At 41.6% G+C, this 144,179-nt stretch overlaps 1 protein-coding gene across 1 annotated transcript; it reads left to right on the forward strand.

Annotated features, from left to right (window-relative positions):
- Positions 1 to 1,115: 1,115 nt before the first annotated feature.
- On the forward strand, positions 1,116 to 96,002 carry LCLAT1 (lysocardiolipin acyltransferase 1; the record flags this gene model as incomplete). Its single annotated transcript, XM_080711609.1, has 5 exons — positions 1,116 to 1,280; positions 3,175 to 3,373; positions 17,512 to 17,658; positions 21,958 to 22,074; positions 95,506 to 96,002. 5 exons carry the CDS (start codon positions 1,116 to 1,118, stop codon positions 96,000 to 96,002), a joined length of 1,125 nt encoding a protein of 374 aa, XP_080567735.1.
- Positions 96,003 to 144,179: the final 48,177 nt, after the last annotated feature.

Here is a 144,179-nt window from a genome sequence, read left to right on the forward strand (position 1 = left end):
CGTGTATATATATATATACACATACATACATATACATACATACATATAGATAGATATAGATATATAGATCTAGAGGCTAGCAAAGGCCAGTTCTTAGGAGATACTTGTTCTATTTGTACTTTGAAGGATGTATATACACAGTCAAGTATTGGTAGAGATTTTAAATATAGTAAGTACCCAGCTAAACTTGATTCTGTGTTGGTAAGCTATTTGACCTGTTTTGTTGTTTGACATTTTTAAAAACCACCATGACATTTGAAATTTTATTTGTTCCCTGTTGTGATTCTTAAAATCTAAGAGGTCGTGGTCTCTACAATACCTTTTAAATATATCAATTTTAAGAGCATTATTGTTTTTATATTTCTAATGTTTCTAATAATTTTATTATCCTGAGACAAAAATCTTTAGTCTAATGTTGTTTGGATTATAAAATCAAATGTTAGATTTTTCATTTTAAACTCTGTTTCCAACCATTCCCTTTAAAATCTCCACATTATGATCTGGCTATGAGAAACCCCTAAAGTAATTCTTGGGCAAATAGTAAAGCCAGTGAGTCTAATTTCTGCTTACCCCACAGCTCACAAAGAATCAACTTGAAATCATGTGTCCAAATATTTCATTTTTAGAGTCTAATATAAAGAAGAAACATTTCTAGGTTTCATTCTTTTTTTTAAATTTTGTTGTAGTCTCTTAAACTTTTGTTGCTTTTAGGTGTACTCATTCTTAGGAAGATGTTCTGTGGTTCTCTGTCCAGTATTTATATTTCTGGGTAGAAAAAATCTCTGGAATATTTTAAGATTTATATGTTAGATAACATTCTGGAAAAGAAAATATGCCACTTTATGTTCAGTACTAATAATCCAATAAAAGACCTCTTGAAATACTTTTTTTTTTTCTACTGCAGATTGGTGTCCTGTTGAGATACTTGCAACTTGTCAGACCTGTAGACATGTTGGAGAGTCTCCCTTGAAATTCAGGCTCTTCTGTTCTTTATCAGAGCCTTTTCAGTAGTCTTGTCCTTAAAGATTATTATATATATGCATTGTTCTGATAGAGAATTTGAGCAGTTAAATATATAGTAACAAAACATGTGTTTTTTTATATCTTTCAGAATCATGGTGTCATGGAAAGGGATTTATTTTATACTTGTCCTGTTTTGTGGAAGTTTTTTTGGAAGTATTTTCATGCTATTTCCCGTATTACCTTTGATGTTTATAAACCCATCTTGGTATCGCTGGATCAACAATCGCCTTGTGGCCACCTGGCTCACACTACCTGTGGTAAGTTACGCACCAGTGAAAGAGACTCTTTCTGTACCACAGTTGCCCACTCTATTGATTTTGTTAGTTAGATTTGAGCTGTACAAGAAATTTAAGCCCTTGATGCTACATAAGGCACGTTAGGCTTTAAAGGAGAAAATATAAGAACTAGAGAGAAATAAAAATAACATATCCTTAAGATAGAATACCTAATTAAGAACCATATTGAAAATATATAGCTTTTTTCATATCGTTCATGAATTTTTATTTGCCATCATTGTAGTATATTTTACATGTAGTAAAATGCACAAATCGTAAAGACATAGCTTGAAGAATTTTTACATCACTAATTTTATTTTGTATTTTTATCATTTTTCTACCAACAAAACAATGAAAAAATTGAGATTCATATAGAAAACATTTATTTCAAAATTGTGAAATTGATGTAGTTCATTTTTTTTTCAGTTAATCACAGAATTTAGCAATGCATAACGTTTACATATAGAGTGATTTCCTATCTGCCAGAGTAGGTTAACAACATCTGTAGGTTAACGGTGAATACAAGCCCTTCAGTAGAGTCCCTGAATACCTGGGCACTCTCTGTAAAGTCACGCACACTTCTCTGAGCATATCTCCTTCTGATCCTGAACTGGTGACTTCTTGTTAGATTCCAGTTCACACTGCTTACTCCTTGGCGTTAGGAAATGGCTTCAGCCCTTACTGTCTGTTCATTGTGCTACCGATCCTTACTATCAGTTTGGCTATTTATTTAGATTTGTTTTATGGCACAGTATTCCATGAAATTCTTAATGTCATTATATATTGTAGTTGTTTGGTATGTATCAATTAGGCCAAGAATGTTGATGGTGGTGTTCATATCTTCTGTGATCTTATTTTCTTTCTTTTCTTCTTCTTCTTTTTTTCTTTATTTTTTTTTTTATTTATTTTTTTTTTTTGCAGTACCGGGGATGGAACCCAGAGGCATTCCACCTCCTAGCTATATCCCCGGCCCTATTTTTGCTCTTTTTTATTTCTGAAACAGGGTCTCACTAAGTTGTGAAGGGCCTAAGTAGCTGAGGCTGCCCACCACGCCCGGCTGATTTTATAGTCCCCTCATATCTTTTATCTCATATCCTTACTACTTTCAGTATGGTAATGCAACTCACACATTGAAATCTTCAACTGTGATTATAGCAAGACCTCCATCTCAAAAAATAAAAAAAAAATGAAGTCAATAATCAAGTTTTCTATTTTTTTACTTTTAAGAACTTCAGTCTGTAACATATACTTGTAAACATTTCATATATTATATGCATAGCCATTAAAAAGTAATTAAACAAATTAAGCAAATGTTTGGGTATCTACCATGTGCTAGGCACTGTAGTTGGCAGTATTTTAATAGACATATAATTATTTTATTCTATATGTATTGTTCATATTAAACACTGTAAGATTAATTTTACAGAAAAGTATAAAATGGAAATTTTAACTGTTTCTTTAGCCCTGTATTCCATGTTACACATTTTTGGGCTCTCTTCTTTAGGAAGAAATATATAATAGTCTTACATATCTCTATCCTTGAAAAAAATTACACATTGGAATCTTGTATACTTTTTGCAGTTTTTTCTTTTTAACTTAATACTGTATATTAAAAATTTCAAGGGCAGTTAGCATGTTTTTATTAAAAACTGTTGAAATTTAAATTAGAACTTAAAAATAGAAATACTACTTTATAACCTCATTCTGTTAGATTAACTCCCTGCCCCCTAACTTATTGTAGAAGTAAGAATTAATGGGAAACACTGTATTTCTATATATTTGAAAAATCATAAGATGTACACATTGAACAAGATGAAATATATGTATGGAAAATCATAACTTTAAATGGCAGTATATCAATATTCTTTTTTCTTAGGCATTGTTGGAGACCGTATTTGGTGTAAAAGTGATTATAACAGGTGATGCATTTGTACCTGGAGAGAGAAGTGTCATCATCATGAACCATCGGACAAGAATGGACTGGATGTTCCTGTGGAATTGTCTGATGAGATACAGCTACCTCAGACTGGAGAAGATTTGCCTCAAAGCCAGCCTCAAAAGTGTTCCTGGATTTGGTAGGTTATCTACACATTATTTTATTTGGTTATTCATTTCATATATAATGCACCCATTCTAAAGCTGTAACTTGGTGAGTAAGCGCAACTATTAAAGCTATTCACATTTTTTTCACACCAGGCTAAAAATAGTTACAGTTTCCTTTTTCCTCAGTGGATCTGTTATCACTTAATTTTAATCCTTTTTTTGAAATCTCTGACTCTGAAAGAGAAAGTAAACTATTCTTAAGGGAATAGATTCAGTTTCTGGAGGATATACCATTTTGGAGAATATGAATTAATAGTTCAGTTACTTTATTGTATATTGTGCTTTTGATTTAGGCTGGAAACTGGTCTGCTGATAAAGTAGTTGATATTAACTAATTCATACACATTCATCTAATAAATATTAACCAAACACCTTTTGGTTCCAAGCATTATACTAGGTGCTGGTTATTGTCTGAACTTCCCTAATCCATAGTTTTGGTTAGGTAAGGATATATACATAGGCTTTGCTAAGATATACAAAATTAGATTTAAAGAAAAAATGCCCTATAGATTTCAACTGTCTCTAATGGTGGTGTGCACATAGATTTTTACTTTGAGCCAACTTTATGACCAGTTAATAATAACTACTGCAATGAAATAATAAACTTAAAAGTGTCATAAAAAGTCTATTTGCCTGGTGATTTTTGTACCAGGAAATGAGTGTGTCATTTGTTCCCACCTCAGTCATAGCTTCTTGGTTTCTATTTATCATTAATTAATCACACTTGAGTGGCAGAACAGCCTGAGTCTTACAAAGTGTAAAAAGAAGAATAAACATAAGAGAGTGCCTTAAAAACTGTCCAAGTCATGTATGAAAATTTTTCTTAGCCTGGCATGGTGACACATAGTGCCTGTAATCCTGGTACTTGGGAGATGGATCTCAGGTTTGAAGCCACCCTTGGCAACTTAGTAAGGCTCTCAGCAACTTTGTGAGGCCCTGTTTCCAAATAAAAAATAAAATAGGATAGGAGTAAAACTTGAAGGTAGAATGCCCCTGGGTTCCATCTCAGCAACACACACACACACACACACACACACACACACACACACACACACACACCAAAAAAAAAAAAAAACTTTGACATGACCAAACAATTTAAGACTAAATTGTTATATAATTCTAGAATTCTAAAATTGCCATGTAATGTTGAAAACTAGGAAAATCGTAAGCTGTTATATATCTAGATTGTTTGGAATGAGATCAGAGAGAAGTCAGCAGGAATATCTTGGGCTCTGATGAACGATTTTATCCATTCTCAGCGTTTAGGACACAGACTATGAGAAGCTCTTAGAGTAGACTGTTTTCACAGGATAATTTTAACTGTGGGGAGGCTGTTCATAAATTCAGCTTCATAGAACACAAACTATCTGCAAAAATACTAAAGAATATTTTGTTTTCCTTTGCAAAGATAATGAGTAAGAACATCTCAGTTAAATTTGTCGTATGCCTTGTCAGGACACTGTAGAACCCTGACTGCAACAAATAGTACTGCAATACTAATGCTACAATGCAGGGAATCATATGTGGATTGGAAAAATAATCTCTTTTATGTGTTCAGATTTTCACTTAATTTCATAAATGTATTTGTAAATATTAGTAAAATATCATGTTGTTTAATGATGGGGATATGTTCTGATAAATGTGTCGTTAGTTGACTTTGTCAATGTGTATATAAAGTATACTCACACAATCTAAGATGGCTACATGCTCACCAAGTGATATGATTTTATATGACTACAGTTCCACTGTTGTCTGTGGTTAATGGTTGATCAAAATACTGTTTTGTTAGACATAACTATAAATTTATGTAAAGATGTCATTGCTCACATATAGTTTTAAGAATAACTAAAGTTGCTAAAATCAACATAATTTTACTTTTATACATTAAGCACAGAGAATGGATATTTTTTTATTTGAGATATTTTTAATTTGTAATACTACAACTTATCTCATTTGAGAAGGAAAACTCTCCCTTTCCTACCTAGCTTCTTCCTATATTAAATGTACATTCACTAAAATTAGAACAAAGCCATGAATGCGTTTGACTCCATCCAGTTTGGTGGACTTTTTTAACAAAATTCATGTGGCTCTCCTGCCTCACAACTCAGAATAAGACGAATATATTCCTAAACTAGAGAAGACTTGCCAGGAGATTCACTGACAGTAACACTGCACTGCTGCGGGGTTCTGGGTGTCCGTTTTGTTACCTATATAACATAAAGGTGCCTCATCACCCAAAGTAAAAGGCTCTTTGGCCCTCCTGGAAGAACGTTCTGTGCCCGGTGCACTAGAAACACCAGCTATGGCTCTTTCTTTAAAGGGAGCTTCTAGTTGAGGGCCCTGGCCACTTATCAAGTAGACAGTAGTTGTTCCTCTCACAGTAAACTTTTTGTTGGCCTGCCCTTCTTCAATGAATAGGTTAGTTTGTGGCTTCCTGTTGTATCTAACTCATAGACAGTTTCACAGAGCTTTCTTACTTGTGTTGTTCTCTTTTTTACTAAACAACTACAGACCAGAATTGTGTCACTAATTTCCTCAGCAAACCCTTCAGATGCACACATCCCATCATAGAGGGTGAAAATACCTGATACTGGTCTGTTGGCCTCCTGTCAGCTGGGATAGTTTTTTGAGCCAATCTTACCAAAGAGAGAAAGGGAGAGCCTGTCAGGAGACTCTGGGAAAGATTTTCCTCCTCCCTCTGTAAGACAAAAGAACAGCCTTGGTGGCACATGCCTGTATTCCTGGTACCTACAATCCTCAATACAGGCAGAGACAGGTGGATCACAGGTTCGAGGACAGACTCAGCAACTTAGGGAGACCCTTAGCAATTTAGATCCTTTTTCAAAATTAAAAAAATAAAATAAGTTTGGGAGTGTAGTTCAGAAGTAGAATGTCTCTTGATTCTATTCCCAGTAAAACACACACACACCTGGGTTCATACACACATGCACAAAAAGATAAAAGGGGCTTGATTTTTATTTATTTATTTTGCAGTACCAGGGATGGAACCCAGAAGCATTCTACCTCTAAACTACACCCCCAGCCCTATTTTTTATTCTTTATTTTGAAAAAGGGTGTCACTGAGTTGCAAAGGCCCTCACTGAGTAGCTGAAGCTGTCCAGAACCTGGATCCTCCTGTCTCAGCCTCCTGAATGCTGGATTGGTGGGGTTACAAATGTGTGCCACCACGCCCTGCTGCAAAAGGGGGGTTTTAAAGGGACCATGCCACTCTGTTTTGCTTTTGACATTATTGTAAAAGCACATGATGCTTGGAGCATCTGTGACATTATGGGCCTGAGAGGGAGCTTCTCTGACATCAAGAAGATGACATGTAGCAGGTGGGTTACCAGCTTCTGACCCAGGCTTGGGGCCAGGTTTCATGTTATTAAGAAACTTAAATTCAGATTGTTAGGATCTGGATTGTCTTATTTATAGCCACACACTTTCTTGATGTCACCTGCTCACCCCTGTTTCATTAAACTGTAAAGAATACCCATTGATTCACTAATTTAGTAAATTGTATTTTATTTATTTATTTTATTTTTTTTAGCGGTACTAGGGATGGGAACCCAGGGGCATTCTAACTCCCAGTTACACCCCCAGCCCTATTTTTTATTCTTTTGTTTTGAAACAAAGTCTCACTAAGTTGCAGAGGGCCTCACTAAGTAGCTGAGGCTGTCTACCAACCCAAGATCCTTCTCACTTTGCCTCCAAGTACTGGGATTACAAGCATTCATCACCATGCCTGGCTCAGGTAATTTTATTGAATGCTTATCATGAATCAAGATTTTTATGAAAACCATGAAATGAAGAATTAGCAGACAACTCCTTAAACACATTCCAGTTCTGTTGAGTAGAAGACACACATACACATCTTTCCTTGTTTTTCGGCACGTAACTGATCATTTCATCTTAGCAATGCTACAGGTAGTTGAAAAATAAGTTTTCATAATTGTTCATTTTTAGTTTCAATTGTCAGAGTTGCTCAGCTAAGATGAATTTTCATATACAGGTGTTGGGGGAGCATTCACAGTGAAGAGGTACTGTGGAAAGAAAATTTAACTTTTGTTACTTTATGTCTCAGGCAATCTACCAGGATTATACTTCTTTCTAGAATTACATTGAGAACTAAGTAGTGTTTTAGGGTGGCATTGACATCTAAGCAACTTAACTGAAGCTTTTTGTTTTTAATGTGTTAGTGGACTTTAGATCACGGTGTAATGAGCTCTGAGCTTCATGAAGGTTGACAGTTTTCTTGGCTGGGAGAAATGGCCCTGGGCTTTAAGGTTTTCCAATCAATCACTTACTGAAGTTAATACAATTGGTTACATAAATTGAATATCCTGTTTGCCATTGCTTATACCTTAGTGAGACACACACTGCTTCAGGCTGCTAAACATTCCAGAAGTGAGGTAAGAGGACTCAAGGACTTTCGGTTCCCACAGATTTGCTGAAAAATAAGGAATGCCTGTGCCTCAACTAGTAATTGCATTCCAAAATTAACTAAGCTTTGCTTTTCTAACAGGGTGCTTTTAGGCAGTATAAGAATTTTTGGGTGTCGGGCGTGGTGGAGTACGCTTGTAATCCTGCACTTGGGAGGCGGAGACAGGAGGATCGCTCAGGTTCAAAGCCAGCCTCACTGGCTTAAGAGACCCTGTTTCCAAATTTAAAAAAAAAAAAAAATTATATATATATATATATATATATATATATATATATATATATATATATATATATGTAATAGGTCTGGGAGTGTAGCCCGGAAATAGAAGGAAGGGATCCCCAGTACCACCAAAAAGAATTTTGGGTGATCTTTATGGTATTTAGGTCTGCTTTGTATTTAGTGGTAAAGCACAAATAAAGTAAATTGGCAGTGATCTGTTTCAAGGTAACTTTGAAATGGCACTTTGCAGTAACAGTAACATTATATGAGAGTTTTCTCATTGTACTTTATTGTTGTGTGTTAACCTCAGTTTCAGTATATAATTTGACTCCGGTGCCATTGATTGGCCTTTCTCTGGTGGCTGTCTGTAAATGGTGATAGTGTTTTTGTTCACTTACATCTTAACGTGTGTGTGCTGAGGAGCCAACCTAGTACTTCAGGCATGCTAGGCAAGCACTCTGACACTGAGCTACGTTTCATCCCTGTGATGATATTTTTAAAGAGAAAGGCAGCATTGCAATCCTGTAGGTCAAGGGAATGGATTAACTGCTGTATTTATTATATGTGTAATTATTTTTAAAAAATAAAGTTAAGTGGCTTTTTCCCCTCTTTATTTTCATATAATAATAAATCTTGCTGAAAATGTTTTCCTTATGCTTGAAGTCAGATATTTCTGAGTGTTATACCATTATGTAATAAATATCAGAAAGAAATACATTATGTAGCCAAGAATTAAAAATGTTCTTCCACAGTGAAAATAACACCCAAATGGTGTCTTAGAAGTGGTCTACTTGTAATTGTCATCTTTTAAAGTCAAGTGATGTGGCATAATAAGTGTATTCCAAATAAGAATATTAAGGTCTTGATTTTAGAATTATATTATTTGTATAATTTTAATTAAGCAGCACTTTGCATTATTTATTCTGAAACAGACTTTCTGTGGAATAATTTTAGATTTACTTAGAATTAATAAAAATAAAATAATAAATAATAAAAATAGCACAAAGAATATCTCTATTTTCATCACCCAGTTTTCTATGATGTTACCATCTCACATGCACTTGGCACATTTGTCAAAACAAGAGACTAACAGTATAATAGTCATTATACTTCAGTTGGGGTTTGTCTCAGTGCTTTTCATTAGCAGGGGTTATGGATTTGAGGGAAAGCGCCACCAAGGTGAGATACCCTTCTCTTCCTATCATCAGAGAAGGTCATGATATCAATGTGACTTATCTTTGGTGATGCTAATATTAATCACTTGGTTAAGGTGGCATTGCCAATTTTCTCTACCACAAAGCTATTCTTCCCCCCGTACATACTGTATTTGCTAAAACAGCCCATATTGGAAGGCATGAGATCGCGAATGAAGCTCTGCCTCTCTATATATTATTGAAATTCTGTAAAGATTTGTCCCTTCTCCTCATTCATTTTACTTAGTCATTTAATAAGGCCAAGATGGACTTATCAATATTTACTTCAATTTTGGGCTATAACCTAGTTCTATAAAGTGATAATTTTTTGTTCCTAAAATTATTCTAGCTTTGAATATGGAAAGTTTCCCAAAGTTGGCTCTTGTGTCCTTTTTACATACTCCCATCTTTTTTTAAATCCACTTATTTTCAGGCATTTCAAGACTTTCATCTTATGTTTTCTCTGCCTCGGGTCTAAACTCAACATTTTTTTATGAAGGATAATTTCTTTTCTTGAAAAATGGTAGTAGAACCTAAAATCTGTATACAGATTATGTTCTGTATAAGTTTCCTCTTGCTGCTTATACTATAAATAGAGTGGCTAAATGACACAGATTTATTATATTACAATTCTAGAGGTCAGAGTCTGATGGTTCCTTTGGGGCTGAAGTCAAGGCATTGGTAGGACTGGTTCCCTTCTGCAGGCTCCTGTGCAGATATATCTATGTTACACCATTATGTAATGAATATCAGGCAGAGAAATATTGTGTAGCCAAGAATTAAAAATGTGTGTCCATATTTCCACTGTTCCTTGCCATTTCCAGCTTCTAGTGGATACCAGTGTTCTTGATTTATGGCCCTTTCAAATCCATCTTCAAAGATAGTGATGGCTGGTCAAGTCCTTGTCACATCCAGTCATTCTAATATTGAGCTTTCTTCCATTTCTCTCTTCCACTTTTTAAAATGTTTTCATGATGTTGGGACTTGAACCCAGGGTCTCACTCATAATAAGTAAGTACTCTACCACTGATCTACATCCTAGTCCTTTTTAAAGTTACTATTTTGGGGAAAAGGTCTTACTTAGTGCCTAAAGCTGATCTCAGACTTGTAGTCTTCCTGCCTCTGCCTCCTCAGGACTTGGGATTACAAGCATACACCACCATGCCTGACCCTCTTCCACTTTGAAGGACCCTGTGATTACACTGGGTTCATTAGAATCAACTAGGATAATCTTCCTACCTCAAATTCAGTTATTTAACAACATTAATTGCTCTTTGCCAACTAACTTAACATTCACAATGAAAGAATTTGGGTGTTGCCATCTTGAAGAGGGGTTTGTAATTATCCTGCCTACCACATGGTAATTGTTATTAAGATATCTCTCTCTGATCATAGATCTTCTCAGTATACAGAATGTAACATATTTAGCCTAGAAATATATAATATGCAATATATTAGCTTAATAATAAGCTTTTAACAGGAATAGGGTTCTCAGTAGATTATTTAAGAGATTAATCAGATGCCAACTTTCAAAGTACAGAAGTTTTGGTTCTATATTAGTGTGAACCCCAGATTAGAATCAGATTCAGGGATACCAGTAAATATGCATGTCCTCAAGGTCAAGCCAAATTTTCTGCATCTTATAAATAGATACAATCTCTATCTTTGTAGAACATAGTGAAATTTTGCAATAAGAGTTTGTTTTTTAATTCTATTTTTTCCATTTTACAGATTTTTAGGTTTGAAACTTATTTAGAATTAAGTTTATGTTAGAATAGTATTTAATAGCTTGTTCATACTTTGATTTCTGTCTGGTATTTTCAGCACAGGGATTTGAGACCTAATCAGTACAATTATACTACAAAAGAATTGTTGCAGAAAAACTGTTGTAAAATTGTTTGGCTCTACTCATTGTTTTATTTTTTTTTTAATTTTTAGTCTTGTGTGGTACTGGGGTTCCTGGAAATCCTTCTACCTCCGGGCTGCACTCCCAGACCTATTTTATATTTTTATTTGGAACAGGGTCTCTTAAGCCAGCGAGGCTGGCTTCTGACCTGCGCGATCCTCCTGTCTCCGCCTCCCAAGCGCGGGGATGACAAGCCTGCGCCACCGCGCCCGGCGCTACTCAGTGTTTTGAAAAGCTAGGGCCTTCAATATAAATTAGTCACTTTAGAAGAAGGATGTAGAGAGCCTTACCTAATTTGTAATGTGAGTTCAAAGAAGTAGAACCTTGGGGGGTGTGTGTGTGTGTGTGTGTGTGTGTGTGTGTGTGTGTGTGACATTTTTGCATCTTGATAGAGTTTGAAATTCTGAGTTTATTTACTTGCTTATTAACTCATGGATTTATTTGTTTAACTACTATTGTTACACATATATACTCAGTTAAGCACAGTATTTTTCATTTTTTAATTAATTAATTAATTAATTATGGTACTGGAGATGGAACTCAGGAGCATTCTACCTCCGAGCTACACCAACAGCCCTTTTTTTTTCACTTAGTTGCAAAAGGTCTCACTAAGTAACTGAGACTGGCCAGGACAGCAGTCATCCTGTCTCAGCCTCCTGAATACTGGGATTATAAGCGTCAGCCACCACGCCTGGCTATTTTTTCATGATTTTATTTATCTACTTTCTAAAACTGGGCATTGAACCCTTGGATACTTTTCCACTGAGCTACACTTCCAGCTTTTTAAATTTTTACTTCAAGATAGAGTCTTCCTAAGTTGCCCAGACTGGCTTCAAACTTGGCCTCCCAATTCATTTGGATTGTAGGTATGCACCACCACATCTAGCTTCATGTTCTTTGGGATACAGTGTTTTTACAAAAGAAAAAAATGTACTTGTTTGTATATCAGAAACCTTTGGTTAACATTACTTTGGTTCCATCTGTATCCTCTATTCAGAATTGAAAATAATGTGGATGAAACAGCTCTGTCTCTTCTCCATTAACTTTGCCTTCAGTATCATATTCATAGTGCCATAGTAGATAGTACGTTAAATTAATGAATATACAGACAGAAGTGATAAGTATTTATCTATGAGGCCCATTTTTAGAGGACTAGTACAGATGTTTTTATGATTCTCTTAACTGTATCCCATCTATACAAAAAAATAAAAAATGGTGCATAAGCTTTTTGTAGAGAAAGAATGAGTAATGTCAAAAATATATTCACATAAAGCACACTATAATTGCACTACTTGGGAGGTTGAGATAGGAGGATTATGGGTTTGAGGCCAGCTCCAGCAATTTAGTGAGACCCTGTCTTCTCCTCCCACCACCCACACACAAATCTATATATTTGTTTGGCTGGGATGTAGCTCAGAGATTAAATGCCACTGAGTTCAAGCCCCAGTACCAATAACATACATATTTACTAATTATATATGTGTGTGTGTGTGTGTGTGTGTGTGTGTGTGTGTGTGTGTAATAGTTTTTTGTTTTGTTTTTATCCATCTCTAAAGTCTGATAAAGGGAATTTAAGTCAAAGAAAACTAGGCTCTAACATTATGGACTAGATTTGGACACTGGAGAGTGCTCTGGGCTGCTCAGCTCTGTTTTGACATAGCCATGCTGATACTGTAAATGGGGTTTTAGAAAGAAGATAGCAGTAGAAGAGCTATGCCAGTATCCACAGAGTCTTTATATCACCTCAGAAATTCAGGGTAGAGTATCCTGCAATGGAAAAGTATGAAAAAGACAAGTTGTATGGACTAGTGTTAAATTTTACAAATTGCACTGTTAATTAGTTATAAAGTATAAAATAAATAATAAAGGCCGGGTGTAGTAGCTCATGCTTGTAATCCCAGCACTTAGGAAGCTGACACAGGAGGATCACACAGGTTCAAAGCCAGCCTCAGCTACATAGTGAGGCTCTCAGCAATTTAGTGAGACCCTGTTTCCACATAAAATATAAAATAGGTCTGGGAGTGTAGCCCAGAGGTAGAAAAGCCCCTGGGTTCCATCACAGTACCACAAGAGAAATAAATAAATAAAACAAATAATAAAATAAATGTCATAAAATATGTGTATTGAAGGTCTCAACAATATTAAGAAAAATCTGGCATTGCTTTAAATATGAGTAAAATATGCACTGATGACAATGAAATGCAAAGAAAAGAAAACCTTGCAAGATGATCCTGTGGGTTTTTTTTTATGAGAAGAAAAGCATTTAAACTCAACGGATAAAATGGCTGAGTCATTCACTTATCTCCTACTTTGGTGTTTCTAGAAGATATATAGAATATTAGGAAAATGTTATAGCCAGACCCCAAGGATATTGTCATACTCCCTTTCCTCAAGGGGAATTTATTCCTATATGGAGCAGAGAAATACATTATATCAATATTATTCAGTCTTGAACCTCTTTTGTAAATAAGAAGTACAAAATGAACAAACATTTCAGGAAAGTGAGAGGTGAATCAGTATATGGGATTGCATTAAACCAAAGAGATTCTGTACAGCAAAGGAAACTATCAAGAGCCTCAACCAAGAGCCAACAGAAGGGAGAAGATTTTTGCCACCTGTTCCTCCAATAGAGTTAGACTAATATCTAAACTATACAGAGAACTCAAGAAACTCAGTACTAAGAAAACAAATAACACAATCAAAAAATGGGCAAGGGAACTAAATAGACACTTTACAAAAGAAGAAATTCAAATGGCTAATAAATGCATGAAAAAATGCTCAACATCATTAGCAATCAGAGAGATACAAATCAAAACTACCCTGAGATTTCACCTGACTCCAACTAGAATAGTACATTCAAAACACAAACCATAACAAATGCTGGCCAGGATGTGGAGAAGTGGGAACTATAATACATTGTTGGTGGGACTGCAAATTAGTGCAAGCACTTTGGAAAACTATGGAAGATCCTCAAAAGAATGGGAATGGATTTACCATATGATCCAGCAATACCACTTTGGGGTATCTACCCAAAAGAATGGAAACCAAACTACCAAACAAATGCATGCCTATCTGTGTTCATAGCTGCACATTCACCATTGCCAAAGTATGGAACCAGCCAAGATGTCCATCAACAGATGAATGGATTACAAAATTATGGAGTAAGTACACAATGGAATTTTACTCAGCCATAAAGAAAAACACAATCACATCATTTACAGGGAAATGGATAGAACTGGGGAATATTATGCTAAGTGAGATTAGTCACAAAAAATAAGAAATCAGATGCTCTCCCTAATATGCAAACTCTAGGGAGAAAATGGGTCATAGGAGGAATGCTAGACAAAGAAGGGGATACTATATATGAACAAATAAGGCAACCTGAGGGGATGGGAGGGAGGAAAAGGGAAATTCTCTAATGTTCATGATGTACTTAATAAATGTCAAAGTCAATCACTAAGCCAAACATGAGAAGGAGGGAGGAAGAGGGGATAGGGAAGGAATTGGGTAAGGGCTAATTGGGTGATGTGTGCATATATGCCTCCACCATCTTGTACTCCGTTAAGGTATATGACTACAATGCACCAATAAAATGTTAAAAAAAAAAAAAGTAGATTTGAAATTCTGAGAAGAAAATGATTTGGAACCTCAAATTCTGTTTATAGCCAACTAGCAACCAAATGAAAACAAACTAAATACATTCAGGAATGCAAAGGCTAATTTTTTAAGAAAATATTTTAAAGAAAGGGACTAAAAGATAAAAGCTACCAGAAGCAGCGTTAAGCAAAGAAACCAGTAAATTAGGGTTAAGTTTAAATAACCAAAACTGTTTTTATGAAGTTTAAGAAATGTGTTTTAGTAATGATACTTTTTGGAACTATTAAATGATTTTTATAAAATTTTTAAGAAGGATAATGGAATATAGTATTACTATTTTAACTTCTAAAAAATTAAACTTAGATTTAAACTGAATTTCTCCTGGTTTAACAGTGGTAGAATCAAGAGCATACTTTATTTGGGGATGATTAATAATTAACTCAAGAGCCAAGTGTGGTGGCACACAATTGTAATCCCAGTACTTGGGAGGCTGAGACAGGAGGATACAAGTTCGTGGCCAGCCTCAGCTACTGAGTGAGGCCCTCTGCAACTTAGTGAGACCCTGTTTCAAAATAAAAGTTAGGACTGGGGGTGTAGCTCGGAGGTAAAATGCCCCTGGGTTCCATCCTCAGTACTGCCAAAACAAAAAACAAACAAAAAAAAACCCCTCAATTGTAGAATTATATGCAATATGTTTTTTGTTTGTTTGTTTTTTGGTGGTACTGGGGGTGGAACTCACGGGCTTTCTACTTCCAGGCTATACTCCCAGACCTATTATATTTGGAAACAGGGTCTTACTAAGTTGCTGAGAGCCTCACTCAGTAGCTGAGGCTGGCTTCAAACCTGTGCAATCCTTGTGTCTCAGCCTCCCAAGCATGGGGATTACAAACGTGCGCCATCACACCCAGCAATGTAATATGTTTTTTAAAAAATGGAAAGATGAAAACATTTTAACAGTGACTACTAAAGAAACAAAAGGGAGAATATAGTTCCTGAGCCAACACAGTAGGAGCTACAAACTGTTTTCAGTAAAACTGTTGCAAACTGTCTTAGAAGAGATGTAGGTAGTAAATTTTAGGTTGTGGGCCATAATGTCCCCATTGCACCCATCACACTCTGCCATCGTAGCAGGGTGGCAGCCATTTACATACATAAATAAATAAACAGGTATGGCTGAATTCCAATAAAACCTGTATTGAAATTTTAATTTTATATAATTTTCTGGAATCATAAAATACTGTTCTTCTTAATTTGTGGGCTATACAAAAATAGATAGTGGGCTGAATTTGGTCCATGGTCCATAGTTTGCTGACTTCTCTATTAGAAAACAAAGGAAGAGGGCAAAGGAAACCTAACTTCAGCTATAGACAGAAAAGGGAAGAAAAATAGAAAAGGACGCTGACAAGAAACCACAAGGAAGTACAGTGAACAGAAAGCATGGAAGATGTCGGGAAGAAAAAGTTACCCTAATAAATGTGGGGTAAACTTTTCTATCAAAAATGAGATTCTCAGCTTGGATATAGCCTAAATGATAATAGGTACTAGATAAGTAAATCACTGTATATCTATATTGTAGAACTTCTACTATATTATTGTAAGGAGCTAATACTCATCCTAGGGAGCTGAAATAAAGATTATATTGTAAAAATATGCATGTCAGTAAGAGAGGTGGACTTCCAGTGGTATCCAAGAGGTGGATCCATATCCTGATAAGACTTGTGGAAACCAGAATTGCCAGCTTTAGGTGGCTTAGCTCAGCAGCAAAACATGTTGACTTTGGCTACGGCAGGCCATCTTTACCTGGCTCAACTACTTCAGCTTCTTTGTCCATTTGACTATACTTATTAGCATCATTTGCTTGCCCTTGGTCCCAGGTGAAATTTCTGAGAGAAAATGAACATTGGAGTGGCCTAGACGCTTACTGTAAGGTGAATGTGCCCTAGAGAAAGGTGGTGTGACCACAGTGTACACTCATAGCCATTGCACAGTTCCCCTCTTCTTTATATTAAAATAAAGTCTAAAGTGGCTGGCATTGGAAATAGCTGCCACATTGAGAGACTGAGTAGCACAGCAAAGAAAATCTTAAGAACATGTGCGAGCTGGAAATAGCGCTTTGCTTACTGCTTTATATATATTATTATTATTTTTTTTTGAGGTACTGGGGATGCAACCCGGGGCATTGTACCTCCGAGCTACACCCCCAACCCTATTTCTTAGTCCTTCTTATGTTTGAAACAGAGTCTCACTGAGTTGCAAAGGGCCTCACTAAGTAGCTGAGGCTGTCTGCTTACCTTGATCCTCCTGTCTCAGCCTCTCAAACCTCCGGTCTCCGGCTCCTGAATGCCAGGATTACAAGCGTGTGCCACCACGCCTGGCCCTACTGCTTTATAAATCTTAAAGCACATATTATTTTTATCTATTTTAGGTAGCTTGGTTGAACTTTCTGTTTAGTTAGGACCGTTGAAATCTTGGATCAATTAGTGATTTATAATAAATTAGGAAAAATTATGTTCTTGATATTTCAATACCTAGTTTGGGCTTGGAAAGAGGTTTTTTGAGAATTTTACAAATTTCAGGATTACCAAATCTCCTTAAAAATATTATCTGGTGTATCTTTTATTTATTCAACCTATATTAGTGCTGAATTCATGGCATATTATAGGACACTTATGATAGTATAGTAAAATTTTATCTAGGTATGTTGATATTGGTAATGAGATTTCATGTAAATATTTGTTAAATTCATTCTAGGTTGGGCCATGCAGGCTGCTGCCTACATCTTTATTCATAGGAAGTGGAAGGATGACAAGAGCCATTTTGAAGATATGATCGATTATTTTTGTGATATCCATGAACCACTTCAGCTCCTCATATTCCCAGAAGGGACTGATCTCACAGGTAAGCTATGCTGAGCTTAGATTGTAGACTTTTCAACTGTAGAGGAATTAAGAAATCATCTAGTCAGAACTTTTTATTCCCCAGATGAAGTAAGCAAATACAGTAAGATCAATGGACTACGCCCAGGGTCCCTCAGTTATTCATTAGTACCTGAGATTCTAGGACTCCATTAAATTTATATTGTCTAGGACCCAGCCCATTGAATTTATTATAGGCAACCTCAAGTGGTCATTATTATTCATGCTTGCTCTCCTAGAACTTTATATTTTAATCCTCAGTATGTTTTAAGATATCAGCCTGTATTACTATAGAAGACACTTTTTATTTTTTTAATTCCTTTTTACTTTTTGGTGGTACTTGGAATGGAACCAGGGGGCTTTTCTACCTCTGGGCTATACTCCCAAACCTATTTTTTATACTTTATTTGGAAACAGGGTCTCACTAAGTTGCTGAGAACCTCACTAAGTAGCTGAGGCTGGCTTCGAACCTGTGTGATCCTCCTGTCTCAGCCTCCTGGTACAAGCCTGCACCACCACACCCGGCTAGAAGACAAGTTATAAAATCATGTTTTAGGTGAAGTTTGTCCTCCCCTAAATATGTATATATTTTCTTGTCCTCTGTATTTCTTTATCCTTTAGGCTCTTTTCCTCTCAGCTTCTTTTTTTACTAGAAAATAATCTGATAGTATCTAATTTTGATTATTATTGATTTAAGTTAATATGGTTAATTTTCTCCTGTTATTTAAACTTTATCCCTCCTACAAGCAGAAAAGGCTACAGTGGTCCATTCCTCAGGAAAAATTCAGCAATCATTGAGTTGTGGAGAAGAAACAGGAAGACATGTTTAGAACTTTTCTATGTACCAGTTATCAAAGAAAATGAAAACAAAATGATATATAATCTGTCATACTTACTAAACCAGTGATTTTTACTCTTATATAAACAACATTTTTACAGATGAAAACTTCTATTGCGGTCCAGACTGTAAAAAGGATAAAAGTCGGACTGCCTTTGCTGAATACTGGGAGGGATGCAGTGGACAGGCAGAGCTTAGACAGGAAGCAGTTCTGTAGAATCCTTGGACTCACAGGAGCAAAACTGTAGTCCTCTGATAATGTCAAGAAGATGCAGCAGAATTTTAGAAGGATCCAGTGGTTGAAGATGTGCTATGTGATGAAAACATGGTAGAATGGAAAGTGTAGAAGGCACAAGTAGTATGGAGAGAATGAGCTTGTCTTCCAGGTCCTTGGTACTAATTTAAGAAGGGCACTCCTTAGAACTTACAAGTGGGGATCAGGTAAATGAGCATTTAAATTCACACTGTGGACATAGTAACTGATGGAGCCCATTACTCAAAAAAAAAAATGTTCAAGGTGAAAATACACATAATAGAAATATATAAATAAGTGAATGGTAACTGAGCCATAGTCAGTGGATAAGGGAAATTACGGCATTGGAGGGAACATTTACCATAGGTAGCAACAAAGAGATCTTTGACTCATTTATTACAGAAGGAACTGAGCTGATTAAGATAATTTTTACATAGTAGGTAAGTCTTTAAAATATATACTTACTATGTAACGTACATTTGATTTTATGGTAAAAATCTAAAAAATACTTGGATCACGAGAATAGTATGGAGGAAAATATCAACTGCCTATTGTTTAAAGTTAAAAATTCTTGTAAGTTTTAAGTTAATTGATTTCTAAAACCAAGTTATCATTAGGGAGTTATAATGGACATACAGCCATATTTAAATTTTATAATACCTAGAAGGTATAATACTTAAATTTGGATATGGAAAATATAAGCTTGTTTATTAGAGTATATAATAAATGATACCGGATGGTAGCCTGATTTATTATTTGTGAATTTCTAAATGGACAAAAAATGGCAACTTTGGAACTTAATAAATAAAAACTAATAGAAAAAAGGTCCTATGTTGCTGCTTCTCTGACACATTAGTGTTAATAATATGTTTATACATTAGACCCTTATAGTTTATAAAATATATATAAAATGTTTTTATTCCATATTTTTCTCTAGGTTTCTTTTACAAAGACAATGAATTTTACACCTAGTTGCAGGTATTTGGAGTCCACAATGCTCCCTGTTACATTATATTTTTATAAGTTAAAATGGTATATACATTTTAAAATCAATTTGTGAAAGCTAGATTGTTTAGCATAATGAAAAACAGATTGAACCTGAAGCTTTTTTTTTTCTATCTGGAAGCTTTAAAAAATTATTTGACAGAATTATACAGATAATTTTATTGCATTAGGAAAAAAAGTAATTGAAAATATGCTTCACATATTAAAGTTTGTTAATTTAAAAAGTGTTTTAATTTTCATAGTTAACTTTCGATTTGAATTTTTAAGCCCAAAGAAAATAATTTGTGCCGTGCGTGGTGGCACATGCTTGTAATCCCCGCATTTGGGAGGCGGAGACAGGAGGCTCGCGCAGGTTCGAAGCCAGCCATGCTGGCTTAAAGAGACCCTGTTTCCAAATTAAAAAGGTATAAAAATAGGTCTGGGAGCGTAGCCCGGAAGTAGAAGGGCTTTCAGGAACCCCAGTACCACCAAAAAAAACAAAAAAGAAAGAAAATAATTTGTAATCCACTTTAAGTTCTGAATCCATTTTGCTTCACTTTGAAATTAGTGCATTTTTATACATTCTATCTGTATATGTTATTGTTGATTATAATTTTTTTCCTTATTAATGTTAATATATGTGTTACTATTAGAAAGTTTAGAAACATAGATGTATACTTTCATGTTCCATTTCCCTGATTTGGACAGCACAGTTTCCAGGTTTTAATGATGATAAAGTTGCATACAATTTAACACACTGTACATAAAACATCTTCATTTAATAAATATAAGTGTCTAGAACTCCATACACAAAAAAGCCCCTTCTTTCATGAAGTTTCATACATGATATGAGCAAAGAGATAGTAAACAAATGAATTACTAAAAATCAGCACTTGTTGTCATAGGTACTGCACAGAAAAATAAGGAGAAGGAGACAGAGAATAATAGAAGAGGGTATGATGCCATTTGTTTTAAGAGAGTTAGGGCCAGCCTCTGTATTAAGTCTCCATTTAAGTAGGGACCTCTGTTTAACTAGGGACCTCTGTTATTAAGTCTCTGTTTAAGTGTGGTTCTGGGGATAGAACCACACACAGTAATACAAGGTAGTTCTAGCACTGACCTACATCCCCAACCCTTTTTATTTTCTTTTGAAACAGTGTCTCCTTAAGTTACCTGTACCCCAGCCTTGAATCTGCACTTCTCCTATCTCAGCCTCCCAAGTACTAGGATTATAAGTGTGCACCACTACACCCAGCATCACGCCCTCTGTAAGAGTGTTCTTTGGGTACTTCAGTATTGTGGGATGTGTCAGTGGTCTTTGGTGATTTGGAAGACTCAGTGATCTTAAGTTTACTCCTAGGAAAGTTGCTTAGATCTTGTGCTTGGAATAATAGTCTATACACTGAACAGTGCAGCTGAGGATTGCAGGTCCTAACATCACCTGTCATCAGAAGGTATTTCATAGTCTATCCCAACAGCTGAGGCCAAACTTCTGAACACTTTACTTTTTCCAAATGTATTTGCTGAATAATGAGTTTGGTTCTTCTTGGAACTTGTAAAGTTACCTCATGGAATGGAAAAAGAAGTTTTTGCCAACAATTGGAACATACACTCAACTCTGTAGCTATATTCAGCCAAATCATCTTCAGATGTTTGTACATGATGTGCTATTCATGCGCCCATTCTGCTGTGGGGTGGTTTGGTTAGTAATATTAGCTGCTCTGTGCCTGAGCAAGGCAGATATTTCACTTTGTACTAAAGGCCTAAATGACTGGGTTAAAAAAATGTTAATCTGATATATTTGATTGCTAGTTATTTCTGCTAGATGTCTAGATCCTTGTATTTCATTAGTTTTAAGTCTTATTAGCATTTTATATTTTAGTATTTCAAATTATTGCATAAAGATTATTTCATAAAACTTTTAGTTTCTTAGCATTTTATTTACATTTTAATTTGAATTGTATATTGACTTTTATGAAATTGTCTGAAGATATTAAATATTTGAAAATTTTTATTAAAATCTATAGGTACTATAGCCTGGGATCTGTGTAAGGGACTATTTAAAATGTTTGTACGTATCTTCTTCTCAGTACACTGTATTCAATAATTACAAAACAACTGCAGTTCTTAACAAAGAAATTCTGTGCTTTATTTTTTATCTGTCTACCTTTATTTTATGGTTTCTAATGATCCATTGTTTTGTTTAGAAAATAGCAAGGCTCGAAGTAATGATTTTGCTGAAAAGAATGGACTTCAGAAATATGAATATGTCTTACATCCAAGAACTACAGGCTTTACTTTTGTGGTAGACCGTCTAAGAGAAGGTAAGCTCTCATCTCCAAATGTACTTTATTTTAAAAAGTGGCAAAAGCACCAAACGTTGTATATAGCTCTTTATTCTGTTTTCTAGCAAGGCATATAGTATTATGGTAACATCTGTGACAAATGCTACCCTGGCAGTACACTGTTAGGCCTTGTACCATTATTTAAGAATTATTTAAGAATAATGTATGAATATTTAAGAAGTGTATGAAGTTTTTACTTCTTTCTGTAAATGACATCACTATTGTTTCTTCAGGCTCTAATGTACCTGAGTATACAAAGTATAACCTGCCAAGTTTTGCAACTAAGCACCCATGATTTTAAAGAAACATACACTGTCAACCCAAAATCATAGGAGCACGGTACACCAAAGATGTTGACTGTCAGTATTAGTTTGGCGTTTTTTTTAATTTTATAATTATAACTAATTTAGCAAAGACTGTGTGCTTGAGGATCATATTGTCTATGAATAGGGAGTGCCTATCAACCCGTAGAAGTTCATAGATTGCGTAGTTCCTCATGCCTGTGGAGTAGTACCGAGACATTAAGTGATGACCTGCCTCCCTCCCTTCCTTCTTCCTTCTTCCTCCTCCTTCTCTCTTTCTTTCTTTTTTTTATTCATACCATTTACTGTGGCATCTCATTTAGATTCATCCTTCAGTTAACAACATGGTTTTCGCTTCTTTCTTTTTTTTTTTTTTTTTTGGTGGTACTAGGGTTCCTGGAAACCCTTCTACCTCTGGACTACACTCCCAGACCTATTTTATATTTTTTTTAATTTGGAAATAGGGTCTCTTAAGCCATCAAGGCGGGCTTTGAACCTGCGCGAACCTCCTGTCTCCGCCTCCCAAGCGCCGGGATTCCAAGCATGCGCCACCATGCCCGGCAACAACATGGTTTATATATTATAGTATTTAATGATTTCTTTTAAAGATATTTCTGACATCTTAGAAACATATTCATCTGTGAGATTTCTTTTTTAACAAACGATGGCTTTGGAACACATCTTTTGCTAATAAAGATCTTCCTAAATGTAGGTAGGTTAACTCAGAGATTTTATAGTGGATAAAGATATATCTATAATGAAATCTAATGTACTCTATTATGAAATATAGAAAATATTTCAGTTGATTTATAAACTTGGCTACATTTTTGAGGAACATGTATTGCTTAGTCATCACTCCTAGTCAACAAACATAATTAGTAATTTTTCCTGCCAGGATTGGCAACTAATTCCTACCCTACTTTTCACCCCACTAATTACGAGCAAATGAGAAATTCAGAACACTAAGAAATTAAGAATAAAGTCTCAGCAAGAAGAATTGAATAAGAGGAACTGCAATACAAGGAAAATAGTTTTTGTGTCTGTTTAGAATATATTTCGTCAAGATTGATAACCCGTCACCAGTTATGTAACATTACACAAATATGTTTTTTCTTTAATAGTAATTGCAGAAATTTCCTTGATTTCTATCCTTTGTGTATTTGCTTTATACTCCTAGGTCATAATCTTAAGGATGTGCAATGTCCTATATATAATAGACTCAATTCGTGTTAGTTACATTTAATTTTTAATTTTTGAAAAGTTACACAACATAGTATCCTAGCATATTCTTAACACTGATATCTCTGTGGGTGATTTATCTCTCACATACCTTTAATCACAGAATCTTTAAGTATGTGATCATGTAATTGTTTTTGGTACTGGAATGATCCAAATTCAAAAGTAAGTTGCTAGCTAAAGGAAAGAAGCTTTATATGTGGAAAGTTTTTTTTTCCTGGCTTTTGTTTTGTGTTCTTAATTGCACAGCTATAATAAATTCATAATGTAGTTATAACCTTTAAGTCATTGCACCACAAGTTACTTATATTATCATCTCTGGTGTTTCATCATGTTTAACAGTAACAGCTTAATTCTTTGATTTCAAGTAAATAATGATTTGTTTCAACCATTATTTGATTTTGTCGTACATTTTGTGAGCCAATTAGTGGAGTTTATGCAGTAATTACTTTTACCATTAGACGGCACAAAGTGTGGAGTTAGGCCAGAGTAGCCATAGGAGAAGGATAAGGCACTACATACTATTTCAGAGTATGTCCTATTTGAGATATGACCTTATCTTCAAGAAGTATTCAGTCTTCATAAGTAGTAAGAATGATACACATGGAAACTTCGAAAAATAATATGAAACAATATAGTTACATGCTAAACTTTATAATATATAAATGTGAGTAATTATACCAAATAATTGCAAGTGTTTTCAGTAGAGAGAGATCATGTAGTAAGGCTTCTAAAAGAAGCTGAATTATCCTTGGATATTAGCAAATATACATATTTGAGGTAGGCCAAAAAGAAAAAATAATGATGGCTGAGAAAGACTACAAGAAAGGGCACAGAGAGTCTCGGCTGACACGGACCTGATGGGCACCTAGGAAAAAGCACCCTCAGGGACTTGAAGCCTGTAGTTGAAGAATAACAGTATTTGAGAAAATTGTTTGGAGCCATTAGTGTCTAAAAAATTAAAACTCCAATATTCCAAAGAGTTATGACTTTAGTTTGTCTATTTCTAGATCAAGTCACTCAAGTAAATCAAGACATTCAGTAAGACTCTGACTCATCATGTAGATACACTTAAGTCAGGTGTAAAGTAGGGTAAAACTATATTTTCATTCATATTGAACTCATATGCATAAAATGAAAGATTTGCTCTTTCCACTAATCTAGGGGATATACAGTTGACCATTAAAGAAAAACTAAATTCCCATTAAATAACTTGGGTCAATATACTTGAATAAAAGTCTTCAGTTTGTATTCAGAGAGAGCATTTCTGACGTAAGACCCAGTTACATATATGGTACCTGCCAGACTGGTGTTTGCTTTCTCATTAGGGTCTACAGTAGTTCTCATTTTTTCTAAGAACATTGAAAGCAAAAACAGTAGACCATAGTCAGGAATGGTTCAGTCATCAAGAGCACTGTCAGATCAGTTTAACTTATTGGCCTGTTTGCTTAGTTCACAACCACCTGCTGGTAGTCCAGTCTTTTTGCTTCATGTAGTGGCTTTGTGTAGGGGGCCAGCAAGAGGCCAGCACTCTCTGGGGCTCACATTCCACTTATTTCAGTTAGTGAGCCTCTCCCAGGATTGCATTTCAGTTATCCTTCCTACGAGCCAGCATGTCATAAGGGGCAGGGAGAAAGGCAGCAAATAGACAAACTGTCTGTCTGAAATACCAAGTACGTTATATATCATGCACTCTGACCTTTCCATGTGGCTTTTATTGCTGGAAACTATTTTGAAATACAAGAAGACCTTTCCCTTATGTTAAAAAAATGATTGTACAATAGACCTTTGACATTTACTAGAATATTTTCTGAGACCTTTTCTATCTCCCCAAATTTGCAAGTATCTTTGTAGATTAGCAGTTGACTTTCTTTTGAGGTCATTTTACAAGAACAAAACTTTTGTCTATTGAACATGATAAAATACAACTAAATTTAAGTGAGATTCAGATATTGACTACTGACGAGCAGGCCACCTAAGGAACTTGGAGATAAACACATGAAGCCAACATTTTTTCAGATGCCTTGGAGATCTTAGATCTCTTTACATTGAATCTTTAAATGCCATGCTTTAGATGACAAATAGAATTTCTTTTGTTTTCTTTGTCCATTTTAATCCTCACCTGCTTTCAAGAGCAAAAAATCTGACCTCCTCATTTAGCACAGATTTTTGTCAATATATTTAGCAATAAAAGTTAGGACTGCCTTAGTGAAAAACAGTGGGAGCCTGTGTTTGTAATAAAACTTCATCTAACACTTACCAAGCACCTGCCACATGCCAGCCACCAAGTTGTGTGTGTATTACCCCACCTTGCCAAGACAGTAAAATCACAGAAAAAGGTTTTAAAAGTACATGTGCTCAGGCCAAGCTCAAACCTGCAGAATTACCCTGGGCAGGTCCTGAGCTCATAGATGACCCAGCCATTCTCAACATACCACTTAATTCTCCCAACTGCTCCCTGCAAAAGTCTGTCCTGTGCTATACCTGTGGAGACTGGCTGCTCTTAGCAACTTGCCCAGGAGCATACAGCTGCTGAACAAGGGCACCATAATTTAAAGCTAGGTCTGTTTGATGCTGAAGCCCATATTTTCCCAGTATAATGAGTTTACAGTTTTTCTATTCCAAATGCTACCAAAAAAAAGAATTCTATTTGTGTTTTGCCCCTCTTGTCAAGATTTTCTTCTGATTTTCTTTGCTTCACTGTGACTTTTAAGTAGAAAAATGTTTATTATGACTTATTTTTCTAATTCCTGGATTTACCAATTCCTCCTCCATTTATCTCATTCTTAGAGAACAGTTGAAAAACATAACACTAATATAACATACAAATAGGTTGTTATTGTAGTAATAATTGCAAAATATTTACGCTGAGTACTTGATTTCCCTTGTGTACTTGCTTTATATTTCGACTAGAGTATAAACAACAAGAAGTCACACTCGACTCAAGTATAAACAACAACAAGTAACACTCAAAATATCTGTCAAATTGTGTTTCCAGCCTTTTTTTCTTTTAGTCACTAGGTCTCAAAAATAGCTTCATAGCTTGATTTTCTGAATACTGACTCACTTTCTATAAAAAGAGATAGCTTTTATTTTATCATAATAAAAGAATAATTCATTATAAAGAAGAAAAAGTACAGAAAAGAAAATGAAAGTACCCACAAACTTAACCAATTATTTCTTGGAAATTTGACATTTCATCTTATTTTTTTCAGCATGTACATACAAATAAAACAAGAATTAGAGCCAAATTCTATATTTTGTTTTATAAAGGTTTTTAACTTAGTATAAGTTAAATAGTTTTTTTTGTTATGTTGACATATGCATGGTATTTAATCACATAGAGCAGTGCTTAGTCTCTGTTCAAAATTAAAGTTGTTTCCAATTTTCTCCTCTTAAAAATAAGCAAATTTCTTTCCTTAACTAAAATGTGCATGAATCTTTGTGATTATTTCCTTAGGATAAATTTCCAAGTCTAATTATTGAGCCAAGGGTATATATTTTCTTAAATTATTTGAAAAAATCTTGTTTTGAGCCAGGCATAGTGGCACATACCTATAATCCCAACTACTTAAGAGGCTGAGACAGGAGGATCTCCAGCTTGAGGTATGAGGCTGGTCAGGCAACTTAGCAAGACCCTTTCTCAAAATAAAAAGTAAGTAAAAGTGCTGGTGGTAAAGCACCTTTAGGTTTAGCCCTCAGTGAAACACACACACACACACACACGTGCGTACACATGCACACAGATAAAGAGATAGAGGGGGGAGAGACAGACAGACACACAACAAACTTGGGAAGAAAGGATTTTTTATGGTCTTCATCGAACCACCACAACCACCAAATTCTGTCAGTATTGCTTTGGAAACATCTCTTAGAGACACCCACCTGCCTATGTTCCTTCAAGATAATCACTTGGGTAGTTGTCATTTTGTCCATTAACTCTTAGTTTTCTGGCCAGAAGAGTATGGCCTGGATGCATGTCTGTAATCTCAGTACTTGGGAGGCTGAGACAGGATTACAGATGCAGGTATAGACCACTCTCAGCAGTTTAGTGATTCTCAGCAACCTAGTGAGATACTCTTTCAAAACAAGAAAAATAAATAAAAAGGTCTGGGCGCTCAGCTTCGATCCCCAACATCACCAAAAAACAAGGAAAAAAGAAGAATATTTTGTTGACTGCTTCTATCTTCGGCCTTCAGCACGAGGCCTGGCATATGTACTCTATTTTTTGTATCCTTGCAAATGTACCAAAATTGTGCCTGGCCTATGTGGCCTTTTTGGTCTTGATTTTTGCAGTAACACCATACTCTCTTCACTTCAGCCACATGGGACATGAGTTTTTCATGTTATTCCTCCTCCTAAATTGACACTGCCATGTGTCTAATCTGTTAGTCTCCCAGACCAGACGGTTCAGGCCTTTCCCACGTGAATCTCCTGACCTCTAGGCGACTGAGGTTTCTTCTTACCCTATCATACTCTGTGCATTCGTCTCAACCACTTTTTTTTCGTAGTCATAAACATTGAATTTATTTTGTTCTGTCACTCCTATTGCACAGTGAGTTCTTATAGGATGCCTCATTAATTTTTATCCTCGAGGCTGTGATTCAGTGCTAGGAATACTACAGGTAGTCGATTCACTTAGAGTTTTGTGCGAGTTTTCATAGATGATCTATTTTCAGCATCGCTGTCATGCACATCTAATTAGCGGTACTCTCCTACCACTCTCATTCTAGAGATCAGACACTTGGAGTTATTAAGACACTTTCTTCTTTTTAAATAACTAATGAAGGATACAAGGGTAAATATTTCTTCTTTAGATTACATCTACTATTAGAAGAGATATTCAGAAATATGTTTTTTATACCTTAATAACGTCTTGGCATTTGATCATATCGAAGTCAGATGCAAATGTGGTTTCTAGTGTTTCCTTGTTTTATTAGTATTTCTTCTTAGTGAGTTTCAGATTCTGAGATTATGCTAATGAGATAGTCACTGTAGCTTTGTGCCTCTTTGACTTCAGTATGAGAAAAATTTTATCCTAGGATCACACACTATTTTCCTAATACCAGCCAGTTATAATAAATTTCTACCATTGTAAAAGGAATGCTTGATTATAATGACTAAATTTCGTATGGCACTATCAGTTATAAATTTCTCAAAATACATGGTTAAATGCATTTTTGTTAAATGTATATTTGTTAGATTATTTTTTATAGATAAGTAAACAGTATATATTTGTTGTATTTTACCCATTCAAAAGGCTTGTCTGTGCCTAAATATTGATGTCCTGTCTTAATGTTTACATTATTTTCTAAAGAGTAGCTCCCTGAAAAAATGCTATCAATGATGACATTTACAAAATATGTTTATTTTAAAATTCAGAATTATGGAAGAAGCGTCTGTAAGTAAAATCTCTAGAATTGGTTTTGAGTGATAACGTCTTTGGACTGTCTACTAACCATAAAGAATATTGTTACATATACTGAAAAGTTCTCTCAGTTTTCCCTTTGAAGGTAAAAGTGAGAGATAAGCAGTAGCAAAGGATGCCAGTAGCTAGGCTGTCCCCGGGATAATTCACTGTGTGACAGTTGTAGCAGTGTTTATGTCCTTAGAATATTGTTTGAGCCAGGCATGGTGGCTCATTCTTGTAATCTTCCTGCCCATGGGTTCAAGCCCTAGTATCACTACATATGTATATATATTTTTCAAACCATATGTGTGCATGTATATAGTTTGAAACAAAATACAGGGTTTCAGGTAAGAATGCAAAATGTATGTAACAATATACTTTAGCTTCCTGTTTATATGAAAATCAAAATTTATTCTCAAAGGTGAGATTTTGTCCTGAATCTAAACCCTATGGATCTTTGAATCTGAAGTGTGTCTTTCAAGAACATATGCCTGTCTTTTGGTTTTGTACAGTACATAATCTCACTGAGAATGTGTTGTTTCTTTTTTGGGTTTGTCCAAAAAAGGTTTATTTTGTTTCTCCTTTATTCTAGACATGTGTTTATTTTGTTGTTTGTAAAGGTTGCAACTTCTTACTTTTTCCTTATCAAAATATTCTTTCTGGCTGGGTGTGGTGGCTCAGGCTTGTAATCCCAGCGCTTGGGAGGCTGAGAAAGGAGGATTGCACAGGTTCAAAGCTAGCCTCAGCTACATAATGAGGTTCTCATCAACTTAGTGAGACGCTGTTTCCAAATAAAATATAAAATAGGTCTGGGTGTATAGCCTGGAGGTAGAAAAACCCCTGGGTTCCACCCCCAGTACCACACACACACAAAAAAGAAAGAATATATATATATATATATATATATATATATATATATATATATATATATTCATATTCATATTCTCATTAGGACCTTTTCTTATATTTTTAAAAATAAACTAAGGTTTATATTGAGTATTTTAAATGAATATTGAAACAATACTAAATCGTGTGTGTGTGTGTGTGTGTGTGTGTGTGTGTGTCCACAAACCAAGTTCATTGCCATCATTTTTGGGGTTTTTTTGTGGTATTGGGGGTGGAACTGGGCTTTTCTACCTCCGGGCTATACTCCCAGACCTGTTTTTATATGTTTTTTGGAAACAGGGTCTCACTAAGTTGCTGAGAGCCTCACTAAGTAGCTGAGATTGGCTTTGAACCTGTGCGATCCTTCTGTCTCAGCCTCCCAAGCACTGGGATTACAAACGTGTGCCACCATGCCCAGCTTGCCATCATTTTTTAAAAAAATAATTCTGGTCAGAAAATAGTCCCACAAGACTGAAACTAAATATAGAAATTTCTTACTAATATTGAGAATTGTCTGATAGGGCCTCTAAGTGAAATTCTTTTTCTCCCTTTGATTCTGCTTAGGTCATATTTTCATATATGTCATACAATGTAAATTGTTATATTTATAATTATATTAGAAATATATACATATATGCATGTATACATATATGTACATATATGTATGTGTGTATGATATATGTATGTATGTATATATATATATACATATATATATATATACGCTCTACACTTATGTAACTGCTCAAAGCACCCATGCTCCCTTTGTCATAGGATCTAGGCAGAGCGAACTACTACTCCTGTTGGGTATTATAAATTGACCCCTCTGTGTTGCATACATAAAGTGTGATATGTTGAAAGACTATGTTTTTAATTCAGCTACCTTTACCTAAGGAAGTTAGGTAGAGAGCAAAGCATTTATGTCCTCAGTGGCTTTCATCCATCCACACAAGAGTATTGCATTTGACCAGATCAAGTAAATTCCAAGGATTCTCCAATTTGGTAAGATTATTGACTTGGGAATCAGAAATTGCATATACATAAAATGCTTATTTTATTGTGGCTTTTTTGCAATAATTAATATCCTAATCCAATAACTTGATTCTAGCTTACTTATCTCTTTAAATAAGGAATGGTAATTTTAAAAAATTGAAAATAGTAAAACCACTAATTTACAGTTGTTTCTCAGTCATTGTTTTAAAAAATACATTTTCCGATGGTAGCCTTACAGATGCACTAAGCTAGCCAATTGTGATCTGAGCGTCCTTGACTCTCTTCATAGCGCTGAAGTCTCTTGCCCGCAGACCTCACACTTGTTTTGTTCCTGTCTTGCACCTTGACCATTATCTGTTGTTCAGTCATCTGTCTTACTGTGATAGCTAAAATATGTGTCTCCAACAGATATGAGTATTATTAAGTACATGTATGTGACTACTTATTACTTAGCATGCCGAATATATTTTAAAATAGTCTAAAATGCACGAGTATCTGTGGACTTTAAAACAATTAACAGTATGAGGGTGCCACACAATTTCTTCAATATTAAATTGAAGAATTTAATATTGAGAAATTTGCATTGAGAGTTGTCTCATCTGTGGGTTAACAATGAATTTCTTTAAAGTGACAGAACTTCACTTGAAAAACTCCCAGTTCTTTGGATTAATTTTGAATTAAATGTCAAAAAGTAGTTTGGGGTCCATATATAAACTGGCAGAAATTTTGAGACTATTATACAAAGTTTAAAAATCTTTTATTTGTAGTTTATTTATGGTATATGTTTCCTTTTTCGTGGAATTTTAAATAGTTTTTTAGCAATAGATGAATTAAATAAAATGTCGACCAATGTGCCACAGTCAAGGAATAAGTATATGTGCCTAGAGCTTGAGGGAAGGCATATTATTATCCAAGCCATAGCTACTTCAGTCAAACCTAAGCCTTAGCACTGACCTTCTTAGACGTTCAAGGCACAAGGGGCCTTTCTGTATTTTTCTCATTGCACTAATTTTTTAGTGGTTTATAATGGCAATGAGCTTTTTTTTCTAGACAGTAATTACTCCTCTTGAGTAGCACATCTGTTAACCAGCATTTCTCAAAGCTGAACAACAAACTATCCCTATTTTTGTGGACTGTTTTTAGATGTCATTTATTATAGACAATCTACCAACTTGACCATGATAGCCTTCTACTCAGGAGAATTTCATTCTATTACTGGTGTGAGTACATGAGGAGTACTTAGAATCTATAACTTAAAGTACCCTGAAAGTAATTGAACATTCTTTTCTGGATCCTAAGATTTACTTGTTTTCATCCAGAACAGTGTCTTAACCAGATTAGGTTCGTATGTTAAATCCAAAGGAAAATTACAAATAGTTTACCAATTAATTTTAGTTACAGAAATTATTAATAACCTTTCTGATCAGTAAAAAGCATATTTACTCTGTTGACTCATTATTAGTTTCCCTAGTAATTCAAATAGATTGTGCTATTAATTTAGTTTTGATGAAGGTTCATATTTTAATACTTTAGGGATGGACATTAATAAAAAGCAAAATAATTAGGAAACACTGGAACTTTTAATAGAGTTTAGACAAAGGGAAATATATTATAAAAAGCTGTCCTATATATTTTATCTTTACAGTTGTCTGTATTTGTGTGTGGCATGTGTGTGTGTGTGTGTGTGTGTGTGTGTGTGTGTGGTACTGGGGGTGGAACCCAGGGGCTTTTCTACCTCCGGGCTATACTCCCAGCCCTATTTTATAGTTTATTTGGAAACATAGTCTCACTAAGTTGCTGAGAGCCTTACTAAGTAGCTGCTGAGGCTGGCTTTGAACCTGTGCAATGGGATTACAAGCATATGCACCACACCTGACTTTAAAGTTGTCTGTATTTTAATCTCTCTCTCTCTCTCTCTCTCTCTCTCTCTCTCTCTCTCTCTCTCTCTCTCTCCTCTCTCTCCCTCTCTCTCCCTCTCTCTCCCTCTCCCTCTCCCTCTCCCTCTCCCTCTCCCTCCCCCCCCCTCAACTGTCTTTGCTAGAAATACTTTCTGAATCTTGGGTAAGGTCTGTGTCTACAATTAATATCATGTGATCGAGGTGCACTGGTGACAGCATGAGAACACATCTCTTAGTGTATGTATCTAGTGTGTGACTTAGTGCCACAGAACCAGTGTACAAGTACCATGTAAAGCGGATCATGGTGTTTAGTGAGTGAGAGAGTTTAGGGAACTAGATTTTGCATTAGGTCCTGAGGAAGGGTGGGATTTGAATCGGTAATGAAACTGGGAGAGTACAGTTAGGATTAGCTGTCTCACAGTGGAGACAGAAGTGGTCAGGGCTAAGTTAGGAAGGTAGTTTTAGTTGTCATGAAGTCTCACTTCTCACTTCTAGTAGGAAGAAAAAGAATCAGAAACAGTGGGAGTTGTAAAGGTAATACCTATGGCTTTATAAATACCTTAAGACTGGTGAGTAAATTGTTCTCTTCTGACTATTCTAAGAGAATTTATTATTTCCTAAGCAGTTTACTACTTGTTCCCAGATAAAATAAGATTTCTTGGCTTTGTCATCATCATAGTTATCTCTGAATAGTGTCTGTTTTGAGATGTCTGCATTGATTATGTTCAATTTAAAGGAAAGTTCAGTAAAAGTAATTATACCTAATGCTTTTCATATTTCCTTTGATCTACGAATGAGACATTTATAGTCCATGGTATGATGGCATATAGTAGTAATAGACTGTGATTCATCAAAATGACAAAGATGTACCCTAGGAAAGTATTACTGAAGAAATGTCTCGTTTATATATTTACAAATGGTTTTGAGACTTAAAAAACAACTTGCCTTTCTGTATATTGCTGTAAATGCTCATCGTTTTAAATCTGCAAGTATTGATTTGATTTTGAATCAACCTTTTTCAGTAGTAGTTGGCCTGTTTAAAAAGTCGGGTATACTCAGACTTTGATGGCTATATATTCTTTATCAGATATTTTGAATTCTAGGAACCAGTAATTTCTTTGGACATAAAATCTGAGGAAAATCCTTTGGTTACAGCAACCATCATGTTTTTGATAACCTTAGAGCATAATTTCATAGGACTGTATCAGAGGCCGGGTGTGAGGGAGTGGAGATTGATGGAGGCAGTGATAGTTTATATGATTCCTACAGGGAGTTGGCTGAAAGAGGAGAAGAGAGTACAGTCAATAAAAGGGAAGCTGAATCAAGGATAAAAGGGAAACGGAGTATTTTAAAGACTGAGAAGATTCACTGGAGGAAAAGCTGAAGGTGAAAGGATTAATGATGGGCCTGTTTTTTGAGTAATCAAGGGGGGAAAGGAATAAAGTTAAAAAGATTCCAAGCCAGGCATGGTGGTGTATGCTTGTGATCCCAGCATTTGGGAGGCTGAGACAGGAGGATCACAGGTTGGAGGACAACCTCAGATACTTAATGAGGCCCTTTGCAACTTTGTGAGACCCTGTTTCAAAGTAAATAATAAATTATAGGGCTGGGGATGCAGCTCAGAGGTGAAATGCCCCTGGATTTCATCCCCAGTGTCCCCCCCCCACACACACACACACAGATTCTGTATTTTCTAAGGCCAGAAACAAGGTTGAGCCTGAATACGTATTTTGGTTAAGGTGGCAAGAAAGAAGGGTGCTCTGCGGTAAGGCTCTGTCCTGTCTGTCAGACAAGACGATAGGTAATCTGATAATAATGGTAGAGTAAGTAGGAGGTGAGAGTGATTGGTGAGTGTTTGGAACAGTTATTATGGAAAATAAGAAAAAGAGGCTGTCCAAAATCAAGTAAAAGCTTATCTCTTAGCTCAGGCTGTAGACCAATGTGAGCTCTCACATCCTCTAAGTTCTGTCCACGGTGGTGACAGTATTGTCCTCCCACTGGCCCTGCTCCTTCCCACCCCTGGAGTCCTCTCTCTCTCTCCTGCCTGTTACCAGATGCCCCCGTTCCCTTACGCCCTGCTCAAAGATCAGGTCTTGGTCGCTTCAGTTTGAAGTGCTGTCAGTCCTCTTCACTTTTAGAGCAGTTGGACCATCCTTAAGAGTTGCATAATTTACAACTATAATTTATCCTCTTTACTAGATTATAAAAGAAAAGTAGAAATGTTGCCAGGCCAATTACCATCATTTATGTGAAACTATCTACTAATCCTGTTAACTTTGAAGCAAAGATCATGGGTCTGAGTCTTTGTTTCTCCCCCTCTTTGTTCCTTCCTCTCCTCACCTACTTACCCACCCCAACAGTCAGGCCTGCCTAGGACAGGGATGCTAAATAGTTCAATAAATATTGAAGAAAAAAGTAATGACTGATGCAGACTCACTACAACCATGTTGTAAAAGAAAGTGATGGACCTTTATAGGAGAGTAAACTTTATCAGAATTGCTTACCAGACTAATAACCTATAGGCATCAACTTGGAGAATATTATTTTATACAGATATTTTAACTTCCTTTCACAACAGAGTGGAATATATTTGTCGGTGATAATGTATTAACTTGGTGGCTCAAAATATTTATTATTTGGCTAATTAGCATTCTCTTAGCCATTAGAAACCACTCTAAGCACAGTCTCTATTGTGTCCAACTTTGCTTATTATACAGCTTTTACCTTAGCTTTTCTAATAGTTAGGATGCTAATGCCTTAATGTACCATAAAGCCAAAGAGTCCTTTTTAAATTTCTTCCCGTTAGTCTTCTTTTAAAATTTCTTTTAGTTTATTTGTTGCTCAATGACTCACTATGCTGTGTTAAAGGAACTGTGTGTACCAACTTCAGCATCTTATGCTGTTGGCCTTACAAGGCTTGGCGAGGAGAGGAAAATTCAGGATGCAAATATCAAAGAGGCAGCAATTAGAGAAAATAGGGATGCTAGATGTCGCAAAGTATGATGGAGCAGGCCTGAGAATTCTTAACTTTATGCAGCATTATGTCCATTGGCAAGGAGCTCATAACATTTCCATAAATTGAAGCAGATTGCTGTTCTCTTATAAAGGTCATCTTCTTTTATGACTTCAGAATTTTTAATAATTCAGATCCTTGTATTCTGCTCACCATTTTCTTTTCTATGAACCAGTTTATTTTATTTCATACTCAGTGCTTTTTTATCAAAAGTTATGGCCCACATAAATTTAAGGTAAGTTAAATTTATTTGTTATTAATTAAAAGAATGTTGTAATTTGTTGTCAAAATGCAGTTCCATATCTAGGTCTTAATTTGCATTTGTAGAAGTTTATTTCTGTAAATTTCTACATTTATATGAAGATCTAAACCAGAAATATCTGAGATGCTTCTAATAAATACTCCCTTTGCCATCTTGTAGATAGAGATAGAGCTAGCAATTTTGATTTAGATTTCATTGCTGTGAATTCCAAGATGATAGCCCTCTTTGTTTCATCGACACGCCATCTTCAAACAGCCTCTGCACCACCACAGTAGTAGTGGTAACCTCTGGCTGCCACTCTCCCTATCCCAAGCCCAAAAATCATTTACTTGGATTTTTTTTCTTCTTGTTTCAGTAATACTGATCCATTCTCATGTATCTGGGTTCTCCCACCTTAACCCCCCAGTGCAATCTGTGGAAAAATGAGGCTAAAACATTATACTCTTACCTTGGGGAATAGTGGTTAGAGCAGACAAACTCAACTTCCAGTTCTATTTGCTGAAAAGTGTCCAGAGTAGGCCAGTATATTATCAAGTAAAATAGGTAAAACGCAGAGAAAAGAAGAATCTCGACAGGCCAATTGCCATCATTTCTGTGATATATTTGCCAGCTGTTACACTTCTAGGCTCCTGATAACTAGTTTATATGTGGTGTTTTGTTTGGAAAGCCACTCCGGACTTTAGCTTTGTTTTGTTTTCTGTTGAAATTATTTAGTAGGGATATTTGAAATGGGCAACAGGATGAGAGAAGCAGGTTGTTCCCTGAAGCTTAGCAGCTGGCTCCATGTTCCAGGCCCTCCCTGAGCTCACCATCGTCTTAGGTACATCGCCATCTCCATGGCAGCCCTTTTGCCCATCCCTTACTCTCTTGCTGCTCTGTGGTGTTCTTAACTCATCTCTGACGTAGCCACCCTTGAGGTTGAGCTGTTCACTATCCAAATGCCGCAGGCCCATATCTGCTTAAGTACCATGTTACCTTCACTGCCTCTTCTGCCTCAGTCTTCATTTCACCAGAGAGGGAACACTTAGCAACTGGCTCGAATTCCCTTCCGTCTTCGTAGGTCATGTCACCATCTACATGATAACCTTTTTAGCCCAGTTTCTTAACGTCTGCACTATTCAAGTTACTTCACACTTTGGATTTTGTTCTCTAGAACATCTCTGTTAAACATTAAATTGAAACACCTCACTCTTTGTCCATAATTTCTTGTATTCCTAGCTATTATTGTTATTCCTCTTATAGTTACTATTTACTCTCACTAAGACCTTTCTTCCCTTAGTGCACTTGTACATTGTCTCTGTCCATAACCTTTTTGCTAACTTCACTTTTTTCTCCCTCCCAGTTCTACTCTGTGGCTTATTCTTTCAACCAGACTTTCCCTAGTATCCTCAGCACCTTGCTGTTGGATGGCACACACCTGACAGCGGTGCAGTCCTTAGTCTTGCCAGCTGCCTTCTGTCTCTACACTTGGACTGTTTTGTTCTCTGCTGGAGAAAACTCCCAAACCATGCAGAATACTGCAAAATAAATTATTGTTTGCTGTAATCATTTTCTAGGGCTGCTATAAGAAATTGCTACAAACTAGGCTGCTTAAAGCAACATAAATTTACTCTCTCAGTCTGGAAGCTAAATGTTGAATCAAAGGATCAACAGAGCCATGCTCCCTCTGAAAGCTCTAGGGAGGAATCCTGTTTTTGCCTCTCCTTGGCTATAGCACCAGAACACCATTCTCTTTCTCAATTTATATCTGGCCTTCTACCCTGTGTCTCACTTCTCTTCCTAAGATTACCACTCATACTAGATTTAGAGCCTCCGTGATACTTTTCAACCTGACCATTCCTAACTTACATCTTCAAAACACTTATGTTCAAAGCACTTTCTGAGGTTTCAGTGGACATGGATTTTGGGGTGTCACCATTCAACCCACTAGACTTGCCCATTGCCACAGGATCTCAGTGCTGCTTACTGTGTTTTTCTGCTTCCCTAGCCAGCTTTCCTATTCTCTCCAGTGGCAATTTCAAGCCTTCCCTCCCTACCCTCAACATTCCAGCACCCTTCATGCCTTATATCTTTAACCTCTTTCTTATTAATGGTCCTTTATTTTTAGCATTTAGTGTTGTTCAAATGTCTTCAGTATTTAAAAAGACAGAAAACTATACAACTACATGGACACTTTTTTTTTTAGCCCCTGTACTTCCCACTTCTACTCCACATGCTTCTTGGAAGAGCTATCAGCTCCCTGTCACCACATCCTTATCCGTTAATAATTCCATAGCCCTCTGTAGTCAGTCTTCCATCTCTGAGATTCCACTGAGCCTGAACAGTCTCTTGAGTGACAACTAGTTGTCAGCCCTAGACCTGTCCTTTCTAAAACTGGCCACTAACACTTGACCCTGATGGACAGTCCCCTCTTTGCAACACTGTCTGCTTCAATGGCAGTTGAGGAGAAATTGGTGAAGAAAATACAAGACTTCTAAGATGTCTTCCGGTTCTAAGATTTGACAATTTTTTGAGATCTCAGAAATCTTTGGTTCTCTTTGTTTATAAAACTTGTAGGCAATTGTGGTTATTTAAGCTTGGTAGTACTTTTTTATGATGTTGAGGCTTCAGAATGTAACATCTATCTCATGTGGTTAATGTGCTTTCAAAGACATTATTTTTAGTATCTTTGTTGTTGCAAAATATCTCAGAAAATAGAAAAGTACTGCAGAGAAATTTTAAATAGAAATTAGTTATACTGACTTTAAAATCCCAAGATACAAAGATAAAGATGTTGATGTATTAAGTTAATTTTTTCAGGTTCTAAAATCTGAGTCTTCTTGTAATGTTTTAAGATTTTATATTTATAAAAATAGTCCTATTATTTAACTTGAATTTTCAAAGATGATAGATTGGCAGTGTTATAGAACAGTGTGAAGTAAATAGTATAAAAGAATTAAGCAAAACTTGACAACAGGACTATGTGTTTATCCTAAGCCCAAGGGTGACTGAGGAGTGCCAGGCCGTCATCTAGAAGAGCTGAGGACTTGAGTTCCGCAGACAGCTGGTGAAGATGATTAAAAGTTTATCTATTCCTGTTCATTGAGTTCCAAACTAAAGCTATCAATGAGACATCTGTGCTTTAAACACTAGTATTATTGGAGTGACTTGAATTTATTTAGTATAGTGAGTATCTCCTTTTAAAGCCAACAAAACAAATAAATGTGTATATACACAGATATCTTCTCTTTGTAATTGATCTCTTTTTATCTTTGTTATTCAAAGTACATTATAGTGCCTACCTATGAGAGATGGACTTTTACCTAGGAATGCTATAGCTCTCTTTTTTTTTTCTGTTTAAGATTTTTTTTAATTGGTGCACTGTATTCATACATCATAGTGGGATACAAACTTTTGTAGACATACATGCACACATCACACAGTCAGCCCCCACCCGATCCCCACCCCATTCTCTCCCCATCCCTCCTTCCCATGCTTGGCTTAGTGGTTGACATCTAGTATTATAGCAAATTATCCAAAATTTAAAAATGATAATCTCACATAACAGTTTCATTTGTCTGATACCAAGCTTTTGATGACTTAAAGATAACATTTCAATATTTCTTTTTGCTTTCTTTCTTACCAGAGAATATTTTTTTTCTATTTTTTAGGTGAAACTATCATATATTTATATATTTATTTTTCAGAAAAAAATCTATCCTAATATGGAATATGGATTCTAGATACCCAAAACAATCTTGAAAAAGAACAAAGCTAGAAGATATATATTTTCTGATTTCAAACCATATAAAGCTACAATAATTGAAACAGTGTAGTACTGTTCTAAAGGCAGATATATAAACCATTGGAGTTAAATACAAGCCTAGAGCTAAATTCTTCTCTATATTGTCAAGTTATTTTTGACAAGGTTTCCACGAACATTTTGTGGTGGAAACAATAATCTTTTAACTAAATATTATTGAAAAATAATAATTACATGGAAAAGAATAAAATTGGACCCTTACCTAATCCCATATACAAGTATTAACTCAAAATAGATAAAAGACCTGAAAATATAAATCTTAAGACTATAAACTTTTAGAAGAAAATCTGGGTCATAAAACCTCACAACATTGAAATTGGCAGTGATTTCTTGGATATGATTTCAATGGCACAGGCAACAGAAGAGTATACAAACTCCCTAAAATATAAAAAAATATTGTATATCCAAAGACAATGTAAACAGAGTTAAAAGTTACTAATAGAATGGGATAAAATATTTCCAAATGCTATATCTGAAGGTATATTAATATTCCAATTAGACATCCTAAAAATTAACAACAATAAAGGCAAACAATACAATTTAGAGATAGGTAAAAGACTAACATAAATAATGAATCTCCACAGATAACCAATCTTAGTTGTCTGTTGGATGGAAAATCATGTTTCTCTGGTTCTGGTGTGTGTTACCTATTTCTTCTTTGTAGTTAATCTCTTTGAGTATTTTCTCTAGTGCTGGTTTTAAAGACATAAATTCCTTCAGTTTCTGTTTGTCATGGAACCTTCTTATTTCTCCATCTAATTGGATAAGATAGTTTTGCTGGGTAGGAAATTTTTGGCTGGAAGTTGTTTTCTTTCAGTTTGGAATATGTTACTCCAAGCCCTTCTGGCTCTCATGACTTGGTTTAGGAAGTCTGGAGTGATTCTAATTGGTTTGCCTCTGAATGTCACTTGGCCCTTTGCTTTTGTTGCCTTTAAGATTCTCTGCTTGGCTTCCACATTGGTCATTTTGACAATTATGTGGCATGGGGATCCTCTTCTCCGATCCTGTCTAAAGGGAGTTCTATAAGTTTCCTGGACCTGTGTATCAACCTCTTGCTCTATGTTTGGAAAATTTTCTGCTATTACTTCCTTGAAGAGATTATTGTTGATCCCTTTGGTTTCACTTTCTTTTCCCTCCTCTATTCCAATTATTCTTAGGTTAGCTCTCTTAAAATGGGCCCATATTTCTTCAATGTCAGATTCCTGCTGTTGGATATTTTTTTCTAGATTAGAAACTATGTGGTCATTTTTGGAATGATCATCTAAGAGCGAGATTCTGTTCTCCATGTGGTCTAATCAGTTTTTCGTGCTTTGAATTGAGGCCTTTACTTCATTAATTGCATCCTTTATCTCTTTTTGGCTCTCTCTGAATTCTTTTCGAAGCACCTCTATTATTTCTACAGTTAATTTCCTAATTTGATCTTCTAGAAATCTCTGATTTTCTGTTTTATCGGGTTCTGATGTTGTGGGGTTATGGGCATTCATTGCTCCAGTGTTATTCCTCTTTCCCATGATTTCGGAAGTTTGTACCTTCTCTGGGTTCTTCCCTTGGGTCACTATGACTTCACTTAAGGTGCTCTGGATCTCGAGTCTGTGGTATCTCAGACCCCACTACTCCTTTACTGGGTTGTATCACAGAGTCTCCGACCCAGGGAGTCAATAGAGGCTACTTTAAACTATGGGGGGTGCCAGGTTGCACGTTCTCCTATGGTGTGATATCTCTGCCACCACCATTCCCCCACTGGGTCAAGTCCCAGGAAGTACAGTACTGGGATTTCTCCTCTGTGGCTCACAATTTGACTCACTGTTCTTGAGTTCGCAGATGTAGCTGTGAACTCGGTGAATTCGCTGCTGCTACGCCCTCGGCCGTGAGGCTGGCTTTTTTCTTCTTGGTTTTGAGTTCCACTCTGAGTCCCTGCAGCGTGTGCTGAGCTCAGCCACTGGGAGCTTTAGATGCTCCCTGCGCTGAAAAATCCCGCCTGTCTATTTCGCAGCGGCTCACTTCGGCTTGCTGTAGCAGTCCGGTGAACTTGTCGCTGCCACCAGCAGTATGGCGCTGCTGCCACGTCCTCGGGCGTGAGGCTGGTGTATCTCCTCTGTGGCTTTGAGCTCTGTTCTCAGTCCGCTTTCTCTCTGGAGCCTGGTGATTTTTTTTGTTTCTCTGGTGATGGTGTTTTCTGGCTATGAAAGGCGCTGATTTTTTGGTCATAGAGATTGGTTGTTAGCGGGGCTCTTAAGCCCCGCTTTTCTTGGTTGCCATCTTCCTGGAAGTCCTCCTATAGCTCTCTTTAAGGCTGTTGTTCTTACTGGCTTTTATGTCTTTGACATAAATTTGACATTTAATGTCTTTGACAACCCAGGATTCTTTCTTGCCATTCATCCAATGTTTGAAAAGTGTCCCTTGTAATAAAACCTGGTACCCAAGAGGTGCTTCAAATTGTTTCTGCTGTCTGTGTGACATTTTGAGTTTTGAAAGACAGATGCTGATTGTGACTCCTCATGAACAGGAGGGTTTGGGGGCATCTGCCTGCATTATGCCCTGGCCTGTACATTTGATTTTTTTACATAATCATTTCATTCTTAGACTTTATCCAGAAAAGACTTTTGGAACCTGCGATGTCTACAAGAATTCTAGATCTTTTGCATAGGCCTCCATCCAAATAAATTTCTAGGTATTTTAGAAAACTTACAGGTGAAGATGTGGCTTAAAACATAATTTAAAAGATTTTTATAGTTATTTACTTTGAACTTCCATCATTTACCTTAAATAATTTTAACTGGGGGTTTTGATGGATTTCTTTTAAGACAGGGCAAAGTATTGTTTTATTTCTTAGCTAGAGCACTTAGTGAGTGTCAGGGAATTACCTGCTTTCTAAAAAAAGTGAATTAGAACAAAAGATTTGATTTGTCCTACTCGGCAATCAACCTATCACCCACTCTGAAAGTGAGCCTAATATATATTCTGGAGTGATGAAGCATGGCCTTTACATGGAGGAGAGGAATGAATAAGTAGATTACATATTTACTTTGAAATGGAAACTTGACATTAAAACAGATCATCTTATGTTTCACTGTTTGAAACTCGGTAAGAGTTTCAGGAACTAATTATCTACCAGCAGGTAGTGATATGGAAATGTATTAAATATACATAGAAAACTCAGGTACTTAAGCATACATGTAGAAGAGAGAGGTCAGTTCATTTTTACACAGATAAAACAAGGTTCAAAGGAATATCATATTAAAACAAGAAAAATAATAAGTACTAATAATCCAGGAAATGCCCAACCAAGACTAATAGTCCTCATATCATTTTCTAAATATCACAAACGGAATACACGGTATGATTTGTAATGTCAAAGTTGCTGTGACATTCCAAATTTAATGTTCCAAAAATTTCCCTATGAATATGAGCCTCTCAATTCAGTTTGAATTCTTTTTAGTCCTTCAACTTAGAAGTAAAATTGGATAACTAGTATGTAATATGCTTTACATTTGTTAGTTAGCACATCAAGAAGTGCTGCTTTCTAAGTCTAGGACATTGTAAAAACAGTTCATATAACTGAATTTAGAAGTGTAAATATTGCTGGGCATGGTGGCGCACACTCGTAATCCCAGCATTTGGGAGGCTGAGACCGGAGGATCGCGGTTCGCGGACAGCCTCAGCTACTTAGTGAGGCCCTCCGCAACTCAGTGAGACCTGGTTTCAAAATAAAGAATTAGGCCGGGCCTGGTGGTGCACGCTTGTAATCCCCGCGCTTGGGAGGCGAAGACAAGAGGATTGTGCAGGTTCGAAGCCAGCCGCACTGGTTTAGGAGACCCTGTGTTCAAATTAAAAAAACATATAAAATAGATCTAGGAGTGTAGCCCAGAGGTAGAAGGGCTTCCAGGAACCCCAGTACCACCCCCCAAAAAAAAAGAATAAAAAATTGGGCAGGGATTGTAGCTTGGCGGTCAAATGCCTCTGGGTTCCATCCCAAGACCCGCCAAAAAAAAAAAAAGTGTAAATATTACAGCTTTTGAAGAAAAAATATTGTTACTTTTCAAACTAGTGTGTAATGATCAACTTGCTAAACTATGCCTATTATATCTATAAAATAAGAATGCCTACATCACGGATTTTTGTCCGGAACAAATAGCATCTATGTCTTCTTAGAAAGTTCCTTGCCTCGCTCCCCTCTACCACAGACTTAATCTTTCTTAGCATAGGACCTGGAACATGTCATACTTGTTATTAAATATATCATCATAGTCACTACTAATTATCCATTCTAATATAGTTTTCAACTTCTGAGCTTTGAGTTTAGAGTTGACTTTAAGAAGTAGAATCTGAGCTGAGCGTAGTGGCGCACACTTGTAATCCCAGTACTTGGGAGGCTGAGAGGAGGATCACCGTTCACCATAGCCTCAGCTACTTAGTGAGGCCCTTTGCAACTCTGTGAGACCTGTTTCAAAATAAAGAATAGAAAATAGGGCTGGGGCTATAGCTCAAAGGTAGCATGCCCCTGGGTTCCACTCCCAGTACTGCAAAAAAAAAAAAAAAAAAAAAAAAAGTAGAATCTGTGGTGTTGTATCCTTTAAGGTTAACAAATGAAAGAGAGCCTTTGGAACTGTTTTTATGACATTAAATAAAATAATGTATTTTTTATTTTTTAAATTCTGGTTATCCTTGTCTATAAATATTTATGTATTTATGTATTAATTAATTAATTTATTTATTTATTTATTTTTGCGGGGCTGGGGATGGAACCCAGGGTCATTTGACCTCCGAGCTACAGCCCCTGCCCTATTTTTTATTCTTTATTTTGAAACCACGTCTCACTGAGTTGCAGAGGGCCTCACTAAGTAGCTGAGGCTGTCCGCGAACCACGATCCTCAGGTCTCAGCCTCCCGAATGCTGGGATTACAAGCATGCGCCACCACCCCCGGCATCTATAAATATTTAAAACAACCTTTATATTTATAAAATGTATTTGGAATACTATGTTAAGTGATAGAGAAAATAATCAATCCTACAAAAAATTTTATTGAGCACTTGCTATACTCAGAGCCAGAAAATACAAAACTTAGTGAACCATAAAACCCGTCTCACCTAGGATCATAGAGCCTACAGGCTATTAAGGAACACCAACATGTGAACAATTGATAACACATCACACAGTAAACTTCCCTTGCCTTGAGTACCCTATCCTGTTTAGAGACTAATACCTATACCTCTAGGAAATGAGGCTTGGCTTCTTGCTGTACTTCTTAGAAAGTTCCTTGCCTCGCTCCCCTCTACCACAGACTTAATCTTTCTTTCTTTTGATTGCCCCTGTATCCTCTACAGTTTTATGTCAATGTGCTTATCGCACAATGTAATAGCATGTTCATTTATATACCAATGTCTCCCACAGACTATTAATAACGTGAGAATTATATTTATCTCTGTGATACCAGCTCCTTCCACAGAGTTTAGCACCTACTAAGCATTCTATCAATGTGAGGAAATGGATGCTGCCTACTCTTGTTCTCTCTACAGTCTCTTATCCATGCTCCATCATGCGCCTTAGAAAGACCTTGATGGAGTATCAAAGAAAAAAGTCAAATCTCAGAAGTAGGAAGGAATCAATTTGATAAGACAACCTTACTTTTCTTCCTGAACATAATAGTTATATTCATGTATTATAATACCCTAAGAATGTGACTTTCTCAATTCAAAATGAATTGTATTGTTTCTAGAACTCAACTGAAATGTATCATTTTTCATATAGGAAGAGAAGTTACTAAGAAGAGTAATTGAATAAAGCTGCTGGGAGATTGGTTAATCCAGTACATACATTTTAGTAACATCTACTTAAATATGTTGTTATTGCATTGATTGTGAATAGTAAGAGTCATCTGTTATGAAAGATACAATAGGCTCTGTTGGTTACCATCTGCTTTTAGCACTTTCCTTTAACAAACTACACTCCAAGTAACAACAACAAAAATAAACAATATTATTCTTGAAAAATCTGAACTAGAAAATAGTTCCTCTTTTTCTGAATTAACTAAGTTAAAGAGGTTCTTAGCTCTCTCCCCCCAGTATTAAGTGCTATAGAATATAAAGGCTTATTAGAAGGACTTTCATAATTTAAATGGAAATCCAGTATATTAGTATATGCTGATCTAAGGATCATGAGTTCCATAGAGCCTTTCAAACCAATACTTAATATTTATGATAAACCATTCTTTAGATTGATGTTATCTGTAATGATTCTAGTAAATGTATCTCATTAAAAAACTGTTCTTAACACTTAAAAATCTATTTTTTGTGAGATTAAATAATAAAATAGACCAAGTCTTGGAAAAAAAGACTTGCAATTTTGCTGATTTTTTTCACTGTTGTCCTGATTTGACCTTTCTATGAATCTTTATAACAAAATTGAATATCATGTGCAATATTCTAAATTTCTTGTAAATTTTCCTGATAGATCTTATTTATCACTTGAAAGTAAAGCCTATTTTATATTTATACGCGTATGGAGTTGGTTTTATATGAGAAGTTGGACAAGATAAAATTAATAGGAATGGAATAGATTTTGTGTCCTGTATTTTCATTAGTGTCTACCTGCCTGCCCACCATCTATCTGTTTTTTCTTTCTTAACTGTTTCATATCATGTAAGTTAAACAAGAAATCCAATGCTATTTCCAGTTGTCTAAATTACTTAAAATGAGATTAGTAAAACATAAAAACTGTTAAGGTAATACTGTAACACTATGAAGATAATATTAACACTGAAACTTGGCAGTGTTGCATGACTCCAGAGCTTGCAGGGCTGAGTGAGACGGAGGATCTCAGCTTGGAGTCGAGTTTCCACAATGTAGCAGTATCCTGCTCTAAAATTTAAAAGGCTGAAGGTTTGGCTCAGTGGTAGAACACCCCTGGGTTCAGCCCCAAATACTGAGAAAGGGAAGGAAGACGAGAGGGAAGTAAACAATTAACTTGAGTAGAAAGAATATACTGAAACTTGAGTAAAATACCACATTTATTATAATTTGTCTTCTCAAAGAAAGTCACATTTGAGAAAAAGTGTTCATTTAACTATTGACAGAATAAATTGATTAGAATCTGACTTCACTTTTTGTGAAAGAGTGTCTCAAGCCAGGTAATGAAGAATTTGAACATAATACTTAAATCTTGATGTGTCTCCTAACTCATAGAAACTTGTTGAAAATATGACTGCAAGGGCTCAGTGTTCAAGGCTCCCTCTCAGAACACAGATGTTGACAATCTGATTCTCGTGTGCTGCTGTTAGGCAGTAGGGCCCATGGGTGGTGATTAGGTTATGAGGGCTGAGCCTCCTGAATGTGATTAGTGTCCTTACAGTGGTGGTTCCAGAGGGATCCTCCCCCTCTTGCCATGTGAGAACATAAGGAAAAGACTAAAGTCTGAACCAGGAAGACGGCTGTCCCCAGAACCCAGCACACCGGCGTCCTGATCCCAGACTTCTAGCCCCCAAAACTGAGAAATAAATCCATGTTGTTTATAGACCACCAAGTCTGTGGGTGTTTGTTACAGTAGCCCAGATGGACTAACATGCCGGCAAAATGGCTTATCCTCCTTATATTTTACCTGGGATTGATTCTAGCATCTATCCAGTTGGAGAAAGAAAATTTTGCCTGAAATCAGTTTCAAAGAAATGTAACCCAATCTTCTCACCTAATATAGTACTCGGTTTGAGCTTTTAATCAGCAGGTTGGACAATGATGCACGTCTTCAGGTCTCTATAAGTTGTTTGGGCTCTTACTCAGCTGAGCTTTCTCCACTTTCTCTTGCCTGAGGTGTGAGCCACACCAGTATAAAACCCCTGCCATACTTGGCTCTTTGTGTGGCTGTGAAGCCTTCATGTTCTCCCAGTTACACACACAAGACATTTTTTTACTTCATTTTAGACAACCATCTCCTATCATGTTTCACCGGCACATATAAAATTCTAATTCTAAAATTTGTCATTTCATTACTCCACAGTTCATTTATGCTGCCCATAAGTTCATTTTCAAAACAAAAATTATAGAGATTCAGAATATTTTAGGTTTTTATAGTTTCACATTTGTGTTTTTAGAGCCCCCCCAAACTTGGAGATATGGAATGGATCTGTTATCTTTAATTATGAATCTTATTTTACTATTTGACTTTTAATCTATTTTATGGGTTATTCTAATAAAAATTAAGAAAAAAAACAATCAAAAATTTTGCAAACTTTTTATGCCAGAACACATATTCTTCTCTAATAAAGTAGTCCTACTGATTCATCTAGTTGGATTTTTTTCACTATTTTGTTAATGAAAAATTCCACACATATAGCAAACTTCAATGAAATTTATAGTGAACACCAAATACCCACTACCTAGGTGCTACCCTAAGCTTTTTACTCTTCACCTACATATCTGTTCTAGATAATTGAATGTAACTCCTAACTAGAGCGCTTTTGTGAATTTCCTTTTAAATTTACTTTTTTCTTAATTTGCATCAAGTTACATTGCTGTTGCACGTAGCCCTATCTAGCTGAGATTCCTTTGTGTGTGCAGGTACACACATTTTAGAACCAGAGTGCCAAGGCGTTTACACCAAAGTGGGTAGTTACTACTATTGGTATAACGATCACATGGGAAGGTGTTCTTTGAAGAATCCATGTTAATTGAAATACAATAGTGCATACTTAACACTTAAATAGGAAAAAGAAGTGGAACAGATTTTCCTGGATGATTTTAAAGGTCTGTACAGTTTATGCCATATTGAAATATTATTGTATAATATTCAAGTAAATATTTTAATCAAGTATACAATATGCATGATTAAATATGTTTCCTTCATAAAATTATGAACCTAAAGGCTTTCCCTTACAGTTACCCTAGTCTTCAGATATGATTGACTTTACCAGTTTTGCCTTTTACTTATTTTCTTGTTATGATCTTTAAAGATTAGTTTTAATCATAGCCTTTTATAAGATATTATGTATTCTCTTCTCTTTGAAACTTAAAGGGAGTCTCTTCATTGTGTGCAGTATACACCCAGTTCTTATCCCTGAAACTCTTGTTTTCTTTTGTGTGTTTTTCTGGAGACTGTTCTGTAATGCTCTTGTAGCATACAGCAGTTCTCTGATCCCTTTCCTTCTTGTCTGGTTTCCCATTCCTTGTCTTTCTCTTAGGCCTATCCTCTTCTTGAATTTTGTAGTAGACGGAGACATTTTCTTCTCCTAAGTTTTAGTCATTTGTTCAGATTACTGTTTTGAGTGCAGTTATGTACTAAGCACTAAACTTGAGCTATAAGATGCCTCCACCTTATCTCCAATCCGTTCAATTTGGATTCTCTATGCCTCCTGGACTCATTCCACCCATTTCCAGCTAGAGCATTTGTTCTGATTTGCAGTGGCATTCTTACCCATTCCTCTCTATTTCATACTTAACCAGCATCCTTCAGTATCCAGCTGCTTTGAGCTTTTGCTGAACTTAGTGGGTATATTTAAAAATAATGTTAAAAAGATTTATTTATATCAAAGTGATATTTATATCGTGGGTTTCAAGTAATAGTTCTGCAGAGCTTTCCAAAAGAAAGCCTAAATTTTGGGATACTATGTTTGAATATGGCATGTTATCATTTTTCAGTTATTTTTGCTACATGCCAAGAACTGTTGTAATATTTCTGGGCATTTTTTCAACACTAAGTTGCTCCATGAGCAAACATAATTATTGCAGTGGCAAAACAACCAAAGCAGAACACTAACTTATTTTAAGTGTTATTTCTTTTGGTAAGGACCCAATAAGACACAAATTATGGGTTTAGTCTCCCACCAACAAACACTTTCAGTATTCACATGAATATGACTAGTTTAGCATGGACTCATTTATCACAGTTGAAAGCCTCAAATCCTAAGGTTAACAGATATACGAAATAATATATGTTAACAAAAGCATTTAAGTTATCTGGCAAGTCTAGGTCCTTCCCTCTCTCTCTTTTAAATACAATGCTAGAGACATACCAACAAAGTGATATAACTATTATATATAATTTTTTATAAATAATATGACTGTTGCACTATATGTGCATCAAAATTGAGAAAAAAAGGAATAGTGTAAAGTTCACAACAAGTCAGATTTGGGGCAACTCCAGTAATGGGCTGTTAGAAAGAATATAAATGACGAAGAGAAGGGACACTGGAGAAACTTCACCTGCTGGGTAGATGACTTGTTGATCGATTCTTTTCCACCCAGCTTTTTTCTCAAGGGATTTTGGTAGCAGGCTATAACAGTTAGAGTTAATCAAATAAATAAACGTTAGACCTGCGTGACTTTCACCAGCCAATAATTGACAGCTAAGTATGTTTGAGAAAGTTTGTTTGCAGTTATGTTAACAATTCATCAGAGTAGATTGCTGAGCTTTTAAAACCATGAATGCTTTTGCTGTTGTATATTTTACTAAATCTTAGCAGGAACTTGGAAAATGCATACTCCTCAGAAGAGTTGTAATTCGTTTCTTCTATATTAGGTTACCAAGCCCAAAATATTTCAACTTAAAAGGTAAAGAGAAACTTGAGAAGTTCTTTCGTGAATGTAGCCTTTGGTCAAATGGTGAACAGGTGAGGTGTGTTTCCTAGAGGTCACCACCTGCCCTCTCAATGCTTCCAAATGTCATTTGAGATCCTGCTGTCTTTGGCCATCTTAGACTTCTGCCTGGACACACTGGCACTGGCAGTTGTTTATTCTCTGTCTTGTTTATGTATCTTGTTTTTTTAAGAGCTTTTCACGAGCTGATTCATCAATTGTTTCTCCCTAATGCCTTCAGCCAGCCACCTTCCTATATATCATGCACATTTAGTATTAGCTTCTGTTTTACTACAAGATAAAGGAGTGATTCTAAGAGTAGAAAGCTTCATATCCTGACCATCTACCTCTGAAGTTCTTATGCAACCAACCCAGTTTCCATGCTTTGTTTTTAAACAAAGTATGTATAAGTTAGAGAAAGGTAAGAAGGATGGGTATGAGCGCTTTCTTTCAGGAACAGTTTAACCTAATAGCTTACATCATGGACTTTGGAATTAAAAGAATTGATCATAGCCCACATCATTAGTTGTGGCCTTGAGCAGTTTTTTAACATCTCATTGGTGAGTGAGTGTAATAAAATTTTGCCCAACATGCTTCTTTTGCTGCCTCAGTGAAATAGATATATGTAAGAAACTTAGCACTGACATATTATACAAAATATAGGAGAAACATATAAGAAACAGTACTTGGCGGAGAAATTGTTCAAGAAATGATTGCAGAATTTTTTTTAAAAAAGTTTGAGTTTCTAGATGGAGTCACAGTACAATGAAAGAAAAAGTCTTAACCACAAAGCAGAGTCACCATTAGATTTCAGAACACCAACAATGAAACAGATTGTAAAAACTCCCAAAGAGAAGAAATAATAAACATTCAGAAAGTCAGGAACTAGAATAACATCATGTTTTTCAAGGTAATACTAGTGGGAAAAAGTAGAGCAAACCAATTTAGAAAAAAAAAAAAGGTTTAAATCAAATTTCAAAACAAGTTTGTGGACAAAATAGAAATGTTCTGATGATCTAATAAAAATTATCTCAATCCCAGTACTTGGGAGGCTGAGACTGGAGGATTGCCGTTTGCAAACAGCCTCAGCTACTTAGTGAGGCCCTCCGCAACTTAGACCCTTTTTCAAAGTAAAAGAATAAAAAATAGGGCTGTGGGTGTAGCTTGGAGTTCCATCCCCAGACCTGAAAAATAAACAAACAAACAAATAAATAAAAATGTAGCAAAGAGAAAAATGAGATTATTAACATCTCCAAGCAAGGTGATTAATGGAACATGAAAAAATTAATAGCTTCTACTCAGTGCCACTGTGAATATTTACCTAATTGTAGAATATAAACATTAAATACCTGCTTTGCCAAGAATTGTGATGTAACTGTTTTGGGACCATGAAGGATTGGTTCTTTTCTCCTTCATGAAGAGCAGAAGCATGTGTGCCCATCTACAGAGTGGAAGTGAGATCTGCTGTTTCTGGGCTACCACAGTGTGTTCCTTCAACCCCTCTTCCATCCTCAGCAACTTGGAAGGAACAAGGGCAAATGGAAATGTAGTCAATAGTGTAGGAGTCTTTTCTTTGCTCTTTAAAACTATTACTTCCTAACTTAGAAAAAAGAAGGCTAGCCGGGCATGGTGGTGCATGCTTGTAATCCCAGCACTTGGGAGGCTGAGACAGGGGGATTGAGGATTGCAGTTCTTGGTCTTGTACAGCCTCAGCTACTAGTTAGTGAAGCCCTTTGCAACTCGGTGAGACTGTTTCAAAATGAAGAATTAAAAAAATAGGGCTGAGGGTGTAGCTTGGAGGTAGAATGCCCCTGGGTTCCAGTACTGAAAAAAAGAAAAGAAAGACAAGAAAACAGAAGGCTAAGAGAAGACTTAATAACTGTCCTGACATCAGGTTGACTAGTCGTTTCTGCTGAAGGACAGTAAACATTCTAGGCTGTGTAGGCTGTATGGTCACTCCCGCTACTGAACAGTAATCCTGCAGTGCAAATAAATGATTTGTTTCAATAAAATTTTATTTTTGGACAGTGAAACGTGAATTTTATACAACTTTCATGTGTCACGCAAAAATTATTGTTGAGTTTGCTTTCAGTCATTTAAGAAATATAAAAACCATCCTTAACTCAGATGCACTAGAGGCTCAAGCCTCTAGTGAGAGGTGGAATTGGCCCATGGGCTATACTTTGCTGATCCCTATATTACATAGTTGAAAGATTGTTGTGCACAAAAATTAAAGGTATAGTACTGTCTGATTTTATAAGATTAGAGATCAAAACAGTAGGCATCTCAGGAGGGCAGATTTTCAGCCTTCAATTTCCTCAGGTAATAAAAGCATTTTTGCAAATTAGAGCTGCCTGCAGTGAAGAAGAGGTGTTCCTCTTTGTGTGCTCACGCAGGCGGGAAGTTGCACCTGGTGACCTCGATGCTCCACTTTAATTCTTACATTACATGGAGTTGTAACACAACTAGGAGAAGACAGTCTGACATAGTCCTTCTAAAATGTTTTCCAAAGAGCAGTGACTTCACATGGGTTTTGGGACAGTGCTTTAGAAGAAAGAGCAAGGTGTATGTGTGTAGATTTAAGTATTTTAAATTAAACATTTATAGTGCCAAGGTTTGCAGAGACTACTTGCTAGCCTAACCATGTTTGCACACAGCAGTATTTTCTACTTTAAATTCAATCATAACTCTAAACAGCCCAAGCTTAGACTAGCTGAAGGTATAAACTTCATTTTCATCTCATTAAGCCACCTGGAAGCTGCAATCAATGAGTAGTCTTGACGTCAATAGTCTGTCTGCTTCATTAAAATGTTAATTTCATGGCTTTAATTTCCTTTATAAAATAGACCACTGTAGCATATTATATGCAGATTTATTCTAAAGCAGGCCAATTTGCATGTTGCATTTTTGGTTTATTTCTGTAGATTTTCTCCTTTAAATTGCTATTTTTAGGAATTGCTTTAGTGTATAAAATGTGTTCAAATAGCTAAACTATTTAAATATGTTAGGCAACTTAAGCCTAGGAAAATTAAGAAGAGTTTCAAAGACTATCTTTCTCATCATTGACACAATTCACACTAGATTCTAAGAGTGAAATATACATTCCCTTTCTCCTAAAGCTGTGACGTGGCACCTTTACCAGAGAGCGGTACAGTAGCAGTGTTAGTGAAATATCTGAATGAGTCTAGCGCCTGTAAGAAATAGAGGAACAAAACCCTATACATCTTATGAGGGTCTCCAAATTGCCTTTTATGTTTTGAAAGGAATTTAAATACCATGTTTACATTTTTACTCCCAAAAGTCTTGAATCCTGATTGATTTCCCACAAAGGAAGGTTAATTAAAAGAGCTAGCCAAGAGGCTACTGCTGTACTGACAGAAATTAAGGATGTCTCAATCTGTGTCCCCAAAATAATCAAAATGGTTGCGCTAAGGAAAATCCAGATAAAAATGTTCTAATGTGCCTAAACCCTTGTGGGTGCCTTTACTTTTCTTATATTTACCACTCTGGCATGCCTCATAACTACCTTCTCAATTCAGGCCTCCGTGGCTGGCTTCCTTTCTTCTTCCTGTCTCCTATGGAACACTGCTCCCATGTCCTGTCTTCCGCCTCCTGCACTTCTCTCGTTACAGTCACTTCCTTGGCATGTGCCTTCTGTGACTGACTCCACTGCCACTTGCTTGCTGATGATCCCAGATGTACACTTCTGACCAGCGTGTCTCCAGAGTCTAACCTACCTGTGTGTCCAATTAGTGAGTTAGATGATTTGTTTTAGATATTATTCTATCACCTCAAATACAGTCGCTCTAATATCAGACTTCTTACATTCTCCCAGGTGTCTCCATTGTTTTCTTTTTTTTAAGTAATACCACCATTCTTATATTCTCAAGCTAGAAAAGTTCCAGAAGATGGTGCACAGACTTAATGTAGAAAATCAAAATAGTCATCTCATATTGATGAATGCCAAAAATTTGTCTCATTCTAGGCCACTGCAATAGATTGCAGTTCTTTTCAGCCCAAGGATATTCACACGAATCTATTCCCATTAATAATTAGCCTTCAGTCAGAGACCCTCAATTTCTACCGCAGCCACCGTTAATGTTGCTTGTCCTCGAGCATGGGGGATGGGCTTAATTTGAGCAAGAATTTCTAAATCATGTCAAATTATTGAAATGAACATAATTCTAGAAGGCCTTGAAATTATTCTGTTCTCAAGATGAAGAGTGGCTCAAGTTAATTACTCTAGGACTAGTACCTGCCTAATGGCTATAACTAGGCTGGCAATCGTTACTTTTTAAAATATGAGCTTAACAGGTAGTCCCACTCTGTTTCTTGATTGAGTAGATTGTATAGATTATTTCTTAGGTATTGACTAAGAATTAGATACAACTGGGTATTTATTTCAAATGTAAAAAGAAATATCTAGTTGTTTGGCCAAACTGATTGTCCTAGGGAGTAAGAGTCCTGAATATGCGCTAGCATTAAAGTCCATATTTTAAGACACAGTTTAATATCTCTTATTGATGCTCCAGTTGTCATTGAGGTTGAGATCTTCCTCGGGTCAGCTAGGATAGTAGCTCACTCATTTACTTAGTGAACTCTGTAATAAGTCAGCATTGAAATAAGCTCGATATGGCATCAAAAGGCATAATGATACTAAGACTTTACTCTTTAGGAACCTTTGTAATCTAGTAAGATTTCTGAATGAGTCAGTGATTTCAGGATGAAATTAAAACCCACCCACTTTCATATGATTCAGTGATTAATTCCTAAGGTCTATGACAAATTTTGGCAGTTTAAAGTTTTAGTTTTCATTAGGTATATTCTTAGGAGTTTGAAACTGGTTCTAAGACTTTTTAAAAATAACTCCAAACACTAGTAGGATCAAAAATGATAGCTTCTTAGGGACCCCTGGGAAAAAGGCAGCTTGGTATGAAACTAACTTTGATCTTGGATTTTATGTCAGGATCACCAGCCCTCCCTACACCCCATCCCCACCACACACACACACCAAGTGAGTTCTAATCAGCTTCCGCCACATATTATATGAAACAGCCTTAGGACTGCTGAGCTGAAAAGTATGCCTGACTGTAAGTGTAACTTTCTTTTTTTTTTGGGGGGGGGGTAATGGCAGTACTGGGATTGAACTTGGAGGCATTCTAACTCTAAGCTTCATCCCCACATCCTTTCTTTTTGAGGTACTGGGGATGGAACCCAGGTGCATTCTACCTCCGAGCTACACCCCCTGTCCTAATTTTTAGTCTTTATTTTGAAACCGGGTCTCACTGAGTTGCAAAGGGCCTCACTAAGTAGCTGAGGCTGTCCTCAAACTTCAATCCTCCTGTCCCAGCCTCCCAAATGCTAGGATTACAATCATGCACCACCACACCTGGCTCCTACCCCCTTTTTTAAAAAAAGATTTCTTTTTGAAACAGTTTTGCTAGGTTGCTGAGAATCTCACGACATTGGTAAAGCTGTGATCTTTCTGTCTCAGCCTCATGTAGTTTACCTTTTAAGTAGGCAATCTAGTGTTTCTTAGTGGGTCTAATCGGATATACTTTTTAAATCAAATTATTTTTTCTAACTTTCTCAGTGGGCAATATTTGCATGTACGCACACACTCATGGTTATGAAAGTTTGAGGCTACAAACTAAAGAGATACAAAGAGAGCTAAGTCAGAGACTTGAAGTCATCAGGTGCTATAGCTGAGCCAACTATAACAGAACTATATAGGGTACTTCTATTTCTGTAGGGGAAAAAGGAGATGTTATCCCCAGGAATAACTGGCAGGCTTTCATGAAAATGGTAGATAAGCAGAGCACCATAAAGATGAAACTAGAAAGAGACAAGTGGGTCACAAGTTTGCATACTCATTCTACACATTCACTATTCTACACATTCACTATAAGCCTACATAGTTCTCTCTGCAAGGCTAGATATAAAAGATGCTTTCCTAAAAGGAGGTTTATTCAAATTAAGTAGCAGATTTACTCTTTTTTTTTTTTTTTTTTTTTTTTTTTATTTTTTTTTTCATTTATTTTATTTATTTTTTTTAATTAATTTATTTTTTAAATTGGTGCATTGTAGTCATATATCAATCACATTGGAGTACAAGACTTGAGAGGATATACAAGCACACATCATCCAATTAGCCCTCCTCCAGCCACCGTCCCATTCCCTCCCCCTCCCTCCATCCCACACTTCTTTGGTGATTTACTTTGATATATTTGTTTATGTACCTCCTGCATTTTAAAGAGGCTCCGTCCTCCAGTATTACATACCCTCTGATTGATCACATTAGTTGCTTCACTATAGGGCCCTTTCTATAGCTCAACCTCTTCCTGTTGCCCTTTTCCTCCTAGTTATTGCTGATTAAGAGAAGCGTCTGATTTATATTTTCTGCGATATTTCTCTGTGCATGCTGCGTTGCAAGTACCAATCCCACTCTTGATGGTCCCAGTAGTGGCCTGGCTACTCAGTGGACTGATCCAGACCTCGCTGGCTCACGCAGCGGCCTTGCCTCATGGGAGGACCCAGTTCTGGTCTCGCTGGCCCCTGAACCGGTCAAACCCCTAAGCTGGCTTTGGTACCAACCTTGGAGGCCGCAGGAGTGAACTTGCCTCACGCCAGGCTCCGATGCTGGCCATTGGCCCCTGCACCGGTCTAACCCCTTGGCAGGATTCCAATCCCGGCCTTGGAGGCCCCAACACTGGTAATGCCTCACGGCAGGCTCCGATGCCGGCCTCACTGGCCCCAGCACCGGCCTAACCCCTTGACAGGCTCTTAAACTGGCCTCAGAGGCCCCAGTACCGGCCTTGCCTCATGGCAGGCTCCGATGCCGGCCTCGCTGGCCCCAGCAGCGGCCTAACCCCTCGGCAGGCTCCGATCCCAGCCTCGGAGGCCCCAGCACTGGTCATGCCTCAAGGCAGTCTCCGATGCCGGCCTCGCTGGCCCCAGCACCGGCCTAACCCCTTGGCAGGCTCTTATCCTGGCCTCGGAGGCCCCAGTACTGGCCTTGCCTCACGGCAGGCTCCGATGCCGGCCTCGCTGGCCCCAGCACTGGCCTAACCCCTCGGCATGCTCCGATCCCGGCCTCGGAGGCCCCAGCACTGGTCATGCCTCACGGCAGGCTCCGATGCCGGCCTCGTTGGCCCCAGCACCGGCCTAACCCCTCGGCAAGCTCTTATCCTGGCCTCGGAGGCCCCAGTACCGGCCTTGCCTCAAGGCAGGCTCCGATGCCGGCCTCGCTGGCCCCAGCAGCGGCCTAACCCCTCGGCAGGCTCCGATCCCGGCCTCGGAGGCCCCAGCACTGGTCATGCCTCAAGGAAGGCTCCGATGCCGGCCTCGCTGGCCCCAGCACCGGCCTAACCCCTTGGCAGGCTCTTATCCTGGCCTCGGAGGCCCCAGTACTGGCCTTGCCTCACGGCAGGCTCCGATGCCGGCCTCGCTGGCCCCAGCACCGGCCTAACCCCTCGGCAGGCTCTTGTCCTGGCCTCGGAGGCCCCAGTACCGGCCTTGCCTCAAGGCAGGCTCCGATGCCGGCCTCGCTGGCCCCAGCAGCGGCCTAACCCCTCGGCAGGCTCCGATCCCGGCCTCGGAGGCCCCAGCACTGGTCATGCCTCAAGGAAGGCTCCGATGCCGGCCTCGCTGGCCCCAGCACCGGCCTAACCCCTTGGCAGGCTCTTATCCTGGCCTCGGAGGCCCCAGTACCGGCCTTGCCTCACGGCAGGCTCCGATGCCGGCCTCGCTGGCCCCAGCACCGGCCTAGCCCCTTGGCAGGCTCTTATCCTGGCCTCGGAGGCCCCAGTACCGGCCTTGCCTCACGGCAGGCTCCGATGCCGGCCTCGCTGACCCCAGCACCGGCCTAACCCCTCGGCATGCTCCGATCCCGGCCTCGGAGGCCCCAGCACTGGTCATGCCTCACGGCAGGCTCCGCTGCCGGCCTCGTTGGCCCCAGCACCGGCCTAACCCCTCGGCAAGCTCTTATCCTGGCCTCGGAGGCCCCAGTACCGGCCTTGCCTCACGGCAGGCTCCGATGCCGGCCTCGCTGGCCCCAGCACCGACCTAACCCCTCGGCAGGCTCTTATCCTGGCCTCGAGGCCCCAGTACCGGCCTTGCCTCAAGGCAGGCTCCGCTGCCGGCCTCGTTGGCCCCAGCAGCGGCCTAACCCCTCGGCATTTCCGATCCCGGCCTCGGAGGCCCCAGCACTGGTCATGCCTCAAGGCAGGCTCCGATGCCGGCCTCGCTGGCCCCAGCACCGGCCTAACCCCTTGGCAGGCTCTTATCCTGGCCTCGGAGGCCCCAGTACTGGCCTTGCCTCACGGCAGGCTCCGATGCCGGCCTCGCTGGCCCCAGCACCGGCCTAACCCCTCGGCATGCTCCGATCCTGGCCTCGGAGGCCCCAGCACTGGTCATGCCTCACGGCAGGCTCCGCTACCGGCCTCGTTGGCCCCAGCACCGGCCTAACCCCTCGGCAAGCTCTTATCCTGGCCTCGGAGGCCCCAGTACCGGCCTTGCCTCACGGCAGGCTCTGATGCCGGCCTCGCTGGCCCCAGCACCGGCCTAACCCCTCAGCAGGCTCTTATCCTGGCCTAGAGGCCCCAGTACCGGCCTTGCCTCAAGGCAGGCTCCGATGCCGGCCTCACTGGCCCCAGCACTGGCCTAACCCCTCGGCAGGCTCTTATCCAGGCCTCGGAGGCCCCAGTACCGGCCTTGCCTCACGGCAGGCTTTGATGCCGGCCTCGCTGGCCCCAGCAGCGGCCTAACCCCTCGGCAGGCTCCGATCCCAGCCTCGGATGCCCCAGCACTGGTCATGCCTCAAGGCAGGCTCCGATGCCGGCCTCGCTGGCCCCAGCACCGGCCTAGCCCCTTGGCAGGCTCTTATCCTGGCCTCGGAGGCCCCAGTACCGGCCTTGCCTCACGGCAGGCTCCGATGCCGGCCTCGCTGGCCCCAGCACCGGCCTAACCCCTCGGCATGCTCCGATCCCGGCCTCGGAGGCCCCAGCACTGGTCATGCCTCACGGCAGGCTCCGCTGCCGGCCTCGTTGGCCCCAGCACCGGCCTAACCCCTCGGCAAGCTCTTATCCTAGCCTCGGAGGCCCCAGTACCGGCCTTGCCTCACGGCAGGCTCCGATGCCGGCCTCGCTGACCCCAGCACCGGCCTAACCCCTCAGCAGGCTCTTATCCTGGCCTAGAGGCCCCAGTACCGGCCTTGCCTCAAGGCAGGCTCCGATGCCGGCCTCACTGGCCCCAGCACTGGCCTAACCCCTCGGCAGGCTCTTATCCAGGCCTCGGAGGCCCCAGTACCGGCCTTGCCTCACGGCAGGCTCCGATGCCGGCCTCGCTGGCCCCAGCAGCGGCCTAACCCCTCGGCAGGCTCCGATCCCAGCCTCGGAGGCCCCAGCACTGGTCATGCCTCAAGGCAGGCTCCGATGCCGGCCTCGCTGGCCCCAGCACCGGCCTAGCCCCTTGGCAGGCTCTTATCCTGGCCTCGGAGGCCCCAGTACCGGCCTTGCCTCACGGCAGGCTCCGATGCCGGCCTCGCTGGCCCCAGCACCGGCCTAACCCCTCGGCATGCTCCGATCCCGGCCTCGGAGGCCCCAGCACTGGTCATGCCTCACGGCAGGCTCTGCTGCCGGCCTCGTTGGCCCCAGCACAGGCCTAACCCCTCGGCAAGCTCTTATCCTGGCCTCGGAGGCCCCAGTACCGGCCGTGCCTCACGGCAGGCTCCGATGCCGGCCTCGCTGGCCCCAGCACCGGCCTAACCCCTCGGCAGGCTCTTATCCTGGCCTCGAGGCCCCAGTACCGGCCTTGCCTCAAGGCAGGCTCCGATGCCGACCTCGCTGGCCCCAGCACCGGCCTATCCCCTCAGCAGGCTCTTATCCTGGCCTCGGAGGCCCCAGTACCGGCCTTGCCTCACGGCAGGCTCCGATGCCGGCCTCACTGGCCCCAGCAGCGGCCTAACCCCTCGGCAGGCTCCGATCCCGGCCTCAGAGGCCCCAGTACCGGCCTTGCCTCAAGGCAGGCTCCGATGCCGGCCTCGCTGGCCCCAGCAGCGGCCTAACCCCTCGGCAGGCTCCGATCCCGGCCTCGGAGGCCCCAGCACTGGTCATGCCTCAAGGCAGGCTCCGATGCCGGCCTCGCTGGCCCCAGCACCGGCCTAACCCCTCAGCAGGCTCTTATCCTGGCCTCGGAGGCCCCAGCACCGGCCTAACCCCTCGGCAGGCTCTTATCCTGGCCTCGGAGGCCCAAGTACCGGCCTTGCCTCATGGCAGGCTCTGATGCCAGCCTCGCTGGCCCCAGCACCGGCCTAACCCCTCAGCAGGCTCCGGTCCCATCCTCGGGGGCCCCAACACTGGCCTTGCCTCACGGCAGGCTCCGATGCCGGCCTCGCTGACCCCAGCATCGGCCTAACCCCTCAGCATGTTCCGGACCCGACCTCGGAGGCCCTAGCACAAGCCTTGCATCATGGCAGGCTCCAATGCCGGCCTCGCTGGCCCCAGCATCGGTCTAACCCCTCTGCAGGTTACAATCCCGCCACGGAGGCCTCAGTAGTGGCCCTGCCTCACAGCAAGCTCCGATGTCGGCCACTGGCCCCGGCGCCCGCCTAACCCCTCAGCAGGTTCCGATCACTGTCTCTGTGGTTAGTATTTCAAAGGTTCCAGTTGTAATGTATCAGATCTCTGCCTCCCCCGAATATTGGCCACTGGCATTGCCACTGCCTCCACCGTTTCAAATCCTTCCCAGGCTCTTTTTCCACTCTGAATGTTGTCCAGTGTTCCTAAGCATGCGTGATGGTAGCATTCGACATTTGGTGTAATTTCTCCAAAAAAATAAAGTTGGTAAGATCCGGTTTCTGCTTCTCCTGAATACAAGTCTCTACCACCATTGCGAAGAATTCTTTCAACACCGCATTTCTCCTTGGTCTCCGCTAAACTCTCTCCTTATATGTGATGTCTGAGATTCTTAACAATATAGAGAAATAGCAGTCCTCTTTCACGGCGAATTTTTCCATAAGTTCCAGTGCATTTAGATAAGTTTTGTCTGCATCTCCAGTGTCCTGGCATCCATAACGGCTTTCTTACCACCTCTCCGATATTTTTCTTTATCTTTTTCTGTTCTGGGCCCGGTTTCTCCAGGGGTCTGGCGTGCTACTCGCAGTTCGGCCGGGACCCAGAGTCCCGCGATCCGGGCCCCAGCTGGCGTGCCCTGTGCTAGACCCCCGCCCAGAACCCAGCGTCTTACTGGGCCTTGTTTCTCCAGGGGTCTGGCGTGCTACTCGCAGTTCGGCCTGGGGCCCAGAGTCCCGCGACCCGGGCCCCATCTGGCGTGCCCAGCCCGCGACCCCTGCCCAGAACCCAGCGTCTTACTGGGTCTGGTTTCTCCAGGGGTCTGGCGTGCTACGCGCAGTTCGGCAGGGGCCCAGAGTCCCGCGACCCGGGCCCCATCTGGCGTGCCCAGCCCGCGACCCCCGCCCAGAACCCAGCGTCTTACTGGGCCTTGTTTCTCCAGGGGTCTGGCGTGCTACTCGCAGTTCGGCCTGGGGCCCAGAGTCCCGCGACCCGGGCCCCATCTGGCGTGCCCAGCCCGCGACCCCTGCCCAGAACCCAGCGTCTTACTGGGTCTGGTTTCTCCAGGGGTCTGGCGTGCTACGCGCAGTTCGGCAGGGGCCCAGAGTCCCGCGACCCGGGCCCCATCTGGCGTGCCCAGCCCGCGACCCCCGCCCAGAACCCAGCGTCTTACTGGGTCCGGTTTCTCCAGGGGTCTGGCGTGCTACGCGCAGTTCGGCAGGGGCCCAGAGTCCCGCGACCCGGGCCCCATTAGGCGTGCCCCGCCCGCGACCCCCGCCCAGAACCCAGCGTCTTACTGGGCCTGGTTTCTCCAGGGGTCTGGCGTGCTACGCGCAGTTCGGCCCGGGGCCCAGGGTCCCGCGACCCAGGCCCCGGCTTTTGTGCGCCGCGCGCGACCCCTGCCCAGAACCCAGCGTCTTACTGGGCCTGGTTTCTCCAGGGATCTGGCGTGCTACGCGCAGTTCGGCAGGGGCCCAGAGTCCCGCGACCCGGGCCCCATTAGGCGTGCCCAGCCCCAGCAGATTTACTCTTAAGTTCAAGTTCACTTTAATGAATGATAACCTAGCTCACTCTAGGAATTGGAGTCATTTAAAAATTTATATTCCAAGCCAAGCATGGTGGTGCGTGCTTGTAATCCCAATATTTGGGAGGCTGAGACCAGAGGACCGTGGTTCGCGGACAGCCTCAGCTACTTAGGCCCTCTGCAACTTAGTGAGACCCTGTTTCAAAAATAAAGAATAAAAAATAGGGCAGAGGGTATAGCTTGGAGGTTGAATGCCCCTGGGCTCCATCCCCAGATCCGCCCCCCAGAAATTATATTCCATAATTCTTTCTCTCTTTTTTTTTTGATGTCATAGCATAGGCATTTTATACAGTTATCAGTTGACCTCCGACCCAGAACTCAAATGAAGCACATAAAAACCAAAAAGTTCTAAGTAACCACCTCACAGTTTGTAGTATTCCAGGTAAAAAATAGGCTTCACTGGCCAACACAAGCCATCTTCTTCTCCCTCACCCCATGATGTGGATTGAAATTACAGTGTTCTTTGTCAGTGGAGGTTGACCTTTATATTCTATTTCAAAACTTTTCATTTTGTTTTCCACCAAAATATGCTGTTAGGGGATACGAAAGGTAACTTAGAAATTTGGGAGGATGCTATTATTTTAATGGAGCAGATTTGTGTTTCTGGTGTCTGTTAATTCAGAATACTCTTAACTACTTAATGAAGACCTCAGGTTCAGATGATTGAGTTAATCCTTCTCCTCAATTTACAGGACATTATCTTTATCCATCTTGGGCAAATCTTCCCTCTTGTTTTTTCCTTGTTCCTCCCCACCTCCCATACTCTCTTGTTTCCTCCTCTCATAGGTAATAATTCTGATATATTTATTTTGTTTATTTATTTATTTATTCATTCATTTATTTATTTATTTGTACTGGGGATGGAACCCAGGGGCATTGTACCTTGAGCTACACCCCCTGCCCTATTTTTTTTTTTTTTTAGTCTTTATTTTTTGAAACAGGGTCTCACTGAGTCGCGAAGGGTCTTGCTAAGTGGCTGAGGCCATCAGTGAACCGCTATCCACCCGTCTCTGCCTCCCGAATGCTGGGATTACAAGTGTGTGCCACCATGCCTGGCACTGATATATTTAATGTGTATCTTTTTTGTGTTTCTGTGAACTTTTTTGGCTTTATATTCCTATACTTTTTAGGTTTACACACATAGGATTGGTATATCTCTTTCCATTTCTTTTTTTTTTTTTCATTTGGCATTTTGTTTTTAGGTTACATTCATGTTATCATACATGGAGGTAAAACATTTCTGGCTGCTGCCTTCTCCTGATGTGTCCCTCCCAGATCTCATTGATTTAAGCTCCGAAAGACAGACATCCAGGAAGCCTTCAGCCCCACCATCACAAAAACATCCAGTGAATATTCTTACTGATGCCCTTGGAACGATCCATTTAACAATTTCTTTAGGATATTGCCCAAGAGTGAACTACTGGGTAATAGGTCCAGGTAACTCCTACTTGACTAGCTGCTGCTCCCCAGAAGCCTACCCCCGAACTCTCTGGCAGTCACAGGAAGGCTATGACTTCCTTACACCAGTTTTGGCATTGTCCTGCTTTTTACTGCTGGCTGCTTGAATGTGTGTAAAGTGGCACCTTATGGGTTTAATTTGCTTTTGTCCGATTACAAAGGATTTTTCTGTGCTTAGTATTTTCTGAGTTTTGTCTGTTTATAACTTGAGTTTTTCTAATGGGATTGATATGACTATTCTTCATTTTTGCTTAGTTCTTTTGATACTGTAGATAATGATCTGTTTAGTTTTAGACATTACAAATACAGTGTTTTATTATGTATTCACTGAAAAAAATCTTAATACAATCATATTAACTCTTTTGCCTTAAAACTTATGCTTTTGGAGTTTTTTGCTTGCTTTAAAAATTTTAAAGTGTGTGTGTTTGTGTGTGTGTGTGTGTGTGTGTGTGTGTGTGTTTTATTGGAGATTAAACCCAGGGGCATTCTACCTGTGAGCTATACTCCCAGTTCTATTTTATTTTTATTTTGAAAAGAGACCTCACTAGGCTGATGAGAGTCTCACTAATTGTTAAGGCTGTCCTTGAACCTGTGATCCTCTTATCTCAGCCTCCTAAATACTGGGATTATATGTGTGTGCCACTACACCCAGCTTGTTTGCTTCTTTAAAATAGCCTTCCTGGTGACCTGAGGAACATGGGAGAAGAGGGAAATACCTCACTGGACATGATGTACATACACAAACTTATCAAAATCACTGTGGGGTCATAGCGAGGGGAAGGCTTAGTGAGTACTGTGTGCTTGTATGCCTCTATCACCCTGAACTACATCAAGATATATGTTTACAGTGCACCAATAAAAAGAAATAAAATAGTCTTTCTTGCTACGTGGTCTCCATTTTCTTCTGTTAATTATGTGGTTATCTTATATTTTAGGTTTTTATTAATCTGTAGTGCTTCCTTTAAATGGTGAGATTTGGTTTTATGTTTCTCCAACACTAAGCAATCTATTAGTCCTCGTTTATCTGTGATGTTCACCTTTACTATATATTTTTCCCTGTATCCATGGGACTGGCTGTGAACTCTGTCCCATTACGTTGACCTTTGTCCTCTTTGTTGTCATTATTAGGATGTTTGTTTTTTCATAACCACTTGATACTGTTAGAATATATCTTCCATATTAGAGACTCGTTTAATGTTAAATGTCAAGGAACTAGTTTATTGCAGAATTATACCAGAACGGCCTTTGTGCTTGTAGAGCTGTTCAGGCATTTCAGCCCACAGTGATCTTATCCTCTGAACTCAGTGTGCTCAGTTTCTTTCTTTCTGTTCACTTCTCTTAAAATTTCCTATTGCCGGGCGTGGTGGCACACGCTTGTACTCCCCACGCTTGGGAGGCTGAGACAGGAGGATCGCACAGGTTCAAAGCCAGCCTCAACTACTTAGTGAGGCTCTCAGCAACCTAGCAAGACCCTGTTTCCAAATAAAATATAATAAATAGGTCTGAGAATATAGCCTGGAGTTAGAAAAGCCCCTGGGTTCCACCCTCAGTACCCCCCCACATTCCTATTAACTTCTGTTCATTCCCTGTGTTATCACTTAACTTTTCACATGTTTATATTTTATACTTCAATTAGATTGTAAGCTTCCAACAGGGAGAAATTGCTTCTATTTCTTTGAATCTTCCATAGTATCTGTAGCTAGCACTGGAACAACAGTTATCATAATCATGATTTAGTGATCACTTAATAAAATCATTAGAAAGTGTGTGTGTGTGTGTGTGTGTGTGTGTGTGTGTGTGTGTGTGCGTGTCCAAGGATTGCATGCAGGGGTTCTACCTCTGAGCTACACTCCCAGCCCTCCTTCTTAATTTTTCGTTTTGAAATAGCATCTCACTAGGCTGCTGAGAGTCTTGCTGCATTGCTGAGGCTGTTCTTAAACCTGTGATCCTCCTGTCTCAGGCTGCAAGTACTGGGATTACAAGTGTGTGCCACCATACCCACTCCCATCAGTACTTTTTTTTCCCCCTCAGTACTGAGGACGGAACCCGGGGCATTCTACCTCCAAGCTACAAGCCCGGACCTATTTTTTAGTCTTTGTTTTGAAACAGGGTCTCACTGAGTTGCTGCAAAAGGCCTCACTAAGTAGCTGAGGCTGTTCCTGAACCACGATCCTCCTGTCTCAGCCTCCTGAATGCTGTGATTATGAGCATGCGCCACCACACCCGGGTCCATCAGTACTTTTGATTTGATGGGTACATGTCTTCTTAATATAATTGTAAGAATGTAAGGGCAATGACAGGCTTATGAAGGCATCTGACAATTACACAATTTCCTCATGCACTGTTTGAGCATAGCCATGAATTCAGCAGGACTTTTTCTAATCACTGAAACTTTTGTTACATCAGACTTTCTCCATATTGTTTTAAAATTTTTTAATTTACTATTTTTATTTCCTCCTTTATTTTTAGTAATTGTACTTTATTTAGGTTTTTGTAATGAACTGTGTGAAAAGCAGTGTGCTAAATCAATCATATGGAGGGCAAAGCAATACATTATAATTAGGATTCCATTATCATTTAATTAGGCATTCCATTATTGAATTGGTGCCTCTGGCTTCTCTTTGTCTCTGACTAATCCTGAAACAAATTCTTTTTTTGTGAGTAAATATTAGCTTGTAATAATTAGAATATTCATCTAAGCTAAGGCTTTTCATTAAATCTCTTTCTGATTAAGATAGCTTCGCAAGTACAGACTGATTTAATTTAGTGTGATTTATCCACTTAAGTATCAAGTCTGGTAGAAATTGTTTTTAATGCCAGGAGATTGAGAACACTAAGATCATCTGTGTATGCACAGGTTGCTTGTATCCAAGAGCTTGCTGTTGGCTGCTTATGCGAGCCCAGGTCTGATGTCGCTCTGCTCATTCAGAAGTGCCGTAAGTGGCAGCACTGAGAGCCGCACGCCAACCCTCATACATGTTAAAGTGCCAGAGCCCAGCACTAATAGATCCTTGGATTACTTGGCTTTGGGAGTCAGTTCTCATCCCAGCCAAGTTGGGTCAGCACATTTAATGTGCCTTTTCTGTTTTACCACAAGTTCATTGTTACTTGAAAGGAGCCGGCTGTAGATACACGTTCTGATTAAGAGCCTCCTCCACAGATGTGAGTGTAGCTTTGTGGGTTTTTTTAATTTAATATTTTTTATTAGTACATTGTATTTATACATCATAACGGGGTAAAAACCTTGTGTAGACATAAATGCACATATCACCCAGCAGCCCCACCCAGTCCCCATCTCCCTCCCTCCCCATCTCTCCCTCCCATGCTTGGTTTAGTGGTTGACTTCGATATGAATAAGTACATCATGCACTTTAAAGCGTTTCCCTCTCCCCACCTCCCTTCCCCACAGTTAGGTTGCCTCATTTGCTCCTCTACAGGATCTCCTTTTTCACCTGGAGTTCTTCCTATGACCCCTTTCACCCTAGCTTTCACATATTAGGGAAAACATCCAATTCCTTACTGTTTGCAACTGACTAGTCTCGCTTAGCATAATGTCCTCAAGATCCATCCATTTCCCTGTAAATACTGCAATTGTATTTTTTTATGGCTGAGTAAAATTCCATTGTGTACATACCCCACAGTTTTGTAATCCATTCATCTGCTGATGGACATCTTGGCTGGTTCCATAGTTTGGCTATGGTGAATTGTTCAGATATGAACATAAGATATACATGCATTAGTTTGGCTTGGTGTTTTTTATTTGTTTGTTTGTTGGGTTTTTTGTTTTTTTTTGTTTTTTTTTTTTTTTTTGGTGGTACTGGGGTTCCTAGAAACCCTTCTACCTCTGCGCTTTACTCCCAAACCTATTTTATATTTTTATTTGGAAACAGGGTCTCTTAATCCAGCAATGCTGGCTTCGAACCAGCGTGATCCTCCCGTCTCCACCTCCCAAGTGCGGGGATTACAAGCGTGCGCCACCACGCCTGGCCTTGGTGGGTTTTTTTTCAGTGCTGAGCATTTAATAGAATATAGATGTTTAATTTAACTGATTGGGGCTTTTACTTTTTATTGATCATCTTTCCCCAACATTCCTGTCTCACTTTGTTAAAATTGGGTCTCACCACCTGTTCTTTACTTCTAATCTTTTTCTAGTGACTGTTTAGTCCAGCTTTCTTGTGTTTTTTTTTTTCCTTAAGCCTTTTAGACTTTCCTCCTCCCCCATTATATATCCATTAGAGAGTTTGCATGGCTCTCTGTGTGAATGTCACCAAAGCTATGTGAATTCACTATATGAAGCTAGAACATATATTTTAATTTGTTACAGAAAAAAAAACTGAAAATACCATTCTGTTATATGATGTCAAGAAATCCCATTGTGAAGCAAATCAAATGCCATATTCCAATGATAAGTTAGCTCAAGTTTTAGAGAATCCCAGGAAGGGAAGACAGGCAGACCGGCAGAGAGCACACCCCTCCATTGAGAGTGGTTTCCAGCCACACCCCTTCGTTTTCAGGTCCTGAGAGCTGCAGACTTTTTCCTCTCCCTGAGCTCCCCTCTAGCTCTTACCTATGAAAATGTTGTCTGTTTTAAAACAGTGCTGTGGTAGGGACTGGAATCAGTAGGGTACAGACTGAAAGAATGAAGGTACCCTGGAGTCAGGCCTGAAAACCAGAGAAGCTTGGGCCAGGCCAGGCCAAAATTCTGAGAATGGTTTCAGGGGCTGAAAGCAGCTCAGTGGTTACCTCGGCTGGTCAACAGAGGAAGAGGCTGATAAAGCTCACAGCAGGCCACGTGGACTAATTGGAGGAGAGGGTCTATAACTCTGGAGAAGTACCATGGACATTTGCAAAGAGACCCTTCTGGGAAATGTTTGGAGTAGAAATGAGTGTCATGGGCATAGGCAGCACAGAGCAATGTTTGCCCTATTGGGAATGCCAAGTCAACAGGCTTTTTCAAGCTAGTGAGGCCCCATGTGTCCAGTGGACAGAAAGAAAACAAACAGCACAGTATAAAATGAAAGGGCTTTCTGTAAGGAGACTAGTGGTTCTCTTTAAAGACCTTCTTGAGAATTAATTAGGAAGCAAAGGCTTCTACAGTAATACCTCAATTAATAAAGAGGCTGTGTTCCAGCATGCTTAATGAAGTTTCAGAAATGATACAAAAGCACACAGGATTGCATTTCAGAATTTTAGCTTAAAAATAGCATTATGTACTTAACATTTTCAAATATGTCATAACTAGAAAATAGTCATTTGGGGGATTGATGGGAGACAGAGAGAAGAGCATATAAACTGTGGTAGGCACATACCTACACTGAATAGGTGTCACTTAGCTCTCTGGACCTGCTCTTAACGCTACACATGTGACCTTCACTTCCTAGTATATCATCTGAAACTTTATCATCTTAGACTGCCTCATAACTCATGAGAACACCAGCACTTTGCCAGTAATGTAGCTGCAACTGCACAGAGGGGCAGCAGAACTGCAGCGTCTGAGGCTTTACAAAGAATGTCTGATGCTCACAGAGAGCAGAAGCACAGTTTCCTGGCCGCTTCTCTCCTGCGGTCTGGAAGACCATTAATCAGAATTGCTCTCCACCTACAGTTCCTCACTGTCGCTCCTTCTACTACCGGCTGGTGGAGGAGGCTCTGTTAGACTCACATACAGAAGTAGCCCAGAGAAAGTGCAGCTCACTTGCTTCTTTTCTGCTTATTCACTATAATCAATAAACATATTTACTAAGCTCATTAAAGAAACACTGGAATATGCCAGTGAATAAGAGACAAAAATTTCTACCTATGATGCTTACATTTTAGCAGAAAGAAAGCAGACAATGCTATAAGACAGAAAGAGATAAACCAGGGAATGAGGATGGATACAAAAGAGTACGCCCAAGCCAGGCACACCAATATTTAGAGATGGGGATAAGCTGTCCACAGAGATTTCAGAGTTGCCTGAAAGGAATTCTGTGGCCGGGAAGTCAGGTGCTAAAAGCCAGGAGGCTTTGGTTACAAGACGGTCACCAGGGAGAACACTCCGGGTGGAGTGGTGAGGGCTCCAGCTTAACTGGCATGGGTTCAGGAGAGGAGTGGGAGAAGATTAAAGACTGAGCCCAAGAAGCATGGCAGTATAAATCAGCACAGAAATGAGTGAGTGCTGGGGGATGTGAGTGAAGAGGGGTAAGGAGACATTGTGACATGTTGATGGGCAAGACAGGAAGGACTGATCAAAGGGGAATTGCGGGGGCAGTGTCATCGAGTGGACAAGAGGGTACAAGAGAGCACATGAGCGGAGAGTTCAGCCCCAAAATATGAGCACGATTGATCATCCATATATAGAGAAGAAAAGGCTAAGTATAGGAACTTACATGATAGCGGGGGTAAGAGCCTGTGGACATTGCTTGTCATTTGTTTTCTCAGGGAAATAGTGGGATGAGGAAGTATTGGAGGTTTGCGGGAAAAGGAAAGGTGTGAAATACTCAAATCTAGACACAGAATGGGCACAGAAATAGGTATGATTGGTGAGTGGTATTAAGGGCCTACTTTTTTTTCTTGTTAGAGCACAATTTTTTATACTTCTCTTGGTACACTAAAGTCTGGCAGCTCAGCAGCAAAGAGTGAACTATAATATAGTTCATTGTGCTAGTGGCATACATGCACACAATACTTGGTGGGCTTTTTCCTGGCTCCCTTGTCATCTCCCCCACTTCCCTATACAGAGTATTGCGATTGACATTGGTATTCTCATATATGCATATAATGTCAGTGGTAGCAATACCTTCATTAATCCGGCCCCCCCTTTCCCCTAGACCACCTCCCTGGCTCCATGTAGTTTCTCCTCCATTATCTGAAGTCTCTCTGGTATCTTGATTACTCCCAGCCTCCACATATGAGAGAAACATATGACCCTTCACTTTCTGTGACTGGCTAATCTCACATAGCATAATGTTATTTAGGTCCATCCATTTCCTGTAAATGACATAATTTTCTCCTTGTTTGCTGAGTAGAATTCCATTGTGTGTGTATATCCCATAATTTTGTAATCCATTCATCTGTTGATGGATCCCTAGGGTTGGATCCATAATTGGGCTTTGTTAATTGTGCTGCTATAAATATGGATATGCATACAGTACCCTGACTTTCTGATTTCAGTCTCTTTGGAAAGATACCCAGGGATGGTGTTAGCTGAATCATATAGTGGATCCATTCCCAATTTTCTGAGGAGTCTCCACGCTGATCTCCATAGCTGCTGAACTAATTTGCAATCCCACCAACAGTGTAGAAGAGTTCCTCCTTCCCTGAATCCTCAGGGCTTTACTAAGGACCTCCACTAACTTTCATTTCCAGGCCCCGTGCCCCAAATTAAATGTTTCTATCCAAATGTGTGCTGTCTGTGGACTCAAGTAAGTTTTGGGGAAAGGGAGTGCAGCAAAGCAGAGCACTTTCACAGCCAGGATGGTCAGGAAACTCTGAAGCAAAAGGAGCTGCTGGCCATCAAGTTCAGTGGGCTTATGTGCTCCATGGGCCTGTGGTAAATGATCTTCCTGGGGAAGATAAACTACATGCTAAAAACACACAAGGAGACTCAGTGAGATTTGTCCTAACACAGGTCAAATGGTTCAGACTTCTTGAAATCTGTGCACATCACCCAATCAGTCTGTGTAAAGGATTAAGCTGGGCTCTTCCCTGCTTTGGAGATAGGAAAAGGCGCGACAAAGACAGTCGTGGTCACCACTGAGCTGGCCTTCTTCACATCATTAAAAGCTACACAAAGGTGATTTTGACACAGTCTGTCACACACACCTATGCACAGCTGATAGAGAAGGTTGTTGCCCAGTTACTTTGGTATGTGAAGGGATTGTTGTATTTGGAGTGGTGGTGGTGGAGTATTTGGCAGGGCAAGGTTGCAGTGGATATGTTAAATCAGTTCCCAAACATACTGTGGGTTTATATCACAGAACTGATTAAGAGCAAAAATGTATCATCCAATTCTGAACTGCTAAACAGGCTGAATGGCACATTGTGATGATGCCGTTTGCTCTGAGTTTCATAGGTGGCATTGAAGGCACACGGGTGTGTGGTTATGTTTGTGTGCTTGCCTTGTTTGATCAACCCAGAGCCCTGCTTCCACTGTGGTAGTCTATTGAGCAGTGCCAAGGCCATCTCTCACTGTTCTTGCTAATTTTATTCTTTGCTTTGCCTTGTCAATTCTAATAGAATTATCTGTAACTGCTTCAAAAGTATGTTGATTCAACTTTCTTCCTTTCTAGATAGTAGTGAAAAAATATGATAGTTTAATACTTATAGCCCTTAAAGAAATAGGAATGATCAAAAATTAAATATTAAGTTACTTAATCTCTTAATTAGAAAATTAAATCATATAGTAGCCAGGAAAAGGAAAACTGATGCAGAACTGTAATATATTCCTTGTGGCTATGTTACTGTTTATTTGAGTAAATAGGAAAATATTGTTTCCAATAAAATGCCAACACCAAAAAAGCACTAAAAATAGTCCATGTGAATAAGTTTCAGATTTGTTTCAAACTTTAAATACATGGTTTTCTAACATTTTGGTTTGATAAGAATCCAAGTAGCTTTTCATCAACCTCTATTTACACTGTTGTACATATTACAAGTTCATGATTGTATCTCTTTAAATGTTTTTTAGGGCAGTATTTGAGAGGCTTTAAAAATAACAGCTTTTAGAGGTATAATCCACTTGATTAAAATGTACTCATTTTAAGTGTACAATTAGATGTGTTTTGGTAAATGCAGAGTCACATGACTAACACCACAGTCAAAATATAGGACATTTCCATCACTTCCCAATGTTCTCGCATATGCCTTTCTGAAGTTATGCCTTCCCTTAGACTCTGGTCACCACTGATCTGCTTTGTTTTGTCTAAGTTATTGTAAAAATGGAATTATATAGTATGTAGATATTCTTTTGTGTGTGGGGGGGGAGTACTGGGGATGGAACCCTTCTCCGGGCTACACTCCCAGACCTATTTTATATTTTATTTGGAAACAGGGTCTCTTAAGCCAGCGATGCTGGCTTTGATCCTGCGCGATCCTCCTGTCTCCGCCTCCCAAGTGCGGGGATTACAAGCGTTTTGCACCACGCCCGGCTAGTATGTAGACATTCTAATCAGAATTCTACATCTGACTTCCTTCACCTTAAATTTCATCCATATCACTGTATGTATCAGTAGTTTATTCATTTTTATAGATTGATAATATAATTATCAATTATATTGATAATATAATTTGTGAAATACACTAGAATTTGCTTCCATGTCTATCATGGACTGGTAGACATTTGGATTGTTTTGGGGTATTACATATAAAACTGCCATATAAACTTTTGTACAAGAATCTGTGTGGAAATATATTTTCTTGGGTATATACCTAGGAGTGTGTTTTCTGCCCCACTGCCAAACTTTGGTTTTTCAAAGTGGCTGTATTCTCTGACATTACTGTTAGCAGTATTTGAGAGTTCCATTTGTTGTTGTCTTTGTTTTTAATGATTGCCATTCTAGTTGGAGTTAGGTGAAATCTTAAGAGTAGTTTTGATTCGCATCTTTCTGATTGCTAATGATATTGAACAGTTTTTCATACATTTATTGACCTTTTGAATTTCTTCTTTTGTGAAGTGTCTAGTTCACTTGCCCATTTTTTATTGGGTTATTTTCTAAGCTGAGAGTTTCTCGAGTTCTGTGTATATTCTAGATATTAGTCCTCTATTGGAGGAATAGTTGGCAAAAATTTTCTCCCATTCTACTCTTTGTTGAGATTCTTGATAGTTTCCTTTGCTGTACAGAAGCTCTTCAGTTTCATGGAATCCCAGGTGTTGATCCACTTTTTAGTTTCTTGTGCCTTTGGAGTTTCTTGTGCCTGTGTGTTGAAGTGTTGGATTTATGTACTCTTCAAGGTGTTACAAGGTCTCTGGTCTTTAATCCATCTTGAACTGATTCTTGTGTAAGGTGAGAAATTGGAATTTATTTCCATTTTTCTGCATATATGGTTAATCAGTTTCACCAACACCATTTGTTGAAGAGGCTGTCTTTTTTTTCCAGTGTATGTTTTGGAGCCCTTCATCAAAAATTAATTGGCAGTAAGTGTGCAAATTTGTTTCTGAGGCTCCTATTCTGCTCCATTGGTCTATGTATCTGTATTTGTGCCAGTACCATGCTGTTTTTATTACTGTGACGTTGTAGTATAGTTTGAAAACATGTATTGTGATGCCTCCTGCATGATTCTTGTTGCTAAGAACTACTTTGCGTCTTCTGGGGTTTTTGTTTTCCAATGGCAAGGATGTAGAGAAGTGGTAACTCTAACATTGTTAGTGGGATGCAAATTAGTGCAACCACTTTGGAAAACAGTATGGAGGATCCTAGAAGAATGGAAATGAACTTACCATATGATCCAGCAATACCACTTCTGGGTATCTACCAAAAAAAAAAAAAAAAAAGGAAACCAAACTACCAAACTAATGCATGTGTATCTATGTTCATAGCTGCACAATTCACAATTGCCAAACTATGGAACCAGCCAAGATGTCCATTAACAGATGATTACAAAACTATGGGATGTGTACATAATGGAATTTTACTCAGCCATAAAGAAAAACACAATTGCGTCATTTACAGGGAAGTGAATGGAATTGGAGAACATTATGCTAAATGAGATTAGTCAGTCACAAAAAGTAGAAAATTAGATGCTTTCTCTAATATGCGGAGGAAGCTGGGGAGAAAATGGGTCATAGGAGGAACTCTAGATGAGAAGGAGAAACAATAGATGAGCAAATAAGGTGACCTAACTGAGGTGGATGGAAGGAGGAAGAGGGAAATTCCCTAATGTACATGATGTACATTCACAAACATATCAAAGTCAATCACTAAGCCAAACATGAGATGGAGGGAGGGGAAGGAAATGGGGTGGGTACTGGGGAAGGGCTAAATGAGTGATGTGTGCATGTGTGCCTCCTCCATCTTGTACCCCATTGAGATGTATGACTTCAGTGCACTAATTAAAAAAAGAGAGAGTATTCCAGATGTCCAGCATCTTCAACAAAACCTGGTACTGGTAGCCTGGTTAATTCTGGCCAATCCAGGTACAGAAATGTGATTTTTGTTTATATTTCCGTAAAAATAACCAAAGGTGTTAATTTAAGCATCTTTTCCTGGGCATATTTGCCTTCCATATACCTTCTTCAGTGATGTGTTAATTTAATATTTTTTAAAAATAAAATTTTCTTATTATTGAATTATAAGAGTTCTCCATATTTTTAATACAAATGATTTATAATCATGTGGTTTACAAATTTTTCTTTGTGTCTTACTCTTTCATTTCCTTAAAATTGTATTATGAAAATTTCAAGTGTTTAATTTTGATGTAGTATAGTTTCTCTATTTTTTAAATTATTTATATTCTCAGTGTCCCAGCTAAGATATCATTACCTAGCTTAGGTTACAAGGGCTTTGTTTTCTTCTAGAAATTTTTCTAAGATTTTAAATTTATTTATTTTTAATGGTAATTTGTATTTTTATTTGCATTTGTAAATGATTTTTAGTTTTGAAATCTGGTGTTTTTATTGTTTGTTTTTGTTTTTATTTATTTTTTATTGGTACGCTGTATTCATACATCATAATGGGATAAAAACTTGTGTAGACATACATGCACATATCGCCCAGTTAGCCCCTACCCATTCCCACCCTATTCCCTCCCCATCCCTCCTTTCCATGCTTGGCTTAGTGGTTGACATCTAATAATATAGCAGTTTATCCAAAATTAACAATGATAATCTCACATAACAGATTCATCTGATATCAAACTTTTGATCACTTAGAGATAACATTTTAGTATTTCTTTTTGCTTTCTTTCTTACCAGAGGATATTTTCTTCTTTTTTTTTTTAAACTATTGTACATTTTGTTTTCAAAAAAGTCTATCCTAACAAGAAATATGAATTCTAAATACCCAAAACAATCTCGAAAACTAATAAAGCTAGTAGATGTACATTTTCTGATTTCAAACCTTATAGAGCTACAATAATTGAAATAGTGTAGTACTGCTATAAAGGCAGATATATAAACCAGTGGAGTAAAATAAAAAGCCTAGAAATAAATTCTTCCATATATGGTCAAGTTATTTTTGACAAAGTTTCCAAGAACATTTGGTGAAGGAAATAGTAATCTTTTCACTAAATAGTTAAAAGATAATTATTACATGAAAAATAATAAGATTGGACCCTTACCTAACACCATATACAAATATTAACTTAAACTAGATAAAAAACCTAAGACTATAAACTTTTAGAAGAAAACCTGGGTCATAACACTTCACCACATTGAAATTGGCAGTGATTTCTTGGATATGATTTCAAAGGCACAGGCAACAAAAGAATAAACAAACTTCCTAAAAGATAAAAAAAAATGTACAATGTAAACAGTTAAAAGTTACTGATAGAATGGGATAAAATATTTCCAAATGCTATATCTGAAGGTATATTAATATTCCAAATAAAAATTCTAAAAATTAGCAACAATAAAAGCAAACAATACAATTTAGAAATATAATTTAGAAATAGGTAAAAGGCTGAAATAAATAATGAATCTCCAAAGATTTTCACCTATAAACACATGAATATATTCTTCTTTGCATAGTTGTCTGCTGGATGGAAAATCTGGTTCTGGTGTGTATTACCTATTTCTTCTTTGTAGTTAATCTCTCTGAGTATTTTCTCTAGCGCTGGTTTTGAAGACATAAATTCCTTCAGTTTCTGTTTGTCATGGAACCTTCTTATTTCTCCATCTAATTGGATAAGATAGTTTTGCTGGGTAGGAAATTTTTGGCTGGAAGTTGTTTCCTTTCAGAGTTTGGAATATGTTACTCCAAGCCCTTCTGGCTCTCCTGACTTGGTTTGGGAAGTCTGGAGTGATTCTAATTGGTTTGCCTCTGAATGTCACTTGGCCCTTTGCTTTTGTTGCCTTTAAGATTCTCTGCTTGGCTTCCACATTGGTCATTTTGACAATTATGTGGCGTGGGGATCCTTTTCTCTGATCCTGTCTAAAGGGAGTTCTATAAGTTTCCTGGACCTGTGTATCGACCTCTTGCTCTATGTTTGGAAAATTTTCTGCTATTATTTCTTTGAAGAGATTATTGATCCCTTTGGTTTCACCTTCTTTTCCCTCCTCTATTCCAATTATTCTTAGGTTAGCTCTCTTAAAATGGGTCCATATTTCTTCAATGTCAAATTCCTGTTGTCAAATTTTTTTTCCTAAGTTATAAATTATGCGTTCGTTTTTGGAGTCATCATCTTCTAGGAGCAACATTCTATTCTCCATGTGGTCTAATCGATTGTTTATACTTTGAATTGAGGCCTTTACTTCAATGATTGCATCCTTTATCTCTTTTTGACTCTCTCTGAATTCTTTTCGAAAGTCCTCTATTATTTCTACAGTTATTTTCCTGATTTGATCTTCTAGAAATCTCTGATTTTCTGTTTTATCGGGTTCTGATGTTGTGGGGTTGTGGGCATTCATTGCTCCATTGTTATTCCTCTTTCCCATGATTTCAGAATTTTGTGCCTTCCCTGAGTCACTATGACTGCACTTAGGGTGTTCCGTATCTCGAGTCTGTTGTAATCTCAGCCGCCACTACTCCTTTACTGGGTTGTATCTCAAAGTGTCATCCCCAGGAAGTTAATTGAGGCTGCACGAGACCGTGGGGGTGCCGGGGCGGGCATTTTCCCACAGGGAGCTGTGGCTAGGGTGTGGTATCTCTACTACTGCTACTCCTCCTCTGGGTTGGACTGCAAAATATCTGACCCAATGAGATTATCAAAACTACGCAAGTCCCTGGGAGTGCAGTACAGGGATTTCTCCTTTAGGGGCCGCAATTAACTCTCACGGTTATTGTGTGCGTAGATCTGGAGCTGTGGCAGGGCACAGTGAACTCGCTGTAGCTGCTGGCAATATGGTGCCACTGCCACACCCTCAGCCTTGAGGCTGTTGCTGCTGGCAATATGGTGCAGCTGCTACGCCCTCGGCCTTGAGGCTGGCTCTGCTGGCAATATGGCGCCATTGCCACACCCTCGGCCGTGAGGCTAGCGTATTTCTTTCTGGTTTTGAGCTCCGTTTTGAGTCCCTGGAAGGTGTGATGAGCTTGACCACTAGGAGTTTTAGGCGTTCTTTGCACTGAAAGAATTGCTGAATTACACCCGAATGATCCGCAGCTGCTCACTTCAGGTCCTTGTTTACGTTTCCTCTCTGGAGCCTGGTGCTGTAAGGGAAGATGGTGCCGGCTTGCTCCGCCGCTGCATTGCAAGCTTGATTTCTGGTCTCTGGTTGTTCTTCTAGTCTTTTTTTTTCTCTGTCCCTTGTGTTTACATTTTTCATTTCTCTGCTGATGGTGTTTTCTGGCTATTAAAAGTGCTGATTTTGTGGCAATAGAGATCGAGTTTTAGCAGGACTCTAAAATGCTGCTTTCTCAGTCGCCATCTTCCCAGAAGTGTCAAGATTTTTAATTTAGACTTATAACCCATTTCTAGTTAATGTTTACATAGGAAATATTTAAATAGGAAGAGGCAAACATCAAAATTTGTTTGATTTTTGCAAACAGATTTTGTTTGCATGTACATATCTAGTTGCTCCAGCACCATTTGTTGAAAATATTTTTTTCTCCTTTGAATTTAATTACCCAGGCTACTTTGTTGAAAATGATTCAGCCATATAAGCGTGGATGTGTTTTGGACTTTGTTTTGTTTTGTTGACCTATATATCTAGTGTTCTCCTAGTAGCACATTGTCATGATTATTGAACTTTTATAGTGGTTCCTAACCAGCTACTGACAGGCCTGCAACTCAGTTTTCAGACCTGCTTTAGTATTCTCGTTCCTTTGCATACCTAGGTAGAATTTAGAACCAGTTTAATTTATATAAGCAAGAATATTAGAATTTTTGGTTAGGATTGTTTCATTCTATAGGTCAGTTAGGAAGAGAAATATAATCTTTATTGAATCTTTCCGTTTGTGAACATGATGTTTATTTAGGTATTTAATTTCTCTTAGCAGTATTTGGTCCCTTGCAACCTTGCATGTATTTTGTTAACTGTATCACCAATATTTTTATAAATTTGATATTATAAATGATACTCTAAAATTTTAGGTTTTAAATTTTATTGCTGATATATAGAAATAAATTTATGTCTTAATACTGAACTTGTATCCTGCAACCTGGCTAAATCCATTTATCCACCTAATAACCTGGGTTAGTTTTTAAATAATCCTTTCTACATTATCCCTGGCTGAATGTTTTGCCCTGATTCTTCTAGGAATAGGTGAGAGCCATTGGTTTTGAGCATACATTTACCTTGTTATCTTTATATACTTATAAACACTAGAACATTTTTTAAAGATACAGTATTAGATATAATCCCAGCTGAGTGGATACTGATGTTGAAAGGTAGCAGTATGAAATGCACTTGTGTGGCTCTCCGACTCAAGCCATCCGACTCTCTTAGCATTCCGGCCCCGGATCATCAGACCTGTCTTCAGCCTCCTCCTCCCCGACTCAACGCCCCAGTCCTCTGTAAACCTCTATTAGGTGTCTAGTCTTTCTCACTCACGTCTTCCTCTCCCCTTGTTATCTCACTAACTGAAGTTTCTACAAATGAAACTTTACTAAATATTCTGATATCACCAAAGGGGCTCCTTAATCATGCACCTAATTTTTTTCTGTTAATTTTCTAATATAAAAAGGATTGGGATAGACTGAGAAACAGGCTAATTTAGAGGTCAGAGAGGCATTCTTTTCAGCCCAGCCTGGGCATATAACTGCCATTAATAAGCGAGCGGTCCAAATTCAGCAAGAAGTGATCTTCAGTACTAAACTTAGAAACCACAAGGATATCTAGGCAAAATTACAGTGTCAGCTGAGCTTGTCTTTGCTTTCTCTCTCTTTTTTTTATTTTTCTCAATCCTGGTCCTTGTATTTTGATCACAGTGATTAAAAAGGTGACTAATGTAGTCACCCAGGCTATGGTGATTTATTATAACAGCCCATACTGACTAAGACATATGCCACTTCAAAGGAATGAATACATAGATGGAAACGCTTTTTATTCTCTGTGCTTTCTTTTCTAATGAATATTTTTAAAGAAAAATATCTGTCCCTTAGTAAACAACTTACTTAACTGAGCAATATCCCAACCCTTCTGATGTTCAGATGTGGTAGTTATTTAGTAAAGAGTTAGACAATTATCAGCTTTGACCTCTGCTTTCTAATGAAACTCAACAACTTGCTAGAAAATAAATTCATTCTTGCACCTCATATTCCCATCCCTCTCCACTCCATTGCAGCCTTAGGGGGAAATTTGCTTTGAGAAGTTTGTCAATAAGGAGGGATTTCTAGTTGGTAAGTTTTGGTAAATACTTAGAAAAGTCTTTTCTTTCTTATCCAAGACAATAATAGAAAACACAGAAAGAACATTCCCTCCCATGTATCATCAATTGATTTTAGACCCCTCATGATGCAAAAAAAAATGAATAAATAAAATCATGAGACTGGAGATATAGCTCAGTGTCAGGCACCTGCCCAGCATTCACTCAGCCCTAGGCTCAATCTCTAGCATTGCAATAAAAGGGAGAAAAGAAAGGGAGGAAGAGAGAGGAGAGAGGGGAGGGCAGGGGAAGGGAGGAAAAAGAAAAAGAAAAACATGAGTTTCTTCCAGGAAGAGCAGAGTAAGCTACAGTGGCAAACTAGGAATTGTAAGTCTACAAATAGAGACTGCCACCTATAAGTATTCTGATTGTTTAAAAAGATGTAGAGTACTTAAGTGGTTTCTAATTTGATGTAAAATTACCATTTGTTTTTGAAATAAGAAAAGGAGGGAAGGGAAGAAAATGAAGGGGGGAAAGGGATGGAAGAAGAGGAAAAAGGCAGGAACCTATCTTGGCCAGAAGTATCAAATGGTGTGTGGTGGTGTTATCAGTATGTCTTCTCTCTTCTTTGAAACTTACCTTTCTGGACTACATAAAGTCTATTTTCTTTTTTTCTTTTTCTTTTTCTTTTTTGATTAACTTCAAAGGCACTCAATATGTTCTGTGTAGAATAGAGCCTACTATTCTTTTGCCATCGTGGAAGAACCAGAGATTTTGTCCTGCAGTTGAACTACAAATAACCTGATTCTTTTTCCTCTCAGTAGAAAAGAAATAGCAGCTCCATCAGATTACCTCATCACAATCATGGCAACCTTTACACAGTGAAGAACTGGACATCTAAGAGGCCTTCTTTCAGAATTCACTGTTTAAAGGTTGCAGTGGTCCTTGCATTGATCCATATTTTTTACCTCCACCACTTCTCTTTGTTTTGTTGAGTCCTATGAGGTAATGTACAAGGATACAGAGGAGTGAGTTATGACTATTCTGTTAAGAAGTACAAAGGCCATGAAATGTATTCTCTGGTAGAATATTCAGTTTGGCCATTTGGGGACAGTATGAACAGGTAGTGGTGGAGGAAAGCAGTTTGAAACAAAGACTTCTATAGGTGTGGTCCTGCCCAGGTGTCTCTCCCCACGCTCTTTCATCAGCCAGGGGGTCTTTTAGATTAATATCTCTACTTTGCTTGTAGCTGTGGTTGGATCCATACTGGTTGATCAAAAATCTTATTTCAGTAAGATCCTCAATCCTCATCTAGGCTGAGGCTAAGTGTACCAAAAAGCAATTCCGATTTCTGAGTGATTGAAAACAAGGTAACTGAATTCTTGGTCCATTTGGGGAGAAGGCTCTGCCTGTGAGTAGATATCACAGGAACACAAACCTAAGGCAGTTTGGCAGTTGCCTTGAAGCTAGAGTAGCCCCCAGTGAGAAGCCAGGGCCAGCAAAGGACCAGACTCACCCAGGACTAGCGACATTCACCTACTCTCAAATTATCTTACTGCCAAAGAGGACAGTTTGCTCCCACCTTACTAAAAGCACCCCATCCTTAGCCAAATTTACTTTTCCTCTCAAAAGAGAAAAGAATGAAATTACAGATGCAGAATCACATACACAATAAAGATGGTAGGGTAGTAACATTAGATTTGGTGGTATATTTATGGATTTAAGCCATACTGTTACTACCATAGGTTTTAGATTTACAAGGTTGTAATTTAGACATCTGCTGTAGTTTAGATGGTGCCACAAGATAGATAGTAGGACCTATCTTCTGGTTTAGTGAACCAATCAATTAAGCATTGCTCAGGAATCGAGAACATAAAAATTTACATAAGCTCTAATGGCTTATACTTCCTGTAAAACTATAGCAAAACTCTCTTAAGCAGAACATGTACATGATATAACTTAAAGATGAAAGTAATATAGTACATGATTAAAAGGAACTTGTAGAGTCTTCTAATTGTATAAGAATTGATTTCTTTACTAAATATAGTACACTCCCCCACAAACTGACTGGCAGACTTTTGGGTTTTCCCTTACCCTCCTAAGGAGAACATCTCCTTTTTTGAGATGAGGAGCATGAGGCCCAGGGGTGTTAAGTAACCTGCAGAAGACCACTGACCCTAGATACAAAACCATGTCAGTCTAGTTTTGTACTAATTAACTGTAGCTCTGAGAAAGTAGAGCAGCATGGAGGAAAGTCTTCAAGACTCAGAAAGAACTGACTGCTCACTGTGATCTTTAGCAAGTGACTTAATTTCTCTGTGGTACAGCTTCTACAGCTGTAAAAAATGGGATGATATCTCAAAGGTCCTTATGGTATTTAAACATGACTGTGTGTCCTGATAAGCTCCACAAAGGCAGGTATCTTTCTTTTGTTCACTGGCACACCCCAGATGTTTACAGCTGTGTCTGGTAGTGAGTACTCTAAGGTAGCGTGTTGGGTGAACAATGCCTGGCTCCTACATGGTATTACTCAATAAGTAATGTCCAAGTGCACCATTAGTCATCTTCAATCCTAACAGAGCATAGAGACACAAGCGTTAAGATCAGAATATTAGTAGTATATGGTTATGCTGATACTTTGAATCATCTAATATGTTATTGATTTATGTCCAAGAGTTTTTGGTAATATCTAAGCAAATTTGTTGAGCCCAGTAAGGTAGAGTTCACTTGTTAGTGCTCTTATTTTCACATTGAATTTTGACTGTCTTCTCTCAGTGTCATTTTAACATATCTTTTTAAGAATGGTGAAAACAAAGAAAACATATTAATTTTTGAAAGAACAGGCTAAAAGAAGTCATCTTCAATAATATAATGCACAGATGCACAGGGATAAGTGGAAGTTATGCTTAACAGGTCTTGGGAATGAAAACATCTTGGGAGGAGTACCTGTATCTCTTTCTCTTCGTAGCATATTATGTTGTTTGATTTATTGCCATCCATTTTACTTTGTAATTTATATACGGAAATCCCTGGAATTGAGGAAAGACATTGCACATGAGCATAACAGCTAAGCTAAGCCTGCCTCATTAATTAGCACCTGTGCCCTTTGTCCCTGTTACATGACAAAAACCTAACAGTTTGCGTGTCCACTGAAAACTTTGCATTTCTACTGAAAATTGGCCAAATTTAATGATATTTGACATAACTTTAATTGAGCACAAATATTTATTAAGTATATCTTTAGCATTATATAAAGCATATGTATACATGCAAAATTACTCTGATTTGTATGTATGTAGTTTACAAATCTGCAATTTATGATATGTGTAGGTTTATGTTTTCATGATACTTTCAACTATATTTAGCTTGGTTTCCTTTACTATTTATAATCGTGTGTGTGTGTGTGTGTGTGTGTGTGTGTGTGTGTGTGTTACTAGGGGTTTAAACCCAGGGCATTCTACTTCTGAATACACTGTCAACCTTTTTTTATTTTATTTATATATTTATTTATGAAACAAGGTCTCACTAAATTGTGGAGGCTGGTCTAGAACCTGTGATCTTCCTATTTCAGCCTCCCAAGTACTGAGATTATAGGCATACACTATTGTGCCTGGCTCTTATTATCTATAATTTTATTTGTATTACTCTTTTATTTTACTACTTTTTAGCTTTATGAATTGCTTTTTATCTTTAGTAATTTTCTCTTCCTTTTTTATTTTTTATTTTTCTCCTAATTTTCAAGATGAGTAATTTTTTCTTTATACTTTTCCCCTTTAATTATGAAATATGTAAGGTCATAAATTTTCCTTTTGAATCCAGCCTTTATTATATCCCTTAGATTCTCATTTTATTCCTTTTTGGTTAGTTCATAATTTCCTTTTAACTTCATTTTTCATTCAAAAATTAGCTAAGTTTTTCTAAAGGAGGAATTTTTATTGCAGTTTTATGGAATTTTGATATGAGGATATCGATTATAAAATTTCAATTTTTAGAAAGTGTGTTTAAATTTTTTGGCCATCGGATACTTTTTTATAACTACTCATGGATATTATATCCTCTCAACCATTTGGGGGACACATGGAGCCATGTAAATCTATTCTTTTTGTGTGTGTGGGTCTGGGGATGGAACCCAGGGACATTCGACCTGTGAGCTACACCCCCTGCGCTATTTTTTATTCTTTATTTTGAAACAGTTTCTCACTAAGTTACAGAGGGCCTCACTAAGTAGCTGAGGCTGTCCGCCAACCGCGGACAGCCTCTGGTCTCAGCCTCCCAAATGCTGGGATGACAAGCATGCGCCACCGCATCCGGCTCATATAAATCTATTAACTCAGATTCATCAATATTCCTTCAATGCCTTCACTTAACTAGTTTTTATCTAGTGGAATTGCTCACTGATAGATAAAATACTGAAGCCTACATTGTAATTTTACTTTCAACTCTTATGCATTTTTATGCATTTCTTACTCTTTTATTTTTAATATTTGACTACTAAAATTTTGATTCTTTAAGTGTTTGACTAATGTTTTATTTTAAAAGTTTCTTTGATCATCTATAAATGCTGAAAAGTTATTTGATAAAGTCAGACTGTTCCTAATTAAAACTAGGAAAAATAAAATAGAAGTTAACTATTTAAACATTATCAAAACACAACAGCATCTCATACACTAAGGTAAATATTCTATATACTAAAGCACTCTATTCCACATTTCAGGTAAATTCAAAACTAACATTTTAAGTCAGTGCTAATAATGAAAGCAATAAAAATCTACCATAAAGACTAGAAAATTGAACATAAAACTGTGGGTTTTTTTTTTTTTTTTTGGTGGTATTGGGGTTCCTGGAAGCCCTTCTACCTCCAAGCTACACTCCCAGACCTAGTTTTATATTTTTATTTGGAAACAGGGTCTCCTAAGCCAGCGCGCGCGGCTGGCTTCGAACCTGCTCGATCCTCCTGTTTCTGCCTCCCAAGCGCGGGGATTACAAGCGTGCGCCACCACGCCCGGCTAAAACTGTGTTTTGCAGTGGGTAGGAAGTCAAAATGAATCTAGGAAAAAATCTAGAAGCAAAAAGAAAACTGCTTCTAGAAAATTGCGACTAGAAGCAACAAGAAAAATCAGTTAAGTTGGTTGTGTATAAAATATACACGTAGGGAGTCGGGCGTAGTGGCGCACATTTATAATCCCAGGATTTGGGAGGCTGAGACAGGAGGATAGCAGTTCACGGGCAGCCTCAGCTATGACTTAGTGAGGCCCTTTGCAATTAAGTGAGACCTTGTTTCGAAATAAAGAATAAAAAATAGGGCTGGGGGTGTAGCTCAGAGGTAAAATGACCCTGGGTTCCATCCCCAATACCACACACACACACACACAAAAAAAAAGATATACATGCAAGGGCCCAGTGATAGAAATATCTGCAGATTGTAACAACCCTGACCCTTTACTTGAGAAACATCTTTTCCAGCATTGGTTCTTCACAGCGAATGACAGCTTCCCTAAAAAAGGATTTGTTCTTATATGAGCCAAAATGGACTTTGAAATAAAGTATAAATCACTAAAGTGATATTAGAGTAATGCTTTCCTTAAAAATTGTGGATCTATCAAAGATTTTCATGCTGTTAGGGTAACATCGAAAGGTAAAGAGACCACTTGAAGGAAATAGAAATCTTTCTTAACAATAGAAATGCCAGTTTCACCAAGCATGGCCGCACACGCTTATAAACTTGAAAGGCTGAGACAGAATAATTGGGAGTTCAAGGCCGCCTCATCAACTTCATGAGGCCCTCAACACCTTAGTAAGACCCTGTTTCAAAATTTAAAAATAAAAAGGGACTAGAAGGTATAGTTTGGAGGTAAATGCCCCTGGGTTCAATTTCCAGTACCAGAAGAAAAGGAAAAAAGACATGCTAGTTTTTGTTTTAAGTTGTAGTTGATACTCAACTCCTACCGGGTGATTCACCACAGTATCAGTTAGATTACTTTGCTTATAGCTTATAGCTGAAGGAGCCAGTCTGAAATGTAAGGAAATGAACACTCACACACGCACACACACCCCTAGAATTTCAGCAGGAGGGTATGTTTAAAGGTTAGATTCTGGCACCCAACTGGCTCAGCAAGAACCAGGCTTCCTCCAGCCCTGTTCTGCAGCAGGTGTCAGCCTCATTCTGTAGTTGGTATCTGGTGGCCTTTTTCTCCAAAGCCCTCACATTTCCTTGTCTTGGATCACACTGTGAACCTGTTGCTGAATCCTTCCCTCAAGACAGGGATGGCATTACCATGACTGGCTGAGGTCAGGCCCTGGAGCCTTTTCTTGAACTGTGTAGGGGAGGATGCTAGAGAGTAACCACAGCCAGCCTTCAGCAGACTTGCTGTTCAGGTACTGAGATCCCATGCTGTTACTATTTGTAAGATGTCCTTCAAGTATCACAATGGTGCCCGATCCAGGAGAGATCACTGTTTTATAATACTTGGTACAAAGCTCAGTATAGTAAGGGAATTATTTTCATTTGTATTTTAATGCATTTTGTATATGAAAAATACTCCTTTCAAATTTCAGACTTAACCTAGTTTTAATTTAGAGATTATCAGAAAAAGTATAGTAGAAAAGTTTTATTAATAACTGGGCACTTTGGTTCATTTTATATTTAGGAGAGTTCCAAGAAGTATGGTTTGACATTATTTTCCAACTCTGTCCCCAAAAGTTGTATACTATACACAGGTGCTGCCTTCAAGGACCTGTAATGGGCCCATGTTGTCAAAATGTGGAACATGTCAAGTACTTTCATTCTATCTAGAGATTCTGAAGATCCAGAGAACCAGTGCCCATTGGAAAGAAGATAATTCAACATTGAAAAGATGCACTCATGTATATAAAACACAAAATGTTCAACATATTTAGGACAGAAATGTAAAAATGTATGTCTCTAAAACTGCCTACAAAGAAGCAATCCAACGCCGGGTGTGGTGGCGCACACTTGTAATCCCCATGCTTGGGAGGCAGAGACAGGAGGATCACGCAGGTTCAAACCCAGCCGCGCTGGCTTAAGAGACCCTGTTTCCAAATAAAAAAAAAAAAACAAGTATAAGATAGGTCAGGGAGTGTAGCCGGGAGGTAGAAGGGCTTCCAGGAACCCCAGTACCACCACCAAAAAAAAAGAAGCAATCCAAGTTGGATAAGCAAGACTGCATAAAAATACCATTTTTAATCTCACTGTTGCGTCTGACAAATGATTTTTAAGTCTAGGGGGAGACTTTAGAAAAAGATTGACCACCACCTTCACCTAATTTAAATGGGGGGCAGCCGGGCATGTTGGCGCACACCTGTAATCCCCGTGCTTGAGAGGCGGAGACAGGAGGATCGTGCAGGTTCAAAGCTAGCCGCGCTGGCTTGAGACCCTGTTTCCAAATAAAAAATATATTTTTAAAATGGGTCTGGGATTGTATCCCTGAGGTAGAAGGGTTTTCAGGAACCCCAGTACCACCAAATAAAATAATAATAATAATAATAATAATAAAAATAAATAAATAAGGGGCGGCAGCAATCCTAGACCAAGTGGATCACCAGCTTCTACTTTGAATGGGAGGATGAGTTAGTAGGGATGGAGAGGAACATATGCGTAAAGATAAATGATGGCCACACCCCTGGGCCAGGGTCAGTCCTCTGAATGGCTTTGCTTCTAAACTGGTTGCTAGAGAATAAACCACATTATGAGTACAGCTGACTTGGTGCTTCTCCCAAAGGAGGAGGGAATCGAGAGAAAGAAGGAAGGGAATGTTAACAGCCTAAACCTAAACTCATTTCAGTTGCTAAATCATCCTGCCTGGAGGAATAATGCCAACACAGCAAGAAGAATCTGAACAATAAGAAGCTGAGCACATACGTATGGTGCGTCAGACTCTTACTCCGCTTTACAGTACTTACAACTGCTCTTCACGAAACCCACAGAATGAGGCCAGGCCCTGGAATCTACATTTACAGACAGGTTCACAGCAAACATGGCAAGGTCACATAGCTGACAAGAGGCGGGATGGGGAGCTGATCAACTTTATTCCCTAAGTATTCAATTTATGCTGAAGAAAAAAGTGAATAATGTTCCAAGTAGAAAACAACAAAGAAAATGGTCCTGATGTTTAATACGAGTTGGTTGCCAGTGGTTCCTGCATACCTGTTTATTTGGAAGCTGAGAGGTGCTTACCAATTGGTATTTTTAGTCTGTGTCTGAATCAGTACATTCAGGACTGTCGTGGTGTACTGACTCGTGCCAGTTTGTCAGACTTTATTATTAGCCGCATACAATTATGTGTCCGAGTCGGAGTGCACAGTGAGCGATTGCTCAGTTACTAAATCCAACTTCTATCCTCTTGGGGTAATTTTTTAAATCTGAAAAACAATGTACAAAATCAGTTATCAGCATTTAACACAAATCCATCTTGGGTGACAAGCTACTTAATTTAAAACTTTCCAATATATGTACTTAAATTTAAGGACTTAGATCTGAGTAACAAAAAATAGACTTGTAGCCAGGCGTGGTGGCGCATGCTTGTAACCCCAGCATTCGGGAGGCTGAGACCAGAGGATCGCGGTTGGCAGGCGGCCTCAGCTACTTAGTGTGGTCTTCTGCAACTTAGTGAAACCTTTTTTAAAATAAAGAATAAAAATAGGGCAGGGGGTATAGCTCGGAGGTCGAATGCCCTGGGTTTCATCCCCAGACCTGCATACACACACACAAAAAAAAATAGACTTGGATTTTAATTTTTTTTAATCAGGTTGTTAGCCGGGCGTGGTGGCGCACGCTTGTAATCCCCGCGCTTGGGAGGCGGAAACAGGAGGATCGCGCAGGTTCAAAGCCAGTAGTACTGGCTTAAGAGACCCTGTTTCCACATAAAAAAGTATAAAGATAGGTCTGGGAGTGTAGCCCATGGGAGTGTAGCCCAGAGGTAGAAGTGCTTCCAGGAACCCCAGTACCACACACACACACAAAAATGAGATTGTTGAAGTACAAAATAAACTCTCTTTTTGTAAATTATATACATGTATTTGACTATGAAATGGAGAAAGAAATTTTGCCATTTTTATCAGTTCCATTAAAGGTCACTGGGTTTACATTTGTATTTTCCTGCCATTGAATTATGTGTTGGATCCAATGCTTTAGCAGTCATGGATAAACCAGGATTTCTTCACTCTAATAGGCATTTAGAGTCTACAGAAATTTATCTCTTGTCTTTCCTTTTAAATATACAGATGTGTAAGGGTTAGGCTCGCTCCCATTCCCAGCTAGCTTTTCATAACAATAATATTGGGCTAATAGTCTAAAAATCTTGGGCTCAGCTTAATGGCTTAGAAACAGTCCCTTTTGGACAGTACCTTTTGTAAAAATTTAGTCATAGCTTATACTTCTGTTGGTTACTTAAATATAAGTAAAGTATTCTAAATTCCCTCAGTCTCAGACTGAGTTTAAAAATTAATATTTGAAGTATTAAACAAATGTTTTGCTCTTCCAGGGGATAAAAGGACAGCTGGGGCCTGAGAGAGTGTGGCTTTATAAAGTAAGACATGGCTTCATCAGGGTCAGCTTCATAAAATGATAGTGAAGTTCAAGGTTTTTCAGTAAAACGGCATCCAAAGCAGAACAATTAATGTTCTAGGCTTCACACAGGCAGATAGCAAATCAGTAGTATTCGGGTTGAGAGCCTTTAAAAATGGTTGTGATTGGTGGCAGTCAGTAACAATTGATAGCATCTTAATTTGGATATTTAAGCCTATTGTTTTCTTCCAAAAGACATAAAGGCATTTTAAATCTTTTGTAATTGTAGGATGATACACACACACACACACACACACACACACACACACACTCACGCACACACGTCTTAGAATAAATTGGTAAATAAAATAGGCACATTTCAACTTTTGACTGTTTCGTTATTGTCATTTATATTTTGCACCCAGCCTGGTCGGCTGTGCTCTTTTCCCTGTTTCCTCCAGGAGGAAGCTTGCTTGTTGGGTGGTACTGGCTGGCTCCCGGGACTGGAGGAAGTCTTGATGGAATGACGAAAGCTCTTCCACCTGTGTAGAATTGGGCGCTTCTGCTCAGTAGTACCGAGCGATTCCTTGCTTTATGTTGTCTGAAGACCTTTATATACTTAGTAATGAATAAAGTTTGTAAATTATTAAGACAATCAACCAACTGTTCATCTGTGAGTAAAAGTGTCTACGTCCTTGCTTCTTGCTTGGGAGCTAACACGTGTCTGTGATGCTTGAGGGTAGCGTGCGCCGCCAGCGCGGCTCAGGAAGATGAGCATCTTATCCCAGCCCAGCTCTCCTCTTTCTTTATCTTTTTTGTTCCTGACATTATAACGTTATTCTGTATTTGCTTATCATATAAATAGATAGTATTTTAATTTTGTTGAGTTATAATACCATTCCAAAGTTCTTTCAAGTAAGCAATTTTTAAGAAACTTGGAATACTGTCCTTTTATAAGGTGAATACCTTCCACTCCAAGATTGTTGTAATTCTTTCAGAACCAAGACTTCGTAGGAACCAAGTTGAGACAACACCATGGAGCAAGTCATTCTCGCTGAGTACAGAGGTTGTGGCAGATGCGAACATTTAAGAACTTGCTACATGTCATGTCCTGTACACGGAGCTTGCTGTAGATTAGCCCACAGAATTGTTGTAACAGCTCAGTGTTGAAAGTGTATCTTGAGATGAAAGGATAGTCGTCCATAAAAATGTAGACCAAATACACATTTCTGGAGCCTCTTAGTGCTGGGCATTGTGCTTGGAACCAGGGTCCTGAAAAGGCATGCTTGAGCCGGGTGGCAGGTTAGTGTCCACACACTTGCTGTAAGTCTCAGAGGCAAGGCCACCCTAGGGCCTTGTCACTTGAAGAAAGTTTTTAGAATCTTTCACATTGGAGCTGGACATGGAAGTAAGTTTAAGTCATATTTTTCAGGGAACACCAGGTGAGGTGGCAAATGCTTTTAATCTCAGTATTTGGGAGGCTGAGACAGGAGGATCACAGGTTCATGGCCAGCCTCAGCTACTTAGTGAGGCCCTCTGCAACTCAGTGAGACCCTGTTTAAAAAATAAAGCATAAAAAATATGGCTGGGGATGTAGCTCAGAGGTAGAATGCCCCTAGGTTCAAACCCTAATACTGCAGTATAATATATATATATACTGCAGTATAAATATAATATACATATAGTATATATAATACTTCTGTATCAGTATATTTATATATAGTATATACAATACTGCAATATATATATATTTATAGTATATCATATATATGACAATATAAAAACTTACTGACAATATTTAATAAAAAATCATACAAGCCAGGAGTGGTTGTATGATACCTATAATCCCAGCACTTAGTTCACAGGTTCATAGCCAGCTTCAGCAACTTGGTGAGGCTCTTAGCAACTTAATGAGACACTGTTTCAAAATAAAGAACAAAAATAGGGCTGAGAGTATAGCTTGGAGGTAGACTGCCCCTGGGTTGAATCCCCAGTATCACAAAAAAAAAAATTTAAAAATTCAGGGAAGAAAGAAGCATATTTGAATAGCAGGATTTGTTTGGGGCGGTTTTATAGAACAGTACCTTGAAAATGTATCTTGGGTGAAAAGGTTAAATCAGGAGGGCCTTTAGAGGTATCTTCAGGGCCCAGGTGCATAATGCCATGGACTGAGGGGTAGGAAGACGAGTCAAGTGATATTTTCCCACAGACAGCCTCCTGGCCACGGTGGGTGTGGGCCTAGCACTAGAGAGATGTTCACTGCTGGTCCACTGAGAGCCACAGCTCGCGTTCACCAGGCACTGACTGGTGACAGATCCTGGGGCTATGTTTTTACATATTTTATTTAACCCTTGCAGTCACCCAATGAGTTGTTTGATAAATACAAGAACTTCCCTTACCAACAATTTCTAATAATAGATGGCAGTATTTAGTTGGTGAGCATAAAGAACCACCTGTAGGCCGGGACACAGGACTGTTATAGGAATAGATTAAGACCTAGTTGTAAGATGCTAAGATGAGGGTGGGAGGGTGGGGAGCGGCCGAGCAGAATGGCAGAGGAGCTTCCTGAGGAAAGCCACTGGCCAGGACCTAAGGGCAGTATGGACGTGTGGACCACCGGGGACTGTGCTTCAAAGGGGAGGGGCAGGAGGTGACACTGAAAGATGAGTTGCAGGGGATTTTTGAAAGTAAATGAAATGTTAACTCTGAGTCAGGCTAATTGGTGTGACAGGTGACAAGACATAGTATTTTTTCAGTTCTCAGAGAACGTGGGAAGTGGTGATAGAGTTGAGGCGCTGGCAACCAGGATTATGGTTGAAGTGGGCGGCAGGAATGAATGGGCTCTGCAGCGTGCGGGTGGAGGGTGCGTGAAAACCCTAGACTAGCTTCATCGTCAAGGACGGTCTTTTAATCTATTATGAAGTAGGATAGTGGTGATTAATGCTAAATAGACAAAAGGTCGCTTGGCTTCTGCTGCAGATGAGTTAACAGTTACCATTCTAGAGGATGTGTCATGCTCAGCCTATCAGTAAAAGAACGTCTGGTTTTTTAGATGCTTGATCAGACAGTCCACCACAGTAGGTATATTTCCTTTATCACAAACTGAGCCAGTGGTTGACCAAGCTTAAGTCGTGAATATATTTCCTTTTGACAGCCATGTTGCAAAGCCTTTATTCATGGCTTGCAGCCACTGGCCATTCCCAGCTTTAGAGCCAGGCCTGTCTGGCCTCCTCTCTTGCCCACGAGCCTTCCTCATCTGCACCTTCTCCACCCCAGCCAACAGGGTGCAGCTCTCCTGCAGGCTGCCTCCAGCTCTACCTCAGCCCCAGTGAGGACGACACATTCTCATTTTATACGACTGTTAGGAAACCAAATTGAAAACTAATTCTTACTCTAAAGTACTGACAAACATTTACAGAAGAACTGTTTTTTAAAAAGTGAGTCTAAGCGGCACAGTGGCGCCTGCCTGTAATCTTAGTACTTGGAAGACCAAGACTCTTTGGTTCAAGGCCACTTAGTGAGTCCCTCAGTAACTTAGCAAGACCCTGTTTCAGAATAAAATAGGGCTGATAGGCTTGGGGGTATAGTTCAGAAGTAGAATGCCCCTGGGTTTAGTCCCCAGTACCCCCCCCCACACACACACACAATGTGAGTCAGACCTGATGGGTTCAGAGGAAGGGGGGGATTGCTTCATTTCTTTTATTTATTTATTTATTTATTTATTTATTTTTGTGGTACTGGGGTTCCTGGAAGCCCTTCTACCTCCGGGCTACACTCCCAGACCTATTTTTACATTTTATATTTGGAAACAGGGTCTCCTAAGCCAGCGCGCGGCTGGCTTCGAACCTGCGCGATCCTCCTGTCTCTGCCTCCCAAGCGCGGGGATTACTAGTGTGCGCCACCACGCCCGGCTGCTTCATTTCTTTTGTTATTACTGCTATGGAGGTAAAATTTAAGCAGTGAAAGGCACACAACTTAAACGTATAGTATGGCGATTCTGACAAACGCAAACACCATGTAACCCACACCTTAACTTGGAGTATATATCTCTTACGCCAAAAACTTCCTCATGCTCCTTCCAGCTACATTCACCCTCACCGGCAACCAGCAATCTAATTTCCATCACCACATATTGTTCTTGTGTGCAGCATCTACTCCTGTAAGGAATCCATGCCCTGACAGCAGTCCCCAAGTGAAGCTAGCACAGCAGCCTTCTGAGGCTTTGCACCCCGGCCTGTGCCCCTGGCTCTCTGTTCACAGGTTCCCTTGCAGATCTGACACTGCACCCACACTTCTAATCCCGAAGGCCTCACCATGTGCTCAGTACCCTGAGCCAGAAACAAGCAGAGGCCACTCCTGTGCATCCTCCCACAGCCAGCTGACCGCTGCATCCCATTAGTTCTTCCTGGGAACCTTTTTAGACACCTACTTCTCTTCTCTGGGCCCCTGCCTCCTTCCTATTCTGGTTGGCTGAATTGTAACAGCCATCACATGACTCTCCCTATTCTCTTGCCCTGTCCTTCTACGCAGATGTTCTACTGCCGCCAGGGTAGTCCTTGCTGCTCTGTTTAAAATCCTAACGTAGCTCTTTGCATTCAAGAAGTTTCTCCGCCACCAATTCTGAAGTGTGAAACATGAGGCCCTGCGCCTCGTGCCTTCAGCCCACTTGAGTGCCCCTCCCCTGTGTGCGCCGCCGCACTCCACCTGCCCAGCCAGCCGGCCTTGTCCCTTACACGTGCCAGTAGCACCATTTAAGGCCTCATGCACACCCGCCTCCCTGAGTATGTTGGGGGGAACACAGGAACCCTGTTTTACTTACTTCCAGCATCTGGCTTTCTTCTGTGTCTAACCACTTATTCAAGTCTGATTCTAAGTTTTCTTTCTAGTAACTATCATGGTTATATTGGGATAAAGGTGAGAAAGTTGTGTTTTCATTTGGAGAGTTGAGTATAGTAATAAGAGGTACCACCAGCTGTGATGGCATACTTGTAATCTCAGTACTTGGGAGGCTGAGACAAGAGGATTTCAGGTTCATGACCAGCCTCAGCTACTTAGTGAGGCCCTCTACAACTGAGTAAGACTGTTTCAAAATAAAGAATAAAAAATAGGGCTGAGGGGATAGCTAAGTGGATAGAATACCCCTGGGTTCATTTCCCAATACCGCAAAAAAAAAAAAAAACTACCAAAGTAGTTAATCCCGTGGATAAAAGGACTAGTCTTATATTCATTAGTTCCCATCTCAAATCTTACTTAAGGTGCTTACTATCCATTTCTGGGATTTCTGTTTCTGGGAATGAAGATAATATCTTTCTAGAGGTTTTTGCAGTAATTAGCAAGTAGAGAAAAACATAAAAATGACTGGTAAATATTGACCCAAGTGCCAGGAACACTCGTATTTATAGCCCTTGTTTGTTCATCGAGGTTCTCACTGTCCTGGTTTGTTGGTGTTTGGGATTCTGCCTTGTAATGTGAATCAGCACGATGCCCCAGCTGATCATTGCTAAAACAAAGCTATTTTTATCTTTTCCAAACCTAGGTAAGAACCTGGATGCTGTCCATGACATCACTGTGGCATATCCTTACAACATTCCTCAAACAGAGAAGCACCTCCTCCAAGGAAACTTCCCCAAGGAGATCCACTTTCACGTGCACCGACATCCGGTGGACTCCCTGCCCACGTCCAAGGAGGCCCTGCAGCTCTGGTGCCACAAGCGCTGGGAGGAGAAGGAAGAGAGGCTGCGCTCCTTCTACCAGGGGGAGAAAACGTTTCACTTTACTGGGCAGGGTGTGATTCCACCTTGCAAGTCTGAGCTCAGGGTCCTGGGGGTCAAGTTGCTGTCTCTCCTGTACTGGACCCTGTTCAGCCCTGCAATGTGCCTGCTCATATATTTGTACAGCTTTGTCCGGTGGTATTTCATAGTCTCCATTGTAATCTTAGTGCTGCAGGAGAGAATATTCGGTGGACTGGAAATCATTGAAATTGCATGGTACCGTTTTTTACATAAGCAGTCACTGAAATTCAAAGAAAAATGAGTAAGACAGGAAGGCTCACAGTGGAAACACTGAGGGGTACTTTGAAATGGTCTAAGCCTTTGTAAACTGAGATGCATTTTTTGCATGACCGTTAAATATTTCTTACTATCATCATTATTTGTTCAAGATATTTTGCACTTAATTTTGTGAGGAAAATATTGCTACAATTTTTTTTAATCTCTGAATGTAATTTTGATGCTGTTAGGTAGCAGGGATTGATTGCTGTGAAATAACTTGGGCCAGAGTATTATTAAGCAGTCATCAGGCTGTTCACAGACAAGGTACAGACAGGTGGTTCTGAAAGGCCCAGCCCTCTTACTTAACAGACTTCCAGGCCAAGCACCAGTCTGGACTCGTGAGCACTGGCCCCACACGGCTGGCACTCCCTGCCCCACTGCCCCGGAGGTGAGCAAGCGCCCTTCTGCAGGTGTCGGGCAGGTAGTGCCCCGGGGCACTGTCCACACCTTCTACACCAGTCGAGCCTCCTACCCTTCCTTAAGATCAGAAGCCAGACCAGCCCTTCCCTACACGGAGCAGCATCTGGGTGGGAAGCCACCACTCTTCATGGTATCTTGAGCTGGCCCAGCTGTCGGAAGACCGCCCGTGCTCTTTCTTCATGTGGGAAATCACCCTGCACGCGTCTCGCAACCACAGGCTCTCCACTCGGAAACCTTGGTTTTAAGTTTTAAAGATAGCAATTAATTCAGTTCAGTTTTTAAGTTCTTCACTCACTCTCGATCTTGCAGGCTTACAACTGGTCGGCAGGTGGAATTTTTTCTGCATTACAAATGGTACACGTGTAGTCACGTACTTTGAAAAGCATGCTGAGAACATTCTGTTATTGCAGACAGAGCCATCTTGTGAAACATTTCTTTAAAACATAACAAAAAAGGAAGATTATTGTTTTCTTCATATGCATGAGTGTCTCGCTTCTGCCGTTAAAACAACAAAAACGCTTGTGAACAGGGCAGTAATGGCGTATCCTAAATTACTCAACCTCTGCAGCCTTGATGACTTTTACTCATAACCCCAAAATGATTCGCGCAAAACTCATTTTTTTTCAATGAAAGCAAGAAATCTCTCTCTTTTTAGTCCCAGGCTTCCTCTCGATGGTAATATTTGAACCCACTTTTTATCAACCATTCATCTAAATATTCCTGTCCTTAAGAGTCAGTGGAAAATCCAGCAAACCAACAGCACCAGTCTCTTCCTGAGGCAGAAAAGGCTATGGTGATTGTTTCCACCCATTGGAACTGTGAGCTGTGCACTCATCTTCCTTCCTTCCTTCCTTCCTTCCTTCCTTCCCTCCTTCCTTTCTTTCCATCTAATACGGATAGTGGTCAGAGGTACAGAAATAGAGAGCAATTAAAAGTCTTTAGCTATTAGCAAGTCTGTCAGCTTTACTCCTCTATTAAACCAGCCTCAACAGCTATTTATTGCTTTGTGTACTCTTTGGGCATGAATGCCTTCTCTTTAATAGACATTTCTATTTGCTTGACAGTGACTTTTACCCAACAATTGAATCATGTACTGCCATGGAAGGTAAACACATCACATATCGTGAGCTGAACTGACTGAGCAGATCCTGTGAGAAAGCGCTGGCTGGGGCATAACACTGTTGACACATTGTTTTTATGGGGAGAGTACTAACTAGTACCTCTACTGAAGCCACCAGCCCACACTTGCTCCTCAGAGCTGCTGCTGATCCCCACCGAGAGCTTCCTGATTAGTTATTATTAGTTATTATGCATGTCTCCCAACCCGCCCATGTACATCTTTGTGGGCCAAAAGGGTTATTGTTGCTTATTTGTTTAAGCAAACAAAACTTTTTTTTCTTCTCTTAATGAACGGAGTTTCAAATTTAAGTTCCTCCAAAGCTTCTTTGGGTTGTATTTAAACCCAAATAGTTTTGATAATTAGGATTGTATTAATCCTGGGATAAAAATGATAAGCTGTCTTTTCTACCCCAGAGGCATTTGTAACTACCCCCCACCCTTCCTGCAAATTTACCTGCCTCGCTGGTCAAGATAAAACTTCCATTTAATTGTGTGTCCTCTCACTCTGAAACCTTTAAATGGAAAAAAAATTTTTTTGCTTTTTGATCATAGAAAATATGTCTAAGATAAAATACAAGAAAATTGTTTACCTACCCAAAATTCATCATTTTAAGTCCTAAAACTGGGGAATATAGACATCATCTTTGATCCAATAATTAGAAATAATTCCAGCCAGGCATGGTGTGCACACTTGTAATCCCAGTACTTCAGAGGCTGAGACAGGAGCATCTCAGGATTTGAGGACAGCCTTAGCTACTTAGTGAGACTCTGTTTCAAAATAAAAGATAAAATAAGGCTAAGAGTATAGCTCAGAGATAGAATTACCCAGTACCACAGAAAAAAATTATGAACTCCAAAAAAGAAATCCATTTTTATTGCAAGAGGCTTGTTTTTTATTGTAGCTATCTGTGCTTACATCCACACTTAGCCAAGCATAAAGCCTGTTTTTTTTTTTTAATTAAAAAAAATTTAAAGAGAGCCAGGTGTGGTAGCACACACTTGTAATCCCAGCATTCGGGAGGCTGAGACAGGAGAATTGCGGTTCACGGACAGCCTCAGCTACTTAGTGAGGCCCTTTCCAACTCAGTGAGACCCTGTTTCAAAATAAAGAATAAAATATTGAGCTGAGGTGTTACTCAGAGGAGAATGCCCCTGGGTTCCATCTTCGGTACCACAAAAAAAAATAAAAAAATAATAGCTATAGTTAGTGATTTGGCTCTCAGAACTCTTTAAAGTTGGTAGTAAAATGTTGAGTATAAACACTCCTGTGCTTGTGACGGGCCTGCCACACCTCCACCGTATCACCTGGGCTCAGCGGCTGCCAGTCTTGCAGCAGCAGATGGCTTTCTGCTCACTGCCCTTCCCAGCCCTTTGAAGGTGAACTCCGTGGACCCTGAGTGTTCACAGGGCTGTTTGTCCAATTGCCAAACTTACTATTCTGAAAGGTTTTAAGTATATCAAGTGAGTTTAATTATAATGAATCATTAAACTTAAATATGAGCCTGCCAGGAGGGACACTGGCTAGGTGACAAGTTTCTTGTAGCAGACATTTTTGATGAAACAAGCCAAAGCAACTCTAAAATTCAGTCAAAGAACATGTTGGTAAAAGATTCAAAAGTAAATATTCAAATGAGCCCATCATTTATAATACAAAAATGCAGGTTAAAAAGAAATATCAGCTTCTACTTAAGTCACTTTGAAATTAGTAATTTCAACAGCACCATGTCAAGAACTGTTTATTGGTATCTAAGACTGAATTCTACAGACAGACCCTCCTCTTCTCCCTGCACTTCAAACTCTGGCCCAGATGGCACCCCCTGTGCACTCTTACAGTAAAGATTAGTGGAGGGAGCCTGCTGGTGGTAAATTGTTTACATTTCTTTATATAAATAATGTGCTTTCAGTGCCTTAGTTATGGATCCCTTTCTTTTTCTTATTCCAAGAATTCTGCAATGTATTTCTAAGGTAAAGTCTTTTGCTACTCACTGAGAGGAACCTATGGTTGGTAAACACCACTCCGTCATGATGTGGAGAAGAGCCCGCCATGCTGAGGTAGTGGTTGCCTTAGAGATGTTATTTATGCTGTAGATAAGGAAAATGGTTTTGCCACACAGAGAGCTTTAGATTAGATAAATTTGTCTTTTATGTACCTTAAATTTTTATTTCAGAAGAGAATCTTGGTTTTGATAATTCATTTTTAAAAAATCATTATGTGGAAAACATGAAGTTTTAAAAATAACTCACAAAATGGCCTTAGTTTTCAATGTCTACTGGTATGTTTTGTGGGTTGTATTATCTGTAATATACATCCAAAATAAAGTGGAGTAAATTAAATAGAGTTTACATGTGTTTTCCAGTTCTGTTCTGACAGGAATGACAGGAACTATAGATTTATCCTGACACCACTTAGTTTACCCACACTTGACAGCCTTACCATCTGCAGTATTAAAAAAGAACTGGTAGGTTAGAATTCTTATTTCTGTTTCCATGACTGAAGAAGTCCAGGGGCCACAGCTGAATTCAGAGGTCAGTGCATGTCATAAGAGCCTAATTTTCCTCAAGACAGTGTAGTCATTCCAGGGTGGGTACCAGCTCTTAGATGTAAGCAGGACTCCATTCTCCCCTTCCTCACCTCTGCACGGTAGTTTAGCAATGAAAACACGTCTTGAATCAAAACCTGACAATTGCATACAAACGTCCTTAGCAAACAAGACACACATGAACACCGTAGAACCTACCCCTGTGAGCTGTAATCCCACTCGGTCGAGTCCTTCATGTGAAGGTTTCACTCTGGGGGAAGCCTGTTGTGTTGTTCCCTGGGAAAAGGACATGTGGAGCCAAAAAAGCTCAGCCCAGCCATAGGAGTGCAGGGCCTGCGGTCTGGGCTACAGGACCTGCAGCGCTCCTATAATCGGTTGAGCCAAGGGAGAGAGGAGAACATGGTCTCTCTAGCCACCCAATTGTCCAGCATGACTCAAGCAGCTTCCCCTGTAGGATGGGGCGTTGATGAGGGCACCTCAGATGCCAGCCATGGACACAAAAATGAACCTACCACACCACACCAATGGTGGCCTCTTTGTGCCCCCCCCAAAATTTTTTTTCCTTTTTTGCAGTACTAGGGGTTGGACCCAGGGGCATACTATCACTGAGCTATACCCCTAGTTCTATTTTTATTTTATTTATTTGAAACTAGAATCTCACTAAGTTGTGGAGGGGCTCACTAAGTAGCTGAAGCTGGCTGTGAACCCACAATCCTCCTGTCTCAGCCTCCCAAGTACTGGGATTACAAGCATGAGCCACCATACTCAGCTTCCAAAATATCTTAAGGTCAGTCGCTGGGCATGGTGGCGCACACCTGTAATCCCAGTACTTGGGAAACTCAGACAGGAGGATCGCAAGTTTGTGGCCAGCTTCAGCTACTTAGTGAGACCCTGTTTAAAAATAAAGAACAAGAAAATAGGGCTGTGAGTGTAGTTCAGAGGCAGAATGTCTCCTGGGCTCCATACCCAGTACTCAAAAAAATTAAGTTAGTGAAGAGAATTTGTGTTCTCCTGACCATGTGGACTTGATTTACAGGGGCCACACGGTGGCATGGTGTGTGTGTCCTCTGAGGTCAAAACCAGTGGGGAAGAATAAGAGAGACTTCCTCCCCCAGGGCCTCAGTCACACCCAAACTAAGTCTCAGTGCTCATTCATGAGCCACTCACTTGACCATCGACACCAGACAGGTCACATCCCTGAGTTACCACCCTCTGCAGTCAGAGCCAGGGCCTGTTTCCCTGGGCCTGGACCAAGGGTGGGGGAGTAATGAGTTTTAATACAAAAACCAGAGATTGTTATTGAGAATAGCATGAGTTGACATCAGAATGAGCTAAATGATCACAGACATCCACCACAACTTATTGAAATTTCCAAACTAAGCCTGGCGTGGTGGCGCATGCTGGTAATCCCAGCGTTTGGGAGGCTGAGACAGGAGGATGGCAGTTACTTAATACAGCCTCAGCTACATAGGCCCTTTGCAACTCAATGAGACCCTGTTTCAAAATAAAGAATAAAAAAAAAAAAAAATAGGGCCGAGGATGTAGCTTGGAGATAGAATGCCCCTGGGTTCCATCCCTAGTACTGCAAAAAAAATTTCCAAACCTCCCAGTGGAGCTGGGGCAGGTGGCATGGTTTCTAGAGAGGCTCTCAGGCCCTGAGACAGACAGAGACAGCCTTCTCCATCAACACTAGTGGACATTTGGGAACCCAGGGTTCCCTAGAGCTGTGTGCAGACAGTGGTCCATCTGGACTCTTAAGTTGTTGCTTCCGGGCAGATGGTCCAAACTGAAGCAACACAGTAGTGAGAGCATTTTCCTTCCATGGGAAGTTTGTATAAATACTGCAGCTTTCATGTCTCCCTGTTGGCTGACACAGTTCTCCTCCCAGCACTGCAGGCTCAGAGTCTTTGTCATTCATTCCTCCCTCTCCTGCCTGGACATCTGAGCTGTCAACACAACAATGGCTTCTTCTTGGGGCCAGCCTTTCCTGATGGTCAGCACGGCACACCTAACACGTGTGTCAGACCTGGGCAAGTCTGGGCACCTTCGTTCCCCCCACACCAACCCAGACCCGCTCCCCTCACCCAACACTATTTTAACCATGGAACCTTGCTCCTCCCAGCCCTGAGTGCTTCCTCCTGGCTAACTAACAGACCACACTCCTCTGCCCAGCCCAGTTCCTCCCACCCCAGCCTAACCTCATTCTCAAGATTTTGCCCTGTTTAACCCTTTCACAAGGTTGCCCAAGCCTCCGTGATTCCCCAAACCTCATCATCCCCCGGGCCTTCCTCACTGCACACATTCCTTGCACAAAATAGGTACTTTCTTAACTAGCCTTAGCCTTGTTAAATTCCACTTTTTCTCTGAGTTTTCTTTTCCTAATCAATCTAGCTTGAAATGTCCTCTTCCTTTTGTCACAGGTAATCTCTCTCTGCAACACTCTTGACGATATCACACCATCTTAGGTTATAGCTGCTTTTCAGTCTTACCATCTCGGCTAGACTACGCTTCTGGAAAGCTAAGATAAGGCTATTGCCTATTTCTCTTATCCCAAACTGTTCTGCCTGGCCACTCTTTTTGCACAATAAATTTTTAAGGGTGATTCCTTGGAAGTCATTTTGAAAGCATTCTGTTCTAAACTAAAGTAGGTGCAGACGTTTACCGTTTAAAAATAAAACTAATAAGATACAAACTCGCCTCCTCTAGAAAATAACATTATTTTATAAAAATCAAATCACTTGTGAATGACAATGTGATTTACAAAAATGTATTCGTTTCTGAAGTCTTAAAGGTAGAAAAAAAAAGTTGAAAAAAAATATGTTCCTGCAAGAAACCATCCGACTAATTTCACTCTCTTCCTCCCCCATAGGCATACTATGGGGGAGAGTTCACCAATATTTAAAATCTCACTTCCCTTGTCCCAGGATCTCCCTTCTAGAAACCTATTCGAAAAGCACACTGCCAGAAACATTACAAGATGCATGCATGGAACTCTTTACTTAGGCTCTGTTTGTAAGAATAGTTTCTTGGAAAAAAACAAATGCCCATGATAGGGGACTGATGGAAGACTCTCTGGTATAATTCTATGATTGAGTCTCATGCAGCTAAACAAGGATGTGAAGATCCTCTATGCCACTGATAGGGGAGTTATTCCCAGGATATTATGGTAAGTGAAAAGAGGAGACACGTACAGGCATGCTTTCCGTTCTCTAAGAAGGTAAGACCATACAGATACACACACTTATATGAAAGTTTTTAAATTTTGTGTGTGTGTGGGGGGGGGGGGTGTTACTGGGGATTGAACCCAGAGGCATTCTACCTCCAAGCTATACCCCCAGCCCTATTTCCTTCCTTCCCTCCTTCCTTTCTCTTTCTTTCTTTCTTTCTTCGTTTCTTTCTTTCCTTCAGTACTGGGGATGGAACCCAGGGTAAGATACACCCCAGCCCTGTTTTTTATTCTTTTCGAGACAGGGTCTCATTGAGTTGCAAAGGACCTAAGTAGCTGAGGCTGTCCATGAACCAAGATCCTCCTATCTCAGTCTCCCAAATGTTGGGATTACAAGTGTGCACCACCATGCCAGGCTCCTGTTTTATTTCTTATTTGGAAACAAGGTTTCACTAGGTTGCTAAGAGCCTTGTTAAGTTGCTGGGGCTGGTTTTGAACATAGGATCCTCCTATCTTCTCCTCTTAGGTACTGAGATTATAGTTATCTCAATCTTTTTATACTGCTACAACAAAATACCACAAACTGGGTGACTTGTGAATAGCAATTTATTTCCCACAGTTGGGGAGGCTGGGATGTGCTGGATTTGGGCTCCAGCAGTTAGCATTTAATGAGGGCCTCCCTTCTAGTTTGATAGATGACAGTTGCTGTGTTCTCACGTGGCAGAAGGGACCAGGAGCTTTGCTTGGGCCTTTTCTATAAAGGAACTAATACCATTTATGAGGGCTCCATCCTCATGACCTAACAACCTCCCAAGGGCCCACCTCCTTACACCATCACTTGGGGGTAGGAATCCCCTGGAAACGAGAAAGGACATTCAGACCATGGCAATTACATAGGGTGGAGAGGTAGCTGGGGCTTGTGGGACTAGGCTAGAAATTAGAATTAGAAATTAAAGCTCTGACCTGCAGAGCTTTACTACCTGCTGCCCCACTCCACCCTGAGACCCTGATTTAACCAGTCAGGGTTGCAGCCTGAGAGCCAGAGTTTGCAAGCTCCTCAGAGGATTCTAATCACCAGGCAGTGTGCCCGCTCTGAGACCTCAGACCCTAGGCTTACACCGCCTATCTGGTCCCTTATGTATAGAATGAGCATGAGGTCTTGCATGTTGAGGAAGCCCTGGGTAATTGATGACTTCACCTCATTCAGTAATTTCCAGTAATTCCCTACTAGATATGGGGTTGTGGCTTAGAACTGGGAGGAGGCAAAGATGAGCTGTATTCTTAGCTCTTTGCTTGTGCGCGTGCACACACACACACACACACACACACACACACACGCAGACATGCACACACAAAAAACCAAACATTGTTTATGAAGCACAACATTTCAGCGTGTGAAGAAGCCAAGTGGACCGAAACGAAGAGGGTAAGTCACAGAGGACATCCGATGCCCAGGCATAGTCCTGGCTTTGGAGCCAGAGTTTGAGCTGAGCCAAGGCTGGAGGCTCCTGACCTGCTGCCAGGCAGAGGGCATCGATCCTGTGAACAGCGGTCCACTGAGTAGGTGTCATGAGCAGTAGCTGGTGGTGCAACTTCCAGAAACCCTTGTAAAGCGACAGACAAGCACAGCTCTCCCCAGAGTCATTGACTCTTCTACCCATAGGCTGGCTGGGACGGAATCCTCCAATTCCTCCTTTGGTAGGATTGAAAGTCCAGCTGGGAGAGGCCCCTTAGGGACCAGCTCCTTCCAGGAGAGGAGGCGGCAGACATAGTCCCCTGTTGGCCCTGTGGAAGGGGGTGGACTGCAGGCACGGGCTTGGAGAGCCCTGAGATGTTGTGGGAAGGAGAGGCTATGCAGAGAGCCAAGGTCTGCCCGCCCCCTCCTTTTGGGGGATGACTTCATTTGTTCGGTTGGCCACCTCGAGCAGCTAATCCAGGATTCTGCCCAGCAGAGCCACCAAGGATGGAAGTCAGCCATGGCACCTGTTAAGAAAGTTGCTGGGGAAATAATGGCCAGAGTCCAAGGGCCAGCTCCTGGGAGCTGTGTGTGGTCTGCCTTCAGACCTGGTTTAATGGGCAGCAGGCACCACCTTGAAGTTCTTAATAACTTTTGGACAAGGACTCTCATACTTTCCTCTTGCACTGGGCCCCATAATTGAGGTATTTAGTCCTCTTTGGTGGGTATAGGACGCCCAGCAAGCCTGATTTCAAACTGTGGTCCTAATCCCTGGCTGCACATGGAAATCACCTGGGAGATTTGGGACCATTTGGGGATTTGTGGTACTGGGGATTACAAGCCTCCTGCCTCAACCTCCCAAGTAGCTGGTATTACAGATGTCCACCATCATGCCTGGCTCACCTGCGATGTCCTTAACATACAGGCAAACGGCCCTCACCAGCCCACCCCTAGAATGGAAAACAGTGCCCTCCTTAAGAGAGGCATGGCCAGCTGATTCTGAAAAATGGCTGTCCATGGAAGTGGCCTACAGAAAGGACCGCTAAGCTGTCCCACCTCCTCTGTACCTTGTCTCTCCTCCTGCAGCCCGCCCCATGGTGCATCCATGTGACCCTTTGCTTTGCTGGTAGGCACATCTCTGCACCACACACAGCTGGTGCACAAGACACCTTTTCTTTTTCCTTCCCAACTCATTTGAACTAAAAAAACACCCTGAGAGCCGAGCGTGGTGGTGCACGCTTGTAATCCCAGCCTTCAAGAGGCAGAGACAGGAGGATCACGGTTCACAGACAGCCTCAGCTACTTAGCAAGGTCATTTGCAACTCAGTGAGACCCTGTTTCAAAAATAAAAAAACTAAAAAAATAGGGCTGGGGTTGTAGCTCAGAGGTACAATGCCTCTGGGTTCCATTCCCAGTACTGCAAAACAAAAAACAACAAAACAAAACAAAAAACACCCTGAGGTTGATGATTTCATCATTGGCTCTTTACACCTTGGAGTTAAACCACCTCAGGATCACAGGACAAGCTTCCGCCCTTCCTGCCAGGCAAGTGTGCGATGCCAAAGAAGGGCTTGGAAATGTTCGCCATAGCCAGGGACAACTTGACAGCTACATCCATATCACAGCCCCTTCAAAGTCCAATTTCCTTATCTGCTATTTTAAATGTCCTATTACTTTTCAGAAACTTATAAAATAGTCAAGATTATTTTTGAAATACCTATTATCCTCACAATGTGTGAAGTGCACTGCATTTTGCCTGCGTGTATTCCGGGAAGTTCTTCTGTGTTTATTTTGGGGGAGATATCAGAGATTAGGAGCCTGCTTTCCTGGCACTGAAAAGAACATGTATTTGTAGCCCAAACGAAAATAAGTCCAATGGCCAAGGGTGACGCTGCAGTGGGGGAGGGGACGATGGCCTAATCCTAATTTTTCAGTAGTGCCCAAAGGATTTTAAGGAGCAGAAAGTTGTTATACCTTATGTGATAAGAACATTCTAGAAAAGAAAAAAATCTAAGCCGGGTGTGGTGGCACACGCTTGTAATCCCAGCATTTGGGAGGCTGAGACTGGAGGATCGTGGTTCACCTCAGCTACTTAGTGAGGCTCTCTGCAACTTAGTGAGACCCTGTTTCAAAATGAAGAATAAAAAATAGGGCAGGGGATATAGCTCAGAGGTCAAATGCCTGTGGGTTCCATCCCCATACCTACAAAAAAAAAAATTCTAAAATATTCCAGAAAAAATATTTTGTTCTTGAGACCTCTATATACTTTTTTTTTTTTTTTTTTGGTGGTACTGGGGTTCCTAGAAACCCTTCTACCTCCGGGCTACACTCCCAGACACCTATTTTTTATATTTTTATTTGGAAACAGGGTCTCTTAAACCAGCAAAGCTGGCTTCGAGCCTGCGTGATCCTCCTGTCTCCGCCTCCCAAGCACAGGGATTACAAGTGTGCGCCACCACGCCCAGCCTATATACTCTTAAAAATTACTTGGGAGCCTTTATGTAGCTTATATCTATCACTATTTACTGTGGAAAATGTTTACATGTGTACTCAATAATATATGCATATTAACTAATATGTGCTTATATTAATGATATACTAGTATATTATTATTAATAAATATATGTATAGCAGTGTGTTTATTCAAAATAGAAAGACTATACTATACTAACATAAGTAGCCCATTTTTATGAAAAATAACTATATTTTCCAAAATAGCAACAGCCGAACAACCACTTAGCGTGACGCATGCATAGTTTCACATTTTGTCATTCTCACTTATGTCTTGTGTCACTAAAAACAGCTGAATTCTCCTATCTCCTGACTCTCATATGTGCAGCCTTAAAATTCCACCAGATACTTGGAAGAGAATTAGAGTGGAAAAAGGCAAATAGTGTCTTAGTACTTTCCCAGACCCCACCTGGCCAGAGAGCAGGGCGCCCAAGACACACAGTGGCAACTGATGAGCCTCCTGGAAAGGTCTTGGGGACCAAGAGGAGCCCCCAGATAAAAGAATTGCCGTCTCGATTGTTCAGTTTTCCCTGGGAGCACAGCGAGAGCGAGCCAGGCCTGGGTGTGAGGAGACAGGGCTGCAGCCCCAGCTCTCCCCCTCAACAGCTGTACCTCTGAATAAGTTCCCTCCTGAGCCTTAGCATTTCATCTGGAAATTGTTGACACTGAGCCACTCAGCAGGTCTCAACCCAGGCCACACTCTTGAACCCGCTCGAGAGCTGCCTGCATGTCCAAAACCCAGGTCCCCGGTCCAGAACAGTGACATCGGAGCATCCGAGTATGGAGCTGGCATCAGTGTCTATAAAACTGCCCACAGTGCCATGTTGAAAGGACACAGAGTCAAGCTAAGGGCACACCCGATGGCAAAGACAGGGCAATTTGGACAACCGAATTGTAGTAACAGAAAGGGATTGTAACCTGCATAATGAAATAAATATCTCCAAGTTCCTACTGGTATAAATAATTGAATACACAAATAAATGGTGTCGGAGAAGAGCGCACTCCTCCTTACAGTAGCATTCCTATTAATAGATGTAGGAAGGGCAGAAACGGCAAATCGCCATTTGGCAAACACCACAGTAATAACTGTCGCAGGCAAAAACATTGATGGATACTACATTTAGCGAGTAAGAATATATGCCGAGAAACACGATATGTGCATAGTCTCGGGGTATCTCCCCATGGGTTGGTTATTTATTGCAAAGGGAAAAGTGTAAATGCTCAGTGGAGAATTCTGGCCACCATCACTTCCACCGAGTGTCCAAGGTCAGCAACAGCAGGCCTGAGACACGCTGGCCTCAGGCGCCCCTGAGAAGGGGAATCATTCTTGCCCCCCCCCAAAGTTCAGACAACCCCAGACTGAGAGGCCTTTTACAAATCAATTGGCCAGCACTCACTTAGCGTGTGTGTGTGTGTGTGTGTGTGTGTGTGTGTGTGTGTGTGTGTGTGTTGGTGTGTGGTGGGAGGTTACTGGGGATTGAACCCAGGGTCATTCTGCCTCTGAGCTACACCCCCAGCCCTTTCCTTTTCCTTTTTTTTTTTTTTTTTTTGGTGGTACTAGAGGTAGAACCCAGAGGCTTTCTACCTCTGGGCTATACTCCCCAGACCTATTTTATATTTTGTTTGGAAACAGGGTCTCACTAAGTTGCTGAGACCCTCACTAAGTAGCTGAGGCTGGCTTCGAACCCGTGCGATCCTCCTGTCTCAGCCTCCCAAGCGCGGGGATTACAAGTGTGCGACACCACGCCCAGCTTCTTTCTTTCTTTCTTTCTTTCTTTCTTTCTTTCTTTCTTTCTTTCTTTCTTTCTTTCTTTCTTATTTTTTGAAACAGGGTCTGGCTAGGTTGTTGAGAGCCCTGCTAAACTGCTGAGGTTGGCTCTGAACCTGCGATCCTCCTGTCTCAGCCTCCCAAGTACTGAGATTACCAGCATGTCATGCCCATGGTGGCCAGCACTCTTTAAAAAAAGTGTTGATGTCAAGAAAGACTGAGGAGCTTTTGTAGATCTAGGAGGGTAAGGAGACATCATGAATGCAAAGAGGGATGAAGAATTGATTGGATCCTGGAAAAACTTGCATGGGCTCATCTGTGTTAGCTTCTTGGGGTTGATGACTGTCCCCCAGCTGTACAATGGTAACACTTTGGGAGCTGTCTCAAGATTCCCTCCCTCTGGATCCTTCCTCCAGGAGCCTTCTTCCCCAGATAGCTGTGTGGATTGCTCATTCATCCCCCTCCTGTAGTTGTGCACCAGCCGAGGCCTGAGACGCCATCAGTTTTTCCACTGCAGGAGAATGTCATTCATCCCAGCCATGTGCTGCCCATTCACTTTTCAGGAAACATCCCACAATCTTCCTATTGAGGCCAAGTTGGAAAATAGCAAGGGTGGGAGCGGCTGGGCCAGTGCGTCATCTTTCTTGGCTGGATGAAAAGAAGGTCAAAGGATATGAGCTGTGAGTGGGGCCTGCAAATGTTCAAATGGGGGTATTGCTAGGCCAGACAATGGGCAGCTTCTCCCATCATCCCTCCAGCCCAGGGCTGGGGCCAGAATCAGAAGTGGTCAGTGGTGGGGGCCAAGAGAACCCCTTCTGCTCCCCGCTGGGGCCAGGTGTTCCCAGACTCCGGAGGACAGGTATGCAGGCCTACTGTGTGCCCCAACATCTGTGCAGGATGCATGCCCACTGTGGGCACGGGGAAGGCTGGGCCGTGTGAAAAACTCCACAGAAGACGAGTGAGACTATTACCCTTTCCTGCTGTGTGTGGTTTGAATCCCAAGGCGTGCTGCGAGGGAAGGGAGCTAGCTAGAGAATTGTTGAGTGCACCGGCCCATGCACCGGCATTGGGGCGTCTGCCCCAGCTGGGCTGTGGGTGGAGGTGACTGGGGGCCACGGCCCTGCAGCAGAGTGACTGGCATCCAGAGTGGTCGGAGGGGAGGGAAGATGCCTGGTGCATCACATGGGCCTGTTGGAGAGTTGTCACCTGTGTAGCATGACCTGCTTCAGGTATTAAATCAAGAGATCACTCTAGTGCTGTGCGCAGATGAGCTGGGGTGGTGAAGAAGATCTGATTGTTGATTTGAGGTCTGTTTGCCATATAATGAGGCATCAGCACCTGGCGCTTCTAGTCCTCCACAGACCTGCTCCAGCTTCTCTCCCTGACAGTCCTTGCTCAGGGCAAAGTGGCTCCGCCCACCTCTCACCTCCCCTCAGCCTACTCTGTGCTGTGTGTCCCAGGCAAAGGCTAAACTGGCAGCAGAGCCCCGAGGCCCCAGACGCTCACTTGCACCCGTGGCTGGTCTCCATTGCACCCACTGTGGGCACACAGCCTGAGGATAACCCGCTGAAATTCCAGGAAGCCTTGGAGAACTGCAGGGGAGGAAGTGTTCCACCCTGGCCAGAGTCCTCACTCCAGAGCAGACCTTTGGGAGGCCACAGGCTAATGAATGAGGAAGAAGGCTGCCTTCTCTCCTTCCTCCAAAGAGCCCGCCCCTTCCTCGAGCCCTGACCTTGGTGGCGGTGCTGAGCTGACCCTGTGGGTGAGCTCATGCCAGGCTCAACTTCCTGTGCCGCCTAGACTGCTCACCACCACCGTCCTGCTTTTGGAACCAACAGCTCTGTCCTTCGTGTCTGGTAAAGCTCCAGCCTAAGCCCCATCGCCAACACAGACAAACCTCGTTAGGATCTGTGAGTGGGACTCTCAGCTTCTCTGCGGGTGGCCTCGTGCTCAGGCCCTGGCCACCAGGCCATCTGAATTCCACCCCAACATCATCATAGGCCCATGGCGTGGGCTTGGCGGAGCCCAGGGTGTGCAGCCTTCCTGAGCCTCAGTCTTCTTAGCTAACAGATGGAAGAGGATGGTAATGCCCAGCTCAGAGTCATGGTCCAAATGGTAAAAAAAAAAAATGGACATCAAACGTGTAATACACCGTAAGTGATGAAATATGGCTGCCTGGTCCGACCTTCAGTAACTAGCACAGAGTCACATTTACCCTCTTACTTTTTAGAGCTATGGCTATAATTAAATTTTGGAATAGGGATATCGTAGAGCTAGTTTGAAGTGCACATATGTTTTGGTCTCATTTTGATCATGAGGTGGAAAAATTGCCCTTCCAGAGTGGCCTGCAGCCAGTTTTCCAAACCAACTCTTCTCTCTCTCCTCTCTCCTCTCTCCTCTCTCCTCTCTCCTCTCTCCTCTCTCCTCTCTCCTCTCTCCTCTCTCCTCTCTCCTCTCTCCTCTCTCCTCTCTCCTCTCTCCTCTCTCCTCTCTCCTCTCTCCTCTCTCCTCTCTCCTCTCTCCTCTCTCCTCTCTCCTCTCTCCTCCTCCTCTCTCTCTCTCTCTCTCTCTCTCTCTCTCTCTCTCTCTCTTCCCTTCTCTCTCTCTCCCCCCCTCTTCCCTTCTCTCTCTCTCTCTCTCTCTCTCTCTCTCTCTCTCTCTCCCCCTCCCCTTCTCTGTCTCTCTCTGTCACCTCATTCAGTGGCCCCCATGGAGGGATAGCATCAGGTGGTGTCTGGATCACCTGATTCAGTCACTTTGTGGCACAGATGGGACGAGTGACCTACTGCAGATACTGGACTTTGCTAAGCTTACACAGGGAAGAGGGCCAGGGCTGGGACTGGAGCTCAGGTTTTCTGGTCCTGGGACATCCTGGTCTCCTGAAAGGCCTTCATATGGGCCTGGAAGCATTGGAAGTAAGTGAGGCGGGACTGACCGCCAAGCCTGGGTTCTGAGTCTCAGTGCCGGGCTGCCCAGGTGAATGTCTAACGGGAATTCTCCAGATTCATTATGGCCTGAAGCTTCACACTAAAACACTGCACAGCTCCAGCTTGGCCCTGAAGCTCGGGCTCACAATTTACTCCCTGCCCCACTTAAGCCTCTCCAAAGAGTTTCAATCCATTCACCAAACAAGCATATGTGGGTTCCTTCTACAAGAAGCAAATCGTTAGCATGCATTAAGAACTAGGCCAAGCTATGCATGTATTTTTCATTGAATCTTTCCAACAATGTACTTTAGGTTAAGTATTAGTTTCCCTATTTTACTAACGAAGAACAAAGGCCCAGGGGGAAGTGATTTACTAAAAGCCACTATGCTGGATGAAGCTGCGTTAATGTGGTTCAGAAGGGAGCTACAATTCCAGAATTTCCTTCCCAATATGGCTCCGGGTTACAGAAGCCATACAGAGTAACTGGTGTGCGATTTGGATGGCAGATGTGAGCAGCAGCCACTACTCTCTGGACATCGTGGAACAGATAGATGCAAAAGTTCTAGCAGGTTCCAGCTTGTCCTTCTCCTGTTTCACATCTATTTTGTCACCCTGACTTCTGGCCTTCCTGTTCAGAAAAGGGCCAGGCCTCAACCAGAAGACTGACTCTGTGCCTGCAGAGTTGGAAGCCAGACAAAATCAGCAGTTTTCCATAGCCCTCTCTCCAAACTTTCCCTTTGTTTCCCACAGTGGCTAAAGAATCACATTATGATTATTGTATTGTGATCTCAGAGCTCTTCTGAAAAATACTTTGGTTTCATAAAAACTCACATATAAAGGGAGCCTGGTAGCCGGGCGAAGTAGTGCACGCTTGTAATCCCAACATTCGGGAGGCTGAGATGGGAAGATCATGGTTCCCGGCCAGCCTCAGCTATTTAGTGAGGTCTGTTGCAACTTGGTGAGACCTTGTTTCAAAATAAAGAATAAAAAATAAGGCTGGGGGTGCAGCTTGGAGGTGGAATGCCCCTGGGTTTCATCCCCAGTACCACACAAAATACCTGGCATCTTGGTAGCCAAAGTGACAGAACCTTCAACATACACAGCCCAGAGTATCCACATTTCATTGGAGAAAAACACTCCGATTAAGCCCAGACCCGTAATAAATCAATGTGAAAGTCCCCATAGCAGCATGGGAATTGATTCCTCCAGGCCAGGGCGGGAGAGAGGCTGGAAGAGGGAAGTCGAGAGCGTGCCGACTGGACAGAAGGAATCCCAAGAGTGGTAGCTTCAGGCACAGCCTGCTTCCCCAGGGCAGGCATCCATCAGGGACTCCAGGGTCCTCCATCAATCCCTCGGAAGGAATGAAGCAAGGGCCTGAAGACAGCAGCCAATGCTGCCTTGTTGCTGGAGGACTTCCAGGAACCAAGGGCTGAATCAGTGAGGCCCCATGACAGGACACATCCATCGCATTACGCCTCAGACTCAAAACCTAATTTTAGCCACTTGGATCTCATCATGCCCAAGTCATCTGGTCAGTGCGGAGTTTGCCGTGGATACGTGGTCCTGCTACGCTCAAGGAGGCAGGACAGGAAATGTGGCAGATTGTGGGAACTGAGCAAGCTTATTAATCCTGCTCAGCTTCCTTGCCTGCAAAATGGAATTGGAAACAGTAAATGTGGGCACGCTGTGGAGGCATCTGGAGACAGGCTGGGGAAGTGGCTGGGGGAGCAGGACACTTGCTGCAGTCTGGCTCTGCCTCTCATCATTAGCATGACTAAGCCCTGGGCACTGGAGGGGCCGGGTCAGTACCTCAGCACCGGCTAGTCTCTGGGCTCTCCATGCTCTTCCAGGCCAGCTCATACACCTCACAAATCCCTCCTCTAGCAAGAGTGGAAAGACAGTCTTCCAGAGGTGAGATGAGATGGGTCGCGTTTCTAGGGGTGGGAGGAGGGACCCCTTGTTGGGATAAAGGAAGGACAATTCCGGGAGGTTTTCCTTCTCATCCAGGAAGCACTTGGAATTCATGGCACCCTTGGCATAACTGGGCCTTGGGGGACTCTTCTACCCGTCCAGATAAAGTTAAAAGTCATTTATTTATGCTCCCCTTTTGTTTGTCCTTATATTTCCAGAGTGGATATTTTATTGCCCTTCTTTCTTCCTCCTTTTCCCCTGGCCTCTTGTATTACTTCTTTTTTCTCTTTCTTTCTTTCTTTCTTTCTTTTAATATTTATTTATTTATTTATTTTTTTTTTGAGGTACTGGGGATGGAACCCAGAGGCATTCTACCTCTGAACTACACCCCCAGCCCTCTTTCTTTCTTTCTTTCTTTCTTTCTTTCTTTCTTTCTTTCTTTCTTTCTTTCTTTTATGGTACTGCGGTTCCTAGAAACCCTTCTACTTCCGGGCTACACTCCCAGACCTAATATATATATATATATATATATATATATATATATATATATATATATATATTTTTTTTTTTTTTTAAACAGGCCTCTTAAGCTAGCAAGGCTGGCTTCAAACCTGCACAATCCTCCTGTCTCCACCTCCCAAGCACGGAGATTACAAGCGTGCGCCACCACGCCCGGCTTTACTTCTTCTTTCAAATACACCTCTAACTGCCCTCTTCCTCTTGTCTTCTCTAGCAAAAGTCAGAGTCAATGGTAGAGCTGTCCCCCAGAGAGGGCAGAGGCTCGTCTAAAGTCACACACCCACAGCTCTTACCTGGATCCTCACTGTGTCCCACGTACCCTGCCCCTTGGAACTATCATGCCACCTCTATGGAAGAGTGATTGCTTCTACCCAGAACATGCTGTAGACAGAAGGGGAGAGAAAGTGTAAAAGGAGACATCCCACGGCCACTAGGGATGCAGACAGCATGTGCTCACAGAGTTTCTGGCCAGTATCTTCAAAACTAGAGAAGGTAAGGCCCTCATAATGAGAAAGACAAGGGTGAGAGGGATATAGTTGAAGAGAAATGAAAACTATGGCTGGATAGGGTGGGATGCACTGGCCCATCAACAGAGCCTAAAAAGGAAAGGGGGAGAAGAGGATATTTCTCTTGATCAACAACGAAATCATGGAGTCTAGCTCTTTGTCTAATAAGGCTCACACTCTTGAAGGCTCTTTTTTATTCCAGGACTCTAAGTTGTTTGATAATCATCCCTTGGTATCTTTCCAGAGAAAGGACCAGCCTGGGTTCGTAACCCCCCACACACACTTTTTTTTTTTTTTTTTTTTTGGTGGTACTGAGGATGGAACCCAGGGCCATTCTACCTCCAAGTTACATCCCCAGCCCTAATTTTTACTCTTTATTTTGAAACAGGGTCTCACTGAGTCGCAAAGGGCCTGAGTAGCTGAAGGTGTCCACGAACCATGATCCTCTTATCTCAGCCTCCCAAATCCTGGGATTACAAGTGTGCACCAACATGCCTGGCTGGTTGTAGCTCTTTTAATGTACAATACAGAATCTGTCGGACATAGTGGTACCTGGGAGATAGCCTGCATCACCCTGCTTTTCTGGGGCTATGGGCATCACAGTGATAAGCTCTTGATGTCCCTCAGATGGGAATGGCCCGTGGGGTTAAGCCTCAGTGCTGAGGGATTCTACAAAGGGTCACGGCTGATCACAGAAGCAGCGTGTGGACTTCTACAGCATTCTTAGCTTGAAGTCAGAAGGCCACGTGTAGAGTACAGTCCTCATGTACCCAGGCAGCTGTGTGCGAGTGAGTTGGTTCAGGACAGGAGGCTTCTCTTTGGGTAGATCTTTTATTAGCGTTTGTTGGAAAACTTACTAAGAAACATGGGTACAGAGCGAGTCATGAAGCTGCCTCTCATTTGATGTTTGGGCCTTCTCTGCTGACCTGCCCCCAAGAACTCCGTATGAACCCCCACAGCCTAGGGAACTCTTAGCAAGGAGTCTCCAAAGCCACCAGTAAGTCCACTAATGCCAGGGTGAAGAGTCACTTTCTCATCTCAACAAGTCAGCCCTTCAGTGTTTGGAGAAGGTGTGCTCAGAGAAGTCAAGGAACTCACCACAGGGCAGGGGCAGGGGTGGAGCACCTTGGTCAAGGCAATGATTCCTAACCATCTAGAAGAACTTGGGCAGTAAGAGCTTTGACCTTGAGTAGAAGGGATAGTAGACGATTCAGACAGACTTCCAGCACCATTACAGGAACAGCATGACTGTCATGAAGTCACTGAGGCTCTATAGTAGATCCCAAAACTCATTGGCCGACCTCCCTGTTTTCAGAAAAACAATTATTCAGTGCCTTGCTGGGTGTTTCCACCACCTGCTTGTTTTTAAATTTTTATTATTTATTTACATATTTAGGTATGTATTATTATGTTATGGTGTTTATTTATTTATTTGTTTGTTTGTTTAATATGTTGTGGTACTTGAGATTGAACCCAGGGGCAGTCTATCTCTGAGCTATACCCCCCTTCAGCCTCGTTTTATTTTTTTAGTTTGAAACAGGGTCTTGTAGAGTTGCCGAGGGCCTTGATAAGTTGCTGAGACTATCCCTGAACCTGCCATATTTCTGTCTCCGCCTCTCAAGTACCGAGTTTACAGGCGCCTGCCACCATGCATGGCTTCCCCCCTTATTTGATGATCCCCGATTATATCTGACATGACTACTCCCTCCCATTCCATCCACTGGGGAGGCAGGAGCACCAACTTTGGGAATGTGTGCCTAGCTTTTGAGAGTCGATGGCTAGGTGCTTGGAGGGAACATTTTCTTTCTCTTGGAGCAGAAAGAGTGAGGCCTTTCTTCGACCCCAGGGGTAGCACCTGGTCCTGAGGGGCTGGCAGTTGGGCTCCCAAAGCAGATTTGCTGAGAGGACCTGAGTCTTTCATTTGTCCATCATGGGGTTTTCATTCCGTGTTAGCAAAGACATGTCAGCCTTGGTCCTGAAGTAGAAGGCCTTCACTTCATCCCGTGACTCTTCCACCAGCCGTGGCTGCGGTGGGGCTCTCTAGGGAACCCCACCAGGAAAGTCCCCCAGCTGTAGAACACGAGGCCATGTGGCCAGGTGGGCCTTTCTCCTGGACTCAGCCTTCCACCCTCCCCATCCCTCCTACACTCCGTGGACCCCATCCTCACAATACCGCCTTTGCTGTCCTCAGGGGTGCTCCTCCCATGCTGGCCGGTGCTCCCTGCTCTCCTGAGCACCTTTCTAATGCCCCACAGCCCTTGATGAGACTTGATGAGATTTGCATGTCTTTTCTCTCTAGTAGGGAGTTTGCGAAGGGATTCCTGATGGGCACCTTTGCCTCCTGCAGAGCTTAGTACATGCTCCCACATGGCCTGTTAAATGAAACATCTGGGGGGGAAAAAAAAAAAAAAAACTTGAGAACGCACTAGGGCCTAGCAAGTGCTGGGCCCTCAGCAGACAGGTCTTTCTCTTCCTGAACTTTCTTGATCTATTAATTCTCTCTGTCAATGAACAGTGGATTGGCGGCTCACACTAGTGCCTATCAAGCCTTTCACTTGGTTCTTCGCATCTAAATGCTCTCCACGCAGGGAGGGCAGGTGGGATGGTTCTATGTCCTTCCAGAAGCTCATGTCCCACGTGAGATGCCCCAACTAGCACTCAGCAACTGCACACAGCAGCAGGGACCGAGAGACCAGGCCTGTGCAAAGAAACAAACGGATCTGCCTCATCCTGAGGGCTTCTCTGGTTCCCCGCAGGGAGCCTGAAAAGCTCAGCTTCAAACCCAAGAGGACTTTTCAGCCCCACATCTGGATCCCATTCGTATCCCTCTCGCACCTCCGGGAGAAGCAGCCCACATTTTATTGCGTTCCACGTCCTTCCTTGGCTGGTGTGGCCGGGGCGCATTCCCCGATCCTTGGGATCAGATTGAGAAGCCGACACATTGACGCTCGTGAACTCGTATGCTCTCCCCGTTCCTCTGCACCTGCTCCCTTCTGGACCATGAATCCAGCCGTTTCCACAGCAAATAGTCATAAACAGCCGGAAAGGGACCGGGACTTCAGGTGCAGAAGTAGCTGCAAACACTTTGGCAGGGCCCATTTCCATACAGATGTTTTTTAGCCATAAATTGGGGGGACTGCCGCGCAAGGAGTGGGCCAGGTTACTAATGACAAAACCTGCAAAGTGCATTAGGCCAGAGCTCAGACTGTGACTCACAACTTCCTCAGAGTGCTAATCTCCACCTCGTGGAGAAAGTGGGTTGGGGCTGGGGGCTGGAGGCTGGGGAAGTTGGGCGTGCAGTCCAGAGAGCCAGTGCTGAGCTAGTCTACCCTGGGTGTGCAAAGACCCACACTCTGCTGCTCTCTTTCCCCCAAACATACTTGTAACTGAAATAACCTACTAGCACAAAGCATAAAAACAATAACAAAAATCATATTCCCAATAAAACATGTCTAATTATCTAGATAGTGGTGATATTTTCAGCTTGAAATTATAAGATGATGATGGTAATGTGTGTGTGTGTGTGTGTGTGTGTGTGTGTGTGTGTGTGTGGTACTGGGGATTGAAACCAATGGCATTCTACCTCTGAGCTACACTCCTAGCTCTATTCTTTATTCTTATTTGGAACCAAGAGTCTTACTAAGTTGCAGAGGGCCTTACAAAGTAGCAGAGGCTGGCTGTGAACCTGCAATGCCCCTGTCTCAGCCAACAGTGATCTTGATACAACATAAACATGTGTGCCATCCATGGACACTTTCTCATAGACCTGATGTTAGACCTGGCATAGCTTTTCTCCAATGTCTCCTCTTTGAGTTGGACTTGATTTTATCACCAGTTTTCACCCCAGTCCACTGGGAGAATAGAAGGCTTTTGCTTTTTGCTCCTGGCCAGGAATCCTTGATCCTGGAGATCCTGTGAGAAGACACAGGCTACTTTTTGCCATGTAAGGAATGGAATGGGCCTCACATACCACATTGTAGACAGACCCCTTACTTCTAGCCAGTACAGCTCCCAAACTGTCCCTGGGGCACCTGCCACGTGCAGGCGCTGTGGCTAAGGCCCGCATCAGCTGGGTGATGGGATTGGAGGTGGGCGCATGCACAGGTCATAGGAACTGGTAGGGTGTGTCTTGCACTAGGACAGGGGTGCAGTTTGAAGAGAAGGCACCAAAGGAGACAGGGACAGAGAAATCAGGGGCAGCTTCTTAGAGGAGGTGGTCGGATCAAAATAGACATGGGAGGGAGAGTACAATGTGGCGCAGGGAACAGCATCAGCAAAAAAGGGCACAGAAGTGTGTTGGGCAAGGTGCACCCTGGGAATGGCAGAAACCTCCTGAGCTAGCGCCTGGTGTGGCTGTGGCTGGGAGCAGGGAGGACAGTGGCCATGGGAGATGGAGCTTGAAGCATAAGTGGGTTCCAGACCAGGGAAGCCTCAACATGCAGGAAGAAGGAAATGACTTGCTGATGGTTTCCAACGTGAAGTGCTTACCAACTTTTATAAATTAAGAGATTTTGTAAACAAAGCTGGGGTCTTACATCTCGTGGAAGTCTGAAAGGGCCAGTGATTTGGAGCCTTCATTTCCTTGTCCCTACGCTGATATGGGCTGGGTGGTGGCCGCCCCAGGCAAGACTGTCATCCTCCAATCTGCCCTACTCCTCGCTGCTCCCTGCCATGGTTGTTACTAGGTTGCCGCCCCCACCGCTGCTCCCCTCTGCCATCTGCGAGTCCTCCGTGGTCTGTGTGTGAGTTTGTCGAGCTTGTGGGGAATTGCCGCCTAGGTGGAGTTTAGAGAAGTATCTTCGGAGCTGAGAAATCTGTAGGCTGGAGTCGGAGAGGCTGGTGGGGAGTCCTGAAAGAATCCTTGCAAGCCGGGCGTGATGGCATATGCTTGTAATAATCCCGGCATGCGGGATGCTGAGACCGGAGGATCGCAGTTCGTGGACGGTCTTAGCTACTTAGCGAGGCCCTTTGCAATTCAGTGAGACCCTGTTTCAAAAATAAAGAGACTAAGAATTAGGGGGGTGCAGCCGGGCGTGGTGGCTCACGCTTGTAATCCCCATGTTTAGGAGGCTGAGACAGGGGGATCGCACAGGTTGGAAGCCAGCCTCAGCTACTTAGTGAGGCCCTCAGCAACTTAGTGAGACCCTGGTTCCAAATAAAATATAAAATAGGTCTGGGAGCATAGCCCGGAAATAGAAAGTCTCTGGATTCCAACCCCAGTACAATAAATAAATAAATAAATAAATAAATAAATAAATAAATAAAATTAAAATTAGGGGGGTGTAGCTCGGAGGTCAAATGCCCCTGGTTCCATCCCCAGTACTGCAAAAAAAAAAAAAAAAGAAAGAAAGAAATCCACAGGAAGCAGAATGTGAATAGCTCATGAAGGGGAGCCCTTATAAAATGGGTTCCAGAGCTTGCTCTTCTTCTTTCCTGAGGACCCCTTGAGAAGATGCCATTATGAAGCAAGAAGCTGCCCTCCCCAGACTTTGGATCTGCTCGTTCCTGGACTTCGAGGAATAGATGCGTGTTGCTTCAGCCATCCAGTCTGTTATGCAGCCAGATCTGAGGAAGGCCAGCCGATGGCGCATCCGTTACCTGAAAGCATGTGACCCAGGGCCCCCAGCAACACTTACCACTTTTTCCGCGCAGGGTGGGGTGGTGGTTGTGCTGAGCCTGTCTCTGCCTGAGTCACATGGAGTAATTTCGCCGCTTATTATCCTGCAGTGATGCTGGGGGCGAGTGGAGTGGGTGCGGCTGAGTCATGGGAGCCTCTTCAGCAGTTGGCGAGGACCGCGGGTCACGGCTCCTGCTCTGAGCTCCTCATTAGAAGCCGATTAGAAACCTGCAGAGAACACAAAGCCAGGTCTGGGTGCCCGGCTTGCTTGAGGCTGTCGCTCGGACAGCGAGGGCTTCGCGGGTCAGACATTCCGGAGCCTCTGCTCCCTGGATCTGGGTTTCTGCTTGTACCTTCCCGCGGAGATTCGCCTTCTAGTCTGTGCTGGGCGCTGTGATGCGAGGCTGAGCACGGACTTGCTCCTCTTGAGTCTTCAGATCTGAGTCCATTTTAAAACAAACAATGAACGAGTCAGAAAAGGAAAGGCTCCACAATGTGCTAAAATATAATACGGTGTATCAGTGTGTTTGTGTAACCTACAAATGCTATTTGCATGCAGAATAACTAGGAAGAATATTAAATGCAAAACACTCATAATAGAGCTTGCCTCTAGGGACAGAGGCTGGCTGGGACAGAGTCAGGAATGACAGGAGAATTTGTTTTCACATCTCTCTTCTGCTTTACAAGGAGCGAAAAATCCTCTGTCTTCCCCTGAGAATCACATAGTGAGCATCCATTTTGTGTCTGTCTGCATGGCCTTGATCCTGTGCCCCTATGGGGCCACGGTCTGTTGGGTGGGTCCGCTCTGGGCCTGGGGAGGGAAGTGCGGCCCATTTCTTGGGTGTTGTATAGGTGTTTGAGGAGGCCTGGCCCACATCATAGCTGGTAGGACTGAGCTCCTGGAACTGGGGGAGGGGAGAGGGCTGTACTGAATGAGAACCCCAAGCAGGTGAGAGATAAGTGTGAGTCGGAGCCAAGTGGTGCCAGAGAGCTATGGGGCTGAGTGTACAGTGTGCCAGATCCTCCTCGTGGGCAGCCCAGGACCTCCATAAATAGCAGGGACCTTAACTAGCTGTGCCTTTTGGACTCCTGTAGCAAGAATAAATGAATGAGCTCAATGGTTCAAGGAATCCAGGGCCACCCTTTCCCGCCAGTTTCCCCTCTGCAGGCCCTCAGCAGGACCCAGCCCTCCCAGCATTTGGCCAAGGAGTTTCAGATGGAGGTGGATGGAGTGCTGGAGAAGCTTTGACTATGGGGGGGCTATGAGACTGGGGTTCAGTCTTGGCTCTACCATGCAATTTCTCTGAGCTCTGTTAAAATGAATTTTGCCTGAAGCCGTCTCTGTACTTTGGGTTCCTACATATAAAACTGCAACCTAATTTAGTATATAAACAAATACAACCTAACTTAAGAGTATATAGCCTACTCTCAACCAATCACAACAGTCAAGTGTTAGCCAATTACAGGCTGCCAATTGCACCACAGAAGGGGCCTCTCTTTCCCAGGTTCAGGTGTTCATTGCTCACTGTGAGGCTCGTGATAAGAGCAGGTGGAGTGCTCGGTTTTTCTGATCTATTCTGGGTCTTGGGTTTGTGCATTGGCCTTCATTATTGTTGCCCCTCCCTTTTGTGGTATCCACACCTTGCCTCATACCTGGGAGCATCTTGGGGGGGAAGAGCTTCCGGTCTCCCCTTCCCTGCAGCCTCAGTGCTATGAGACTCTGCATTGTGTCAGATTGTGTCAGAGCAGGTCCTGGGCTGAGCGGGGTCCTTGCCAGGGAACAGCAGTGGACAGGGACAGGGAGCAGAAGGATTTCCCACCCCTCCTCGGCATCAAATGGCATTTGCTCCTACCTTGAGCCAGGGGTGTGGATTTTTGCCAAATCTTTGGTTTCCTATGCTTTCAATGTCTTAAGGAATGAAAGAAAGAAAGAAAGAAAGAAAGAAAGAAAGAAAGAAAGAAAGAAGGAAGAAAAGAAAGACAAAAAAGTGTCTGGGAAGTGGATTTTTGCGCCTGTTCTTCACTGGCAGTGGGTTACCCAAGTCTACTTTGACAAGTCTTTCTCAAAATCATCCCATGGAAAGTCAGGACAAAGGCGTGTAAGGGAATGCTTTAAGACTCAGCAATAGAAATTATCCAAAATTAGTTTTTTTTTAACTTTCTAGTGATAATAGAACAATTATGCATGATCATACATAAAACAAATTTTAATCTATACTGCATACCACAGCTCAAAATTAACTCATAAACAATCATAGGGCTAAGCATAATATCTAAAGCATTAAAGCCTCTAAAAGAAAACATAGGAGACAATGTTAATAAATTTTTGTTAGGCAAAGGCATTTTAAAATATGACACCAAGAAAGAATTGATAAGTCTGACTTAATTAAAATTTAAAACCTCGACTTTTCAAACGATGCCGTTAAATAGAAGAAAAGACAAGACACAGATTTGAGGAGAATATTTGCAAAGTATGAACGTGTTACGGGTCTTGTTTACAAAATATATGAAGAACTCTCAAAACTCAGTAATAAGAAAAAAAACTAATTAAAATGGGGAAAAGAGTTGAACAGATACTTTACTAAAGAAGTATGACAAATAACCTAAAAAAGATATTCAACATCATGAGTTATTAGGTAACTGCAAATTAAAATTACTACAATGAAATACTACTATACATCTATTAGAAAAGCTAACATAAATAAGAATGATCATACCAAATTTTGGCAAAATATGGGAGAAAGTAGAATTGTTATACACCACTCATGGGAATATTAAATAATACAAACACTTTGGAAAACAGACTCACAGTTTTTTAAACGTTAAACACACACACACACACACACACACACACACACACACACACACGATTTACCCATTGAAATTTAAGATGTTTGTCAAGAAAAATAAAAACATGACCTAAACAAAGTCTTGTACAGAAATGTGCATAACACTTTTATCTGTAGTAAAATGTTCATCAACAGGTGAATGGATAAACAAATTAAAGCCTATTATATATTGGAATGCTATTTAGCAATAAAAAGGAATGAACATATGTGAATCTCATAATACGATGAATAGGAGAGCATAAATATTACAGAGTATGGATTTCATTATGACATTTTTATAAAACTGTAGAAATGCCAATTAATCTCTAGTGATTGAAATAAGATCTGTGTTTTGTGAGGGATAGGGGAATTGGGAAAGCAGGAAGGAGAAATCACAAAAGAGAATGAAAAAATATTGGGGAGTGATGGGTAATTTCACTATCTTGATGGTGATAACGGTTTCATGGGCACAAACATGTCAAAACTTATAAGATGGTGCACTTTAAATTAGTGTCACTTATTGTATGTGAAATATATCTCAACGAAGCCTCGAAAATGAGATTAAAAAGCAGTATGTATATGTATGTATGCATAAATATATATATGCCAACATATCTTTGGCATATAGCATTATATGTAGTATTCCAATATATAATATGTTTTAATTTGTTCACTCATATATATGTATATATATATGCCAGCATATCTTTGCTAAAGAATTATCTGAATGTGTGTTGATTATCTCACTAAACATACATGAATTATACTCTCTAGTTAAAATGGAAGTTGTCAGATTGTTGAGAAGAAAAAATTTTTATTATATTTTGTTGACATGAAGCATAAAAACACAAAGAATTGAAGGGAAATATAAAAAATAAGAACTCCAGCCAGGCATGGTGGCGCACGCTTGTAATCCCAGCATTTGGAGGCTGAGACAGGAGGATTGTGGTTTGTGGACAGCCTCAGCTACTTAGGCCCTTTGTAACTCCGTGAGACCTGTTTTAAAATAAGGAATATAAAAATAGGGATGGGAAAGAAAAGAACTCCAAAAGGTAAAAAGATGGAAAAATATAATATACCAATGAAGAGTAACATTAGGAATAACAGACATAGATAAGGAAGAGTTGACAAATTCATAATCATAGTGACTTACTCTAACACATCGCACATATTTTATGGTTGTGAGATCATAAACAACCTGTAAAAGGTATAGGACATATGAGCATCACCAGTAACAAACTAGATTTAAGTAAATAAATGAAGAATTCTGCAGTCATCAATTAGAGGACATGTTCATCTCAAACATTCCTACAACAAAACACATTTCTACTTGCCTATTTGCCTTTTATTATTTCATGCATCCATTCATCTATCTGCCCATTTATTTATATGGAACACTTAGTTATGAATGGGCAGAGTAGGTCTCAACCACTTTCGAAAGATCAGTATCATATTAACCATAATCCCTGACCATGATATAACGAAGTTAGATATAGGTAATAAAATAAAACAGAAATATCTTCATGCATCTGAAAATTAAAACACACACACACACACACACACACACACACACACACACACACCTAAATAAGTCTCAGATAAAAGAATCATAATGGAAATTGGAAAATTCCTATTACTGAACTACAGTGACGATATTATAAGAAAATGTAAAATACAGCTAAGATAAAAGAGGAAACTTTAGTATTGATATTTAAAAATTAATAAATTAATATTTAACTTAAGAATAGGAAAAGGAGCAATAGATTAAATAAAAATAAAGTCTAGAGGGGAAGAAACAAGAGCCTTGAGAGCAGGAACTAGCCGGGCGTGGTGGTGCACGCTTGTAATCCCCGCACATGGGAGGCAGAGACAAGAGGATCGCGCAGGTTCGAAGCCAGCCGCATTGGCTTAAGAGACCCTGTTTCCAAATAAAAGTATAAAAAAAATAGGTCTGGGAGTGTAGCCCAGAGGTAGAAGGTTTCCAGGAACCTCAGTACCACCAAAAGAAAAAAAAAAAATAGAGCAGGAACTAGTACACTAGAACACAAGTGCACATTAGAGAGACTCCAGCAAACCCACATCCAGTTCTCTGAGCAGAGACAGACAAGTGTCTAATTTATCAGGTTAAAAAAAGAAGAACTCAAATAAACAATATTAGAAGAAACATAAAGATAGGTTTTAGAAAGGACAGTTATATGCAATGTTATGTGAATAGATTAAAAATTTTGGACAAAATATGTTTTCTCAGACAAAATATAAATAAAATATTGTTCAAGTAGAAATAGAAAATCTAATTATAGATTTAATTAAATTATCACCTAATAAAAATAAGAAAAATGTCTCACCAGATGGTTTAACAGGCTAGTCACACTGCCACTCCTCCACTCAAAATTCCAGGACTAGATATAACCTTAAAAAAAATACAAACTATCATAGAGATGAGAAGCAGATGAAGTGAATTCCTTAAATCATTTAATGAGGCTGGTAAAACTTGCCATCAAAACAAGGAGAGAGAGAGAGAGAGAGAGAGAGAGAGAGAGAGAGAGAGAGAGAGAGAGAGAGAGAGAGAGAGAGAGAGGAAATTTATAGTTAAACTTACAAACATGAGTGTAAAAATCTTGAACAAAGGTGGGCATGGTGGTGCACACCTGTAATCCTAGATATCAGTATTTGGAGTAGAGAGCTGAGATGGGAGGATCACAGGTTCTACGCCAGTCTCAGCAACTTAGTGAGATCTTGTTTCAAAAAAAAAAAAAAAAAAAAGCCGGGTGTGGTGGTACATGCTTGTAATTTTATCATTCTGGAGGCCAAGACTGGAGGATCGATGTGGTTTGCGGATGGCCTCCACTACTTAGAAAGGCCCTTTGCAACTCAGTGAGATCCTATTTCAAAAATTTTAAAAAAGCCGGGCATGCTAACGCAGGCTTGTAATCCCAGCATTTAGGAGGTTGACACAGGAGGATCATGGTTTGCAGATAGCCTGAGCTACTTAGTGAGGCCCTTTGCAACTCAGTGAGACCCTATTTCATAAAAAAGAGTTAAAACTAGGTCTGGGAGTGTAGCTCGGAGGTAGAATGTCCCTGGGCTCCATCCCCAGTACTGCAAAAAAAAAAAAAAAAATTAAAAGACTGAGAAATAGGGCTGGAGGTGTAGCTCGAATGCCCCTGGGTTCTATCTCTAGTGCCACAAAAAAAAAAAAAAAAAAGGAAAAATAATCTTCAACAAAACATAAGATAAAGAAGTTCATATGTAGAAGCAATGCTTTTTTGTTGTTGTTTTGTTTTTTTGCTGCATAAAGCCTAGGATTATAATCATTACTTAATATTGGAGAACGAATCTAACTTATTATAGAAACAGATGAAAAGTTATGTTATTTTAATAGATGCAGAAAAAGCTCCTGATATGATTCAATATGCATTCATAGTCAAAATTATTTGCTACCTAGGAGTAGAAGGAAACCTCCTTAGCCCAACAGATGGTATTGATGCCTAACCCATCATGCTTAATGATGAGACATACAAATCTACGACAATTGGAGATGAGATGAGGACGGCAGATCTGGCCAGGGCGGTAAGGTGAGAAAAATAAATACAAGGATTGGAAATGGACAGGAAGAAGCAAAGTTCTCATTTTACAGATAATACAGCTCTGTAATAAAATCTGAGAATAAAAATTATTAGACACTCCAAAGTGCTTTTTCTTAATAGTAAACAATATATAAATATACCCATAAATGTTTATACTTTTTTTATTCACCAGCAACATTGAGTAGAAAAGATAATTTTTATTTTATTTATTTATTTATTTATTTATTTTATTTATTTATTTTTTTTTTTTTGTGGTACTGGGGTTCCTGGAAGCCCTTCTACCTCCGGGCTACACTCCAAGACCTATTTTTACATTTTCATTTGGAAACAGGGTCTCCTAAGCCAGCGCGCGCGGCTGGCTTCGAACCTGCGCGATCCTCCTGTCTCTGCCTCCCAAGTGCGGGGATTACAAGCGTGCGCCACCAAGCCCGGCGAAAAGATAATTTTTAAAAAGAGCCAAAATCTTGCCCCAAAAATGCATTAATTGGGTAAGGCCAATTGCGGTATGAAACTTCAGTCATGGTGTAACATAGTTGAAGTTTATTTCTTGTTCATGTACAAGTTCAGTGGTTCCAGTTGTTGGTGACTAAGAGACTCTGGCTCCTCTCCTCCCTCCCTGGACTTCACCCTCCTCCGCTAACACCTTGGGGTCCTCTCCATCCCTGTGGGGGTCAGGGAGGGGTCAAGGAGAGGTCACACTTTCTTCTCTGATCACATCCCATTGGGAACGCACATCCCAGGGCGGCACTTGAGTACCAGGGGGCTGAGACTTCAGCCTCTCATTGGGCAGCTGTCTCTAGCAACTGCTTTGCACCATGGAAGAGGGTTACAGACTTGTGCTACGCAACTATTGGTCCTGTCTAATGAATGGCATAAAAAATAGGACACATTTTCTTAATTTGGAAATCTCATAAAAGTTGTGTAAGACTTTATATGTACGTATATATGAGTTTTTTTGGGGGGTGGTGGTACTGGGGATGGAATCCAGAGGCCTTCTACCTCTGGGCAACACTCCCAGACCTATTTTATATTTTATTTGGAAACAGGGTCTCTTAATCCAGCTGGGGCTGGCTTCAAACCTGTGCGATCCTCCTGTCTCAGCCTTCCAAGCGTGAGGATTACAAGCGTGCGCCACCACACCCGGCTCGTATATATGATTTTTTAAAAAGTTATTGAAAGGCACCAAGGGAGACATGAGAGACAGATGAGCCATGTTCAGAGGTGAAAGAAGTTGATACCCTAACAATATAATTTATCTGCTATTTAGTCTATATTTTCAATGAAATCTTAGTAAAGGTTCTACTGTTTCTTATGAACCTGAAAAACAAAGGTAGAATCTAATAGAATGAGAACAAGAAAATAAAATTCCCCAGGTGCTTTGAAGAGGAATGGGTGAGGCTTTCTGCTATCAAGATTTATAAAGGTCCAGTCATCACAGAAGTGTGGGATGGGCGCAAGGATATGTCAACAGTCAAGTGAAAACTTGATATGGTTCAGAAGCATCTAGGTTATCAGAAAAAACAAAACTTACTTCCACACCCAAAAATAGCTTCCATATATATTAATGACCCAGATTAGAAAAGCAGGATTTACAAATGTCTTGTAAGATACATTTATGTCAAGTTGAGGGAGGAAAGACTTTTTTAAACAGGCACCAGGAGGGCTGGGCTGTACCTTGTGGTGCAGCATCTGCTCAGCCTGTGAGAGGCCCTGGGGCTCAGTCCCCAGCACTGGAGGGTTAGGGTAGAGGACAACAGGCACAGAAAGCACAGACTTCAGAGGAAGATTAAAATTTTTAACTACATTGAAACCAATATTTCTTTTGCCAAAAAATAAACCCCACATACCCACATCAAAGGAAAACACAAGTCACATATTGGGAGAAAATATTTACAATCCATGAAACTAAAAAAAGTAGTTAGTATCCAGAATATACAAAGGATTTTCACACATTCTTAAGGAAAAATAGCTCCTAAAGAGAAACAAAAGATCTGAATAGAAGAGGGAACCCAGCTGGAAACACAACGTCTTCGTCCAAGAAAATGGATTAAGATTCCATTGAGGGCCAGGCGTGGCGGCGCACGCTTGTAATCCCTGTGCTTGGGAGGCGGAGACAGGAGGATCCCGCAGGTTCGAAGCCAGCCGCGCTGGCGTAAGAGACCCTGTTTCAAAAATATAAAATAGGTCTGGGAGTGTAGCCCGGAGGAAGGAGGGCTTCCAGGAACCCCAGTACCAAAAAAAAAAAAAAAAAAAAAAAAATCCCATTGAGGGCCGGGCGTGGCGGCGCACGCTTGTAATCCCCCCGCTTGGGAGGCGGAGACAGGAGGATCCCGCAGGTTCAAAGCCAGCCGTGCTGGCTTAGGAGACCCTGTTTCCAAATTTAAAAAAGTATAAAATAGGTCTGGGAGTGTAGCCTGGAGGTAGAAGTGTTTCCAGGAACCCCAGTACCACCAAAAAAAAAAAAGAAAAGAAAAGATCCCATTGAGGTACCCTTTGGCATGATCAGATTAGCAAGAATGTTGAGTTCTGACAATAACAAATGTGAATGAGGATGTGAAAGAAAGAGAACGCAAACCACTAGCAGAAGCACAAACCGACAGCAAAAAAATTTACAATATTTTATAAAATACAAAATAGTTTATATTCCCTGACCCAGCAGTCCTACCAGTTCCACCTGGAAGTGCGTATCCAAAGAAACTTTGCTCTTGGGCATGAAGAGACGTGAATGCTCCCGGCAATATCACGGCACAAACACGTGGCCAGCCTCAGCACTGAGGATGGACGAATTAGCGGCGACGTGTGTAGTCGCACACGCAGTGGAAATCAGCCGCCTGCACCGCTCTTCAATGTGGAGGAATCTTAAAAACACAACACTGAGTGCAAGGAGCAAGTGGCAGAGGATTTGTTACATGGAATTTGAGATATGAAAGTTTTGGGGGTGGTTTTTTTTTTCATAGCAAACCCCAGCCCCCCTGCCCTGGTACAAATAGGGCTGGCAGAGCTTTCTCTGTGAAGAGTGAGTGGTCAAAACTCTAAGTGTGTCAGATAACAAGCAGTCTCCTTCTCCCTTCGTCCTCTCCCCTTTTCTCCTCTTCCCTGTCCCTCTTCTTTCTCCCTCCTCCCCCTTGTTCTCTCTCTTTCTTTTTCTCTCTTCCCCCTTAATAAACCCTTCTAGGGTGCCTTTCCACGACATCTTTGTCAGGTCTCATTCCTTCTTGCACTCTTTTTCTCCCTTCCTTCCTCCCTCCTTTCTTCTTTCCTTCTATTTATTTATTTATTTATTTATTTATTTATTTATTTATTTATGGTACTGGGGGTTGAACCCAGGAGTGTTCAACCTCTGAGCTATATCCCCATCCTTTTTATTTATTTATTTATTTATTTATTTATTTATTTATATTTATTTATTTATTTTTGTGATGCTGGGGGTTGAACCCAAGGGCCTTCTACCTCCAAGGGACACCCCCAGACCTATTTTTATTCTTTATTTTGAAACAGGGTCTCGCTAAATTGTGGAGGGCCTCACTAAATAGCTGAGGCTGTCTGTGAACCCGGATCCTCTAGTTTCAGCCTCCCAAATGTTGAGATTCTTAGCATACGCCACCACATCTGGCTTTTTTGTTTTAAAACGGAGTCTCCCTAAGTTGCTGGAACTGACCTCAAACCTGCGATCCCCCTGTCTCAGCCTCCCAAATACTGAGATCACAAGTGTGTGCCACCATGCCAGGCATTCTTACTAGAGAAGTCTCATCTCGGTACTTTACACTGAATTCTGTTATTCTATGACATCCCGCTCAGGCCAAATTCGGAGCTCTATCCTCCTCTGCTGTGCCGGGGCCTGTCTTTGGGGCAGCTGGCTGGAAAGGTGGGGAGGCATCTGCTCCAATACACTCTGTCCCTGTCTAACTCTCTTTGAACTTCCTTCTCTACATCCTCCCTTCAGATTCTAACCCCTCAGGACTTCTCCCCCACCCCCAGTGGCCAGGGCCCCCAGGAGGACAAGGAAGCTATGAGCACACATCTGGGCCCTCCTTGGTGACAATGAAAGGGTTTCCCTGGCGTCCTTCTGGGTCCCAGGGGCTCTGGCCAATGCTGGCAGTGCTGAGGCCCCCGGTGTCCAGGCAACCTGCCATGCATCCTCTTCTTAATGTGTAATCAGGCAGGAGTTTACAGGCACACCTGGGCCTCCTCTTGCCCCTGGGCTCCAGCAGCAGCCCCAGAGCTGGCTTTGGGTCTGTGGCAGTGAACACTTTCCAGCCTGGGGAGCCACCGGCACTCCTGGAACAGGGCGTCTCTGATGTCCCCTTGCCAGGCTGCAGGAGAGTAGCTCTCACCCCTAGGCTCACCCTCCCCAGGGGGCCCTGCCTCCCCTGGCCTCATGCAGCACCAGGGGAAGGCGGCCAGAGCTCTGGGCATTGGGGGAGTGGTAGGTGGGAGCCAGCAGCACTGCAGGAGAGGGGTTGAACTCGGAATGGTGGGGTCGTCAGTGCCTTTTACGCTTGGCCTTGGTTCCTGGCACATTGTGGGGCACAGCACAAAGCCCATCCAGGATTCTGTTTCTACATCCAATCCGTGTAGATTGGATGCTCATCCGTGAGCTTCCTGTGATGTCGCCCTTGGTGTGGACGGGTCAGCGTGGTGCTCCCAGGCTTCAACCCTGACCTGCTGTTCACGGATAGATAATGGCAGCCCCTCAGAGATTCCAGGAGAGGATGAAATCAGTGACTATTTGAGCAAGCTGAAAACAATCGTAAGTGGTTTCTAAGCCTTTATTATTCTTATCACATTGAATAAGCCACTTCACCTCTCCGAGCCTGGGTCCCTTGTCTATGAGTGAGGTGATCGCATGCTGCCGGCAGAACTTGAGGGCTAATGGAGCTGGCTCTTTATAAACATGCCGCACGGGGCCTGGCACATCACAGGTGCTCAGGAATGCTCCTTTCCTTCCAGCCCCCTGCCTCGTCTTCACGTGGGCAGCCATGCTCCGCAGGAATAGGAGTTGTCTTGGGTGACTTGGAGCCACCATCCCTGGAAGGAAATGTGGCCGGCAGGCCAGAGCAAGAACAGAAGAGAGAGATGCAGAACCAGCTGTGCACAGCTGGAACCGGCCGGGGAAGCCTGGCTGCTCCTTGGCGCCTCCCTCTGTCAGGGACTATTGCTAGGCCAGCAGGCGCAGGCCTTGAGTTCCCGCTCCAGCGTGACCTCTGAACTGTTGGACATGATTGGGCAGGAGTCTGAGACTCTTAGCTACTCTGATTAGGGTTAGGCCAGGTGATGTCCATGTGGCTTGATTCTAGCTGGCATTCCTTGCTAGACCCCCAACCTCCAGAGCCTGATCCCCTCTTTTCTTCACTCCAGTGTCTCTGTCATTTACCTTTGACTCTGAGGATTTTTTTTTTTTTTTATGGCCGTCAGGTTTTGTTATTCTCTGGCACAGCCCGGCTTATTCATTCCTTCCGACGCATTGCTCTGCTCTGCCTGGAGAATGGCAATGATGTGACATCTCCATGGAAACAGATGTTGATCCCACAGTTGCTTAGCGATGTGCTGCAGGATGATGTAAGCCGCCCTCTGGTTTCCTGGAGGGCTTGGCATCCTTTTGATGTGTCTGTACAACATTGCAGATGTTGGGGCTGGGATATGTAGGATGCTTCATCCCCTGCCTCTACCCTTTTTATGTAAAAGTAAAAAGCAAAGAGAAGTGGTAATCTGCCTTTTTTGGTAGGGGCTGGGGGATGGCATTAGGAGACCAGAGTGTTGGAAGTCAGAGGTTTTGGCCTGAAGCAGAGATGGGGTGAGGAGGGTGGTGCTCCTCTGGAGGTCCATGGATGGGGGGCACCTTGGAGACTGTCCAGAGGGGAAACTGCTGGCCAAAGGTAAGCTTTGCCAAGAACTGCTGCACCCACCATCCCCTTGAGACAAACACTGCCTCACCTGATCTTACTCACATTTGGGGGCCTGGGCCAAGAGTTCCAATGGAGGACATACACCATAGCTCTGAATGCTTAAAATTACAAACCACATCAACACATTGTTAAGTAAAATATATTCTATCCTCTGCCCTTGCCAATTGTGTTAGGCAGAGGAGTGCTCCGCTCCAACTATATCCACACTCTAATCCCCCAAATATATAAGCATATCATGTTCAATTACAGTTGTGGGTGGCATGAAGAGTGCCAGCCAACTGCCTCTAAGATAAGGAGGTTATGTCATGGTCAGAGAGGTGGGACCAACATGATTGCTGGGCACCTGCTGTAGTTTGAATGTGGTCTGTACCCAGCGTTCCTGCACCAAAAAGTTTTGACAGCGTTAGGAAAGAGTGTGAAATTTTTAAGGGTTGGGGCTTTTATTAGGCATATCCACCTCCTCCAGGAAGCATTCCATGACTACTTGCACCCCAGTTGGCACTTTCTGGTATAGCACTGTTACACCCCCACTTTTTTTTCTCAGCCTAGAGCGACACACACATTAAGTATGTTCAGTTCATGGTCCCATGCCTCCAGTCCCTAAACAGAAGAAGCATAGTGCTAGATACACGTAGGCCCCGACACACCGCTGTTGTTCAGTTGGTTATCAGGTGGTGCATTCAAAGTCCAGGAGCCTGAAATGACTTGGAACTCTACTAAGCGCAGCGGCTTGTTTGAAGTCCTTCTTATACAGAGTCTCTTCCTGGGCCCCCATGTGCACCTGTGTGTAGCCTCTGTGCTCAGATGGGGGCAATCTGAAGTCCAGTGGTGCAGAAAGGTGCGTAGCTGGTACTTTTCTCTGGCATTGATCTCGAGCCTATGAACAGGCTTTTATTCCATTGGCCTATGGGCCATCTGGATCCTCTGGTCCAAGCTCTGTTTTCCTCTACGACTCACCCTGTTGTCTGGAGTCCGACGTGATTCATGGCTCTAGCTCTTGAGATACCTACTGACCTGCCCACTTGTGCCTGTTGGTTCTCAGTCTCTTCCTGAGTCATCACCATTTATCCAGTTCCCTGGGATCTTAAGTTATTGCAGGTCATGAAGTCTTACATTTCCTCTGGGGAAACTGAGTCTGTGAACGCATATCCTGTGGTAAATCAGCCCAAATAGAGCACTGGTAAGTGGTGAATTTGCTTTTTCCAGAACCACATCCCTGTCCTCTCTGCCTCCCACATTCCCCGAACAAAGAGGAAGGACCACAGCTTCCTCTCTGGTCCCAGTGAAAAGAGCCTTGCCTTCACTCCTGGGTCTCCATTTGGCCACAGCCAATCAACACCCAGCATTGTTCCTGAGCTGTTCACTCTGGGCAGAGTTCTGAACTGTGAAGAAATGGTTCATGCAGTTGGCAAAAGGAAATGACAGAGAAAGTAGCAGCTACTCCCCACAGGGGTGGCAAGCATCAGCCAGCCAACTGAAAGCTTCAAGCCTCTCCATAAGATGATGGTGAATGGGCCATCTGTATTTTTTCAGTTGATCAGGATGCCCCAAACTAGGTGCCACTTGCCTGACACCTTCATAGCATTCTTGGGAGCCAGAACATCCCTTTATTGGTGGTGGTGGTGGTGGGGTAAAAAATGTAGCAATAGCCAGAGAAGGGGCAGTTCCCCAGCTGGCTGGAATCGTTGCTGAAGCATCATCCACACCACAGATAGTGGTGCCCTTGGTGACGCTCACTCCAATCTGGGAACCTCCAAGAACAACGTGTGCTTTTATCCCCAGGCCACTTGCCGTCTGGATCTATGTGGATTTGATGTCTTCCATCTAATTCCCCGTCTTGTCACACTGCAGGGAGCAGTTTGCTGTGTTCGCCTGCCCGAGGGGCTGCCTTGGTCATAGATTAAAAATAATTTCTTTCCAGCATTTCAAGACTTTCCCTTTTCTTTAGGATTCAATTTTCTGTGTTTCATGTGGTTTGCCCTTCTGGGAGAATGTTCTTAAGTCTGAGTAACTTATTTTTGTTCCCCAAAGCTGCTTTGGTTTGCCCGGATGGACTTGCTTTCAACTACTTGCCATATTTTAATGATCCCTTATTCTTAGAAAAATTTTCCAAGTGATATGTTTGATTTGAGGTTTTAGGCTGAAATATAGCTTTTTACAGCTAATTCCTGCCCATGTGCTGGTGCTGTTTAATCTTCTGGGTTGACCAGGAAGGGGTAGGGTAGGGAGGAGCTGCACTTAGCTGAGGTCATCCGAACACAGTTTCTCAAAGTAAGATCTGGACCACACCTGCAGGGATGACCAGCGTGCTTTCTAGCATGCAGGCTGCTGGTTGAACATTTTAGTGCGGTGGGGTAGGATGGGGAGAGGAACCTGCATTTTCTACAAGTGCAGCAGGTGACGCCTGTGTACTGTGCTTTGTGAGGACCACCCCCACCCCCAAAGAAGCAGCAAGAGGAACACCCTTCCTCAAGTCCTCCAAGGCTGCCTTTCTCCACACATCTCAACTCACGGGGCCCCGCATTGCAAAAAGGATCCTCCTCCTATCTCGGGGCTTCTTGCTTGCTCTTGTGGCCAGGATGTGGCTTTCAGTTACCTTCATGATTCCCCTTCTCAAGGTGAAATACGCTTTTGTAGTTTAATACTCTGTTGTGGTTTGAATTTAAAATGGCCCCTGGACCTCAGGCCCAGCAGGCAGCCATGTTGGAAGCAGGACTTGGCTGCTGGGGAGGGGTCCCTGGGGCCTTGGCTGGGTACCCCAAGTCCCGGCCCTGCCCAGGTGCAGCATCTGGCTCTGACCCTAGCCTTCCCTTTTTCTCTCTGCTCCCCACAAGATGCCCTAAAGATTTCTAGCCCTGGCTCCTGCCTGGAGCTGGCATAAAATGGACGATAAATAGACCAATAGATAGATGGACAGACTGAACTCTCCAGTTTGGTGAGCAAGTAAAACCTTTCTTCTTCTAGAGTTTGCATGTCAGGTGTTTGAGTCAGAAGCAGTGGGAATGTTGACTGAAACAGACTCCATGGAAATGATCTGGCCCCCATGCCCAGGAGGGGGCTGTGGGCCAAAAGGAGCCCTGGGGAAGTGGACACTTGCCCAGTTTTCCATATAGAAACAACATAAAAAAGTGATGACATCTGAATTCCATACAGGGAACACCAAGCAAGGCTTCCCCAGGCTGCAAAATGCTGGCTCGCAGGCTCTGGCCTCCACGCGCCTGGCATGAAGGAACCCGAGTCCAGCACAGCCGAAGGCGTTGGCCTAGAAGCCCTGGGTTGGAGGTCCGTGGTGATCGCTCAGACCAGAAATGGATGATGGTCTGTAGGAACAGAGAGGAGGGGACAAAACAGCAGATCTGAACGGTGGAGATTTTAGGACTTAACAACTGATCTGATATAGAGAAAGAGAAAGGAAGGCATTAGGGGGTCTGGGGTCTGAGCCAGAGGGGAGGTGGGGCCCTGCCAGAGACAAGATGGAGCCTGCTCTTGCAGCTATGGGAGGTTTTCCTTGCCTGCCCTTTCTCCCGAGTCTTCTGTCCTAGTGGCTACACCAAAGGCCCCAGGAGGCTGAAGGACCCTCCCCCTCCACACACACGTGTCTGGGGCAAGTGACTACCTTGACCTAAACCTCCTCTGCTCCTACTAACAAAGCGCAGGGAGTGTTTTGTGGACCCCCCCCCCCTTCATTTCTTAGTTGAGTAAAGCTAGGCACCTTGTTTCATGGGTGACTCACCAGGCTCTGAGAGAAGGAGTTTATCTCTGGCCTTTTATTCCATAACTCGATGTTTTGTGTGTTTTTGCAATCACCACTAAGACTCAACACAAGGACAGATGGCTCTTTCATCAGTCTCCGTTGTGGGCGGACCAGGCTTCTCTCTCTCTTACCTTTTACTGAGGAAGGATGCCTAGGGTCTGGGATTATGTGGCTGCACTCAAGTCTTCCAGCCACTAGGTGGCAGAGCAGAAAACTCGGATTCCCTGACTGTTTTTTGACCCAACAAATGGCCAAGTCCTTCAGCACTCTCCAGGTGGCACTCCCACCTCTATTTGCCAGTCCTTGAAGCTTACAGGAGAGAAAGGCTTCCTAGGCAGGTGGAGCCAAGAGACAACGTTAGTTTAATTGAGGGTAGATTCGGTTTTATGGAGCTTTGCACAGATGCCATTTTGGAGAGTCTCTTAAAAAAGGGGGAGGAAGATTACTTTTGCAAATTTTATAGAAAACACAGGACTGAGAGCCCCTGAAGATTATTCCTGCTTAGTGTTGCAATAAATTTGCCTCTGTAAACACGCTAAGGACATTTGAGAACATGCCCAATCATGGGTCACTATTCCCTTCCGCGTGCATCTTGCCGGGCACAGGTTCAGAACTACCAAACCTCCTGCGCAGACTGCAGCCTCCCAGGGCCCTCGAGGCCTTTTACAAATGTCACGCTAATTATTAGGTGATTCGCTAATAGTGACAGTATGAGCTGTCTGGGTGAGCCAGGCCGCTGTTCCCCAGAGTCCCCGAGAATGTCAAGTGACAGGTTTGGAAAGGAGGGGAGAGCAAAGGCTTCAGGCCTGGAGGGTGGGACAAGCCGGAGCTGGTCTCAGTCTGTGAGGTTGCAGAGGCAAAGACAGCGAGGGCCTGTCTAGAGGGAGGGGGCTGCAGCTGGTGCAAACTTCTTCCCCAGAGAAAGACTCGGGTCTCAGCAGCTTTGGGGTCAAGCTAAGCTCTTTCCAGGAACTCTTCTGCTTAATCCTCAAAATGACCTTTTAAGGTGGTAACTATTATTATTCCTCCTTAGCAGATGACAACCGAGGTGCACTGCTACATTGCTAGCCAGTGGCAGACGCCATAAGTGAATCCAGAACTCGCTGGCTCATGATTTTAACTCCTAAACTGCTGGTGACGAGCTCTCTGGGCTAAGAAGCCCCCCCCCCCCCCCGATCTTTTTCACAAACACATGGGAGACTTCACCCTGGGCCATAAGTGACATCCTCCCTCTCCCAGCCCATCCCAGACCTGGCTATAGTCAGATTGAGGGCTTACAGGCCTGGGCCCTGAGATCCTGGACTTCCCATAGGAAGTAGGGGAGCTTATGCCACCAACAAAGTGGTGCTCGAGAAAGGTAGCATTGGGTCTGATTTGCAAGTGTGCTCTGTGGAACCCAGGAAATCCATGGAGCTTCCTGGGAGGGAAGAGAGGAGGGCCGGCATCTATGGGGATAGCTGGGTAGAGGGGCAGGACAGCTCCAAGGCACCTTTGACCCCCAATACAACCAGAGCAGCTCCACCTCTACCCAATATGGAGATGAAGTGATAACTTGTTTGAACAAAGGCACCAGTACCTAAGAAATGTTTCCAGCCCTCACCACCTCGGCTGGTCCTTGCTTCTTTAAGACAGTCTGATAAAAAACATGAACCCAGTAAAAAAAAATATAAAAGGTGCAAACCCCTCCTCAAAGCATTATTTCAAAATGCATACACCAAAAATACCAAAATACAAGAGGAGACCAATTACATCGAAACACAGTTATCAAAGCATCTTTAAAAACTTTGAATCTGTGATATCGAATTGCAGGTGCTTGTGACAGGTGAAGCAAGGCTCAGGGACAGGTCCAGCAGCCGCCGAAATTCTGCAGTAGTGATGTGTTTAAGCAGTGATGCAAGACAGCTGGAACAGCGTCCTGTGCTGTGGAAAATACCTTCAGTTTCTACTGGTGACAGATCACAGATGCTGCGAGAGCATCTGAGACTCCTAGTCTATAGCCATAAGCACAGGAAAGGCTAAATTTCAGCAAAGGGATCGTGAAAATAAGGAAGTAAAATTTTTCCCATCCAAATTCACAGATCTCTTAAATTCTATCCAAGGGTCCCACAGCCCCAAATGGAAATCAATTAGCATAGAACATGCTGGCCATTCATATTATTATTGCTAATTTGCACTGTTAGCTGGTCCAGCCTGGAACCTCCAGTGGATGCAGGAGGCAGCCGAGAGGACTTGATCTGTGGCAGGGTTTGGGGGTTGGCCTTTATGAATAAAGCCCATTGGTTACCCAGTCCAATGGGTAACCATTGGGTGTGGCCTGGGCCTGATCTTATAGCTCTGGAGATGGAAAAGGACTGGAAGAGTCTCTATCTTCCTATACAGTTCAAGCTGCCCTTCCGCAGCTGTCTAGTCCCTTTGCCCTTTGGTGAAGAGGACATTCCACGTGGGCTCCTGTGGACAGGAGAGCCACAGAGGTGGGACTGGTCACACCTTTCTCCTACCTAGAACCTTCCTGCTGTCTCCTGATCAGCATCCCAGCCCCCTGACTCCCCTGATTTTCCCACAAGTTCCAGACAGCAACCCCTAGTGACCACACCACAGCATACCATGAAGCTTCCGGCCTCGGACTCTGCTTAGGCTTTCAGTAGGCTCCCAGTTTCTTCTCTTCCTTCTCTGCCCTCATTGGCCTGCATATCTAAGTCCAACTCAAACACCCACTTTTTTGTGGACCTCCTTCTTGCACCCCAAGAGTGAAGACTCTTTCTCTGTGTTCCCAACCCCCTGTGTCTTGACATGCATGGCCCTGGGAAGAAATGTAGTATAAGAAATGCAGTATATGTGTGCCTGTTTCTCCCCTCCGATCCTGATCTCCAAGAGAGTGAGGACTTTGTCTTGTTCTCTGAACTCTCCATGCCTGCCTCAAAGCTGGGCTCAAAGTGGGTATTCACAAAATCTTTACTAACTTTAGTAGGCACCAGCTGTGTACCATGCAGTTTGCACTATCCAAGGTTTCAATGTTCTTGGCCTTTGGTGACCTTCTAGGCTAGTGGAGACACAAGCCAGAGGCCCAGACCTTCCTACTCCTGCTCCTCTGCTCCGTGCTTGGCCCCGCCACCCAGGCCCTCAACCTCCCAGCCTGGGCAGCAATGCAGGGGCAGCTTCTCCAGGGACACAGAGTTCAGGCTGCCCTGCTCCCTTGCACAGGGGCTCACCTCTGCCTCCGGGGAGACTTAGCAGCTGGAATGGGTCCCTGCCAAAGCCAACCTGGGAAAGTAGCTCTGGAGTGGGGAATGCAGATGGAATGATTTTGGGTTCACTCTTCCCAACAAAAATAACTTGCAATTTATGTCCTTGCACATACCGGACTGTTTCTCCTCAAACACCTCCCACTGCTGCCTAGGAGCCTTTGGTTTTCAAACAACTCTGACCCCAGTGGGTGCTTTTCCATAGGACTCTTCAAGTTCTCACTGAGAGCCAGGTCTGAGGCTGGGCGTGGTGACCACAGGTGGACTCAACAGAGAAGGGCAGGGACAGCCTTCCCGTGGCCTTGTTCCTGCTCTGTCAGGGACTGTGCTGGGCCATCCTAACATCCTAACACCTCCTGTCTGAGCTATGAATGAAGATGATCATTCCCATTTCACAAGCAAGGTTTCCACAACCTCTTCTCCAAACCCTGACAGCTGCTTTGCCTACATGGCAAAGGGGAGCTGCAGAGGAAATTGAGTTAGAGATACTGAGATGAGGGGAGTCTCTTGGGTCAGCAGGTTGGTCCTCTTAGCATGATGCCTTCTTGTGGGGGGTACTGGGGATTGAACTCAGGGGCATTCTACTTCTCAGCTACAACCCCACTGCCTCATTGCCCTTTTAATAAATGTTTAAAACAGGGTCTTACTAAATAATCGTGCACTGGCTTGAATCTGAGTTCCTCCCTCCTCACACTTCCAAGTCTAGGATATGCTACTATGCCTGGCTGGTGTAACACTTTTGAGATCCATCCATCTTGTAGCTTGTTAGGAGTTTGTTTCTTTTTTCCCCCATGATGCATTTTATGCATGCATCACAATTCATTAATTCCCCAGTTGAGGAAACTTTGGGTCACTTAAAGTTTTGAGTGATTATAAAATCACTGTAAAATCCAGGTGTGGTGGCGCACACTTGTAATCCCAGCATCTGGGAGGCTGAGACAGGAGGATCGCGGTTCGAGGACAGTCTCAGCTACTTAGTGAGGCCCTTTGCAACTCAGTGAGACCCGGTTTCAAAATAAAGAATAAAAAAGAGGGCAGGGGGTGTAGCTCAGAGGTCAAATGCCCCTGGGTTCCATCCCCAGACACATAATAAATAAATAAATAAATAAATAAATAAATAAAATCACTGTAAAAATCGACTTGCCTTTGTGCTTTTGTAGAAAAACCTCAATGACTATGATTCTAGCTGTCACCGACTCACCCATCCTCAGTCTCCCCATCCATAAAATGGCATGACAGTATCTACCTCTGAGGGTACTGGCAGGATTATTTGCTGATGCTTGGCTAGTAATAGTCCTAAGACCACGGTGGCTCCTCATCATTAAGGGTTGGAGTCCATTCTGCAGCCCGGACCCTCTAGCTACTGTCCTTTCTGAGTATTGCTCGTGTCCCAGCTACTTTCTCTTCTCTGGAGGCCCAGGGAGAGGCTGTGATTTTCCCCCTCCTCCCTCTGCTCCTGACTGTATCTGGGAGGGAGTAGGAACTGGGGAGCTGGAGGGCTTCCGAGCAAGCAGGGAGCGCCAGCACAACAGCATTTTCAAGTGGCTCTTCCCGGGTTTGTTTTGAGAGTGTTGTTTGGTGACACATCTACTCAGGACGCTGTATTTCTCTGTGAGAGGTGCAGGACATTTTGGAATGGATGCAGTTTTTGACTCTTTTCTGCCAAGGGACAAAAAGTCTCATTCCTACTTACTTCTTCCTTTCTCTGCATGTATCTCTCTTACCCTTCTTCTGTGTAAACATATTTACATGCACACGTACACATGTGTGTACATATAAACACGTATGTACATACATAAAAGACAGGCATTTGCTTTAATACATAACTCTCTATGGTTCAACACAGATCTCTGTGGTTGAATCACTCTTACCTATCATGACCGATAGATAGATAGATAGATAGATCAATAGATGGATAGATAGATAGGAAGAATAGAGAGAAAAGCACAGAGGAAATTGTGAGATTGATCATTTATTTTCTACTTCCAAATTCATTGAACATTCACTCAGCATGAAGGACACTTTTTTGAGGGCAGGAAAAAAAGGCCTCAAGATACATTTGACAGGGATGAAGGTGAGGAGTCAGATCAGAATGAGCAATTTGCTTCTTGTTTCAGAGAGTAGTCATACCACCATTGCAGGTAACTGGAAGCTGAGATCTGGGGTGAGGAAAAATCCAAAATAAGATTTAGGGTGAAGGGATCAAACAAGCTTGAGACACAGAGTAAGACCAGCTTTGACAAGGACGAACACCTTCAGTCCTTGAGCACGGATCGGGTCGGGGGATTCTTGCCCAAGGGTGATAGGTACTCCACTGCAATCCAGGTCTCGGAATTGTCAAAGTTAAACTGGTCTCTAAGAGGTACATCTGTGAGGAAAGTACTACTTTGGGCTTCTTTGGCCGAATTATGGACAGGCTTGAGGCTAAGATGTCAAAGAACTGAAATGAGAGAGAAAAGTGGAATGGGGAGTGTGTGTTCCTGGAGAAAGGCCTACATTGAGACCCAGTGTTACGGTTTGGATCTGGACTGATCCCCAAAAGCTCATGTGTTGGAGACTTGGTCTCCAAAGCAGCAATGTTCAGGGATAGAGTTTTGGGGAGGTAATTAAACCAGGAGGGCGGATCTCATCAGTTGATTACTCCAACGACCAACTAAGATTTGAATGAAATACTAAGATGAGGTGGAATGTGTAGGCAGGTGGGGCACAGTCGAGGAAGTTGGGTCACTGGGAAAATGCCCACGTCCCCTGCTCTGTGTCCCTGGACCTTTCTTCTTGGTCTCTCTCTGCTTCCTGACTGCCATGAGTTGAGAAATTTTCCTTTGCAAAGTCCTGCTGCCATGACATTCTGCCTCACCCCTGACCTAAAACAATGAAACGGACACACCATGGGCTGAAACCTCTGAAACTGTGAGCCCAAATAAAACTCTCCTCCCCGAAGTTGTTCTCATTGGTATTTAGGTCCCAGTGACAAGAAGGTGACTAACACACCTGGGGAACTTTGGCTGAATGTGATGAACAACCAAGGGCGGGGAGAGGAGGGGAGCTGATAGAGACAGGGAGAGCTCAGAGCTGAAGACCTCAGCGGGAGGTGGTCTCCAAGTAGAACTTGGGCTGTGCCACGGCTGCAGGGTGCCTGCCGCTCCTTCCAAGGGCCTTTGGAAAAGATGATATTACTTAGTCTGTGTAAGTGTGCAAATGCTAACCTGCTCACTTGAGTTTGGGGAGGTCTGTTTGGTACAGTGACCGGTTCACAGAGGGGATCCTGAGGGTAGGGAATGCTGGCTGAAATGAAGTCCAGATGGTTTGCAGAGCCCTGGGGATGATGCTGTGAATGCCAAGGTTTATAGCTATGGGATACAGGAACAAACATTAGAGTCAGAAGATGTAGGTCTGTCACTGACTTACTGGGGGACCACAGGCAGCTCGCTTAACCTCTCTGGGCCTCAGTTTCTTCATCAGCATTCATATCTTTATCTGTTACATGGGCGTCATAATAATATTGCATAAGGCTTTGTAGGACTTAATAAGCTAAGGTGTGACAAAGTGCCTTTAAATGTTTGTAAACTGTAAAGCACAATGCGACCATTGTTGTGCTTTCTTCCAACAAAAGACTGAGGAATACTGTGGAAAGAACATGGACTTTGAAATCTGAGTTACAAGAGGAGATTCTAGTTATACCACTTATATGCTGTGTGGCCATGAGAAGGCTCTGGAACATAAGTAAACAGGTCTACCATTTCCTCCCGCTTTTTAGGGTGCAGCACTAAGGAATAAGTATAGTTGTGTGACTATCACCTGAGACTCCAAGTTTCTCCCATCTTCTTTGTATGCATTCCCCTAAAATCAGCTCCTGGAAGCCACTATGATGATCTAATCTGTTTTTTGTCCTATAGTTTTGCTTTTCTTCAAATGTCACATAATGGAGACATCCCTTACTTTGCCTCTTGGGTCTGACTTTTTTCCCCCACTTAGCATAATGCTTATTTTTTGGTAGTCCTGGGGATTAAACCCCAAGACATTCTACCTCTGAGCTACAACCCCACCTCCTCCCTGCTTCTTTAATAAATGTTTAAAGCAGGTTCTTACTAAGTTACCATGCACTGGCTGGAGTCTGAGTTCCTCCCTCCTCACACTCCCAAGTCTAGGATATGCAGCATGCCTGGGTGACGTAACGCTTTTGAGAGGCATCTATCTTGTAGCTTGTTAGAGTTTGTTTCTTTGTTTACCCATGATGCATTTTATGTATGTATCCCATTTCATTGATTCCCTAGTTGAGGAACCCTTGGGTCACTTCCAGTTTTTGGTGATTATAAAAATCGCTATGAAAATTGAATTGCCTCGCTGGGCGTGGTGGTGCACGCTTGTAATCCCCGCGCTTGG

This window comes from Muscardinus avellanarius (genome assembly GCF_963383645.1).
Source record: "Muscardinus avellanarius genome assembly, chromosome: 15".
Lineage (NCBI taxonomy): Eukaryota > Metazoa > Chordata > Mammalia > Rodentia > Gliridae > Muscardinus > Muscardinus avellanarius.